Here is a 144,179-nt window from a genome sequence, read left to right on the forward strand (position 1 = left end):
TTATATGTTGAAATTCGAACCCCTTATTAAAAAAAAAAAAAAAAAAAATACATCTTTTATATGTTAAAAATGTATTTTTATCTTTTCGATTATTTGTCTCCTTTATCTTATTTATGTATACATTTTGGTTGGTTTATACCTATTTTTTCTTCATCTGTACTTGTCTTTATGACTCAATGATTGTATTCATACATTGTTTGATCTTATTGAACATTTATATAGAAAAAAATCCACAGTTTTAGCACCATTTGTGGACTTTTCGGACGGTCCTTTATCCACCATAGGCACATTTTCCAATTTATATCAAAGTTAAATTAGCAATCTGGAACGATTTCACCGTGATGCCATCTGACCAGCTTAAATGTGGGACAAATCACATCCCGTATTGATTCGATACGGGATGCATGATTTTATCTTTAAATACAGGACGATCCCTTATTTTACAGGACGGGTGGCAACCCTATTCAGGCTGCTCATTTTTCAGATTGGCTCTTTTACGAGGCGGGACTTCCTTTCTACATCCACTGACCATTGAGCGCTAGAGCTTCTTGACTGAGCGTTCCAATTCCTCCCATTCATTTAAATAGAAGTGGCCCTTCTCTGCTAAATAGTCTCTGGGGGCCATTCAGACCGAACTGGTTCTATGACACAGCGCGACGTTATGAACATAACGCAGGAGTCTCGAGACGCACTTTTAACAGTTAAAGCATTATTGAATGTTGTGCAAAAAATATGTTCATTCTCCCTGAAAGATCACTTAAAAAGTGTCCTGAGATATGTCTCTTTTTGCAAACAAAAATTAGACCGTGGGCTGCGGATCTGAATTTGTTACTTAAAAAAAGCATCTTTCAATCTCAAAAGTACTTGCATAAGTTAAAAAATTATACCCTAAAACTATTGCCCTTATATATAAACTATATCACTATTACACCCCAGGGGACTTTTACACCAATGCTGAGTCCAAATATACATACTTCCCTACTGTATAGTATACCAAAAATAGTATGCCAATAGTGTAGTATGTCAGAATCCTCAGAATTCATAAAAACAGTACACGGGCAATACCCAGATGATTGACTTGACATTTTACTATCCCATAATCCAGCAGGACTGAGAAGCCATCATGTTCAAAATCCTGGATTTAAAAGAACGGCAGAAATACCGCAAGTCGGGCAAGTTGTTCCTTGTGCTTAAATCAAAGTTTTTCTAGCAAGTCAGTCCACTGTCGGCCATCTTTGGAATGCTCTTGGCAGGCTATTTCCAGTCATGCCAGTGCACCTCCCATCTACTTGAATGGAGAAAGACCAAAATCTCAAAAATGGTTGGTCAACATTACGTTCAAAGATCGTATTTCAAATCAGCAATAAAATCTGACAATACTGGTATCATAAATTCTTTACCTCATATTCCGCTAAAACACGCAATTTTCCTGACTTGTATAGCTAATGTGCATGCGCGTTCTAGGACTGATTGACAGGCGATGTGTATCTAAAAGGTGATTGGCTCTTTTACCTGTACTTTCCTACATCTGTTGAACGTTGGGTGCTAGACCTTCTTGGCTGAGCATTCCAATTTCTCCCATTCATTTTAATAGAAGTGGCCTGTCTCTGCTAAATAATCTCTGGCTTAAATGGTGCTTGTTTAACAAAACCAGAGCAGACTGTTTTCACGGTTGTTGTTATGTCATATATTTAAGTCACGGATCAATAACCACTTCCCCGGATAAAGTATGTCAGGAATCTATTCATACTACTCGCATGCATACCCAAACAACGTACTGTTTCACCAGCCAAGAAGTGCATCCTTCATGAAATACCTTACATACTCAGACAAGACGTGATTTTGGATGCAGGGCAAGTGTGGGGTAAAAGGCCCCCCTTGACACTTGTTTTTAATGAATTTTAATCAAAATGACTTTGTGTTAGTATTTATTTTCAAACAAATTGTTACTTCATCAATATTGAATAAAAATAAAAAATACTTTTTTTTTTATTCTTGATACACATTGTGACCCAAAAAAAGCCCATTTTCCTTATGGGTGGCTTTAGCACCATTATACCCTATGTCACTGCTAAAAAAAACTCCATTCTGAACCATACTCTTGAGCTCTATACCTGTGCTTACAAGACAGCAAAAGTAGACCAATTACTATTCTCAGCATGCAGATATGACAATGGCGTCATAAAAAAAAGTTTATAATAAAACAAAAAATATTTAGAAAACAAAGTTTGAATGGAATATATACTGTAGGTCCATTAGTCAATATGGGCCACGCCTAAAGTGTAATTGGCTTGTATCAGGAAAATTTGAGGCAATTTGATGACTCAAAATTCTATGAATGATTTTTAGCAAAGAACGTCTTAGGAGATAATAGCAAGGCGGGGTGGGCCGAGCGGTGACTGTGCGGAGCGAGGCCGGGTTGGACACCTGCAGCGGATTATCTCGCACAGCTGTGGCTGATTACAGTGTAAACGGGCGAGAGATAAAGCCGTGGTGAGAGCTGCAGTCAGGGAGAGACACAACAAAGCTGTGTATGTGTTGTGAATCTGAAAAGCAAATAGAGTTTGTGTAGTGTTGAGCTGAAAAGCCAATAGAATTTATGTGTAGTGTTGAGCTGAAAAGCCAACGGAGTTTATGTGTAGTGAAGCTGAAAAGCAAAGAGAGTTTATGTGTATTGTTGAGCTGAAAATCCAACTGAGATTATGTGTAGCGAAACTGAAAAGCAAACCTTTTGTGTACTGCTGAAATGTGGCCTTATTCTGTGCGACTGAAAAGTGCAACAATAAATGTCTATGTGTTTTGTCAAGCCGGCCCCAGCATTCTCCTTTTCCAAGAACTGCCTTACACTGGTGTCAACACCCAGGAAAATTGGAGGAATATCACAGTGTCCTGGAGTCCTCACTGCTGGCTCAAGAACATGGTGCCAAGGACACACGATATGATGAGATGCAACGGGTTCATCAGCAGGCTACCGAAAGGGACGGCTGAGCGAGACCAGTGCCATCGACTGGCATCGCAGACGAAGATGGACCAGCTGGCTGAGGACCGAGTGGGCAGTGTTTCCAGGAGCCGACAAGTTTTTTTTCCCTCTCTCTCTCTCCTCCCTCCCCCTCTCCTTTCCCTAGAGCTGTTCTGGATCCATGGAGGTGGGGAAAACCATCCGGCGCTGGGTCAACCAAAAGGCCAGCGGCTCCTCTCCAGAAATGGGGGTGGGGGGGGGGGGGGAGCAAGGCTCAGGCCAGAGAGGTCCCCGGCCTGAGTTGGGCAATGGGGGTATGTGGAAAGCGGGGCGGGCCGAGCGGCGACTTTGCGGAACGAGGCCGGGTTGGACACCTGCAGTGGATTATCTCGCCCAGCTGTGGCTGATTACAGTGTTAACGGGCGAGAGATAAAGCCACGGCGAGAGCTGCAGTCGGGGAGAGACACAAGGAGAGAGAGAGACTCAACGAAGCTGTTTACGTGTAGTGAAGCTGAAAATCAAATAGTTTGTGTAGTGTTGAGCTAAAAAGCCAACAGAGTTTGTGTTGAGCTGAAAAGCCAACAGAGTTTATGTGTAGTAAAGCTGAAAAGCAAATAGATTTTATGTGTAGTGAAGCTGAAAAGCGGCCTTATTGTGTGCGACTGAAAAGTGCAACAATAAATGTTTACATGTTTGTCAAGCTGGCCACAGCATCCTCCTTTTCCAAGAATCCTTACACTCGCCTTGCAAGTTGCATGTAAAACTTAAATCATCCAAATGTCAAATCATAGACTGCAATAATTTTGTTTCAGGTTCACCAAGAAATACAAGTATAACATGCTCTCCAAAATTAAAAGTTTCCACCATTGTGATACATATACCCAACAGTAAAATTATTAAATTCAGCCACTGTGCATGTTTGCGTCAGGCATTTGTCTAACCTGTACAGATGCTCTGTCATCAATAGGGAGTGATTGAGAGTAAGAGAGGAAATGAGTATGTTGCGTATGTGAGTAAAGTGGTAGGGGGAAAACTGCATGGATAGCAAAACATCAAGATAAATAGTAAGATGAGAATTTATTTTTAATGGAGTTTATTACCAATACATCTTGTTGAACAAATGGAATATATGAAGTGCATAAGAGGGAACAGCAGTGAGAGATGGAAATACAGTATGACAGCAAATTGCCAAGAGAAAGAGGGTGTGCAGAGTGTCAGAAACAGCATAGGCTGATCCTGCATAAATCATCTACAGAAATGCTGCTGTATTGCCCATAAAATGCATTACTCTGTGGTGTGAGCAAGTAGAGTCAACACATCTGACTCAAAAACTGATGCTACGCAGCTTCTTCTAACACATTACAGAACAGATGTTAGTAAAAATGCTGGACAATTGTGTGTAGTTAATACATTACAAGCTCCACTGAAAGGGATCAATTTCTTTATCTTCTATTGTTTTTTAAATGTAAATATGCTTCCCTGGGGGTAGAACAGGAATAGAATGTGTCAGTATCGACCTAAGAACTCGAGGAATGAAACTGTACAAAATCTTATTTTAGCAATAGTTTTTGTTTAAATCAAACATAACATTGTCTTAAAAAAAATGTAATCATAATTAATTAATAATTTTATTTATTTATCACACATTATACATTTGCACATATACAGTGAAATTCTTTTTTTTCACATATCCCAGCTAAGCTGGGGTCAGAGTGCAGGGTCAGCCATGATACAGCGCCCCTGGAGCAGATAGGGTCAAGGGCCTTGCTCAAGGGCCCAACAATGGCATCTTGGCAGTGCTGGGGCTTGAACCCCTGACCTTCTGATCAGAAACCCAGAGCCTTAACCACCTCCCCGAAGTAGGTTAGATGTCCATTTTGCTTGCAAATAAAATAAATGACTTATATATTTATAACTTGGTACATTATGAAAATAATATATAAATAAATAATTTTACACTTAGTATATTGTTAGTTTTTCATCATTTTGGTCACATTTTATGTTTTTTAAAAATGTACAATTTCCATGTATTCCATCGATAAATATGTCTTGAAATTGCATACATTATATATATAGTTTCATGTTTATCGTTTACATGCATAATGTGTAGTAATTACTAGGGATGTGCGGAACGACTAATTTCACTGACATTTAAACTAAAATTTTGAAGTCGACTAGTCTAAAAAGAAACCAACCTTCATAAAACAGTAAAAAAAAAAAAACATTTGTTTATGCGACCCATTTAAAATACTTAATCTATTCCAAATCGATGCTAAATTCCACTGAAAAGGGGCATTTATTTGCGACATGCTCGCATTGCATTATGACCATTGTACATTAAATATAGAACAGTGGAAAAATAGCATACAAGTACGCACAGATTTAAAGACTCAAATGTGAAAACATCCATCGGGACTTTTAAACGTTAGGAAATCTGCTTCCCGCACCACCACCGAAGTGATTTCATAACTACTTTGCTGAGGTTGCTTGTCGAGCGAGAGGACATTTTCCTGCGTGCCACAAGAGAGGGAAGAAGATCGTGCAGCCTGAGGTGAAATGAAACTTGGTATCTGCTCCAGATATCCTCTTTTTAAAATAATTTATATTATTAATTCTATTTAAAATATGCAACCTTAATATGACAGTAATTTAAGCGCAGCCTCTGTAAAAATATAAAGCCAAACGTAAATGTGTAAAAATTTTGATCATTTTAATGGGGGGAAATATTAACCAACTAATAATTCCAGTGTCGACTAGCAGCATCAGATCCATTTAGTCAACTAATCTCGCACATCCCTACTATTCACAAGTATTTACAATGATTTGTAGAACAAGAGATAAAACAGAACTGTCTCTTTAAGAATAGAGAGCAGAAGAGCTTGGTTGAGTGCATATTAACGAGAGTGGAGTCAAGTGGCTTCTTTCTCGCATCCGTTTCTATTTTTGTTGTTTTGATCAACAATAGACTGTAAAGAACAAAAAGGGTATTAAAAGAGACATTATTCAATGACAAATGGATTGCGTGGAGCTCATCTTTGGACACACATTACATGGAACGAGTCAAACAAACTTTTTACAGTCTGTGAAAGGATCTGGGTGCTAAACTTCTTCACCAAAATACTACTCGATCATGGCAAGTAAAATCTGAAAATTAACCAGCCAGTGGCTAATCATACAATACATACAATTTTAGTCACATAGCACAAAATATGGTTGCATATGTGAGTGATTAGCTAGCATCGTAAAGGGTTGAGTAAAAGATCGATCTTGTGATTTAACACTGTATGATAGATTCCTAGATCTCTCGTTGAAAGAGGAAGTGGGAGCCGGAAAATCAATTTAATGTGTCTTTATTTCACACAATTTTCAGTGTAACACGCACTACTGGCTTTTCAGCTCCAGTGAAAACACACACACAATCCACTTTGTGTGTGTCTCTCTCTCTCCCCTCCGGTGGTCTGGACTCCCTTTTAATCCCTCTCCGGCTCTCACTGTAACACAGAACAGCTGTTAGAGATAATTTCCCACAGGTGTCAATCCTTACCATTCTTCCTCTCCCGGCCTCGCTCTCCACAGATGTCGCTCGGCCACGCCTACATCACCACATACCCCCATTGCCCAACCCCCCCACCCCACCCCACCCCATTTCGAACTTAAAGGCTGGAGAGCTAGATACAAATGGGTGATCAACGCACTGGCATCTTTATGTGATTGAGCCACTGGAGTGGGGTGTGGTCCGAACAGAGGCTGAAAGCATGCCACAACAGATATTACCGGAGGGTGAGGACCGCCCACTTGATGGCCAAACACTACTCTATCATGCTGTACTTGGTCTCCCTCAGTGGGCGCTCCTCCACCATCTGGGACAGTACCGCTCCCAACCCCCTGTCCGATGCATCAATCTGCAAGATAAAAGGGAGAGAGAAGTCAGGAGAGTGCAACAATGGCACACCACAAAGTGAAGCTTTCACCCGCGTGAAAGCCTGCTAACACGGCTCCGTCCACTGGACCAGATCTGGTGCCCCCTTTTTAGTCAGATCAGTCAGCGGGCTGGTGACGGTCGAATAATTAGGCACAAACCTGCAATAATAGCCAGCCAGCCCCAGGAACTATCTCACCTCCATTTTGGTCTTAGGTCTCGGGCAGGCTGCAATCGCTGCGATTGTATCAATTTGGGGCCTGCCCATGACCCAAGTGGAAGCCCAGATACCGTACTTCTACCTGTCCAACTGCGCACTTCTTTGGTTTTGCTGTGAGTCACGCCCATCTCAATAACCTTAGGACAGCCCTTAGATGCTGCAGGTGTCGCTGCCAAACATTATTGTAAATAATTATGTCATCCAGATAGGCAGCGGCATAAGCAGCGTGCAGTGTAAGGATTCGGTCCATGAGCCGCTGAAACATAGCTGGGGCCCCGAACAAACCAAACGGAAGCAGCATGAATTGGTGTAATCCGAAAGGTGTGGAAAATGCCATCTTTTCACAGGACATGGGAGTTAAGGGGATCTGCCAATATCCCTTTGTTAAGTCCAGTGTCGAATAAAAGCGAGCCATGCCTAACCGATCGAGCAGCTCATCAATCCAAGGCATTGAGTACACATCAAATTTAGACACCACATTGAATTTTCTATAATCCACACAGAAACAGACCGTGCCATCGCTCTTAGGAACCAAAACCACCAGGCTGGCCTAGTCACTGTGGGATTATTCTATTACCCCCATATCGAGCATGGCCTTTAATTCTTCCCGAAACACTTTTTTTTTGTGCTCAGGTAATCGGTAGGGACGACTATGCAACACCACCCCTGGTGTCATTTCGATATGGTGCTCTATGAGATTTGTATGATTGGGAAGACGCGATAACACAACGGAAAATTCTTCTTGCAACCTGGAAACCTCAGTGACTTGGGAAGGTGAGAGGTGGTCTCCACAAGTGACCAGGGTGACTCGATCGGTGGCTTTTAAGTTCTCTTTCGGTCCGAGCTCCTCCCTCTCTGGAACCACTGTCACCAAGTCACGGGGACCATCTCTCACCACAGTTTTAGGAGGTTGAGGTGGTAAATCTCACATGCTTCGCCTCTATCTGTTAGTTTCACCTCATAATCGATTTCCCCAACTCGCCGTGTGACCTCCTTGCCAATTGGTGAGTAATTTAGCATGGTGGACGCCCGTACAATAATTCGAATGGGGAGAACCCCGTGGAGGCTTGCGGGACCTCTCGTACTGCAAATAATAGGGGCTCGAGCCACTTGCCCTAATTTTGAGCGTCTTCATGCACGAACTTATGAATCATATTCTTTAGGGTCTGATTAAATCGTTTGACCAAGCAGTCCATTTGGGGATGGTAACCGCTAGTCCGAATCGATTTAATCACCAATAATTTATACAGTTCACATAATGTACGTGACATAAACGTAGTGCCCTGATAAGTGAGGATTTCTTTCAGAATCCCTACTCGGGAGATGATTCTGAAGAGTGCCTCCGCAACACTGAAATGTTGTGATGAGGCACTGTTTCCGAATATCACATTGCATAGTCCACCAGAACCAACACAAAGCAATGCCCGCGTGCCATCCTTTCTAATGGCCTGACGAGGTCTATACCTATTCTTTCGAAGAGGACCTAGATCAATGGAAGGGGGCACAATGGTGCTCTTGGGTGGCCGGCGGATTCACCAGCTGACATTCATGTCATGCCGCACACCACCTGCGAACATCCCCGTGAATGCCAGGCCAATAGAAACGGGCAATTAGACGCTTCAGTGTCTTTTCCTGCACTAAGTGAACCGCCTTCGGATTATAATGAGCCGTCTGGAATAACATTTCCCAACAGCTCTGCGGTATTAACAATTGGGTTGTATCCTCCTTTGTCTGAGCGTCCTGCATCACTCGATACAACCGATCCTTGATAATTGAAAAATATGGATATGCGTGTAGGAGGCGTTGACCATGAATCACTTTCACTTGATCAAAGGCATTCCGAAGATGAGACTTGCCCCTCCCTTACATCCTCCTGATGTGGATATATATACTTAAAGGCTGGAGAGCTAGATACAAACGGGTGATCAACGCATTGGCATCTTTATGTGATTGAGCCACTGGAGTGGGGTGTGGTCCGAACAGAGGCTGAAAGCATGCCCCAACAGATATTACCGGAGGGTGAGGACCGCCCACTTGATGGCCAAACACTACTCTTATCATGCTGTACTTAAGTCTCCCTCAGTGGGCGCTCCTCCACCATCTGGGACAGTACCGCTCCCAACCCCCTGTCCGATGCATCCATCTGCAAGATAAAAGGGAGAGAGAAGTCAGGAGAGTGCAACAATGGCACACCACAAAGTGAAGCTTTCACCCGCGTACATAGCAGACGTAGATGGCCCTGGCACCGCCTCCCCAGCCAGCGAATCACACGCTACACACCGATACGTTTTGTTGCAGGACCCATCCACTCATATCCCCCTCAATAAAGTTGTAAATTCCGGCCAATTCGTACCTAAAATTAGTGGATGGGAGAGGCGGGGACTAACCGCAGCCTCGACACTATGCTTTTGTCCCTGAAATTGAATGATGGCCATCACTACAGGGTAATTTTCAATATCCCTGTGCAAACCTTACCTTCACCCGCCGGCTCATATCCAAAGACTCGGACTGAACCAAGCTTTGGTGAATGGAGGTTTGATTACAACCTGAATCCACCAAGGCTTGGTATGTCCCCCCTTAATACTCACAGGTTTACGGTGCACTCAGGAGTGGCCTGTGTTGTGTCGGGGATCCGGAACAATGTCTCCACATCCATTGCGGGGCATCTCTCCTGGAAATGCCCAGGTTCCCTGCAGCAGCAGCAGACCGGCCCAGACTTCACGCCCACATCCGCGGCAGTGGATTCACCAGCCTGTTGAGGAGAGGGTTAGGGGAAACCAGTGGGTTGAATGGCCCACTGGACCGGGGAACCAGTTTTGGGGTCGGAATTCCCCATTTCCTGGGAATAGGAACAGGAGGAGGGGAAGGAGAGGGAGAGGGAGGGGAGAGAGAGAGAGAGACGAGGGCTTGCTGGCCCCTGAATATGCCGACATATGGTCCTCAGCCAGCTGGACCGCCTTGTGCAGCGACGCCGGGTGATGGCACTGGACCCATTCCACCGTCCCTTTTGGTAGTCAGTTGATCAACTGCTCCAGTACCACCAGGTCAACTACTGCCACGGCGTCGCATTCTGTTGCCAGCAGCCACCGCAGTCAGGAGTCACAGAGCTGTTGGGCAAAGGCAAATGGGCGGCCGAGCTCGCCAAGCGTCAGCGAGCGGAAGCGCAGGCGGTGCTGCTTTGCGCTTCTCCCGACCGCCCACTGGGACTCTGGCCATCCCGCTGCTTCCGCCACATGCTCAAACAGCTCCAAGAACGCCTCCGGGTCATCCTCTGGTCCCAACTTGGCGAGTGTGAAGTGGATCATGGCGGGGGCGGCGGCCGAGTTCGTGCCGGTGGAATCCCCCTGGGATATCAAGCTCCGTAACACCTGCCGGTCCTCTGCTTGAGCTTGAAGGATGACCCAGAATCACTGCTCCTGTTCCTGGCGCAGCTCAAGCAGAACCTGATGTTGCATTTGGTGGATGCTGGCGAGGGTCTTGACCAAATCGGTGTAGGACGAGGACTCCATGACTGCGTATCTTCCTCCAAAGTCCCAGGTTTCGGCACCACTGTGATAGATTCCTAGTTCTCTCGTTGAATGATGAAGTGGGAGCCGGATAAACAATTTAAGTCTTTATTTCATATACTTTTCAATGTAACAAACACTACTGGCTTTTCAGCTCCAATGAAAACACACACAGTCCGCTTCATGTGTCGCTCTCTCTCTCTCCCCTCTGGCGGTCTGGACTCCCTTTTTATCCCTCTCCAGCTCTCACTGTAACACAGAACAGCTGTTAGAGATATTTTCCCACAGATATCAATCATTTCCATTCTTCCTCTCCCGGCCTCGCTCTCCACAGATGTCGCTCAGCCACGCCCACATCATGTTTTTAGTACAATTAGACAAACTATAAAAAGAATTCGTGAAAATAAAATGCACATTTTTATGTATCACATTTGATAAATTAGGTTTAAAGGTCATTATCCTCCTGAGGCCCAGCAATTAAATTTTGTGTAGGACATTTGTTATTTAAGTTTATTTTAGCCCATACATGCTACAGTGGTATATCTTGGGGTATTATCAGAGGACTCCCTGGGCTTTTCAGAGATACCATATGTTTGAGAGTTTGGCCATGATAACTTCCTCTCCTTGGTCTATAAATATGGATTAAAATGCATCACAGTTCAATTCAGCACATCAAATACAATATGAATAAAATACTATACACTATATTGACATTTAAAAAAAGGGAAATTGTAAAACTTTTTTCGCTGTGTCTCAGGAACTTATGGTAAGATGACATCATAATAACTTGTAATGTAAAATAATGAGATCTTTATAATGACAGAGCAGGCTGCATATATGAAAATACACAGAAATAATAGTTCACACTTTAAATATATCTTTAAAAAATTTATATATCAGAATTTTCATATCTGCAATTTTCATTTCACATTTTTTTCTTTTTTTTTCTGTGGTGGGCATGAATGGAATGGAATGGATTGAGAGATATGCCTCAAAAGCCTGATGTATCATGTTTGATACATGGATTTCAAAGGGGGGTTTTCAACAAAATAATTTTCAAAATTTAAACCAAGCACAAGTTGGTTATATTCAGCAAATACTCATTTTAAAATATCAGTAACAATATAATCATTACTGTCACTTTTTTCCCCTTTTTCTCCCAATTTGGAATGCCCAATTTCCAATGTGCTTTTAAGTCCTTGAGGTCATGTAGTGATTCGCCTCAGTCCGGGTGGCGGAGGACGAATCCCAGTTGCCTCCGCCTCTGAGACCGTCAACCCACGCATCTTATCAAGTGGCTCGTTGAGCGCATTGCCACGGAGACATAGTGCGTGTGGAGACTTCTCGGCATCCACTGCGGCAACCACGCTCAACTCACCACGTGCCCCACCGAGAACGAACCACATTATAGTGACCACAAAGATGTTACCCCATGTGACTCTAACCTCCCTAGCAACCGGGCCAATTTGGTTGCTTGCGAGACCTGGCTGGAGTCACTCAGCACACCCTGGGACTCAAACTAGCAAACTCCAGGGGTGATAGCCATTGTCTTTACCACTGAGCTACCCAGGCCCCTACTTACTTTATTAATATAAGCTGTCATTTAACCCAACATAAGAGTCACTTTTTGTGCAAGTCTGCCACCATTTTAAATAGATCGATATAAACACTGAAACCACTTTTTCACAAATAACCTCTAGATGGTGCCATAAACATGTGAAATTTACATACCATAGGTTGTTTGGCTCATCAGCTTGAACAGAGAGTAAAACAGGAGCCGTCAAACATTGTGGATAATATTTGATACACACAGCTTTATAGGATTAAGAATCAATTTTGAGATTGTTCAAATGAAGACTGTGATGAAACGAAAAATCTATATTTTTACCTAGTCCTATTCAGAGTTACAGTGCTGAAAATGTAGATTAATAATGTAAAACTGATTTAACATTTTTTATTTACTGGTATTAAAAATTATTCCAGAAATGTTAAATTTTGTAGTGCGTTTCAAAATGTCTTGAACAGAAAATTCCATCTGCATTTATATATTTATCCATAAGAACATTGTAAAAAGCAACAAGGACAGATGATTTAAAATTGAAATTGTGTATTTATTGTCAGTCAGATTAAACAGCTTTAAAACACAGGTTTCCTGGTTTTTTATGGAGAAACTCAATAGATACATTTGTTCAGATCAAACATAAGGTATATGTCACAATATCAAGTTCATATATCATATAGCCCTGAAAAACCTGTATTCTCAGGGCACCGTTTGTTCTTCCAAACTTTCCACTGGAGATGCTGACTCATTATTTTCTGAAGAAACTTCTTTCCTAAGACTTTTGAGGCATTTATCAAGTCTCTTCATGCACAACGATATGTCTTCTTTAGTTATTCCTATAGCAGAGGCTGCGTTTAGGTATGGGCATGGGTAGGCATCTGAATGTGACATGAAGCCACGGAATGTGTGTCCACTCACAGTCTGTTCCACACCCAGTGGGACCACCCTGCAACAATGAATTAGGCAAATGAGCAAGCCATGAGAAATGTCACTTTTGTGAATTGTGAATTTTCACGGGTATTGGTATCGACTACTGAAATGTTGGTATCGTGACAACCCTAGTATGTATAATACATTATTTCTGCTTGAACGTTTATTTTTTGCAGTGCTAATAAAAGGTAGCTCACATATATCAGGGACTGCAGTACTGTTATTAGTGCAGCCCACTTGGTTCTCATTTAAATAACACCAATAGCCTCTTCAAGGCCTCATTAACTCCAAGAAAACCTGTAAACAAAGACCATAATGGTCCTGTAACTGAGCTTTTATGAGGTTATGCATTAGCATTCATAATGCTCAGTCTCTTGTGGAAACTTCAGCATTAATTCCAAGTTAATTCAAAAAGGAAACATGCATATTAATGATGCAGATGTATTATTTGCAAAGACAATATGAAATCAATTACTGAAAACAACCCATTAGCATCTTATAAATAAAATGCAAAGCTGTGAAACAAACCCTTGTAAAGAAATTGCGAGGTCACTGCACTAAGACCAAATAAAAAAACCACAACAAAAATTAATGTTTTAAAATGTATAGAGAGGACACTATTAAAATTAAACTTGATAAAAACTTCACATTGAAATCCAAATTGATGCATACAAAACCATTGAAAATAGAGACATTTCATAACTTCTTTGGAGTAAATTGTTTCCTGCTCCTTAATATTGAGTGCACACCTAGCACATTAATATAGCAATATAAAAGCTCATCTAAGAACACAGTTAATTAGTGCATAATTCCAAAAGGAATTGTGAAAAATAACGATTGATTTCAAACAGATTTCCTTAACACTTCCCCATCACCATTGGTTGATAAACAGGTAGTCCTCTCCCAAACTCAGGTCATTGGCTGTCTGGCTGAGAGTGGTCTCTAATGTTGTCTTTATGTGGTATCAGAATTATCCAACTTCCCACTTTGTCTGTCATAATAACAAGTGGGTACGTTGAAGTGCTTTGTTGATGGAAACATGGACGAAGGCAGGTTCATTCTTGCAGATTTCTCAGGGAACTATAATTTTGACACCATAATACATGTTATTTAGCTTTCTCACGACAATGGAATTTCGGTCAAAAACATGTTATTTTCTCTGTGTAAAAAATGTGCAATATGCATCAAATGGTTACTGATATACATAAACGTATATGACCAGAACGGCAAGCGCTAACAAGGTAGCTGCATTTAGAAAAATTCGTAAAAACAATCAATCTCTAAAGAAACCGTATTCTCCACAATCATGTTGAACGTTTATGGCTCCTACAAACTGGGAAACTCAGATATAACATTTCCAAGTTGTAATTGCTAAAAAAAAAAAAAAAAGAGTATACCTTGAATGCACTGTAAGTTGCTTTGGATAAAAGCGTCTGCAAAATGCATAAATGTAAATGTAATTAAACTTCAGGGGGCGTTCATGTGCAACCTCCAAGTAGGAAACTTGTTTTACAAAAATTCAAAAAGCACGTGAAGGCAATATAACAAACAGAGCAATGTTTTGAAAGCACCACAGAGTCACTCAGGATTCCCACTCTTTTCAAGGCACAATTTTCCAGGATATTTAAAGGACATTTGTGTGTGACCAACAAGTGTATTATTTAAGCAAAATACATGAGTCCGTTTAAAACAAGCTTTTATTTAGCTGTTTCTGTGTGTTTTGGACGGTAGTTTCTCACCTCCAGATGAGCAGATCGCTAAATGGCCCAGTGTGATTATTATACTCCATAAAGCTGTGATTTAATAAATAAATACATAGTCTGTATGTGCTGCCCACTGCAGAGAGCTCTGCTCTCTGTCATCTCACACACACAAGAGAGTGAGTGATGATCATGATGAGGTGTTTTCAGAGTATGAGCAGCTGGCTTCACACATTAATTTTGAAGCATGCATCACTTCCAGATTATATATTTATTCAGACTTTGGCAGTTTAATTATCACATTAGGACATCACAATTTTAATTTGATTGTGCATTCAACCATTAATTTTCATCCAAATATGTCATATTCCCTGACATTCTGCGTTTTATAGCTAATACAATTTTTATGACTAGATTCCGTGATTCCGTCTGTGTTGTCTGCATGCTACATGTGGTAAACGCGGTATAAGCAGACTCCGATTGTTGAATTATTGAAAATGAATTCACATCCTGAGGTGTGAAGGCCAAATCACCACGCTACCAACACAGGGTGTGAATTCGTTTTCAAAAAAATAAGTGGTCCGACCGTCATCGTTGTCTAAAGTTTATAACTCAAATGTTTTTGTGGTTAACACAACAGCAATGTTGGAAACTTATTTTGTACTATGTCAATACTTAAACTATTACGTTGGAGAAAAGTAGAGATGACAGCAGATGAGCAGAGAAAGTATGTGAGGAATTCATTTTTTGACAGTTAACCGTTGACGTTGTTTCAAAATGCGCAGCAGCCGACAGTGACAAAACAATACAAATGTGTGTATCTGACTCCTATTCCGAGTCCTGGTCATTACCATGTTCTTGTGCATGTAACAAAAACCTTGTTAGCAACACAGTCAAACAGTTCTATTATACAAAAATATTTTCCAGGACATTTAGGTTTTTCTCATTTTCCACGACTTTTCAATGACTGGAAAACTGCATTGCAAAATTCCAGGTTTTCCAGGATGCGTGGGAACCCTGTCACTATAAAGTGTCTAAACCTTTTGGTGAAATTAACTTATGAATGGCTTATCTGTCTCTGCATATTAAGCTGGGATAGAAGTATTGTAAAGTCGAAAACATTACACACTTCACCTTTAAGTCAAGTTAAACACATAATTTTGAAAAAGACTATGCTTACAGATCAAACAACTAAATTTCAAAAAAGAAAAGATAAAAGTAATTTATTCCAAAACAGACCTACACCTCATTAAGGTATCATATCTAATGGTATGACATTCTCCAAGGAAAACAAATCTTCAGACTTGCTACAATCAGTTGTGCCATCCTACCATTTCCAGTGAATTATTAATTTCTGACCAACAATGATGAATCAAACCAGTCTTCCAAAAGACTAATGAGGACAATTAGAGTCTCTCTATCATTTTCTAATACAAAAACAGGCCAGCATCGATTATCCTACACTCCAATATCACTGCAGAAATTTAGTTATATTTATAACCAAGTCTTAAATACTCGTGTCATATTTATTTATTGTACATTTATAACGACAGTTAAAGTACATAGTCCATGACAGACTAAATAGGATAATGCTGCAAGGTAAACCCGGCATGAGAATAAGAAAGACCCCTATTTGAATAAAGTGGACAGCAGAATGACAGTTTCACACCAATATTACAGCTGATCATTCATGCACTGTAAGCAGTGGCACCAAAAAAGTATTAGTAAACTTAACCCACTGAATGTATGAATGTCATTGCATTTAACTAAATATCAAACCAAGTAGCATTTTCGTAATGAAAGATAGCACAAGCACACTTTAAGAAAACACTTAATAAAAATCCTTAATATTTTAGTATTTGAACACTTTCTGGTTGTCAGACATCAGTGGAATATGCCCATAGTTAATGTGGTGAACTTGACCTGCTAAGGCACCTGTGAGAACTATGGAAATAACTTCCTACATTCACAAAACAAGCAAAGGGAGCAGTTGGTTTAAAAGTAATTGCAAAACTGCTAAGCACTGAAAATGAGCCAGTATACAGGACAGTATTTGGTAAAAAGTAGAAATATAGAAACAAACAAACAGCTATCTAAAGTGGAATTAATCATTTTTGCTTTAGTCAAAGTAAAATTAGAGGTCAACAAATAGAGATATTAAAACAGGCATTAGTGCAGACAGAAGCTCACCTGGCCCCAGATACCTGTCTGGTGAAGAGCATGGAGCCCAACTGGGTGACTGCTTGATCACTGCGAGTCTGGAGACAGTTCAGTGACATGGCTGTGGTGCACACAAAAAACAACCAAAAAAACAATTCCGTTTAATGAGAGAGACACCTTTAAAAAGCCTTTGCTTTTAATGGTAATATAGTCTATTCAATATCCAAGTGCCTTTACCAAGAACATACCGTTGGGCTTGAGAGTCCACTTGTGAAAATGCATCTGTTTTGCATTTTTCTAACTTAAGATTAGTTCACCCAACAAGGCAGCATAAAGGTAATATACACCGATCAGCCACAACATTAAAACCACCTGCCTAATATTGTGTAGGTCACCTATCTATTCTTGCTATTCTTCTCACCACAATTGTACAGAGCGGTTATCTGATTTACCGTAGACTTTGTCAGTTCGAACCAGTCTGGCCATTCTCTGTTGACCTCTCTCATCAACAAGGCATTCTGCCATCCGCAGAACTGCCGCTCACTGATGTTTTTTGTTTTTGGCACCATTCGGAGTAAACTCTAGAGACTGTTGTGCATGAAAATCCCAGGAGATCAGCAGTTACAGAAATACACAAACCAGCCCATCTGGCACAAACAATCATGCCACGGTCCAAATCACTGAGATCACATTTTTTTCCCCATTCTTATGGTTGATGTGAACATTAACTGAAGCTCCTGACCCGTATCTGCATGAGTTTTATGCGGCAGCTTGCACTGCACTGCTGGATGATTGTTGGTACCAGTGGTTTCAGTATTTCCCCCTTTTACTTTAATGACAGAATGCACATGAGCTGGCATGGACTCCACATATTTCTGCAAAACCTGATGATCCATGTTGTCCAGCAAGATTTGAGAAGTTTCAAAGAGTATCTTGTGCGCTTCAATGGAAGCAAGGAAATCTGACCTTTTGCATTAACATTGTCAATGTCACATAATTGCCATTTTTGATTAGTGACCTAGAAATTCTGCAGAATCTTAAATATGTCTAAATTGTTTTTTTACTTTTGGGCCCCACTGACCACAATATAAGACATTAGATATTTTTATAATTTCTCACCTAGTGATATTGGATTGTGTGGAGTGTGTAGCAGTCTCTCTCCATGCCTCTCAGCTAGAGCTTTCACCTCCTGTGCCAGGTGGCTGTACAGCTCCTGCAGGCCATACAAATTGCAAGTTAAAAATAGCTCTCAACACAGCTTTTTCTGTCGCACATTCTGTTTTCTGCTAATTTTCAATTTTGTCTGCTCGCCTACACTCACCACCTGCAACCATTCTCCAGCCCCTGTCTCTGTTTCATCCCTAGCTTTCTGTTCTCCAGACGCAAATACATTATGCAGACTGCATTCCTTACTGAAACTTTAATGTAATTACGTCAACAGAATCAGCTTTGCTGGCGTTGCTGTGTTCTACCACTGGGATCATTATTACAAATGAACTATAGGAGGCCTTCAGGTTATGGCTAAAAATGAAGTTCCCTACTATAGCATTGTTAAAGGGAAAGTTCACCCATTCTGTGATCATTTATTCACCCTGATATTGTTCCAAATCCGTATGACTTTTTTAAATTTAAATTAGATGTTAAGGCCTTTTCACATCGAGTCTTAATTGTCAGTGTGAATATTCATTGCGATTTAGATACTGAATAGGAATAGATTTTTATAGAGGAATTCACACAGGATCTGAAAATGATCTATTGACAACCCAAACGTTTTTTTTTACGGAGAGCAGTCCCATTTTTTTTTTTCAGACTGCATAAAAAAACTGACTGAACAATGAGATAACTGCTTCTAATCACGTGTCCTGAGCCGCTGCAGATACAAAATCAAGCGTGCTGGTGGTGTTAACGTACAAAACGTTACTTAGCAAACCAACATTAAACACCTAATGATGAGCAACAAGGAACCGCCATTGAAAACGGATGTTGAGTTGCTCCTGTTTTTGCTATCTGATCACAAGGAATTATTTGATAAATGGCACAGCAGCTACAAAGTACATCCCGTTTATTCTCGGATTTGTTGTAAATAGGCCTTTAAGCAAAATGTTGGCCTCAGTCACCAATCATTTTCACATCTTTATTCCACATAATGAAAGGGAATGGTGACTGAGGCTGTTATTCTGCCTGATCTACTCTGGTGTTCCACAGAAGAAAGGTCATACAGGTTTAGAACAGCATGAGGAGTAAATAATAACAACTTTTTCATTTATGGGTAAACCATCCCTTTAATAAAACGTTTAAGATCTATGAAAATGAGACAAAAAGCCATTACATTATACACTTGGACAAGTAATATTTGTCCTTGCCAATTCATAATATACAGCCACCCATATTTTATGAATGCAATTCAAACCATTTCCCGATTTGCAGGGGACCTATTTATGAAAGATACTTATGAAAGAAAGCAACTTACATAATGCATTTGTTTATGGTGGAGACCTAAAAGACCGCTGAAGAAACCAGTAGACAACCATAAAAGATAAAGGCATGTCACTTTGTCATTATTTATTTTGGTGAAAACAAAGTCCCAGGATTTTTAAAAAGTATGGTACGCCACTGAATCGGACCACAAATAGCACATTATCTAGTCAACAAAGGCAACTCTGTTCAATTTGAAGATAAATTATGAATAATCTGGATGCATTAGTGTTAAATCAATATGCTCTATGGACTCCATAACACATGATGGCTAATGGTGTCTTCTACCATGAATTGGAGTTTCATCTAAGTAGCATGCCCACGTGTCTTTATGCTCGATCATGAAAACATAATTTTAGGCTTAGACCAAGAGCAAAAAGACTCAAGTCAACATGAAACAAAATTTAAAATAGGATAGTCAACGAGAAAACATGTAGGGTGGGACATTATTTTATCCATTGGGAAATTATTTGATCTTAAGAGTTTGCAGTCAATTGTGGAGGATTACTCCGCTGAAACACCTCTGGGACCCGTTGGATGACATCGGGTGAAAAGTAGTCATTTCAGAAGTGGAGCAAGTATTACATTTTGATGAAAGATTGAAAAGACACACAGCAATGTGAATTGAAGTAAACAGGTAAATGGGTAAAGTCTGATTTCATGTGTACTTGAATTACTCTTTCAATATTAAATAGAAGTAGGAATATTAAAACATGAAAGGTGGAGATTTGAATAAGCATATCTCAGCTCAGTAGGTCCGTACAATGCAAGTGAATGGTGTTCAGAACTTTGAAGGTCCAAAAAGCATATTAAGGCAGCATAAAAGTAATCCATATGACTCTAGTGGTTAAATATATGTCTTCAGAAGCGATATAATAGGTGTGGGTGAGAAACAGATCGATATTTAAAGTCCTTTGTTTGACTACAAATCTTTCTGAACAAATATTGATCTGTTTCTCACCCAAAGTGATTGCATTGCTTCAGAAGTTAGATATTAAACCACTGGAGTCATATGGATTACTTTTATGCTGCCTTAATATGCTTTTTGGACCTTCAAAGTTCTGATCACCATTCACTTGCATTGTATGGACCTACAGAGCAGAAATATTCTACTAAAAATCTTTGTGTTCAGCAGAAAAAAGAAAGTCAAACACATCTGGGATAGCATGAGAGTAAATGATGATGGAATTAAAATTTTTGGGTGAACTATCCCTTTAAAAGAAGCTGCACTCTAATCCAGAATACATTTGTTTGACAATAAATTAAGAAATCATTCTGAACACACAGTAATTTGTTCCTCCCGAAAGTAAACATCTGGCTGATTTGTCCGCACCATAGAAAACAGCTTGCCAAAAGCTTTGTGCAGGACTGAATCGAAAGCACAGCTCTTAACACGTCATGGTGCACTCAATTTCTCCCTCATTTTAAAAATGTTTTCCCCCTACAGAAATAAAGAGGGGGATTAAAATCATGTAAACTCACTGCTAATAGCGCATCTCTACAATAGCACCAGTAACCAAAAACGATTGCTTTTGCATGGTGCTGCATCCACAAGTGCACTTTTAATTACTTTGGTTAGAAAGTGGCTGCTAAGAACATCGATGTGAACATACATTTCAGTGTACCAAATCAATTGCGATGCTACTACGATCAAGCCACTTTCTGAAAGAAATCTCACTGCACATGAGGATAAATTTAGCATGGGAGCTTTGTGGTGTCTCACCTTTCTCTCAGACAAGAGTTTCTTGTATCCGCTGGCCCCAAGAGAGAGCAACGTGATGAGCACGTCTAGAGATGGGGAGGCAGAAGCTCGACCTGGAGCAGAGCAGATCTGACGTCAGGGGTGATCTCAATGCCATTAAATCAACAGCTTGCAAGAACACCAGCCTTATGTAAGTGAACTGTAATGCGTATAGGCAAATGCTTGTCTTCATTACACTTTATTGCTGTTGATGGCAGGGAAAAGTACATACATAATAGGGATAGTGAAGCTTCTTTATATTTGATATCCTCTGCTGTAAAGCAAAAGATCTTATAAGCACTTTCCGTTTAAAAGCAAAAGAACCAGGTTTATCGAATTTAAAATGATCAGAGTGTGGTAGTGGTGTCATCTTGGAAAAATGCAGTACACTAAAGCAATGGACAAAAGTATGCCCTGACTAACTCACTCAAGCACACTCAGAGAATCAATAGCTGAGTGTTTGGGATTTCCTCTGCACTGCTGAAAAAAAGGTTGGTGGGATATGCTGGCACCAGCAGAGAGCAATTTTGTAGTGGTACATTAAAGGGTTAGTTCACCCCAAAATGAATATTCTCTTATTTACTCACCCTCATGCCTTCCCAGATTTTTAGAAAAATATATCAGCTCTGGCCAGAACTTTGAAGGTCCAAAAAGCATATAAAGACAGCATAAAAGTAATCCATAACACAGTGGTTTAATCCATGTAATCAGAAGTGGGTGTGGGTGAGAAACAGATAAATATTTAAGTCTTTTCTCAGTATAAATCTTCACTTTCACATTCTTCTTTTGTTTTTGGTGACTCCCATTCTTTATGCATACCGCCACCTACTGGGCAGGGAGGAGAATTTATAGAAAAAAGGACTAAAATATTTATCTGTTTATTACCGACATCTATAATATCACTAATGAAGATATGGATTTAATCACTGGAGTCTTATGAAATACTTTTATGTTGCCTTTATGTGCTTTTTGGACCTTCAAAGTTCTGGCCACCATTCACTTGCATTGTATGGACCTACAGAGCTGAGATATTCTTCAAAAAATCTTCGTTTGTGTTCTGCAGAAGAAAGTCAAACACATCTGGGATGGCATGAGGGCGAGTAAATGATGAGAGAATTTTCCTTTTTGGGTGAACTATCCCTTTATACATACAAAACAGAAAAAAGAAGTCTAAAAAAACTTAAAGGCAGCAACAAGATGTAATAACAGTGTTATGAACTACAGAATATTCAGGGAAAGAGTTTTTACAGAATATATATTGCAGGTTTAATGAGTTAGCAGTTGCACTTGTAATACTGCATCTAAATAAATAGAAAAAGATTAGACAAATAAATGTAGTTACAACTAACAGCATACGGATTGTATAAATCAGGTTCATAATACATTGCTCATTTATGACATATTTTCTGTTTAAAGATCATATACATACCAGGGTACATTTTACTGATCTCTTTAATGAAATCCTCATCAAATCCAGCGATGATGGCCCCACCAACTGGAACCATGAAGTTCTTATCAAGACTTTGGACAAAGGCATCAATTCTCCCTACACGGACCCCCTATAAAGATACTTCATAAGCCAAATTGGTTTCACATATATAAACTAAGAAATTAAATGTATAGTAAAAGCATCTCTGCTCAAAAATGAAGATCAGTGTGGGTTGATATGAAAAGGAGATACAGTACCTGCTGAATAAGGTGCATACATTTAGATGACTGCACTCCATAGGCATTGTTGACAATGTGGGGGATATCATGCTTGGCACACAAAACAGCAAGTTCCTCTAGTCTGTAAAAAAATACAATGGACTTTCAATGGATTATAGCTACTTACAATGTAATATTATCCAGGATTAATAAGAAAATCCCTGAAACTTTATAACTACATGCTCGAAGAACCTATGTAAGACTAGAATGTATGTAGAGAAAATGCTTTCGCTTTCAGTGGTTATGACTTGCCTGTCAGGGACACGTGGTGCAAAGCAAGATGTTGTAGAATGGACACACAGGATGTTTTTGGCACCCAACTCCTCAATCTTCCTCTCTACTTCTTCCAGGTTTGTTCTCAGCTCATCTCCTTCCAGAACATTCTCAATCACCACAGGTTCAAAACCTTTTAAAATACACAGTACATCTGATATTGTTAATGTGTAATTTGCGAGATTCATTACTAATATGTCGGTCAACCGTGACCTATTCTTGTTTTGACAGATTAGAGAAGGGAAGACTGTCTCTTTTGTCCAACTTTCCTTATTAAAACTTCCTTTCTAATAATATCTTATTATTTAATGTCTTTTAATATCTTTCTAATTCTTTTAACATTTTGCCTTCTATTATTTTCCTTAATTTATGCAGATTGTTTTGCACTCCTTTTTCTTGTCAGCAGCTAAACTGCAAATGTTTTGGCCACACAAATGTATATAATTATCTGTCATGGCAATAAAGCATGTAAAAATGTAAACTAGAAAACTAAATCATTATTGGTTATTATGATTAGGGATGCACTGATATGAACATTTTTGGCCGACAGCGATTTTAACAAAAAACCTATAGGCCGATAACCATACCGCTATATTGCCACTTACCTTATTTTGTCATCAGATCACTGTATTACTAAGGAATGCTTAAAAACTTTACAAAGATGTAAAAAAAAAAAAAAAGCTTTTTCACTGTTCTGACAATAAATAATTTCCACTGAACATTGGATCTGTTGAACATCAATGATGCAGCATTAATGGATATCATACCAGTGTCTCAGAAGTCAAAGTCTGCTGGTTTCAAAGCGAGACAGAATAAAAATTAAATATTACATGCAGGAGTGCCAACCCTTCTTCATATTGTGGCTATTATTAATTCTGGATTGTGAATTTGAATTCACAGAGTGTTACTGAGGATGTGATGTTATCCGTTCAGTCGGATCCGACTCTCGGCGATTCTATGGGCCGTCTCTCACCATGCTTTCTGGTCTTGGAAAGTGTGTTACTAATTAATTATAAATCATCTGTTTTTCATATCGGTGTTTTCATGTGTATAACCGATATGCCGATGGTTTTAATTTGGTCAATATTTGGCCGATAAATATTGGCAGCCGATACAATGGTGCATCCCTAGTTATGACATCTAAGTAGTGACTCATAAATAATTATCTGTATTATTTGGGCACACTAGCTTGGTTTCCATCCACGTATGTTTATGTGCATTTTGGGATGCGAAAAAAATCTCCAAAATGCACACAGAAAACGTCACTTGAGGTGGATATATTTTTTATTAGAAAAGAAGAAATGCGCATACACTACGATGGAAACACATTTACCGAACAAACTCCTGTTTGATTTATTAGGAATACAAGATGTGCATCAAAAAAAGTCATGTGACTGAATTCATTCATAACTGGACTAAACAGTGGACCAATAATCACATCTGAAATGCTGTTTTGGTCATCCTGATATATTGCTGTCTAGAAAATCCAAAGCCTGCATTGAGTTTGCAGAGCAAATAAGACCAATACAAACTTAAACTGTGCTGAAGGGCAGGTTTAATGATACTTTTGAAAAATATATTATAGATCCGCACAGCAAAGACATAAGGAAGGGGGAATGCACACACATAGTGCTCCCAGAACTGTGACACGTGCTGTCGCTCCCAAACATAAACCAAGTATTTTATTAATTAATAAAAGACTCCCAGTGGCTACAATTTCTCCAAAAGTGATGATTTTGTTCTTTTGAACACATGGGATGGAAACGCGACTTTTTCCTACATTGTTTTTGCAATATTATGGTTTCTCTCATAAATTAATTTAGCAACTTGGATGGAAACGTAGCTACTTTAAGGTGAATGTGATTTAAAATCATCTCAAAATGAAAACTAGCATAATAATTGTTTCTCAAAGAATCTTACCAGCAGTCACCATAGATTTGAAACAGGACTTCTGGTCAATACGAGGCCAGAGGATGTAGCGCGCCCCTGGCCTCCTGTGTCTTAGTGTGAGGAAGCACAACGTAAGACTCATTCCTGTCGCCATGGGGACCACAAAACACGAAGACACACTTCTTACACCTGTGAAAATAGTTAAAGGTGTGCAAATACTATATGCTGCATTATTAAGAGTTTGCTGCAATGATCTTCTCAATGATCCAAGTCCCATTGCCACATACAAGTGTGTAGACATGAAATTAAAAATGTAATTATTAATCATTTAATTAACAATGTAGTTAACAGAGTTAAAGTGAGGTTTGCTCACCTGTTAATTTTAGAACATCTAGCACTACTGAATTGGTGATTTTATTCAGGAGACTGGAACCGGCTGCCTTAGGCTGGACAGCAGCAATGTCCCCCGATCGACCGATTCCATGGATCAGTCTGAAGGAAAAACACGGCATAAAGTCTCAAACTAAAAGTCCATATTTTTATGTGGCTATCTATATACCATATGGGCTATTCTATTACACTTTCTCTGTAACCACACCTCATTTTAAAAGAACAGGTGGCTTGTCACAGTGATTTAAGTGGCACAAAACATAACAGTGAGTGTGGCCAACCTGTAATGTCTTCTGGCCACCAGACTGGAGGCAACTCTGCCCTCTCTCTCTCCGACACCACAGTTCCCTAAAAAGTTGTTGCTGTCCATGACTGCCAGCTCGTTTAGAAAGAGCTCTATGGTGCTTTCGCTCCATCTTTCCTCTGGACATTTGCCCTGCAAGAACAGAGAAGTCTGACAATCAAAAAAGACTAAATAACCATTTATTTAAAAAACACAGTTTTAAAATCCCCTGATAATTCCAGGTTGTCAATATAAAAATATTTTAGAGCAGAGCATAACTAGAAAAAATTAAATTCACTGTAGAAATTCCCATGGCATTCAAATATTTTATTAACTTTTGTTTACTTTTCCAGACCTGGAAATCACAATTTTAAAATTCTCCAATATTCTCAAGTTTTCCATGACAGTGGGAACCCTATTAATACAGATCTGGAGTCAACTAATATATATATATATATATATATATATATATATAGACCGCTATATCGGTCTTACAGATTAATCTGTGCTTATAGTTGCATTTTTGGAACTATCTTTTCGGCAAAAATCTATGCCGATAGTTGCCAATAGTTTTTTTTTTTTTATCCCTAAGAGTTACTCTGATAATTACGTTTTTTTAATATGAAGAGAGGGCAAGCAAAGACAAATGCGACTATATGGAAATGTCCCTCATCAGCACTTGCATTGTGTCTCCAACTTCATATAAACTCAGCAAAAAAAGAAACGTCCCTTTTTCAGGACACTGTATTTTAAAGATAATTTTGTAAAAATCCAAATAACTTTGCAGATCTTTATTGTTAAGAGTTTAAACAATGTTTTCCATGCTTGATCAATGAACCATAAACAATTAATGAACATGCACCTGTGGAACGGTCGTTAAGACACTAACAGCTTACAGACGGTAGGCAATTAAGGTCACAGTTATAAAAACTTAGGCCACTAAAGAGACCTTTCTACTGACTCTGTAAAACACCAAAAGAATGATGCCCAGGGTCTCTGCTCATCTGCTCTTCACTGACGAGTCGCGGTTTTGTCTCACCAGGGGTGATGGTCGGACTTGCGTTTATCGTCAAAGTAATGAGCGTTACACTGAGGCCTGTACTCTGGAGCGGGATCGATTTGGTGGTGGAGTGTCCGTCATGGTCTGGGGCGTTATCAGACTGAGCTTGTTGTCATTGCAGGCAATCTCAACACTGTGCGTTACAGGGAAGACATCCTCCTCCCTCATGTGGTACCCTTCCTGCAGACTCATCCTGACATGACCCTCCAGAATGACAATGCCACCAGCCATACTGCTCATTCTGTGCGTGATTTCCTGCAAGACAGGAATGTCAGTGTTCTGCCATGGCCAGCAATGAGCCCGGATCTCAATCCCATTGAGCACGTCTGGGACCTGTTGGATCGGAGGGTGAGGGCTAGGGCCATTCCCCCCAGTAATGTCCGTGAACTTGCAAGTGCCTTGGTGGAAGACTGGGGTAACATCTCACAGCAAGAACGGGCAAATCTGGTGCAGTCCATGAGGAGATGCACTGCAGTACTTAATGAAGCTGGTGGCCACACCAGATACTGACTGTTACTTTTGATTTTGCAGTTCCGAACAACATAGCAGTCAAAGCAGTTGAAAGTGAGAGGACGTTTCTTTTTTTGCTGAGTTTATAATGTGAATAATAATATATAGGCTATAAAAAAAGCTTAATTTGTCTACTAGGATTTGCAATTTAGAAACGCAAAGCATGTTGAGTATAGTTGCTCTCTACACCATTAAAAATGATTTCAGTTTATTTAAACTTTTTTTTTTTTTTTTTTTTTTTTTTTACATTTCCATGGCTTTCTAAGATTTTCTTAATTTTTTTAAAAATTATTATTATATAAATTCTGTGACAGTATTCTGTGTATTCTTTCAGTGTTTCCATGAACCAAAATAAAACAATAATATATGATTTGCAATACTAGGTTAAACTAACTACCGTGGTCTTCTGTATTTTTCAATACATTTAAAAATATCTCGTATTATGGTTTTATTCGACCATTACTAAAATATTTCCAGTTTATTTTATTTTTATTATTATTATTTCCATTTCCATGGCTTTCAAATATTTTATTAGCCTAATTTCCATGACTCTGAGACCTGGAAAACACTTTTATTATTTTATTCCATGATCTATTCATGACCGGGGAACTCCACAGTCTTGTATCAATAAACTGAGCACATAATTACACAATCATTACCTGCTCTAAGAGGACTCTGATCAGTTGCTCATGACTGCGACGAGCTTGCAGACCTTGCCGCACATACGAAGACGAGACGATTTTTTCGCTCAGGTTGAAGTTTTCGTTGTTCATGTTCTTCAAGTCTCGCGAACTCGCTGCAAGTGTATTTGCTTTGAGAGTGAATTGCACTTGCACGTGTTTAATGAACTATCGATGCGACCTAATGCTCTTTGACACTGATACATCTGAGTATAACTGAAAACGATTACTTCAGTAATGTGCTTGCGTAACTGTGGCGTACAGGAGGTTAAACATTTTCTAATTTCTCTGTGTCAGCATGGGTTTCAAATCAGTCAGCTTCTCGGCTGACTGTTTCCTTCCGGGTAGAAACTCCTCCCCTTAATGGTCGTGTCCAGTTGAGCTTACCAAATGGCATTTTTGCGCCCTTGAAGAGCACTACGAGAAGGGGACGTCACTCGAAGAGTCGTTCCATACTAAAGTAAGAAATTTTACTTTTTCACAAAGTGTCCTTATACAAGACTTTAAGTGAAGGGTACATTCAAGCTGTAATGCCATGCTCTTTAGAGAGCCCACATCAAGAACTTTGTCCTATGTAGTGAGTAGGGCATAGGGACGATCACCTTCGATTGCAGTTCGACAATTTCGTAATTCCCCATCCCCCCCCCCCCCCCCCCGTATTCTGGCAGGTCCCGCCTCCTGCGTTCGGATTGGCTACTAAGAGCTACTGACAAGCTGTCTGCGATTGGGCAGTTCAAAAGTCGTTCATTTTTTTCCCCCAGAACGCGGAAGTGTTCCACGATTCGACTGTTTTCAGTTTCCGGTCTCCAGTGTTTTCAATCGGGGGGGGGGAGTTGAGAACTTTACTGAATCCTGACCCATGACTTAAAAAAAAAAAAAAGACAATTTATATGTTAAAAATATATTTAGTTTAATTTTTTCGATTATTTCTCTTCTTTATCTTATTTATGTATACATTTTGGATGGTTTATACATATTTTTTTAAAATAATTTTTATTTATTTTATAATTTTTTTTTTCCCTTCACCTGTACTTATTGAACATTTATATAGAAAAAACGCCACAGTTTTACCACCATTTGTGGACTTTTCAGACAGTCCCTTACCACACCATCCACAGCACGTTTTAGCACAATGTGTGGACTACCCACCATAGGCAAATTTTCCAACTTATATCAATGTTAAATTGGCAATCTGGAACGATTTCACCGTGACGCCATCTGACCAGCTTAAATACGGGACAAATTATCTTTAAATACGGGACGATCCCGTATTTTACGGGACGGGTGGCAACCCTATGTGTAGATGACATTAAGCAATGGTCCGAGGTTAGTTAAGTTGGTATAATTAATTATTCTGAGTTGTTATGACAACCAACAGTGGCACAACTTGAGCATTAAATTAATTTTTACACCAAGTAACACTTAAATGGTTGTTGTTCTCCTCTGGATCGCTAATTTTGGCTGTTTTTACTCACCGTCTCGAGAACAGAAATACAAAACAGGCAATTAGAATCATCATGGCACTGCCCAGTGGTTGCTCAAGAAAACTGTGGACAGCCTTAGCAACCATATTAAACAGAGGGACATCATATCATATCCACAATATTCTCAGCGAGTCCACTGTATTTCGCAAGGTGGGCGGAATTTCCGGTTGGCTAGCGGACGTGCGTTTTGTGTGTAGCCGGTCACTGCTTGCTTGCGTGTCATGCGGTTAGATTCTTGAAAGATGTCTTTAAAATATCCTGGACAGTGTGTGCAGTTCATGTTTATCCTAATAATCAAGCGAAACTAAAGTTTTATCTAAAACAGCAATGTTATGTTCAGAAACCACTCGCAAAGCACAGCGCTCCAGTCCCAGATGCTGCTTCTTCCATCCGCTGCCTACAGAAGGACTGACTTACAAACAACTGTTTGAAAAAGCTTGGAATAATTTGTTTGTGTGCTCTTTTAAACAGCAGGAATTACTTATATTATCCACCTTTATGGTCTGGCTACGATAGACGTCAAGAAACGAAGCGCAATGAATTACATATAAACGATAGCATTATTGTGCTAACAGGTGCGTGAACATTTGATGAAAGTTCATTAGAAATTTTGAGAGTTTGTTCATTTCTATTCAGCGTTGGCCTTTGTGAATGCGTCACATGTTTTGAATGACATTATTACTGAGTATAGAAAGGAACGGTGTTTTTCCTGAACTGTCTGTGAGTAGTGACCATGTATTCAACTGTTTTCATGCTGTGATGCTGAATGGATAAATTCTACAACTGAAGGCCATAATAATTAGATGAGACATGTACAGTACTGAGATGTTTTATCACATTTGAAATTAATTGTATTGTAATTTTCCTCTTTCCTGCATTTTTCCTGCCTGCAATTCACTTTCTTTTGAGTGTCTTTGCAGTGTAGGGCTTTACTGGTTGTTTAGATCAGTGTTACTATCAGAAATAATTAATAATTATTTCTGTAGTTATTAATCAATATTTAAATTAATTAATTGTATCTAACTCATTAAAACCTCATATGGGACTCCAGTAAATGTAGTGTGCTACGTTTAGGAGCAAGTTTGGTTATTAGCAATAATTAATAATTATCAAAGATAATTATTAATTATTAAAATAATTAGAACATTGATGAGAATCAATGTTAGCTTTTTTAAATCCTTTAAATCAACAATTATCAAAGATAATCGTTAATTGTTAACATCGATGAAAAATGTATTAAAATTAACACTAGCTTGTTGATCATTCAAATTCAATCAAAGATAATTATCAATTATCAAAAATCAATAGAATATTAATAAGGATTAACATTGACGGGGCACCACCCTGGAATCAGGGACTAATAACCGAATATTAAAACAGTCTCAATATTAGATTGTTTTCTTAGGAAAATCGACATCCGAAGAATATCGATTTTTGGGAAAAAAACAATGAATGAAGGTTTGAATCCGAGCACTGACATCCCGTCAGCACGACACAGGCGTATGCAAAACAAACCAAAACACTTCTCTTTGAAATATAAACAAAAGTTTATTTATGCAGTAATATCAATTCATAATTAATACAATGCAGTCAAGAAATTTCCGACTTACAACTACAAACTAAACAGTGATATGATTAGATATGGAAATAAAAATAATTCTATAACACATAAGGTGTGTGTGTGACAGTGTGTGTGTGTGTGTGTCAGTGTGGTTAGTGAGAGAGAGAGAGAGAGAGAGAGAGAGAGAGAGAGAGAGAGAGAGAGATAGAGATGATTCAGTTTACAATGCCCGAAAGCTGATTTCGCGATAGCTGGAGATAAAGCAGCCGTGTTCATCACTCAGAGACGCGGTTTTACGAGTGGGGCTTGTAAAAGTCCCTTGTTATTTGACTCTTTAATGGATGAACTTAGTTGCTGTCTCACCCGCGTTGGCGAAAATGCACAACAGTCCAATTTGGTTGGACCACAATACAGCAAAACAAATTTGTGATAATTAATACCCTGAGTATTAATAATGAGCGGACATGGCGGTCCGTAAACTGTACAAGCAAAAACCTTGAAACACAAGAATAACACACTATAATATTCTATCTCTGCCCAGACGTAAACCTCTTACTTGAATCGCACGAGGACACAGGTAGAATGTGTTTTCCTCCGTCCTTTAACTCTGACCCGGTTCCTTGAGGCTCGGGTGATGACGGGGCCGTTTCCTCACGCTGTCGGCAGGCGGTACGGCTGTTGATTCTCGGCAGGCTGGCGGAGAACTCAGAAATGTCGACTTGATTGAAGATGGAAGAGAAATCTTTAATCTCTTCACTTCTGTAGGCCAACGGATGAAGATGCGAATTGCTCGGCGGTCTCCTTCGGATCCGTTAGAGTGTTCAGTTGAACACAGAGTAATCTCAACTCGTCCAGCGAGATGGAGATCGTATGGCTACAGTTTCAAGTCGGACATTACTTCCTTAAGCCACGAGGTTGCACCGGAGAGCAGCAAAAAGCTACGTCCGTATTCGGTGAACAAAGTCGCTGGAAGCCACTTTGGAAGCATTTCAGAATTATTTGAAGTCCTGATGATGTCATGTTTGAGGGACGTTCTGTTGTGTGCCTCATCCAATAGGAGTTGAGAGCTCGATCCTTTAGAGGGCAAGGCTTCATGGATCTGTAGTCTGTTTTGGACTCCCTTTGTTTGATTTTGGCGCGATTTTTATCAGTAAGATTTACGACTTAGAAGGTGGGGGCTTAAGTTATGTTTTTACGACTGTGTTAGGCCTGCCTTTGTCTTCTATCTGAATACATGAGGCCCAACAGCAGAATGTGCTTGTCTTCCCTTAAGGGGAAAAGGTGATTTGGGAAACAGTGTGGACATTAATTTAGCATCAATTAAATGTATATTTGCTAGTGCTTTTAATAATGCATACTGTTTTATAGTTGCATGTAGTTATTTTTGTACGTTACAGTTTATTGTGTGGCTGCTAATACATCGTTATTTCCTATACAAGAACAATAAATTCAATTTATCAACAGAATCAGTTGTTCAGGCAACACTAAAACATTTCATGTAGGTTATAGCATTTATATATGGATATTATGTACAGTTGTGCTCAAAAGTTTGCATACCCTGGCAGAAATTTTGGCATTTATTTTGAAAATATGACTGATCATGCAAAAAAAACGAAAACTGTCTTTTATTTAAGGATAGTGATCATATGAAGCCATTTATTATCACATAGTTGTTTGGCTCCTTTTTAAATCATAATGATAACAGAAATCACCCAAATGGCCCTGATCAAACGTTTCAAGGAGCACAATACGACGATACTTGAACAAAAATGAGCTGCACGGTCGAGTTGCTAGAAAGAAGCCAATGCCACAAAAAAGCCTGTTTACAATATGCCCGACAACACCTTGACACGCCTCACAGCTTCTGGCACACTGTAATTTGGAGTGACAAGACCAAAATAGAGCTTTATGCTCACAACCATAAGTGCTATGTTTGGAGAGGGGTCAACAAGTATTGTGCTCCTTGAAACAACCACACCATCTTTTTCCAGAGCAGCCTGTATTTCTCCTGAGGTCACCTGTGGGTTTTTCTTTGTATCCCAAACAATTCTTCTGGCAGTTGTGGCTGAAATCTTTCTTGGTCTGCCTGACCTTGGCTTGGTATCAAGAGATCCCCAAATTTTTCACTTCTTAATAAGTGATTGAACAGTACTGACTGGCATTTTCAAGGCTTTGGATATCTTTTTATATCCTTTTCCATCTTTATAAAGTTCCATTATCTTGTTACGCAGGTCTTTTGACAGTTCTTGTCAACTCAGTATCTAGCCTGCTCAGTGCATCCACGTGAGAGCTAACAAACTCATTGACTATTTATACACAGGCACTAATTGCAATTTAATAAGCCACAGGTGTGGGAAATTAACCTTTAATTGCCATTTAAACCTGTGTGTGTCACCTTGTGTGTCTGTAACAAGGCCAAACATTCAAGGGTATGTAAACTTTTGATCAGGGCCATTTGGATGATTTCTGTTATCATTATGATTTAAAAAGGAGCCAAACAACTATGTGATAATAAATGGCTTCATATGATCACTATCCTTATATAAAAGACAGATTTTTTGCATGATCAGTCATATTTTCAAAATCAATGCCAAAATTTCACAATTTCTGCCAGGGTATGCAAACATTTGAGCACAACTGTATTTAAACTAATAATTAAATATAAATTAATAAATTATAAATTATAAATTATAAAGCTAGTTTGATCTTACTACACATTCATCTCCCACAAAATAATTGTATTTTATCCAAAAAGCAGCAGGATGACAGTATCATAGCCTGAGTCCTGTATTACACGAGCATCCTGCTGTCTGGACCTCCCCTGAATCTGCAGTAAGTACATAATCTCGGTACAACAAACTCTTCAGGTTCTGAAGGTTCTAGACTCAATATTTGCTTTAAAATAAACATAATTATCTACAGTTCTCAAAACATGTCCAACTTTACATCTGTGAAGGCGCTAATAGGCTACATAGCTTTTCAGGTTAGTCTGCTCAGGTTCTTCCATTGATGGATTAAAAACTCAACAAAATAACTAAAATGCTTCTATTTGTGATATTTGGCCATCATCCCGAAACCCAAAATCATTAACAGATAGGTGAGGAAGACCAATATCGTCTCGCTATAATTCTGCGATCACTTGTTCTCAAGTTTCCATCATTTTTAACGCTGCATTAGTACATAACATAACGACTGTTTACGCTTTACCAGAAGTTCTGCCCACATCGCCTGCAAAGTTCATGGGACTCAGGAATATTGTGGATAAGTTGCAGAAAAACAAACAGCCACTAAGTTCGAAGTTCAGTGCGAATTTTAAATGGTTAACATTAGACAAGACAAAACTATCACATGCATTTAAATAAGTTGTTTACTGCTTTGTCGATTAATATTATAAGGGAGGTGATGTAACATCACAGCTTCCAGTGTATGAATGGGTATTTTTACTCCTTTTTTTTTTTTTTTTTGTCCTATACAACTGATAGACCAATTTACTATACAGTATATTCCATACAGCTAAATATACGATATGTAACACGATTTGTCACTTCTTTTATTTAACTTCGTATCATTAATTAATTCTGCAGTTAGTTTTTAATAATTTAGAATGTTTAACTATAGATAGATGTTTAAGCTTAAATTATCAAGATGTGTGTTTGTGTATCAAACTTAATATCAAGACATTAAAAGTCATGTAAATTACATGTATATCTAAAAGAATGTTATTTCAAATTAACAGTTAGAACATAGTTTACCCAAAAATGAAAACTCTCATAATTTACTCACTCTCATGCCATGCCAGATGTCTATGACTTCTGCAGCACACAAATGAAGATTTTTTAGAAGAATATTTCAGCTCTGTAGGTCCATACAATGCAAGTGAATGGTGACTAATTCCTCCCCTATGGAAATGAACAACTGTTTAATTGAACTTTTACAAATACTTTTTTTTTTTTTTGCATATAAATGGGGGATTCTGTAACTATATGCACTTGACCAGGTTTTTTTTTTTTTCAGTATAAAAATAAACATTTTCATATGGTTTTCTTTCTATCTAAAACTGAATTTCTTCACATTCCAGCTCTATGCAATAATGTATTTATTTTCCACAGCATTCTCAGAAAAGTCTGAAATAGTTAATTACAAAAAAGTACATATGCTCTCATGGGAAGTGGTGGTTGTTAAAAGTATGACTGGGTGGTCTATTGGTAACATATTCCCCTCTTGTATAAGAGGCCCTGGGTGCTAATCTGCTGGAAAGCAACTTTATATTTTAATAAACAAAAATTACATCCGCAACTCAGGCGACACATTTGTTTGCATTTTTCTTTGCAATTCGACTGGAAAGGAGCACGAGCTGTGGAACACAAACAAAATCTCCAAAAGATTTGTTTGACATTTTCCAGTTCTAAAAGAGAAACTTATTTAAACGGCAGCTAGTTTTTTTTTGTTTGTTTTTTTTTTTTCAACACAAACACTTTTTAGTTCACAAATTATTATTAATGTCAATTAATTAAGTCATAATAATGGAATCTAAGATTTAAAGTAATATGTGCCTTAACATGAACTTCTGTCAAAATATTACTGTATCCTTGAAACATGGGATGCTATATGAAAAAGTAGACAACAGGATTTCTTAATTATAATATAATAATAATAATAGGGCAGAGGCTATTTGCACTAAATGTAAATAGATACATCTTTGCATTTAGTGCAAATAAGCATCACTGCAGTGTGTTTATTTATAGTCCAACAGACACTCTACACCAACCTCTAAACCTAATCCTAACCTTCTCTTACAAAAATTAATCATGGTTTTAATACAGTTACCACAGTATCACCATGGTGTTTTACCATATTACTATAGTAACACCATGGATAATTCCATTAAAACTATGGCTTCTGCCAAAAAACATGGTTACTACAATATTACTTTAGTAAAACCATGGTTAATTTTACCCGTTCTCTAGAGAAACCTTTCTCTACACACTCCGACCTTCATCGTGACCAAATTACTGCGAGGAAACCAACCTTTACATTCATTTTATTTATTATTATAAGTAGTATAAAAAATTGGAGACAGGAAACAGGATGCGGAAAACTGGGTCAAAATGTGGATTAGAACCCAGGTCATCCACATGGAAAAAGTACATCCATACCGTCTTACGTGACGAGAGAGGGATCCCTTCCAAAGTCTCTCTAGCAAGTCAGTTCACTGTCCGCCATCTTTGGAATGCTCCCGGGAGGATATTTCCAGTCATGACAGTGCAGCTTCTATTTACTTGAATGGGGGAACACTGAAATCTAAAAAATTGTTTGCCATGCTTACGTTTAAATGACATATTTCAAATCAGCAGTGAAATCAAACAACACTGGCATCATAAATTGGGCTTCCTTACCTCATATTACCCACATATGGCATGAGGGTGAGTAATTGAGAGAATGTTATTTTTGGTTGAGCTATTGCTTTAATTTTGGATACCAAAACACAGAGCAGGAAAATATCATTTAGGAACAAAGTATTTTTTAAAATTTTTTATTACACAAGAACTAAAAGTTATTTGATAGTGTATTATAAAATAAGTTGCCATCAAATATCACTTTCTACAACAGAAGTTAAGATTAATTATGCTGCAAATATAAAAAAACAAAACAAATAAACATGTATTAGAAGTTTTCCAATGAACATTTATTTGAATAAAGTCAGATTTTCACAACATTGAAAATATGCCTGTAGGCCTAACGTTATTAAAATAGAGGTTAATCTACTGAAACACAATAGTGTGGCATTCTGCGTTTGAAAAATTATGAAAAGCTGTAAAAGTTTTTATTAACTTTAGGATATTACAGAACATGTGGTTAAAGTTTACAAAACCAGCAATGAATTTCTGTTTCGCTCCACAGAATGGGGAAAACTGGTCTGATTTTAACTGACAGGACTGCGTTATTTGTTTATGAATAATGTCATAATGGCTCTGTTATTTTGGTTGCGTCAAAGAAAGTGGTATTCTAAATATTACTAATTTAATTAAAGATTCAGGATTACTTACAGAGATGCACATTCATATCGCAGAGACTGAAGCCCTTAATCAGAGATGAAAGGATTCATTCTACAATAATGATTTTTTTTCTCTTACACACTATAAGTATTCAACAATATCTTCAAGTCTTAATATACTCTGAAACTCATAAGAACTCACGCAAAAGCAGTTACATTTTCCTTAACTGTTATTACCACTATGTGCAGTTTAGTAAAGTACAGTTTGCACAGTACAGAAAAGAGTATGCATTTGACACCTGATTTTGAGCACCTTTTAGTTATTACATTTACTCAGGATCAGCAAGATCAACTTTGGATGGATTTTGTTTTCCTTCATGAGAATAAGCACTTTGCACAGGAATGCCTTACATATTTCATGATGAATAAAAACAGACAACAAAGTGTGAACATACAAGTAATTAAACTGGAATGGTAAGTACAGAGACTTTCTTCTGGTGGTTATGTACACAACACAAAATATAGGCACTTCCAAATGTATAGTACATATCCTGCAGCTTATTAAAGAGTAAAGTCCATATTATTAAAATAATCTAATGGACTGTTTGCTTTAAACTATGGAATGGGTAACACATGGTCTTTCATTATTTTATTTATTTTTTCCTCCCCAATTTGGTATGCCCAGTTCCCAATGCGCTCTAAGTCCTCATGGTGGCATAGTGACTTGCCTCAATCTGGGTGGCGGAGGACTAATTTCAGTTGCTGCGCATCTTATCATGTGGCTTGCTGAGCACGTTACCGTGGAGAATAGCGTGGGCCTCCACACGTGCTACGTCTCCATGGTAACACGCTCAACAAGCCATGTGATAAGATGCACGCATCCACGCACAACTCACCATGCGCCCCACCAAGAGTGAGAAGCACACATTATAGCGACCATGAGGAGGTTACCCCCTGTGAATCTACAATCTAGCAACTGGGCCAATTTGGTTGCTTAGGAGACCTGGCTTGTGTCACTCAGCACGCCCTGGATTCGAACTCGTGACTCCAGGGGTGGTAGTCGGTGTCAATACTCGCTGAGCTACCCAGGCCCCTATTGTCTTTCATTATGTAATTTATCAGTAATGGATAGCCATTACTTGACTCTTCATAATGAAATAATAATAATAATAATAATAACAACAACAATAATCTATACATCTTAAAAGTAAAAAAAATAAATTCAGATTCAAAAATTCTATACTTTTTTATAATCACAGGGCATACTTTGCACAATTTTATCTGTAAAGAACTTGTCCAAGTTCAGTGTCATTACAGTAATTAATAAAATTATTGTTCATTTATAAATTGGATTGGAAAACATTATAAATGGATACTGACAAACAAAGAGTAAAGCAAAAATGGGACTGCGGTTTGGCAGTGCTGGGCAAGGGTTAGAATGGAGAAGGTTAAACTTGTTGACATTTAATGCTTTCAAACTTCCCATTCAATCCCATTGAACCTACACCAAACCAATACAGCCATTTGATGCATAACACCAAAATAAAAACAGAATTTGATATAGATGAAATCCCAGATGTTGAAAATTTTGCATTAAATATGCTGAATAAATGAGTATGCATGACATGTTAATGTTGACTTTAAATCCTACATTTATCAGCAAACATTATACTAAAATCCAAAAAGTTAAGATGTTTTTGTTTTGTTTTTTTAAAACAGACAGGACAAAAAAAAAAAAAAAAAAAAAAAAAAAAAAAAAACATGCAGATGGTGCATATGTGTGTTTAGTTCGAGAACTTCGTGGAGAAAGCATTAAATTAATTTCGATTTTCAGACATTTTGCGAATCATGTAGTTGAGGATGCCACCATGATGGAAGTAAGTGAGCTCCACATCCGTGTCGAACCTCATTTTAGCTTGAAATGCTTTACCAGTGTCCAGCTGCAGAGATGAATGACAGTACATCATATTTAATCACATGGAACAGATAAAATCACATAGAGATACAACATTTAAGGCACCTTTTGAAAAGCAATCATATTGCAAGTTTTTATCTCCCACAAAATCTATCCTCCCTCTTAGCGACTATAATATTTAAATATATAGATTAATTTTGAATTTCCTCAGAAATCTAGTGAGTTAGTATTCTTTTCACAAAAATGAATGTATCTTCAGAATACAGAGTCAAGCAATACCTTGATGTCCACGGTCATTCTGGGTGTGAGCTGTGGGGGGATGACCACAGTGTATCGCTCGCGGCCAGTGAGCCCGAGGCTTTCAGCTGTTTCACCAGGAAGGTACTCTAGAGGGATGATACCCATGCCCACCAGATTACTGCGGTGAATTCGCTCATAACCCTCTGCGAGCACAGCTTTAATGCCCTGAGGGAGAAATGGAATAACAGAACCACTGAGAATGAAGCACACTAGCCTTTTTTAATACATCCTGAGAGAAAGATTGACATTCATGTAGAAAACAACATATTGGCTGAGATATCTCGCATACAGACATAATTGAAAAATCTCATTGAAACTGCACAAAGATGTTCTGTAAATCTGTAAATTATGATGGAAGTGCACAACACACCCAAATTAGCAAAGCAAATAAAAGCTGAAAACACAACGAAAAAGCCACAGCACAACGGAAATAAGTCTCAATGCAACAAAATTAAGCCACAACACAGCAAAAATCAACAGAAAATAAATATTTTTTAAGCAATTTATTTTTAGTCGTGTGGCAGTCTGACTTAATGCATGAGAGATCATGAGGCTGCTTGGAAGATGCAGAGAGCAACTCGTCCCACTGCAAGTCACTACAAGAGTTCCCCAGTCAAACCGCCACAAGAGAGCGCTGACCTGGGAACCGAGCAATTCACCTGAGCATTTCAGCACCTGTGTGGGTGCTACAGCCTCCATACAGCCCATTTTTGCAGTAGCAGGACAGCTTATAAGAGCTGCCGGTAAGCAAGAATAGCTGCATGTACTGTGACGTCATTTTCGCAGCATTGCCCGGTACAGATTCAAGCAAATGTTGAAGTTATGTGCATGGAGTTCTGGTAGAAACCCAACCAGGTATTGGCCAGAGCACTTACAGGAATATTCCGGGTTCAATACAAGTTAAGCTGAATCGACAGCATTTGTGGCATAATATTGATTACCATAAAAAAATAATTTTGACTTGTCCCTCAGTTTCTTTAAAAAACAAAAAAAACTGGGTTATAGTGGAGGCACTTACAATGGAAGTGAATGGGGCCAATCTGTAAATGTTAAAATACTCACAGTTTCAGAAGTATAGCCACAAGACATAAATAATATGCATGTTAACATGATTTTAGTGTGATAAAATCGCTTACTAACCTTTTCTGTGTAAAGTTATGGCCAATTTTACAACTTTGTTGCCATGACAATGCAATGTCAATAAACCCTAAAACGACTGTAGAAATGACGTTTTAAACAACTTTACAACTCAAATAATACATGAGTTTTAACAGAAGAATTAATGCTTTTATAAAATTATAAACTTCAGATTTCTGCCTTTAAACCATCCAAAAATTGGCCACCTTCAGTTCCACTGTAAGTGCCCAACTGTAACTTAGATGAGTTGAAATTATTTTTTTCGATTGAGCTTAACTTGTATTGAACCCGGAAAATGTATTTCACGACAATACAGCTAAAGTCAGTTTACATACACTTTGGTTGAAGCCATTAAAATTCATAACAATTCCAGTGGGTCAGAAGTTTACATACACCAAGTTAACTGTGCCTTTAACCAGCTTGGAAAATTCCAGAAAATGATGTCAAGCCTTTAGACAATTAGCCAATTAGCTTCTGATAGGCTAATTGGAGTCAATTGGAGGTGTACCTGTGGATGTATTTTAAGGCCTACCTTCAAACTCAGTGCCTCTTTGCTTGACATCATGGGAAAATCAAAAGAAACCAGCCAAGACCTCAGAAAAAAAAAAAAAAAAAAAAGAAAAAAAAAAGTGGACCTCCACAAGTCTGGTTCATCTTTGGGAGCAATTTCCAAATGCCTGAAGGTACCACGTTCATCTGTACAAACAATAGTACACAAGTATAAACACTATGGGACCACGCAGCCATCATACCACTCAGTAAGGAGATGCATTCTGTCTCCTAGAGATGAATGTAGTTTGGCGCAAAAAACGCAAATCAATCCCAGAACAAAAGCAAAGGGCCTTGTAAAGATGCTGGAGGAAACAGGTAGACAAGTATCTATATCCACAGTAAAACTAGTCCTATATCGACATAACCTGAAAGGCTACTCAGCAAGTAAGAAGCCACTGCTCCAAAACCACCATAAAAAAGCCAGACTACAGTTTGCAAGTGAACATGGGGACAAAGATCTTAGTTTTTGGAGAAATGTCCTCCAGTTTGATGAAACAAAAATTTAACTGTTTGGCGATAATGACCATCATTATGTTTGGAAGAAAAATGGTGAGGCTTGCAAGCCGAAGAACACAATCCCAACCGTGAAGCATGGGGGTGGCAGCATCATGTTGTGGGAGTGCTTTGCTGCAGGAGGGACTGATGCACTTCACAAAATAGATGGCATCATGAGAAAGGAAAATTATGAGGATATATTGATGCAACATCTCAAGACATCAGCCAGGAAGTTAAAGCTCGGTCGCAAATGGGTCTTCCAAATGGACAATGACTCCAAGCATACCTCCAAAGTTGTGGCTAAATGGCTTAAGGAAAGAAAAGCCAAGATATTGGAGTGGCCATCACAAAACCCCGACCTCAATCCGATATAAATTTTGTGGGCAGAACTGAAAAGGCGTGTGCGCGCAAGGAGGCTTACAAACCTGACTCAGTTCTGTCTGGAGGAATGGGCTAAAATTCCAGCAATTTATTTTGAGAAGCTTGTGGAAGGCTACCCAAAATGTTTGACCCAAGTTAAACAGTTTAAAGGCAATGCTACCAAATACTAACACAGTGTATGTAAACTTCTGACCCACTGGGAATGTGATGAAAGAAATAAAAGCTGAAAAAAAATAATTCTCTCTTTTTTTTTTTTTTTTGTGGATCTTATTGATTTTGTCGTGTTCATTTCATGTTGTGGCTTATTGCAGTTGTGTTTTCAGCTTTTATTTGCTTTGCTAATTTGGATGTGTTGTGTACCCCTCTGCCACCATAGTAAATTTCTTTAAGATTTTTTTTTTCTCCCCTACAAATAGTATTCAGGCAGATATTGCTTGTTCTGTCCAATAATGTGTCCTAAATGTGCATTCTTCTACATGAGAAAGTAAATTATTCATTTCAAATGTCTAAATGTATCAGCAGTGTAATGTATGACTTTGTTCAAACCAAGAATACTGCCCATGAATTATTAAAAAAGAAAATTATGAAAATTATTAATTATTACTGAATGTCCTAATTAAGTGTCTGACGTGGTCTTCTGCTGTTGTAGCCCATCAACCTTAAGGTTCGACGTGTTGTGCATTCTGAGATGCTATTCTGCTCACTACAATTCTGATGGCTGATGTGAACATTAACTGAAGCTCCTGAGTCTGCATGATTTTATGCATTGCACTTCTGCCAGACTATTGGCTGATTAGATAATCACATGAATAAGTAGGTGTACAAGTGTTCCTAATAAAGTGCTCAGTGAGTGTAGATGTTGATGTAAAGGTCTCACCAGCAGAAAGGGTCCTTTGGCAGCCCAATCCCTGGAGCTGCCTGATCCATACTCTTTACCAGCCAGAACCAAGAGAGGTAGACCAGCCTGCTGATATTTTTCTGCTGCATCATACACATCCATCTGTTTGTTTATAAAGAAACAGAGGCAAACAATAAAACTCATAATACAATAGTATAAGTAAAATCACCGCTGTGACAAAGTATACTTTGGAAAGGCTACAAATTTCAATCTAATTTAATATTAATAATATAATGGTATCAAAAGTAAGACAACATTCTTCAAAGTTCCTCATCAATTATGTGACTCTTTATATGTATCTAAATTGAGAACTTTGTTTTTAAAGATCAAAGTCTCATACCGTCTCCCCTGTAGGAAGGTAAATTGTGGAGGGTGCCTGCTTGTTTAGAAACTTGTTAAAGAGGCGGATGTTGGCAAATGTGCCTCGAGCCATGACTGCGTCGTTGCCTCGACGAGAACCATACGAGTTAAACTCTCTCGGAGATAGTCTAGGAATAAAAAACATTTGTAAAAGAATATAAAATATTCTTGCCAAAAAAATTAAATGAATACCTCATACTGTAGACACCATTAAAAACTAGAATGTGCTTTGATACTTAAGGGAGCATGCGAGTGTCAATGTCTTACCCACGGCCAGTTAAGTAACGAGCAGCAGAGCTGTTACGTGCAATGTTTCCAGCAGGTGATATGTGGTCTGTGGTCACAGAATCTCCCAAATTGAGCAGTACATATGCATCTGATATGGACTTTGGTGGCAGGAGCTCCCGGGTCTAGAAGTTTATAAGCAGCAAAGCAACTGATATATACGTTCTAGCACGCACGCACGCACACACACTGCATTCAGAAAGTATTCAGACCCCTTCATTTTTTTTCACATTTTGTTATGTTGCAGCTCAGTTGTTAGTTGAAGCACCTTTGGCAGCAATAACAGTCTCAAGTCTTTTTGGTATGATGTGACAAGCTTTGCACATCAGGATTTGGGGATTTTCTGCCATTCTTCCCTGCAGATCCTCTCAAGCTCTCTCAGATTAGATGGGGACCATCTTTGGACAGCCGGTCTATTCAGAGATGTTCGATTGGGTTCAAGTCCGGAATCTGGCTGGGCCAATCAAGGACATTCACGGAGTTATCCATAAGCCACTTTTGTGTTGTTTTGTCGGTGTGATTAGGGTCATTGTCCTGTTGGAAGGTGAACCTTCAGCCCAGTGTGAGGTCCTGAGCACTCTGGACCAGGTTTTCATTCAAGATATCACTGTATTTTGCTGTGTTCAGCTTTCTTTCAACCCTGAGCAGTCCCCCAGTCCCTGCCACTGAAAAACACCCCCACAGCATGATGCTACCACCAACATGCTTCACCGTTGGGATGGTATTGTGCAGGTGATGAGCGGTGCTTGGTTTCCTCCAGACATTGTAACACTGACTAAATAAATCCTTACACAAGGTCACAAATAAATGAGGGGAATTCTCCAAGCCAAGATTTAACATTGTGTATTTACAAGAATGAACAGGGTGAACAATAAAGCATTTAGACAAACAAACATCAATCACTTAAAAAAGCTTTGCAGTCAGACATGTTCAACCACAAAAGTCAATATCTGGTCTCTCTCTTAGACCATGCAGTTTCAGAGTCCTTTCTAAATCAACAGGTATGAATTAATGGTAATCTAGCAGCAGTTAATCTCTCACCAGACCATAGTTTTATGAACATGAAGAGCTGGGTAATGAAGCGGTGGGAAAATCCAGTTTAAAATTCAGGTAAGAAGGTTCAGTCCGTAGGTACAGTAATCCAGAATGGGAAACAGGAGATTCAGACAGGTGAGTTTATGTCCAATATCCAAAGTATAATCCAACTGAGACATTAAGATGCCTTCAGCATCAGACAAGAACCCTCTGAACACAGATCCAAGCAAGCAAGCAAGCAAACAAACAAACAAACAAACAGACAGACAGACAGACAGACAGACAGACAGACAGACAGACAGACAGACAGACAGACAGACAGACAGACCAACAATGCATTATGTAGTGGAAGCAAACACTGATACAAAGTAACAATTGACCCAACACAGAGTTGTTTACAATGAGAAAAACAACTTATATTGAGCTGTAGAATAATGATGTTCCTCAAAATAGGGTTAAAGCAGAAAAGCCACATGTAAGCAAGCATTCATAGCTAGTGATAACACACTCTCCACACTGGACTTACTCTCTGCCTTATGAAGCAAACTCCTTAAGGTTATACTGAGGGGAAAAAAAAAAAAAAATCCCTAGCGCCCCCTAAAGGTCGGGAAGACGACAACAACTCAAAGGAAATAAATGTAATGGTTCAATGGGACTGTTACAACATGACACTTGGAATTGAGGCCATACAGTTCAATCTTTGTTTCATCAGACCAGAGAATTTTGTTTCTCACAGTCTGAGAGTCCTTTAGGTGCTTTTTTTGTGTGTCTTGCACTGAGAAGAGGCTTCTGTCTGGCCACTGTTCCATAAAGCCCAGATGCGTGGAATGCAGTGATGGTTGTCTTTCTGGAAGTTTCTCCCATCTCCACACATGATCTCTGGAGCTCAACCAGAGTGACCATCAGGTTCTTGGTCACCTCTCTTACAAAGGCCCTTCTCCCATGATTGCTCAGTTTGGCCAGGCGGCCAGCTCTAGGAAGAGTCCTGGTTGTTCCAAACGTCTTCCATTTAAGAATTCTGGAGGCCACTCTGCTCTTGGGAACCTTCAATGCAGCCGACATTTTTTGTAGCCTTCCTCAGATCTGTGTCTTGACACAATCCTGTCTCTGAGCTCTGCAGGTAGTTCCTTCGACCTCATGGCATGGTTTTTGCTCTGATATGCATTTTCAGCTGTGAGACCTTATATAGACAGGTTGTGCCTTTGCAAACCATGTCCAATTAATTGAATTTGCCACAGGTGGACACCAAACAAAGTGTAGAAACATCTCAAAGATGATCCAGAGAAATGGGATGCACCTGAGCTAAATTTCAAGTGTCATGGCAAAAGGTCTGAATACTTATGTCAATGTGATATTTCAGTTTTTTCTTTTTAATACATTTGCAAAGTTATCAAAAATCTGTTATTTGCTTTGTCATTATGGGGTATGGAGTGTAGACTGATGTGAAAAAAAAAAAAAAAACATTTTAGCATAAGGCTGCAACACAATATGTGAAAAAAATGAAGGGGTCTGAATATTTTCTGAATGCACTAATATACATATAAGTTATGAAAAAAAGAGAAAGTGTACAATACCAGTCCATCAAAAAAAGGTGGGGACTTTATGTAGGTAGATTTGGGATCCCAGGTATACAGCTTGTCAGAGGGGGCTTTCAGGGAGTTCCAGCGTTCATTTACTTTCTAAATATATATTAAAGGATTATTATTATTATTAATAATAAAAACACAAGAAAATATACGAGTTCATACTGAGAATTGAACAGGGTTATTTAAATGATTTAAATGAGTGACTGCAAAAAAGAAAAAAAAGAGGTTATTAAAAGGGATAGTTCACCCAAAAATGAAAATTCTCACATGATTTACTCACCCCCATGCCATCCCAGATGTATATATATTTCTTCTGCTGAACACAAATTAAGATTTTCAGAAGAATATTTCGGCTCTGTATATTCATTCAATGCAAGTGAATTGTGGCCGGAATTTGAAGGTCCAAAAAGCATATAAAAGGCGTTTTGGACCTTCAAAGTTCTGGCCACCATTCACTTGCATTGTATGGATCTAAAGAGTTGAGATATTCTTCTAAAAATCTCTGTTTGTGTTCAGGAGAAGAAATAAAGTCATACACATCTGGGATGGAAAGAGGGTGAGTAAATTAGATCATTTTCCTTTTTGGGTGAACTATCCCTTTAAAAATAAATAGCAAATGGTTACAGCACCTAACATATACTTTCATATATATTTTAACCATAAAACAAAAAAGCCCATGTCCATATTATTTGTTAACAACATATATTAATGTCATTTTTGGGACTGATTTTGTTAAGAAGGGGCAATAATAACAGAGGAGTTTATTAGTCAAGGGTACCTCCACTTTCTCATAGACCTCCTTAAACATGGAAGGAATAACAAATTGTCTCTCCACTGCTTGGATTTCCTCTCGTGTGGGCCATATGTCCCTCAGAAAAATCTTCTTTCCCTCCGAGTTCACCGCTAGACCAAGAAATAACCACAAACAGTTACCAAATCATCATCTTAAGGAAGAACCAAACAACCAGACACCACATGAGTCACTGATCTTCCGACACACTGCTCCTGGCTGTCAACTTAATGTGTATTACCCAGAGAAAATGTAAAAAGAATCTGAATAAACACCTGGTATATATCACTTACATAAGGGCTCCTTTTCTAAGTCTATTCTCACTGTGCCTGCAATGGCATAGGCAATGACCAGTGGAGGAGAAGCCAAATAATTGGCCCGTGTGTTGGGATGAACACGACCCTCAAAATTTCGGTTTCCAGACAGGACACCAGCAGCTACCAAATCACCCTGAGAGAAGAAAATTGTTAACATTCCAAAAATTGTATTAATATGAAAGAATTAATCCAAAAACTTTGTAAAATCAAAAGTGAGAATGTGTATACCTGAGTGATTGCCTCTACAACCTGCTCTGGAAGGGGTCCACTGTTTCCAATGCAGGTCATACAGCCATAACCAACAACCTCAAAACTAAAGACAATAAAAATATAACTGATACATTAATAGGGTCACGAACAATCACTTACATAGCCTGTATTGCCTCTGTAGCTTCTCTGTATCATATTAAAGGGATAGTTTACCCAAAATGATAATTCTCTAATCATTTACTCACCCTTATGTTGTCTCAAACTCATATGACTTTCTTCATGAAACAATGAAGAATTTTGAATGACATATTATGTGTTATTGTGCATACAATGCATGTTAATGGGGTTCCAAAATTTTAAGCTTCAAGCTCCAAAAAGGACATAAGGGCAGCATAAAGGTAATCAATACAACTCAGGTAGTTTATTCCATGTTTTCTGAAGTCATATGATTGGTTTTGGGTGTGAAACAGTTTAAAAGCATCAGGAAGGGAGGGTGAACGAGCATCTCTCAAGGAGACAGATGTCAAGATTTATAGTGAAAAAGGAGTTACATACTGGTCTGTTCTCACCCAAAACCAATCAGATCGCTTCAGAAGACATGGACTGAACCACTGGAATCTTATGGATTACCTTTATGTCCTTTTTGGAGCTTAAAAGTTTGAACCCCATTGACTTGCATTGTATTGACAATAACGTAAATATCCTTCAAAAAATTACTTTTGTTCATTTGTGTCCCGCAGAAGAAAGTCATATGAGTTTGAGATGGCATAAGGGTGAGTAAATGATGAAAGAATTATTCTTTTAATGTAAAACACTGTTGACATTTTTAGATTTGGGACAAAATTTCATCAAATGGCAATCACCACTGTCTTACCCTAATTGTGTGAGGAAGTCCATTACTCCACTCTCTTTAAGGTAGTAGGTGACCACTCCACTACCTGGAGACAGACTGGTCTTTATATACGGCTTGACACTGAGACCACACTCAACAGCCTTCTTGGCCAAGAGACCTGAGATGAATATGATGAAGAGTTGTATTACAATAACAAAAAAATATTCAACAATAAAATGACAAATTATTTTTGAGCTTGGTAATACATATATTGGACCTCTAAGCTCAGAAATGATCAAAATCTCTCCATGAAAGGGATAGTTCACCCATAAATAAAATGATGTCATCCTCTACACATGCTCATGTTGCTTGAAGCCTATATCATTTTCACTGAATGATAACTTACATTTTGGTCTGTTCCTCACACAAATCTATCACATGAACTATTGTTCAGACAAAGCTATTGGGATATACTGTAGCGTTCCATAGACAAAAAAATATGATGTTTGGGTGAGAATATGACATCAGAAATTTCATTTTAAGCCACTAGTGCAAGAAAGTTGGCATCTCTATATGGGTAGACACATACCTGCTCCCAGCATGACCGAGGGGTTACTGGTGTTGGTACAGCTCGTAATAGCTGCAATGACCACAGATCCGTGGGAGAGTGAATACTCAGCCCCGTTATACTGGAATGGTACACTAGCATTGTGACGATCAGGTGCCAGCTGAAATCCTTTAAACCCTTGCTGTTGACAAAAGTTAAAAATGGCTGAACTACTCACAACAATGAACAACTTAGAAAAACCTTAACATTGTGTTAAAAAAAAACAAAAGTAGGAAAAAGAATAGAGTATTATCTCTAAGTCTAGGACATTTCTAGGATCAAAGGAAAAATGTTTTCTCAGGTGTTACTGTGACATGTACCTTGGCTCCTAAACAGCTTTCAAAGTCCTGCTTCATGTCTGATATAGCCACTTTGTCGTGTGGCCGCTTGGGACCACTGCAGCAGGGGACGACCGCACTGAGGTCCAACTCAACAACCTGCAGAAACAGCAGGAGCAGGAGCGGGTTAGTAGACCGTTACATTTTCTGAAGATTCGCCAGCGAAAAAAATTCCCGGCACTATGCTGAGATGTTCTGGGTGGTTGTCAGGATATTGCTAGGTGCCTTGACAGGGCATTGTGGGTGGTTGCCAGGTTAATAGAGAATGTGTATTTTTAGACACATTTAACAGATATTAATTCTGCATTCAGAGGTGCAGACAGCTGTAACCAGAGGAAATCGGTCTGTACAATGACAGCATATTCAATGTATGTTGAGTACCTGAGTGAAGTGTGGATCTTGATCTGTGTTGCTGTAGTCTCTGAACATGCCCACTGCTTTCAGATATTGAGCTATGTAACTCAGCTTCTCTGAATCCCTCCCTTAAAAAAAAAAAAACGTAGATGTAAACCATTGGCAAGCACACAGCAAGGAAAAACAGTAGCTTCAACAATTCCACTTTCTCCATTTCAGAGCAGAACTGAGGTGAACACCATCACAGGCTTTATAAATTGATCTGTGGTCAGGGTTAACCTACCGGTCTGCTCCAAATACTGCACACTGATGTGGTCTACAGGGAAGAAGGCAGCAGTGGCTCCATACTCGGGGCACATGTTGGCGATGGTGGCACGGTCAGCAATGGACAGCTGGGCAACACCAGGGCCGAAAAACTCCACAAACTTCCCAACCACACCGACTTGCCGCAAATGCTGGTTTTTATATTAAAAAGATCAATTCATCGATAAATTCACATTGATCACAATTACAGACATGACATGAATTCCATACCTTGGTAACAGTAAGGACTATGTCAGTGGAGGTGATGTATTTGGTGGGTGTCCCCTGTAGTTTGTAACCAATGACCTCTGGCAGCACCATGCTGATTGGTTGACCCAACATGACTGCCTCTGCCTCAATACCTCCCACACCTGCTCAAAGATATCTAGGGTTAAAACTAGGGTTGCACCAACAAACATTTTTGGCCGATACGATACAGATTTTAGCAAAGAAATTATAGGCTGATACCGATAAAGATTCCGGTATTTTGCCACTTACCTAATTTTGTCATCAGATCACTGTTTTACTTAGGAATTATGCTTTAAAAATATACAAAGTACAAAAACCTTTTTACAGTTGGAACAATACATAATTTCAATTGAACATGGATTGGACCTGTTGAACACAGGCCAAAATTTTAAAGAGAGCCACAATAAAAGATAAATAGAAGATAGAAGTAAAAAAAAAAAACACAAAAATAACTAAATAAGATAACATGATGATTGAAATGAAATTTTTTTTTTGTACTTCTGCTGACTGAAGCGCTGAATGCACACTATGTTTTAAAACACAGCCTTTTACGGTTTAGTAACTAAGAAAGGCCATTTTGCGATTTCAGTCTCAAGTCAATCAATCATGCAGCACTATGGATATCATACCGATGTCTCAGAAGTCAAAGTCTGCTGGTTTAAAATAATTTTAGTTGGTTCTCTCATCATGTAGCTATAGGTATGTGTATCCCTCATCATATCCCTATAGGTATGTGCCGCTTTCACAACTGTCATGTCCATTTATGGCGGTTTTTCCGCAATAACGTGAGAACAAGAAAGAATAAAAATTAAATATTACATGTTCTTAGGAGTGCCAACCCTTCTACATTATTTTGGCTATTATTATTTCTGTATTGTGCATTTGAATTCAAATGGTATTACAAATTTTATAAATAAAACATTAATTTTTTCATATAAGCATTTTCATGTTAAAAAAACAATATACAATATAACAATATATAGTTTTAATCTGGTCAATAAATATCTGCCGCCAATACATCGGTTAATCCCGAGTTAAAACATGTTAAATTGACAAGACCCTGATAAATGTAGACTGCTATTAGAAACATACTGTATACTTGTAAATTAATTGTCAATTGAGAACTCAATAATAGTGATAGACCGATATATCGGCCAGGCCGATTAATCGGTGATTTTGTGATCATCTGTATTGGTCAATAACTGGGTTCACTTGGCTGATTAACAGAAGTGCTAACCTTCCCTTGTGTCAATTCCAAAATCTACAAATAGATTTGTCAATGGATAGTCAACACTTTCTGTTTTAAAGGTTTTTCCTTTTCAAGTTTATGCAAATTATAGTAAATATTGCATAAGTGTTTGTTTCTAAATTTTGTGTACATTTGATTTGCTTTAGTTAAATTGTATTACGTTTATCGCACTATATCTCCAGACATCGGTATCGGAATTTGCCATTGAAAAACCCATATGGGTCAACCACTATGAAATTGTGCTTTCTTCCCTTACAAAAATGAACTGCAGTTATATTGCAGTCTGATTGCAGTATTAATGCAATCTATGTAGTAAAAAGTGCAGTTTTGACAAACTGTACTACACGTACAATGTCTTTTAACTGCAGTACTGATATAGTAAATTACAGTACAATTGCAAGTCAGTGTAGTACCACTACAGTTCAGTGAAGTATACCTGCATTCTACACTGGTATAACTGCAGTACATTGCAAAATGGAAATGCAAAATGATAGCAGTTCAGTGTAGTAAAATTTCAAATCAATGCAATAGAGCTGTAGTTTGTGTAGTTCACCGGCAGTTCAGTGCAGTTAAACAGCTGCACTGCAGTATAAATTAAGTTTTCACATTGAACAAAACTGCAGTTCTAAAGTGTCTAAACTAGAGCTGTCGAAATTAACGCATGCGATTAATTTACAATGCTTGACACATTATTTTTTTAACGTGATTAACGTAATTACCAATTTGACATTAGATTCTGGCATTCTATTCAGCTCTGTGTGAGATCTAAACTCTATTTAAACATATACCACATACAGTAAAGAAAATGTGGAAAATATCAGGGAAAGTTAGGTTAGCACAACCTCTTTTTTTTTCTATTTTTCTGCTACGTAAGGGCTCTCACTCAGTGTGGTGGAGCGGGAACGTAATCATTAATGTTAATTTCTAATATTTCTACATATGCACAATACTATAAATCCTGACAAGACGTACACTACCGGTCAAAAGTTTTGAAACACTTGACTGAAATGATTCCCATGATCTTAAAAATCTTTTGATCCGAAGGCGTATGCTTAAATGTTTGAAATTAGTTTTGTAGACAAAAATATAATTGTGTCACCATATAAATGTATTTCATTATAATACTAACATTTTATAAAAAAAAAAAAAAAAAAAGTTTTTGAAATTGATGACTTTGACCAAATAATAAAGAAAAGCAGCCAATAAGTGCCCACATAAATGGGAACTCCTTCAATACTGTTTAAAAAGCATCCCAGGGTGATACCTCAAGAAGTTGGTTGAGAAAATGTCAAGAGTACATTTCTGAAAATTCTAGGCAAAAGGTGACTACTTTGAAGATGCTAAAATATAACACAGTTTTGATTTATTTTGGATTTTGTTTAGTCACAACATAATTCCCATAGTTCCATTTATGTTATTCCATAGTTTTGATGGCTGTACTATTATTCTAAAATGTGAAAAAAACAAAAAAAACAAAAAAAAAAACATATATATATAATAATAATAATAATAATAATAATATATATATATATATATATATATATATATATATATATATATATATATATATATATATATATAAAATAAAGAATGAGTGTTTCAAAACTTTTGACCGGTAGTGTGTATGTGTAGGTCGGTCGGTCGGTAGATAGATAGATTTCAGCATTTTGAAAATCTGTGATTAACTATTACAAAATCATGCGATTAAATATTTTAAACAACATTCCCAATGATGGGTGTTCTATACATGACACTACTGCATCTTAGAAGTAATGTACTGTACTGTGTACTGCATGTACTGTATCATGTTCATGACACTTGCTCTGATAATTTGTGAAAATGGATGCCTTTAACCTTTTCATGTTTATCTTTTTCTAATTTGTTTCATGTTTATTTTATACTTTTATATTTGCTAGTGAATGTTTAATTTGAAATATTGCATTGTTGATGCTCGTGTCTTAATGGCCAGGCACATCTTTAAAAGCTTTTAAACCTTTTTAAACATTTGAATGTCAATAAATTGCTGATTGCTAATAACCCACATTGTGTTTGCGGTCATTGGTCAAGTTTTGAAGAATTTAGGGAAGTACAGCAAATGTATTAAGTGTAGGAGTACAGATCTAGAGAACAACAGTAGAACTGCAGTATAAGTGTGGTAATTTGGACACAGTATTCCTGCAGTTTTCAGTACTGCAATACAATTGGGGTAATATGGACACAGTATTCCTGCAGTTTTCAGTACTGCAGTACAAGTGTGGTAATTTGGACACAGTATTCCTGCAGTTTTCAGAACTGCAATATAATTGGGAAAATATGGACACAGTATTCCTGCAGTTTTCAGTACTGCAGTACAAGTGTGGTAATTTGGACACAGTATTCCTGAAATGTTCAGTACTGCATTACAAGTGTGGTAATTTGGACACAGTATTCCTGCAATTTTCAGTACTGCAATACAAGTGTGGTAATTTGGACACAGTATTCCTGCAATTTTCAGTAATGCAATACAAGTGTGGTAATTTGGATGCAGTACTCCTGCAGTTTTCAGTATTGCAGTAAAAGTGTGGTAATTTGGACAAAGTATTTCTGCAATTTCCAGTACTGTAGTAAAGGTGTGGTAATTTGCCACACTTGTACTGTAGTTATTTTTTGTAAGGGTTAAACCACTAGCCCAAACACTGTATGTTTTTCTATTTTTTTTTTTCACAACAGCTAAATGTAAAGAAACCTTAGGTGATTCTTGATTAGTTTCACTCACCCCAGCCCAGCACTCCCAACCCATCAATCATGGTTGTGTGGGAGTCAGTGCCCACCAGACTGTCTGGGTAGTAGTAACCATCCTGATCAAACACAACCCTGGCCAGGTACTCTAGATTGACCTGATGTACTATTCCTGAACCTGGGGGAATGATCCTCATGTTCCGGAACGCTTTAGAACCCCACTGTGGACCGATAACATTAGTTAATACATGCAATCATCATCATCCACAAGGACTAAAAGATGCAACTCAATGTCAATACATTCATCAACATACATGGAAAAAAGTTACCTTTAAAAACTCAAATCGTTCTCTGTTCCTTTCAAATTCAAGTTCTTGATTTTTATGAAGGCTGTCAGACCTTAAAATAAGAAAAAGTTTTTTTATTTTCAACAATATATTTTGTAAGAATTCTCAATGTTTTGCCTGCTGAACAATCATTCTGTTGATAGGTAAACAGAAGAAACACTGAAATAGCTGATGTTATGATAAACATTTTGACCAATGATATCATTTATGCAGTGTTTCAAGTGGTATTTAAGACACAATTTAGTTAATTAATGATGTAGGGGTGTGCAGCGGAACCTTTATCTGTATTTGTATCTGTATCTGTTCATATGACAAAATTATCTGTCTCTGTATTTGGATAGAACTGAGTGTGGGTGGGGCTTAAACTGGAAGGGCATCAAAACTAAATGAAATGGCCATTTTTAAGTATCACTCTTACATTTATAGTTTCTACTAATAAAACATGCCTTGCATATACCTTTTCATAATAGCCTAATAATAATAATAATTTTATACAAATATTATTTAAAAAAATATTATTTTATTCTTTTTTTTTTTCTTACCAGATGAAGCTGAATTTGTAGGCTACATTAACTGTGGAATATGTTGTGGTTTCTCCTGGTATTTCAGATATTAATATCTGCATGAAACAGAATTTTCGTTTGTCTGTGCATGTATAACAACATTATTCTGGAGGCAAGATGTGTCAAGCAAAATATGAAATGTCAAATACACATTTTTGCCTGGAATAATAAATACAAATTCTAATATAATTTAAATATATTAAAATAAAATCAATATAGCCTACAAACAGGTGAAAGTCCCATAAGTCTCAGGAATTTTTATGATAGGACACCATTATTTAGTTAAATAATAATGTTACATTTATATAGCACCTTACCAGAGTTCAAGAACACTTAACATTTTCAAATTTAGCACAGTTTAAAGAAGAAGAAAAGTATGCCATCATTTTTATATCACCAGAACTTGAATTTGAAAAAGCCTCTAAATTTATGATCTTTAAAAATGACAGTGTAATTTGATGTTATCGAAACATTTTACTGTTCATTTTAAATATTTGAAAATATTTTGTGTGAATTCACCTAAAAAAATTCAGGTTGTGAAATTCAAATTTTTATTATTCAAGAGGTGGATTTCAAGTCGTGAAATTCGGGTCTCAATTTCAGGTTGTTGAATACGGGTTGAGAAGGTGGCAAAATTCGAGGCTGACATCCAGGAATTCAAGGAAGAGCAAACGAGTGTTGATGTAATCCATCTCTCTCGGACAATCGCAAAGCGATGGAACGGCTCAAAAGTAATTTTAAATGTATATATCTGCGCTGTCTGATGACAAACACGTATCTCCAAAAAACAAATTTTTCAAGAGCATGGAAAAACTAATTTTCTCATAAACAATCTTACAAGATACTTGTTAAACAGACAGCCTGATTAAACATCTTTTCATTGGTCATTTCGATGCACAATTTAAACAGTAGGAAGCATTCCATCTATGGTAAAGTCAAAATTTCCAAAAGTGGAGATTTGTGTTTTTCATCAGACAGTGATGATATACATATATAGTAGTGTGTGTGTGTGTGTGTGTGTGTGTGTGTGTGTGTGTGTGTGTGTATACACTACCGGTCAAAAGTTTTGAAACACTTACTCATTCTTTATTATAATTTGTTTTGTTTTTTCACATTTTAGAATAATAGTAAAGTCATCAAAACTATGGAATAACATAAATGGAACTATGGGAATTATGTTGTGACTAAACAAAATCCAAAATAAATCAAAACTGTGTTATATTTTATCATCTTCAAAGTAGTCACCCTTTGCCTAGAATTTGCAGACATGTACTCTTGACATTTTCTCAACCAACTTCTTGAGGTATCACCCTGGGATGCTTTTTAAACAGTATTGAAGGAGTTCCCATCTATGTTGGGCACTTATTGGCTGCTTTTCTTTATTATTTGATCCAAGTCATCAATTTCAAAAAACTTTTTTTTTTTTTAATTTTTGTTTTTTATTACATTTTAGAATTATATAAATTACATATTAATTACAAATTTATATAAAAATAAATTAATATGGTGGCACAATTATATTTTTCTCTACAAAACTAATTTCAAACATTTAAGCATACGCCTTCAGATCAAAAGATTTTAAGATCATGAGAAACATTTCAGTCATGTGTTTCAAAACTTTTGACCGGTAGTGCGCACACACCACACACACACACACACACACACACACACACACACACACACAGCTGAAGTCATAAGTTTACATACACTTAGGTTGAAGTCATTAAAACTCATTTTTTAACCACTCCACAGATTTCATACTAGCAAACTTTAGTTTTGGCAAGTCGTTTAGGACATCTACTTTGTGCATGACACGAGTAATTTTTCCAATAATTGTTTGCAGACAGATTGTTTCACTTTTAATTGACTATATTACAATTCCAGTGTGTCAGAAGTTTACATACACTAAGTTAACTGTGGTTAACTTTAAGCAGCTTGGAAAATTCCAGAAAATTATGTCAAGCCTTTAGGTAGTTAGCCAATTAGCTTCTGATAGGCTAATTGGAGTCAACTGTAGGTGTACCTGTGGATGTATTTTAAGGCATACCTTCAAACTCAGTGCCTCTTTGCTTGACATCATGGGAAAATCAAAAGAAATCAGCCAAGATCTCAAAAAAATAAAAAATAAAAAAAATAATGTAGACCTCCACAAGTCTGGTTCATCCTTGGCAGCAATTTTCAAAACACCTGAAGGTACCACGTTCATCTATACAAACAATAGTACGCAAGTATAAACACCATGGGACCACACAGCCATCATACCACTCAGGAAGGAGACGCATTCTGTCTCCTAGAGATGAATGTAGTTTGGGGCAAAAAGTGCAAATCAATCCCAGAACAACAAAGGTCCTTGTTAAGATGCTGGAGGAAACAGGTAGACAAATCTATATCCAGAGTAAAACGAGTCCTATATCGACACAACCTGAAAGGCTGCTCAGCAAGTAAGAAGCCACTGCTCCAAAACCGCCATAAAAAATCCAGACTATAGTTTGCAAGTGCACATGGGGACAAAGATCTGACTTTGAGAAATGTCCTCTGGTCTGATATAACAAAAATTGAACTGTTTGGCCATTATGACCAACGTTATGTGTAGAGGAAAAATGGTGAGGCTTGCAAGCCGAAGAACACCATCCCAACCGTGAAGCAGGGGGGTGGCAGCATCATGTTGTGATGGTGCTTTGATGCAGGAGGGACTGGTGCACTTCACAAAATAGATGGCATCATGAGGAAGGAAAATGATGTGAATATATTGAAGCAACATCTCAAGACATCAGCCAGGAAGTTAAAGCTCGGTTGCAAATGGGTCTTCCAAATGGACAATGACCCCAAGCATACCTCCAAAGTTGTGGCAAAATGGCTTAAGGACAACAAAGTCAAGGTACTGGAGTGGCCATCACAAAGCCCTGACCTCAATACGATAGAAAATTTTTGGGCAGAACTGAAAAAGCTTGTGCGAGCAAGGAGGCCTGCAAACCTGACTCAGTTACACCAGTTCTGTCCGGAGGAATGGGCCAAAATTCCAGCAAATTATTGAGAGAAGCTTGTGGAAGGCTACCCAAAACATTTGACCCAAGTTAAACAATTTAAAGGCAATGCTACCAAATACAACACAGTGTATGTAAACTTCTGACCCACTGGGAATGTGATGAAAGAAATAAAAGTTGAAATAAATAATTATCTTCTATTATTCTGACATTTCACATTCTTAAAGTAGTGATCCTAACTGACCACAGACAGGGAATGTTTTCTAAGATTAAATGTCAGGAATTATAAAAAAAATGTATAAAGTTTAAATGTATTTGGCTAAGGTATATGTAAACTTTTGACTTCAACTGTGTGTGTGTGTGTGTGTGTGTGTGTGTGTGTGTGTGTGTGTGTGTATATATATATATATATATATATATATATATATATATATATATATATATACATACATATATTTACACACACACACACATATACAGTATCTCACAGAAGTGGGTACACCCCTCACATTTTAGTAAATATTTTATTATATCTTTTCATGTGACAACACTGAAGAAATAACACTTTGCTACAATGTAAAGTAGTGAGTGTACAGCTTGTACAACAGTGTAAATTTGCTGTCCCCTCAAAATAACTCAACACACAGCCATTAATGTCTAAACTGCTGACAACAAAATTGAGTACACCCCTAAGTGAAAATGTCCAAATTGGGCACAATTAGCCATTTTCCCTCCCCGGTGTCATGTGATTCGTTAATGTTACAAGGTCTCAGGTGTGAATGGGGAGCAGGTGTGTTAAATTTGGTGTTATCGCTCTCACTCTCTCATACTGGTCACTGGAAATTCAACATGGCACCTCATGGCAAAGAACTCTCTGAGGATCTGAATAAAATAATTGTTGCTCTACATAAAGATGGCCTAGGCTATAAGAAGATTGCCAAGACCCTGAAACTGAGCTGCAGCACGGTGGCCAAGACCATACAGCGGTTTAACAGGACAGGTTCCACTCAGAACAGGCCTCGCCATGGTCGACCAAAGAAGTTGTGTGCACGTGCTCAGCATCATATCCAGAGGTTGTCTTTGGGAAATAGATGTATGAGTGCTGCCAGCATTGCTGCAGAGGTTGAAGGGGAGTGGGGGTCAGCCTGTCAGTGCTCAGACCATACGCCGCACACTGCATCAAATTGGTCTGCATGGCTGTCGTCCCAGAAGGAAGCCTCTTCTAAAGATGATGCACAAGAAAGCCCGCAAACAGTTTGCTGAAGACAAGCAGACTAAGGACATGGATTACTGGAACCATGTCCTATGGTCTGATGAGACCAAGATAAACTTATTTGGTTCAGATGGTGTCAAGCGTGTGTGGCGGCAAACAGGTGAGGACCACAAAGACAAGTGTGTCTTGCCTACAGTCAAGCATGGTGGTGGGAGTGTCATGGTCTGGGGCTGCATGAGTGCTGCCGGCACTGGCGAGCTACAGTTCATTAAGGGAACCATGAATGCCAACATGTACTGTGACATACTGAAGCAGAGCATGATCCCCTCCCTTCGGAGACTGGGCCGCAGGTCGGTATTCCAACATGATAACGACCCCAAACACACATCCAAGACGACAACTGCCTTGCTAAAGAAGCTGAGGGTAAAGGTGATGGACTGGCCAAGCATGTATCCAGACCTATACCCTATTGAGCATCTGTGGGGCATCCTCAAACGGAAGGTGGAGGAGCACAAGGTGTCTAACAACCACCAGCTTCGTGATGTCGTCATGGAGGAGTGGAAGAGGACTCCAGTGGCAACCTGTGAAGCTCTGGTGAACTCCATGCCCAAGAGGGTTAAGGCAGTGCTGGAAAATAATGGTGGCCACACAAAATATTGACACTTTGGGCCCAATTTGGACATTTTCACTTAGGGGTGTACTCACTTTTGTTGCCAGCAGTTTAGACATTAATGGCTGTGTGTTGAGTTATTTTGAGGGGACAGCAAATTTACACTGTTATACAAGCTGTACACTCACTACTTTACATTGTAGCAAAGTGTCATTTCTTCAGTGTTGTCACATGAAAAGATATAATAAAATATTTACTAAAATGTGAGGGGTGTACTCACTTCTGTGAGACACTGTATATACACACACTGTTATATAAATGTTCAACTATTTTTGATCTCACAACCATTTAACAGATGTATAGAAATATATATTTTATTTTTTTATTTATTTAATACTTATTGACTACTACATTTTTTTATTTATTTGTTTGTTTTTTTGCAGACTTGCAGTTAAAAAGAGGTAGTTTGATTATTCGTTTCCACTAGTAAATGTCCTTTGCCCATATCATTATGAAATAAGATTCTTCATGAAACTTGCTGTAAGGTGAAGGATCCAATTTACTGATTTAGTTGATCTTTTCTTCAAAACACATTAATGAAACATTTTAATAAGTATCCCTAAAGTATACCTTTTTGTGTTGTCACAGTTGTTTAAAATGACTTGAGCTGTTTCCATCACTTTGCGATTGTCCAAGAGAGAGTTGGATTACATCAACACTCGTTTGCTCTTCCTTGCATTCCCGCATATAATCTTCAAATTTTGCCACCTGAATTTCTAAACCCGTATTCAACAATCTTAATATTGAGACCTGAAATCCACCACTTGAATAATTAAAACCTGAATTTCTTTTAAGTGAATTCACACAAAATGTTTTCAAATATTTCAAATTAACAGCAAATTTTTTTGATAAATTACACAGTCTTTTTTCAAGATCATGAATTCAGAGGCTTTTTCAAATTCAAGTTCTAGTGATATAAAAATGACGCCATAGAAAAGCATGTTTCAGTTTCTTCGTTTATGTTTATATTCCGAATAGATGAATTCCTATGGAGCACTTAAACCTTTAAGGAGCACTTTAACTTTTTTTTGCAAAGATTTCAAACAAACTTCTTTCACATTGTCATTATGGGGTATTGTTTGTAGAATTTTGAGGAAAATAATTAATTTAATCCATTTTGGAATAAGGCTGTAACATAACAAAATGTGGAAAAAGTGAAGCGTTGTGAATACTTTCCGGATGCACTGTACAATCTGAAATCACAACGTGCACATTCTCATTCATAAGGTTTACACTTTAGAAATATTGGCTGCACAGATTCATAAATTCGTTGTCATTTTGAATATGTTTTTTTTTAAATGTCGCTTTATCCTTGTGCTTTTTGGATAATCAGTCAAATTAATATTTTTCATATTATTCGGATTCATCCGTTATTCGTTTTGAAGTCATTTTCTGTGCCTTTCTGAATAAGGTATTCGGCTTCGGGCACATCCCTATAATGATGTGTCCACCGTAGAAAAGAACAACTGGATTTTCTCACTCTGTTTAGGCACAACTGTAGGATTTGCAGTAGCATTTTCCTTTGCCTCACTATCTGTGCTTCCCGTGACTTGGTTAGCACTCTTAACCCGTAAACACAAAGCACCCACACCCTGCACATTTTATTTTGAATGAAATACTCTGCAGGTGTAGATAAATACTCCAAGAACACCCTTTCAGGCAACCTGAATCTCCTCAAGAAATTATCAAGAGAACTCAGTATATAACAAAACAAAAAAAAAAGAGGCTGTTTTGATGTGACAAAGAAATTAGAGTTTGAAAAATATGTTGTACAGACTTGGACCTAAAATATATATATATATATATATATATATATATATATATATATATATATATATATATATATATATATATATATATATCTTACATTTCTGGTGAAAGGCAGAGACTTACTTTCTGTTGAAGTCCACTTGAATGGAATGGTCTATGACAAGATCCACAGGACAGACAGGATTAATCTTCTCAGGGTCACCCTGTAATTTCTTTACTGCATCACGCATGGCTGCAAAGTCAACCACTGCAGGAACCCCCCTATCCAGAATACAACACAGAGTTAATCAGATACAATAGATGCTCAGTCCATTTAAATGCATCCAGCCAAGAAACTTTACACAAATCAACAATCACAGCTTAATATATTCAATACAATAACCAACATGAAAGCCTTATTCACAAGCACTAAAAAAGCTGCAAGTTGTTAGGTTTTAGTTCAAACCAGGGTTGGAAATGAAAAGGGGCTCGGGGCAGAAATGCCTCAGAAATTGACAAAAATGCCCCCGAAATTCAAAATATGGGGGCAAAAAATGCCCCCACAATGAGCTCCTGTTTTTTAATTAATGACATCTGATATAATATATACAAAGTAATCTTCATTTGAATGATTCAATATGGATTCCTAAAATCCCAAGATCTTTCTTTTAATCTATGCCTGCTTTCAGTGGAAAAGTAAAATTTTTCACGGAACATTATTTGTAGCAAGCCACTCGTATTGCACATGTTGCCGAGACAGTGGCAGATTGGCGGATCTTCGCACCATCGACCCTCCCAGATAAGCACTCCACATCCATCTCTCCGCATCAGTTCGCTGCTAAATTGTAACCATTTCCCTTCTTACTGAAAATAAACTGTCCTTGCGAGTAACTATTTTTCACCCCTGTACAACTTCCCTACTCATTGGCCCATCTCACTTTTGTTGCCATCTGCCTCCTCTTCTACTAGAGACCAAATGTGAAGGAAAGATGGATGTTATATTTAGTAAGTTCATCAGGTCTGAGAAGATCACAAAATAGAAATGTTAAATATAATTTTAATATAAAAAGATGTCTGCAGGCCACGGTCAGATCGTTTGTTGTTTAGCCAATCAAAAGATTTCTGCCTGTCAATCACTGTGCACAGGGCAACCCGCCCCATATACACCGCCTGGCCAAAAAAAAAGTTGCCGTTTGGATTTGAATAAGCAGATACTTAAGAGCCTATGATTGGATGATTATTGCAGTGATTAATATGTTTCAGCTGGCAACAATTCTTTTAACCCTAAATGATGCAGTGTGTAGATTCTCATTTCTTAAACAACTATGTCGGAAGACGTATCCTGTGGTCGTGGAAAAGATGTTACTGTGTTTCAGAAGGGACAAAATATTGACCTGCATCAAGCGAAGAAAACAACTAAGGATATTGCTCAAATCACTGGAATTGGGTTAAGAACTGTCCAATACATTATTAAAACCTAGAAGGATAGTTTTGAACCGTCAGTTTCGCGGAAGATATGTGATCATAGATCACTAAAACTGGTGTGGTGGTGGCGTAGTGGGCTAAAACACATAAAAGGTTGCTGGTTTGATCCCCACAGCCACCACCATTGTGTCCTTGAGCAAGGCACTTAACTCTAGGTTGCTCCGGGGGGATTGTCCCTGTGATAAGTGCACTGTAAGTCGCTTTGGATAAAAGCGTCTGCCAAATGCATAAATGTAAATGTAAAACATTTGAAGTCACATCGTAAAAAAATTTACAGTAGAACTCACGGCTATGTTTAAAAGTGAACATATGAGTATTTCCGCACGCACAATGTGACAAGAACTTACAGGACTGGGACTAAACAGCTGTGTGGCCACAAGAAAGCCACTTGTTAGTGACGCTAATCAGAAAAAATCGTCTTCAGTTTGCTAGGGAGCATAAAAATTGGACTGTGGAGCAATGGAAAAAGGTCATGTGGTCTGAGGAGTCCAGATTTACCCCATTCCAAAATGATGGGTGCATCAGGGTAAGAAGGGAAGCACATGAAGCGATGCACCCGTCATGCATAGTGCCCCCTGTACAAGCCTCTGGAGGCAGTGTTATGATCTGGGGTTGCTTCAATTGATCAGTTCTAGGCTCAGCAACGTTATGCGGCAATACGATGAAGTCAGCATACAATGCACCTTTAATATTAATAATAATAATAATATTTTGATGTGTTAAATAACCCTAATGTTAAATATTACTTATATTATTAATGCCATATCCTCAATTTGTTTCAGTCACAATGTACGCTGTGCAGTAGAGATCAGGCAATTATGTAATATTAAAACATGCCTATTGACATAGTAACAGAAATATTCACAAATAAATCAATTTTGAATCAAAATTGCAATCTAACTGAATTGAATTAAATTGGGAAATCAGTGCCAATACCTAGCCCGACAAATATTAGTTGATGGTGATTTAATTATATAGGTAACAACAGCCTACAGTATCTGATAATTAAAGGGACAGTTCACACAAAAAATGAAAATTGTCTCATCATTTACTCACCCTCATGCCATCCCAGATGTGTATGACTTTCTTCTGCAGAACAAAAATGAAGATTTTTAGAAGAATATCTCAGCTCTGTAGGACCATACAATGCAAGTGAATGGTGACCAGACCTTTCAAGCTCCAGAAATCACATAAAGGCAGCATAAAAGTAATCCATATGACCCCAGTGGTTAAATCCATGCCTATAGAAGTGATTATAAGTGTGGGTGAGAAACAGATCAATATTTAGGTCCTTTTTTTTTACTATAAATCTCCAATTTCACTGTCACATTCTGAAAGTGAAAGTGGAGATTTATAGTAAAAAAGGATTGAAATATTGATCTGTTTTTCACCCAAAGTGATTGCATCACTTTAGAAGACATATATTAAACCACTGGAGTCTTATGGATTTCTTTCATGTACCTTTACGTAATTTTTGGAGCTTGAAAGGTCTGGTCACCATTCACTTGCAGTGTATGGACCTACAGAGCGGAAATGTTCTTCTAAAAATATTTGTTTTTGTTCTGCAGAAGAAATAAATTCATATACATCTGGGATGGCATGAAAGTGAGTAAATGATGAGAGAATTGAAATTTTTGGGTTAACTACACCTTTAAGATTTAATTTATTCATTAAATTAAAGTAATTGAAATAAAACGGTGAAGTAATTTTTTATTATAAAGGTTAGAAAAAAATTGCCCTTTCAAAAAGCAAAAAAAAAAAAAAAAATGCCCTTGGAAATCAATTCCAGGGGGCAAATAATGCACCTTGATGGAAAAGTACATTTCTGACACTGGTTCAAACTTACGTGAAGTCTTGCAAGATGACACGTGCTGGTCTGAAAGGCACCTCCACGGTCAGACTCTGTGTCACCTTCCAGTTGAGGATGTTCTCCACATCATCCTTTTTCACCAGGAATCCATCACAGTTCCTCACTGCAGACTCCAGCAGCACACGGATGGAGAATGGAAGGTGATCTTTAAAGAAAGGGGCAAGCGGTTATAAAAAAAGCAGCTGATGCAAGATAAGTATTCCAAAGTACGGAGACCAACTCAAGAGAGGAACACAGTCATGTCTACATTCACTGGGAAAGTGATTTTGCATGCAATAACCCTGCAGGACAACAATACTTTAACATACATTGTTTTTAAAGTTTAAATAATTCAAAAAGGCAAAAATAAAAATGGGGTATTTTCCTACCATATCTGGGGTCACCAAGCTTCCTTAAGCTGAAGAATTTATGGTCAGGCTTCTGGGGGTCCAGAGGCTCAACAATGTGTGCATAAGGGTTTGTCATTATTCAGATATGCTTCCTTACCACACACTCTTGACCCTGAAATTGAGGGGTTAGAAAAGTTGGGGTAAAACCTTTTAAGTATTAAGCGGTAGAGCTTACTGGATTGTCATCCAGTTAAGTCACTTTTACAACTAAAACCTTGATACAAAAACTTAGCTATGCACGTAGTTTAAATATTTAAAGGAATAGCTTTCACACACTTTGCAGTGCATCATTATTTAGAGAAACAGACTAGACACCTGTACTGAATGGTGACATAACTGCCCAAAATCCCAAAATTAAAAAGCATTTTAAATAGGACATTTAGCTTTTTTTCCCATCTCTTTTGAACAGCAAAGGCTTGAGCACTTCCCAGAATTAAGAGGTTGGTACGTGACAGTCAGGGCAACACCATCTGAACCACACAACACCACACAGCAGGAAAGATTAAGAAGATAAACTTTATCACCATCTCCACACAGACTAGTTCATACAGAAGCTGCACGTTGACAAATCTACAGTTTACATCACATACTTTATATCTGGTTGATCTTAAAGAATTAAACAATATCAGTTTTATGCAATGAGATTAAACATGCCCCTCTCCTAAACATGGACAAAGAACTGTGTGGTATTTGTATTGGATTCCATACAACAGACATGCAATTACAAGAAAACCTCATTCAAATAGGTTCCAGAGCTTGGAAGACTTCCAGAACTGTAAATCCTGGACACAGTTGGGGAAAGATGGTGGAGTGATGCATCAGGTGAGTGGTCAGGCCATGATGCTATTATTTAGAGAGCTATTTCTGTTTGTAGGTCATAATAATTATACTAATACATTTGGTACACACTGCCACCATTGACAAAGGTTTTAAGAAGTGTTACATAATGGCTTAGAAAAATGAATATACATTGTAATGCAAAAAAGTGGTTGACAAATATATGTTTTTGATGCTGATATTTAGATCACATGATGATATATATTGGTGTTTTTTCAACTTCTGGCAATTTCATATCCCAGGGGTTGATTTTATTAAAACTAACAGATTTTAGACAGACTTTTCATGTGACATTATACGTCACATTAAAACTGACTTAAACATTTTTTATTTTTTATTTTTTTACCATGCATTCATCACTTATTTTATTGTTTAACCTTGTCCCAGACCCAGACTTTCAATATTAAACTATAAAAATCCATAATAAACATTTATAGTAAAACAATTATTACATGTTTAAAACTAGTATCAGAAAAGAGCATGCTTAAAATTTAATTTGAGACAAGTAATGTTTGAAGAAAACAAAGAAAAATTCTAGTTTAATAATCACTTGTGAGCAGAATCATTTGTTTGGGTGTCATTTCCAACAAAGCTTTAATTTTGCAAAGCAGGCACAGTAATTGTCTGATCCCAAAAGTCTCACAATGGCCAAATATTGATTGATTAATCAACCTGGACAATATATATCGGTGTATTGCTACTATAAAAAAAACTGTACATTGATAATACTTCATTCAGAATGTTTTACATGAAGTAATATTATTCAGATACAAATGCACAAAAAACATCAACATAACCATAGCAAAAATGTAACCGAAATTAGCAATTCCTTTTTTCTTTTTTTATTTAGTTTTTATCCCCTTTCCTCCCAATTTGGAATGCCCAATTCCCACTACTTAGTAGGTCCTCGCAGTGGCGCAGTTACTCACCTCAACCCGGGTGGCGGAGGACAAGTCTCAGTTGCCTCCACTTCTGAGAGAGTCAATCCACGCATCTTATCACGTGGCTCGTCGTGCATGACACCGCGGAGACACCGCATGTGGAGGCTCATGCTACTCTCCGCAATCCACGCACAACGCGCCCCACTGAGAGCGAGAACCCCTAATCGCGACCACGAGGAGGTTACCCCATGTGACTCTACCCTCCCTAGCAACCGGGCCAATTTGGTTGCTTAGGAGACCTGGCTGGAGTCACTCAGCGCACCCTGGATTCCAACTTGCGACTCCAGGGGTGGTAGTCAGTGTCTAGAAAGTAGCAATTCTTAATCCAAGGACTAAAAAGACATGTTAAAACCATGAAGGCCAAAAAGGCATCTAGGGGCCCAATGAGCTTCATCCCAGCAGACTATAATTATGTTATCATGTTACCAAGTTCAAGTCAATCCTTCCGGGATATGGGCAAGCAATGTGGCCAAGCTGTGCAACAAGCAAAGCGAGTAATTGTGCAATAAAGCAAATGGAAGGCAAGAGGAGACAACCAACCAAGCAGGGTGAGCCAGCACAACCTGAGGGGAAAGCTGCATATTATTCAGGAAATGATAGAAACCATTCCCATAGTTCACATAATAGGCACATCAATTATTCTAAAGCACTTGCTGAAATAGCAAGACACTTTTTGAATATGAAGTCACAGTTTCTTAGTTACTTAAGTGAAATGCCACCTAATATACTGTATCTCCAATAGTAATACAAAGTTCCAAAATTAATCTGAGGCAAAGACAAGGCAATCCCAGTGTAACAAAACATGTGCATCATCTTGTGACTCAAATGGCATGCAATGATTTTCTGCAGGCAGTGTCAGGAAAGCATTATCAATTAGACTATGGACTATGACATGAGCATGTGTGTTTTCCTGTGCTCCATGAAAAGGGGCAACCTCCATCAACTTCATGCTTGCAGAATGATTTACCCTGTATTTGAATTACACAACACTCTATGCAGAGCTAAAGAAAAGCAGATAATCTTAAGAGTGCATTTGCCTTAATTAATATTAATTCATAAATATTACACTGTCAATGGCAAGATAGCAGGTTAGCTATCATTGGCTCAACCAAATAAGTGTTAAAACTGCATAAATGTTCACTTTATCTTGGTCCAGCATGCATATATTTGATCTGTCAGTAAGTGTACACAACTGAAGAACTTGAATTGCATCCTTTTAACATGCAATACTAGGCACTAACACCGCTTTGTTATGACAACAGCATCTACAGCTACACATTCAAAGCACTAATAAAAGACATACATTTACATATGCAAACGAGTTGTAGACATTTCATGCCGTTATGTTCATGAAGCACGACGTATTAGTAAATCAGCATGTTGAAACAACCTTACCTCGAAATATTAGAGTACATTTAAAGTCACTAGATGCTCGTCCTCTTTAACTAGCGTTGATGCCTTTTTAACGTAATTACTCTAAATGAGTAGCATCCACAAAAATACAGGAACTTACTCTATAAACTATAAACTTGCTCTGTAAACCATATTTACACCTCACACTCGAATGATAAAATATAGCAGGTACAATATTTTACAATTAGTCTGATAAGGCGTTCAACGAAGTTTTATATTAATACTATGGATATTACGGTAATGATTCAGCTCTTCTGCGCCTGTTTCTTTGCTCGGTTATAAATGTGTGGTAAAGGTCAAAGTTAGTTTAGTGCTCATGTATGGAACACCACAGAACACATGTTTAACATCTACTTACATAATTCAGCCAGATATGTATGGGTGATGAGCATGAATCAGTTACAAAATTATAATTTTAGGTCTTGTAGCTATGATCAAATTACAAAATTGTAAATAAACTGGGGAGGGCAAAGTAATATAAATGAAAAAACATGCTGAGCATGAAAATGATGTACATGATGACTGCAACATGACTAAATTTATTTTACTTTCAATCTATAGTATATGCATTGTATACTTCTAGTAGTATGTTCTATGTATTATTAAATATGTCCCTTAATTATATTTAAAAAATGTGAGGTGTATCTTTTTGACCTACTATTAACATTATTTATAATATAATTCAAATACTTTATGAATTGATATATAAAAATCTTGTACTGCTATCACCTTGTGTAAACATTTCCAGACTATAGCAGCTGAAAATATTCCCCCCCAACCTTTCAACTCATATAATTTCTTCCAAACAAAATAGGACAGTAAAAAGTTGTCAAACAGATCATTTAATATTTATTTGTTGTGGTTTCAAATCAAAGTTTAAATGAAAACATGTCCTGTTTCATAAGTAATTAATTTCTGTCAACAGTCTTTGGGGCTAATGAATTCTGTAAAGAGTGCTTGGGTTGTTCTGGGATTTTAAATGTCTTACATGCACAACAAAATAAAAAAATAAAAAAATAAAAATGCTGCTTTGCTGCCTCTTCAATTTACTTAAAGGTACACTTAGTAATTTTTTCCTAATTAAAAAAGTGTAACGCCCTAAAAAAAAAAGTGTAACGCCTATATGTAGGATATCATGAGCGCTCACATTAAAATGAAGACTCCAGTCATATCAGTAACCTTATAAAAGCTGTTTTATTCTACATGGAGAGGGTCCGCACATGGGGGCTGCCATGTTAGAATCACATGACCAGCTGAATACTACTTGCTTAATCTCAGTAACCGTCCTGTTATTTGACACTTTCATTCATTGATTAAAGTAATCATGGCTGACTGTGAATACTACATTCTACAATGGCATCTGACATGGAAAACTATTCATTTTAAATGATGCTGCATCCAAGCCGCTAGGTGTCATTGTAAGTCCAAGATGACACAAAGACAAAAGTTACTGAGTGCACCTTTAATTAAACTGAACTAAAACTAAAGCAAACAATTCTAGAAAATGTTGTCACAACTTGATTTCATTGTGTTCTATCCATTTCAAATTGTAAAATGGAAGTTTACTTAATCCAGTTGGGACATGAATACTTTTTGTGGAATTAATTTTGCACTGATGAAACTGGGCAGAGGATTTCCATTTACCATCATGCTTTGCATGGGACTCGATAGGGAGAGTAAATGTAAAAAATAAGAATTATTTGATGTTTTTTGTACAATATGAATATAAAGAGCGATACTCATTAGTGTTTTGTTATGTTTAGATTTAGAAGAATTTCTGTTATATTGGAGAGATGAGCTTGAGCTAACAATGAGGACAGGTAAATGTCACACAAGAAAGTGATTGCTTCATTGAGCAATTGCTGTGCTAACCATAGCATAGTTGCTAAACTACTCTCTGACGAGTTCCCAAACAACAAGTATTTTGCTTGCTAACATTCACTTTCACTAGTTAGTAGTACACAAATAAATAAAAGTGATTTATTTGAGTTAAATTGATGCATCTCATTTTTTTGGTTTTACCCAATTCAACTAGGTAATTCTACACTAAGTGTTTGTGTTGAGATTACATTGTAATTTTAAAGTTAAGAAAACTCATTTAAAAGGCATGGAACCACTGTCCATGATTGAATCAAGTTCAGCCAAAAAGCTATTTTTTGAGTGCAGCCTGGGGGAAGCTTATGATATGATTAACAGTTTGCTGTTAGCGACGAAGCTCCTTCCTCCTCTTGCTGCCTTCTCTGATTCTCTGCATCCTGTAAGTCTTCCTGGCCAGCTCTCGCTCTTTTTTCTGCACCTCTGTGTCATCAAGCACCTCCAGACTAGGTATCTGACTGATCACGTACTGCCTGTGACAGAATTATACACATTGTTACATGTTATATTTTCAAATGATATATTTAAAATATGCACACTTTTTTAAAGTACTGCAGTATTATAGTAGTAAAGCACTGTTATTTTAAAGTTGTTAACACACTGGCTAATAACTTCTACAAATACAGTAATACAGTGCAGCTTGCTGAAGATTCTGTACTGCAATCAACTTTAGCAAAACATGGCCACAAGGTGGTAGTATGTACTGTGCCATCTAATCTCTAAGCTTGTCAGTGTAATAACATGAATGTATGGCTTACTCTAGAAACAGACCAAAAGTAGGCTAAACGTACTACCATATTTAACAAACTTCTCCCTCGCACACTGCTTACCTGTAGTCAATATACTGGGTAAGACTGCCTCCATTAAAGTAACTGGGAGCTGCTTCATTGTCCATCATACTAAGAATTCTACAATTAAACCAAACAAGTAAATGTTAGTCAACATCTTCTGACTAATGTGTGCATTCTCCATGAATGGATGTTCTTGGATAAAAGCAGAGGTGCAAAAACTATATATGAAATGTATGCAATGCACTGTTGAACAACGTTTAAGATGGCCATGGGCGCCAACGTTGATATTGCATACATCCCCAGAAATGGGTAGCTGCACCCCTGGGTAAAAGGAATTCATGGATGGATTTCCACACAAAAAAGCTGATGAACTTACTTGATATTTGGGAATTTGCAGCAGATCTCCTCCACAATGATGGGCAGGTTGCTGATTTTGTTTTTGTTGATCCACAAGGTGGTTAGGCTGGGCATGTAGGGGAATTTCACATGTGCATTGTAGTTGTTGCAGTCCAGGATGAGTGTGCTGAGCTTGTCCAGGCCCCCCAAAAGAGCTGGGTTCCGTTAGCAGTTTGGTTAAGGGCAAACACTTGGGACACGAAAAGCCAAAGGAGTTTTTTGTTGTCTTAGACTACATCCTTACAAGTATAATTATTATTTTATTGTGCACTCTTCTTGTGCAAGCTGGGCATTTTATAAGGGAGTAGAATATCCATTCAATCCAATCTATAAACCTGTCTCAAAAAATCTTGTTAACGCAAAGCACAGGGTATCTTTGTGAATTGAAAGAAATTGGTGGTGTTGCATTTAGTTTCACTATTGCCGCAACAATATTTAAACTTTTTATTTGCATATCTAATCTTATTTTTTGGCTGTGTTCATAGAGTGTGGTCAATTTTATCATTTAAACCTGGAAATAAACCAAAAGTTTTAGAATTGTGAAAGATTTAAAACAAAGAAAAGTTATTGTGAACTTAAGGGGAATTATTTAAAGGGATAATTCACACAAAAATGAAAATTCTTTCATCATTAACTCACCCTCATGCCATTCAGATGTATATGACTTTATTTCTTCTGCTGAACACAAATTAATATTTTTAGAAGAATATTTCATCTCTGTAGGTCCATACAGTGCAAGTGAATGGTGGCCAGAAATTTGTAGCTCCAAAAATCACATAAATACAGCACAAAAGTAATCCATATGACTCCAGTGGTAAAATCCATATCTTCGGAAACTATATGATAGGTGTGGGGAAAAACAGATCAAAATTTAAGTCCTTTTTTACTATAAATTATCTTTCCTGCCCAGTAGGTAACAATATGCATAAAGAAAGTGAATCACCAAAACAAACGAATGTGAAAGTGAAAGTGGAGATTTATATTCAAAAAGCACTTAAATATTGATCCTTTTCTAACCCACCTATATCACTTCTGAAGATATGGATTTAACAGCTGGAGTCTTATTGATTACTTTTATGTTGCCTTTATGTGCTTTTTGGACCTTCAAAGTTCTGACCACCATTCACCTGCATTGTATGGACCTACAGAGCTGAGATATGTTTCTAAAAATCTTCATCTGTGTTCAGCAGAAGAAAGTAAGTCATACACATCTGGGATGGCATGAGGGTGAGTAAATGATGAGGGAATTTTCATTTTTGGGTGAACTATCCCTTTAAGGTTCTGCATTATTTCTAGGTCACTTAATCATTAGTTAGCAAATTTGTGACGTGTTAACTTCTTTGTGCAAATGGTCAAATTTGCTTTGCCTCTATCTCTATTGCACAAAATGATTCTATTGGCTGAAAGAATTCGACAAATAGTATAGGTCCTCTTTTTGGACAACCACAATATGGTCATGCTACTCCAAACATGACCAAGACATTATCCAAAACATTTGATCCCAAAAGGATACTCATCCAGTAAATTGTAGCTGAGGTCCAGAACTTCTAGAGTATCTTGTTGCTGAAGGATAGTGTCATAGGGAATCTCCAAGAGGCCCTGGTAGGCAAAAGAGAGTCTCTGGAGCCCCAACACCACATCAGGACCCCCAGTGGATGGAGGCCCAGTCTCCATGACACTGCTCTCACACTCCGCAATATGGTCAGCACCCCGCCACCATGGCATCAGGACACATAATGGTCTGATCAATCTACTAACATAATGTAAAAATAAATAAATAAATAAATACTTTTTGTCAAAGTAAATCAAAGATTGAGATGTTTTTTTTTTTTGATAGTTTTTTCATTAAATGGTCAATATGGCACATCACAAGCAAACGGTGTATTTTTGGAATAACTAGGTCTTTCTTTATTTTAGATAAATGGAATCCTGAGCTTTAGGACATTCATAAAAAGTCAGAAATTATTAAATCACATTTCTTGACTAAACAGAGTGTACATGTTGCATCAAGTATTTCAGTGTTATGATTCAAAAATATTTGAAAACATTTTCCAATTGCAAGGATTACCTCCATCTACATATTTCAAAAACATCTGTCAAGCCACTGGTAAACACTGTTCTAATGAATATGTGCACAAACAAACTGAGTTCTGCTTTTACATTGACTGTCTAAGCAATCAAAACAGGGTGAGATTCAGTATGGGTAAAGGGTATGAAATTAAATTTAATGTTCTAACAAAGAACTAATCCACAGATTAAAGGTCAGTTTCAAATATAAAACTAGCTAATATTCATAAAATCCTAATTAGATGCTTAGAATTATAGCAAGCTATATAGCAAGCTTGTCCTACTTTGCGTGACAGCCAAAGCATCTCATTAACATCAAGGTTATTGAACAATATTAAGGCTTTAATATGAAGTTGCGCTTTTAAAATCTAGAACACCCTTTAATATGTAGTCTTCAAAGGGGTTTGTCATATCAGAATTTTACAAACACACAGAAGCCAAATTCCTTTGTTATGAAAATGTATCCAAATTAATCAAGAATCCTAGACCACAAAGACTTTCAGTGCATATGAAACCTGCGGTAGATACTTCAGAACTATTGAAATTAAGCAAATAGTCTTAATATATTTACAGAATTTTAAGCTAAAACTCAGCAGTAGTGGCTCCATTTGGAAGTCCTAAATTTCAGAATATTTAATCTTAGTACTCACCAGGGTTAGCAAGCTCTCCATAGGGTTTCTTAGGAGGTTTCTGAGTGTGAGTGAGTGAGTGAGTGTGTGAGTGTGAGTGTGTGTGTGTGTGTGTGTGTGTGTGTGTGTGTGTGTGTGTGTGTGTGTGTGTGTGTGTGTGCATATATGGGACCATTCTGCACAAATAAAATACCTTCTTTCATGGCTGGAAATGAGATCACAAGATGGGATAATCACATTGGCCATTAACCCTTTCCTTATCTCGGGGTTTGCATGCATGTCAGAAGCAGTCTAAAATAGGTCAACAGCTTTTATAAATCAGCTTTATGGTACTGAAAAGTGGGAACATTTTAACTCTCAACTGACACATATATTTTTCCTTTTTTCTTTAACTGATATTTGCATATGAAATCGTCATATTTTACTGCCTGGAAGTTCATTCTTGAACAGTGTATTATCTTGAAAGGCTACTCTATTAAACCTTAATAACATCCGGAAATCACCCGAGCCTCTAACATACATAACTGTTAGTTACAGGTGTTTACTCTGTAAACACAGTGAACCTCAAACAAAACAAGACACTATTTTCATATTATAATTTCATGTTATAATCTTGCCAGTTTTAAATAAATACATTTAAAGTTTAAGTTGCAGTGAAAAAAAATTAAAACCTCATTACCTATTTAATTTCCACAAAGTGTCTGCAAATTAAAATTAAAAATAAAATAATTAAATTGTAACTGTCACCGTGAATCATCCCTTTAAAATTAAAATCTAAAATGCAATTGATGATTTGACATTCCATTGTTACTGTAATCTTGAGCCAAGACTGCTAATATTAAATTGAAAAAGGCAAATGTTGAAAATAAATTGTAAATTCATTTTATCTAAAACATTTTTTTTTTTATGTTAACGCAATAACAGTGACAGAATTCATGCTAATCCGGTGGCATTAATACATTAACATAATGTGAAATGCAGAAGACATGCTATTGAAATTCAACAACTAAGAAAGAACTTGCAAAGCCATCTCAAATCCGAAGAGTATGCAGTAGCCTATTACTGCCCTCAAGAGGAATATTTTGTGGTTGTTTTTGCTGCTATTGAAATTCAAAAATATTAATACATTTATTTAAAATACATACAGTATTCCATCCCAAATCCAGAGGGTGTTTTGTTACTAGCTCCTAGCAGAACATTTTTGCAGTTTTTACTCTTTGAGAAAATGGAGGAGACATGTTGTTGAAATTCTACAACTGAGAAAAAGCTTGCAAAGCCTTAGATCCCAAAATCCAAAGGTGTGCAGTGTTACTACTCTCAGAGGTAATGCAGAAGAAATGAATTTTTTAACAGTTTTTGAATTTGAGAAGCAAGTAAAGCTATACTTTGTTTCCAAAAGACATGGCACACCTCCTTTTCACAGATCTTAAGTGCAGGTTGAGTAGCAGGAGGGGGGAGGAGGGGGGTTGCAGGAGGTGTTGGTGTTTGTGTGAAGTGAAGGTCAGAGTGGGTGTGGGGTGTGAGATTGGGCCTTTCAAATCTGCAGTAGAAAACATTCAGGTAGTCGGCCAGTTGTTGGTCCACCACAAGGTTGGGGGTAGGAGTCCTGTAATTTGTGAGTTGTTTCATGCCACTCCACACTGATGCGGGGTCGTTAGCTGAAAACTTGTTTTTCAGCTTCTCAGAGGATCTTCTTTTAGCCACTCCAGGTTGGTGGCTGCAGCCTCAAAAACACTCCAATCAGTGCAATCAAAGCAGGCTTGTAGTTCCAGCTCTGCTTCATTGGTCCATCTCTTTACAGTCCTTACTACAGGCTTAGCAGATTTTAGTTTCTGTCTGTAGGTTGGAAGAAGATTAACCAGACAGTGATCAGAGAGTCCCAAAGCTGCTCTAGGGACAGAGCGATATGCATCCTTTATTGTTGTGTAGCAATGATCCAATGTATTTCTGTCTCTGGTTGGGCATGTAATGTGCTGTTGTATTTGGGCAGTTCACGTGTGAGATTTGCTTTGTTAAAATCCCCAAGAATAATAATAACTGAGTCCGGGTATTGTTGTTCCGTGTCCGTGATTTGATCAGCCAGCTGTTGCAGCGCTGCACTCACGCATGTGTTTGGCGCAATATACACACTCACCAGAATAAACGAAGAAAACTCCCGTGGCAAGTAGAACGGCTTACAGTTAATAAAGAGCGCTTCCAAATTAGGACAGCACATCTTCTTTAAAGCTTCAGGCCCAGATGGCGTTTCACCCGCGTGTCTTGGATCCTGTGCTAACCAGCTGGCCCCCATCTTCACACAGATCTTCAACAGATCACTGAAGCAGTGTGAAGTCCCATGCTGCTTCAAATGCTCAAATCATCATTCCTGTCCCAAAGAAACCAAAAATCACAGGACTCAATGACTACAGACCAGTTGCCCTGACGTCTGTGGTCATGAAATCATTTGAGAGACTGGTGTTGGCCCACCTGAAGGACATCACTGGACCCTTTCTATATCCCCATTCAATTTGCTTATCGAGCAAACAGGTCTGTTGAGGATGCAGTCAACATGGGATTGCATCATATCCTGCAACATCTGGACAGACCAGGGACATATGCAAGGATCCTTTTTGTGGACTTCAGTTCGGCTTTCAACACCATCATCCCAGCTATACTCCAGACTAAACTACACCAGCTCTCTGTTCCCACGTCTATCTGTCAGTGGATTAGCAGCTTTCTGACGGACAGGCAGCAGCTTGTGAGACAGGGGAAATTCACTTACAGCACCTGTACAATCAGCACTGGTGCCCCCAGGGATGTGTGCTCTCCCCACTACTCTTCTCCCTCTACAGCAATGACTGCATCACCGAGGACCAATCTGTCAAGCTCCTGAAGTTTGCAGACGACACCACCGTCATCGGCCTCATCCGAGATGACGATGAGTCTGCATACAGAAGGGAGGTTAAACAGCTGGCTGTCTGGTGCAGTCAAAACAACCTGGAGCTGAACACGCTCAAAACGGTGGAGATGTTTGTGGACTTTAGGAGGTACACCCCAACACTGTCTCACCTCACCATTCTAAAAAGCACTGTGGCAGCAGTGGAGTCATTCAGGTTCCTGGGCACTACCATCTCACAGGACCTGAAGTGGGAGACCCACATTGACTCCATTGTGAAAAAGGCCCAGCAGAGGTTGTACTTCCTTCACCAGTTGAGGAAGTTCAACCTGCCACAGGTGCTGCTGATCCAGTTCGACTCAGCAGTCATTGAGTCTGTCCTCTGCACTTCAATAACTGTCTGGTTTGGTTCAACTATGAAATCGGATATCAGACGACTACAAAGGACAGTTCGGACTGCTGAGAGGATTATTGGTTGCCCCCTGCCCTCCCTTCAAGAACTATACACTTCCAGAGTGAGGAAAACTGGCCCATTGAGCAATAATTATGTGCAATTCACAGTCTAGTCTTTTTATATTTATCCAACACATCAAACTTCTTCTGCCTTTACATTCCCTTGCACTGTATATAACAGATTTGTATTTAGTTTTGCACTACGTTTGTGTATGTGTGAATATATGTATGCTTGTGTCTATGTGTGTATATGTGTATATATGTGTATGTGTGTGTGTGTGTGTGTGTGTGTGTGTGTGTGTGTGTATATATATATATATATATATATATATATATATATATATATATATATATATATACTGTCTTATTGTGTATTCTAAATATCCTTAATTTTCTATTCAGTTTTTATTTATTTATTTTTCTTCAATTTTTAATTCTTTTTTATTATTGTCTATGTCTTGTTGCTGTTTTGTATTGTTGTGCTCTGGAAGCTCCTGTCACCAAGACAAATTCCTTGTATGTGTAAGCATACATGGCAATAAAGCTGATTCTGATTCTGATATTGTGTTCTGTCCCAGATCACAATTAGAGTGATCCCAAGTTCTATAGGGGGCAGTGTATCACACTGGCTTATACTTTGTCCATATAAAGTGAATTGTTAGAAGAAAAGCCTAATGTTTAACCCACATGTCTGGACAAAATGGGAAGGCATAAAAAAGGACAAAAATCCAAAAACAAAGATCTTTGGAAAGAAGCTGGTGGGAGGGATGCTGTTATAAATGCATCCATTTCACATGGTATAGGTGAAGAAAAAGAAGCATGGTCAAACCTTCCACTGAATGTTTTTAAAAGTAACAACAAGAAACAAAAAGAAATGGCTTAAGGTGATACTGGCGAACAACAGTGCAGAGGTTCTTCTTAAAAGGTAAGAGAGCAGATCAAAAAGTAATTTTATTATTTATGGTCCACTGTTTTATTTTTATTGTTGGCCATTAATCATGAGTAAATGATGTGTATTACCTAATTGCATAATAAATTCAATTATTTGGTGTCACAGTCTTTTACTGCACTTGAACAATATGTTCTGCAGATGTACACCTTACCCAGCCAGAATTGCCTTTTTACCACTGTGGTTGTTGCTTTAATCCAGTAAGTGGCACTATAACCATAGAATTGTAGGGGTGTATACTGGTATAGAGCTCCACCCTATCAATTATTGCAGCTTGAATTAAATAACAAAGTAACAAATATACTATGATATACTATGGCAATGCTAAATTAATGACCTATAACTTTAATGCAACCTTTAATTTGTTCATTTCCAAATTAAAATGTTACTTTTCTAACCTACTTCAAAGTAATTTGCTTAGAAGTCACACGTGACTTGTGTGTACCGCTTCATCACAGCATTCTGGTTGTCTACCTTCTGTATAATGCATCTACAGTACTATTAGATTCACATATGTCAGTTTGAAACCTTAATATTGATATAATTTTTCTGCTATAACAGAAAATAATAAAAATAATTACATTTTAGAAAGCAAAGATGGACAAGATGTCCATGACCTGGCAGAGAGAAGAGCAGAAACAATGAAAAACGGCAGAAATCAGAGGGCACACATTAACAGATAAAAAGGATGACAATAGTTATAGATGACAGAAGGAGTGAAAGTGATGAAGATGACTCCAGAAATAATTCAAATGTTCTGTATTCGAATAAGTGCCATGCAGAAATCAAGGAGGAAGGTTTGATTTCAGTGTGCATACATCATCACAAAGAACGTACTGTATGATTAATTTCCCAGAGTAAATGCAGAAAGAGAAGATGACACTGATCAGAAAGGTATAAGAGCAAACAGATTAGAGGACAAAAGTTGAACATTGAAAGTGAAAATTACTGGAGGGAGACAACACCTTGTGCAACGAATTTCATGATATCAGTTAAGATTGAGAGTTGGGAAAGAAGGACTGATGTGTGTAAATTCCTTAAATATATATACTGTATATAAACATGCATACCAGAACCGTCAGGCACAGGAACAGTTTTTCCCTCAGGCTATCCATCTCATGAACAGTTAAAACTGCCCCATTGAGCAATAATTATGTCCAATTCACAGTCTAGTCTTTTTATATTTATCCAACACATACAACCTCTTCTGCCATTACATTCCCTTGCACTGTATATAACAGATTTGTATTTAGATTTGCACTATGTATGTGTATGTGTGTGTCTCTGTGTGTGTATATATATATATATATATATATATATATATATATATATATATATATATATATTGTCTTATTGTGTATTCTATATATACTTTATTTCTATTCATATATATATATACATATATATATATATATATATATATATATATATATATCGTCTTATTGTGTATTCTATATATACTTTATTTCTATTCATATATATATATACATATATATATATATATATATATATATATATATATATATATATATATATATATTATTTATTCAATTTTTTATTTTATTTTTATTATTATCTATGTCTTGTTGCTGCTTTGTATTGTTGTGCACTGGAAGCTCCTGTCACCAAGACAAATGCCTTGTATGTGTAAGGTATACACATATATGTACAGTATATATATATATATATATATATATATATATATATATATATATATATATATATATATATATATACACATACACACACACACACACACACACACACACACACACCAATCAGCCACAACATTAAAACCACCTGCCTAATATTGTGTAGGTCCCCCTCACGCCGCCAAAACAGCGCCAACCCGCATCTCAGAATAGCATTATGAGATGATATTCTTCTCACCACAATTGTACAGAGCGGTTATCTGAGTTACCGTAGACTTTGTCAGTTCAAACCAGTCTGGCCGTTCTCTGTTGACCTCTTTCATCAACAAGACATTTCCATTCGCAGAACTGCCACTCACTGGATGTTTTTTGTTTTTGGCACCATTCGGAGTAAATTCTAGAGACTGTTGTGCTTGAAAATCCCAGGAGATCAGCAGTTACAGAAATACTCAAACCAGCCCATCTGGCACCAACAATCATCCATGCTATTATCTAATCAGCCAATCATCTGGCAGCATTGCAGTGCATAAAATCATGTTGATATGGGTCAGGAGCTTCGGTTAATGTTCACATCAACCATCAGAATGGGGAAAAAATGTGATCTCAGTGATTTTGACTGTGGCATGTTTGTTCGTGCCAGATGGGCTGGTTTGAGTATTTCTATAACTGCTGATCTTATAGGAATTTCACACACAACAGTCTCTAGAATTTACTCAGAATGGTGCAAAAAACAAAAAACATCCAGTGAGAGGCAGTTCAGTGGATGGAAATGCCTTGTTGATGAGAGAGGTCAACAGAGAATGGCCAGACTGGTTCGAGCTGACAAAGTATACGTTAACTCAGATAACCACTATGTACAATTGTGGTGAGAAGTATAGCATCTCATAATGCTATTCTGAGATGCAGGTTGGCGCTGTTTTGGCGGCATGAGGGAGACCTACACATTATTAGGCAGGTGTTTTTAATGTTGTGGCTGATCGGTGTACACACACACACACACACACACACACACACTTCGACGATAAACACGAGTCCAACCATCACCCCTGGTGTGACAAAACCACGACTCATCAGTGAAGAGCACTTTTTGCCAGTCCTGTCTGGTCCAGCAAAGGTGGGTTTGTGCCCATAGTTGACGTTGTTGCTGATAATATCTAGGAAGGACCTGCCTTACAACAGGCCTTCAAGCCCTCAGTCCAGCCTCTCTCAGCCTATTGCGGACAGTCTGAGCACTGATGGAGGGATTGTGCATTCCTGGTGTAACTCGGGCAGTTGTTGTTGCCATCCTGTACCTGTCCCGCAGGTGTGATATTCGGATGTACCAATCCTGTGCAGGTGTTTTTACACGTAGTCTGCCACTGCGAGGATGATCAGCTGTCTTTCCTGTCTCCCTGTAGCACTGTCTTAGGTGTCTCACAGTACGGACATTGCAATTTATTGCCCTGGCCACATCTGCAGTCCTCATGCCTCCATGCAGCATGCTTAAGGCACGTTCATGCAGATGAGGAGGGACCTTGGGTATTTCTTTTGGTGTTTTTCAGAGTCAGTAGAAAGGTCTCTTTAGTGTCCTAAGTTTTTATAACTGTGACCTTAATTGTAAGCTGTTAGTGTCTTAACGACCGTTCCACAGGTGCATGTTCATTAATTGTTTATGGTTCATTGAACAAGCATGGAAAACATTGTTTAAACCCTTTACAATAAAGATCTGTAAAGTTATTTGGATTTTTACAAAATTATCTTTAAAATACAATGTCCTGAAAACATTTCTTTTTTTTGCTGAGTATATATATATATATATATATATACACACATACATACACATATATATTAGTATACATATACAAATGTTTCATTACAATACATTACACAATGCATAATAACAGTTCAAATTAATGCACAGATAAAACAAAATTCCATATACACTGGCAGCCAAAAGTTTGGAATAATGTACAAATTTTGCTCTTATGGAAATAAATTGGTACTTTTATTCACCAAAGTGGCATTCAACTAATCACAATGTATAGTAACATTAATACATTAATAACGTGAAAAATTACTATTACAATTTGAAAAAAAATTTCAGAACTTCTTAAACTACTTCAAAGAGTTCTCATCCAAAAATCCTCCACGTGCAGCATTGACAGCTTTGCAGATGCTTGGCATTCCAGCTGTCAGTTTGTCCAGATACTCAGGTGACATTTCACCCCACACTTCCTGTAGCACTTGCCATAGATGTGGCTGTCTTGTTGGGCACTTCTCATGCACCTTACAGTCTAGCTGATCCCACAAAAGCTCAATGGGGTTAAGATCCATAACACTCTTTTCCAATTATCTGTTGTCCAATGTCTGTTTCTTTGCCCACTCTAACCTTTTCAAAAGTGGCTTTTTCTTTGCAATTCTTCCCATAAGGCCTGCACCCCTGAGTCTTCTCTTTACTGTTGCACATGAAACTGGTGTTGAGCGGATAGAATTCAATGAAGCTGTCAGCTGAGGACATGTGAGGCATCTATTTCTCAAACTAGAGTCTCTGATGTACTAATTCTCTTGTTTAGTTGTACATCTGGCCTTCCACATCTATTTCTGTCCTTGTTAGAGCCAGTTGTCCTTTGTCTTTAAAGACTGTAGTGTACACCTTTGTATGAAATCTTCAGTTTTTTGCAATTTCAAGCATTGTATATCCTTCATTCCTCAAAACAATGATTGACTGACTTTTTTTTGCCATTTTTGACCTAATATTGACCTTAAGACATGCGAGTCTATTGCATACTGTGGCAACTCAAAAACAAACACAAAGACAATGTTAAGCTTAATTTAACGAACCAAATAGCTTTCAACTGTGTTTGATATAATGGCAAGTGATTTTCTAGTACCAAATTAGCACGAGTACTCGTGATAAGGTGTTGGAGTGATGGCTGATGGAAATGGGGCCTGTCTAGATTTGATAAAAAATGACTTTTTTCAAATAGTGATTGTGCTGTTTTCTACATCAGTAAAGTCCTGACTATACTTTGTGATCAGTTGAATGCCTCTTTGGTGAATTAAAGTACCAATTTCCTTCCATAACAGCAAAATCAGTACATTATTACAAACTTTTGGCCACCAGTGTATATATACATATATATAAGGAATTTACACACATCAGTCCTTGATGTCTTGCCCTTCAAATATGAACACATCAAAGCTAAACATAGCTGAAAATGAGTTCTGCCTTACTTTGGAGTGCACTTTAAAGGTTGTGCAGCAATGTATGTATTCACAATTCAGAAAAACAAAAACAAACAACAACAAAATTACGAAAGAAAGTTGCATTCTTTGTTGTCTGATTTGGCGAGTGTAAAAGATGAAGTGAGAAGCAGTTTTTCCTTCTTAAGGTGAGGCTTTATTTTCCCCTCTTCGCGACACCACTTTACAGTTTACCTTTACGCACTAAACTAAACACTAACACACACTGCTTTCACAAATAAACTTTCACTACTAGAAAATCCTTGCTCTGGCTCGGCTCTGTCGTATCCAGTCTCTCTCTCGACTAAGTGCTGTGTCGCTCTATTTATGCCGCTCTCCCCGTGCTCACTGAAATTAGAGACAGGTGTTAGACATAATTTAGCTCAGGTGTAAGCGCCCTTACTGCTTTCTCTCTCACCGGAGAGATGCTTGACCACAGCGAGGTATCCCACAAAATATACAACAAAAATTCAGACAAGCCAAATTCTCACAAAGGCAATTGCAAAGGCAATAACAAAGGGTGTGAGCATCTATTACCAAGACACCTTAAGAAAATCACTCTCTGAAGAGATTCTGGCTGGTCACATCCATCTCTAGATGCTTGATCAAAGATCTGCTGAGGGTGATTTAGAATAAAGTAAGAGTAAGCACCAGGCTACATGAAGACATCATTATACAGTAGATCTGATGTTTAGATGAATAATACAGATAACGAAAGATTGCACGGTTTCTGCTTCTTCTGAAACTGCAGGCTACCTGCGACACCTACAGGTGTAGGTGTACACCATTTTCTTTTCACTTGTATAAACAATGCAGTTAACATATTTTGGCCTAGCATCTAAAAACAAACCCAACAGTAACTCTATACCTGGATGCCACTTGTAGGATAATTTCACACATTCCCAGCCAGCCCAAGAGAGTGCTATTATGCTCTTATACTGCTGGGAATGGGGGGAAAAATCAAGCCACCACTTCCTGAATGTGCTAATCACAAATAAGCTCTCTGAGCCAACTCTGACATTTTGGCTAATGAAAACACTCAGGACATTTCAAATCACATCATGCCTGATACACCATGTGGAGACTGACTATAGCTGGGCACTAAATTGAAGTGTGCTTCTTGCTTTCAACAAAGAGGACATTTCATTATATCTTGAAAGATGAGTGGTACCAAATCTTCTCTTCACCTGAAAATCATGCAGACCAAAACAAATATAACGGAGGATGAAATAATGTCAAAGGAAATTGAAAAAATATTGTAGCAGATCCCCGTCTCTACTCCGAGGGTAAGATAGGAAAAACAACAACAACAACTAAAATTCTCTCCAATACCTATTGATGTCATTATGGACACATACATAATCATAAATTCTTCCCCTCTTGAGTGGAGTACTTCTTGGGGATCTGAGCAGCTTTTCCGAAAACAGCACAGCCAAAAGACAGGTTCCAACAGTCCAAAACCTGTCAAACCATCTGTCACGTAAAACAGTGGTTTTGGATTGTAAAACAGAGCATCCTTAAAAAAAAACAAAAAAAAAACTTCCTGCTTCCTGCTGACTTCATTCAAAAAATGTTCGGCTCTCTTCAAAGATGATTCATAGTCTGTCACTCTCTTATTGTGATCCATGCTCCAAGAAAAATTTCTTGGATCAGGAAGATGGGCCAAAAAACAACATGACATACTGGACATGACTGATATTGAACCAGATATTCTGACCCATTAATGAGCCCTGAGATTGAAAAGGAGTGCAATGCCACCCAAAAGGATAGCAGAGAAATTATTGCAGACACCGCAGTGGACCAATCAACAAGGTCAAAACTTAAAAACACAGGGATAACACTCAAAGAGAAAATCAGGAAGTGAAAGCAGAACACCAAACATCTACAATTTAGCAATTCAGGACACAGCAGCTCAGGTATTACCTAATACATAATCCTGTAATATAAACTACTTTCTCAACCTTTCTTTTTCTCAACAAATGAAAATATTAATTGCAGATCCAAAGCCTTTGGTTCAAAAAGGCATGTGAGGTGCAGTTGCTGTTGTGCAGTCAAAAATCAAAAATACCTTCTTCATCCTCCACCACTCAGAGTTCAAAATTCTGAAACCTCAGGCTTGTGCGAGAGGCAAGAAAAATCATTAGCATTTAAGAAGGGTCACAATTCCCAGGGGCCTGGGTAGCTTAGCGAGTATTGACGCTGACTACCACCCCTGGAGTCACGGGTTAGAATCCAGGGCGTGCTGAGTGACTCCAGCCAGGTCTCCTAAGCAACCAAATTGGCCTAGTTGCTAGGGAGGGTGGAGTCACATGGGGTAACCTCCTCGCGATTAGGGGTTCTCACTCTCAATGGGGCGCGTGGTAAGTTGTGCATGGATCGCGGAGAGTAGCATGAGCCTCCACATGCTGTGAGTCTCTGTGGTGTCATGCACAGCGAGCCACGTGATAAGATGCGCGGATTGACTGTCTCAGAAGCAGAGGCAATTGAGACTTGTCCTCCGCCACCTGGATTGAGGTGAGTAACCATGCCACCACGAGGACCTACTAAGTAGTGGGAATTGGGTATTCCAAATTGGGAGAAAAAGGGGATAAAAAAAGAAGGGACTCAATTCCCAATGTGCACCATTAAAATTGTACACATCTGAAAAGTAGTCACCTATCTGTAACCTCTACCATGCATATAACAAGTAATGTACCATTTGCTCTTTTACTCAGACAACTGAATGCTATTTCCAAGCATTATTGAACAGAACGGAACATGGAAGCTATATTTATCGGTTAAACCACTACTCAACTGATGTGATTGTCTACATACTGCATCTCTGTCTCCATTGACTGAGTCTGCAGAAGGTATCAATTTACTGTTATACTCTGAAGACCAATGGAATAAAGCAGAAGTTTTACAAGCTTTACTAAAGTGACAATATCAAACATTTATTTCAGGTGGACTTATTTCATAAGGCCATTATAAGTTGAATGTGAATGGAAACCACTGGAAGGTTTTGGTAAAAGCTTTTAAAATACCAATCAGGTATGACCCATCAGAACTCCACATTGATTTCAGTGTATTTTTAAACCAGTATCTGCATGTGTCCTCTGGTGAAGTGTTTGATTGACCCTGCAGGAAATAATGAGGAGGAAGACTATCCATGCTGCGACCAGATTCATGTAGAAGTACACTACTTGTGCATTAAGTAAGCAATAAAGCCAACACAAATGAATAACAATAACTAAAAGTGTATTACCAATAACTGTGTCATATATTTGTCATAAAGACAGTATTTTAAGATTAGACTAGTGTGTCATGCCAGAAATGACTGGGTGGATGTGAAGTGGAAAGGAGGGATGATAAACCACATGACCCAGCAGGATTCTTAAAGCTGTGGAGTATTTGTCATGGCAGGTATTTTGTTTTCATATTGTAAGCAAAATGTAATATAGTTAACTGAACATCCACTCTTCCGTTATGCACATGGAGCAACTCCAAAAAGAGATGGCAGAGGAAATTCTGACTGCTTCAGGTGGTTGAAATAAATGAAAAAAGAAACCTAGCATATTTTCCTTTGTTACCCTGTGTTACTATTTTGGAATCCTTTTTTTTTTTTTTTTTCTTTTCAGAAAGGGTCAATGCTGTGCTCTTGTGTGCTTCCACAAAACCCCCTGGAGGTGGTCCGACAACTGATATATACTATATATACAATTGATGACTTGGATCAAATAATAAAGAAAAGCAGCCAATAAGTGCCCAACATAGTTGGGAACTCCTTCAATACTGTTTAAAAATCATCCCAGGATGATACCTCAAGAAGTTGGTTGAGAAAATGTCAAGAGTACATGTCTGCAAATTCTAGGCAAAGGGTGACTACTTTGAAGATGCTAAAATATAACACAGTTTTGATTTATTTTGGATTTTGTTTAATCACAACATAATTCCCATAGTTCCATTTATGTTATTCCATAGTTTTGATGACTTTACTATTATTCTAAAATGTGAAAAAAAAAAAACAATTAAAAAAAATTATAATAAAGAATGAGTAAGTGTTTCAAAACTTTTGACTGGTAGTGTATGTATATGTGTGTGTATATATATATATATATATATATATATATATATATATATATATATATATATAGCTTAGATTGAATGTCATTCATGTCTGGTTACTTGTGCTGTGCCTGAACATGACTGCTGATCAGTTTTAGAGGGCAAAACAAGCTCAGTGGCGGTGTTATCTTTGCCATTAAAGACAATATTATTCATTAAAAGACTATTTGCAATAGGTGTAAATAGCACCTGCCACACAGCACCGCTATTTGCACTCCAGTAGTCTGGTGGAAACAGAGAAATTATACACAAGCGACCCCCAAGTATTGCTGCAGTGACGTGGGTTGTAAAGACGATGTGAATGTGCTTTTTTTTGTGCGGAAGACCCGGGTTTGATTCCGCTTTTTGTCCCACATTTTCTCATCCCATTTCCTGTCTCCACTTAAATATTACTTTAATAATATATGAAAATGAATATAAAGGTTGATTTCCTTGCAGTGATTTGGTAACGGTGATGGTTGGGGAATTGAGAGAAAGGTTTGATCAGGGTAAAATTTACCATGGATTTACTATAATAATATTTAAGTTACCATGTTTTTTTGGCAGAAGCCATAGTTTTAATGCAATTAGCCTTGGTATTACTACAGTAACATGGTGTTAATATAGTAACCATGTTTAATTTTGTGGTTACTATGATTTTACTACAAAGTCACCATGGTAATACTATGGTTACTGTAGTTTCTGTAAGAGAAGGCTAGGGTTAGATTTAAGGGTAGGGGTTGGTGTAGGGTATCTGTGGGAATAAACAGAATAAACATGCTGTAGTGAGGCCCCTATACTGTATGTTAGTATTTAATTAGGGGTGCAAATAGTCTCTGCTACTATTTGCACTGCAAAGATGATGCTTTTTTCTTGCTATTTACACTTAAAGTAGCACCTATTGCTTTTTGCGCTTAGTGTAGCCTCTTACAAGTCTGATGAGAAAAAACTCTACTTGGGTAGTTTCAAACGCATAATTGCTGAAAAGATCCAAAGTGTTCCCTGTGTTTGAATCTCTTATCTGTAGTTATGCAATCCTGATGCAAGAGGCACTCAACTGCATGATGCACTGTGATATTGTGTGGATCTGAAGGCTAGCTGTTCAATTATCCATAGTCATCATCTGTCCAATGGAAGACGCAGACCTGGTTCCAGATTAAAAATGCTGAAAGTGCTTCTGAAAATAGTGGGGGTGCTCTGTATAAAGTGGAGATGTGATGTTTTTTATTTATTTTTTTTTATTTTTATGAAATCATGTTAATGCACCACAGGTGCATATCCATGCAGAAAAATCATAATACACAGAGTATGTCATTTTTATAATTTGTGTGTGTGTGTGTGTGTGTGTGTGTGTGTGTGTGTGTGCTTTTTTTTTTTTTCAGTTGGCTGAGAATCCTCATTTATATGATACCCTGTAACCTGTGGGTTTAGTGATCATTCTTGAATTCTTTACGGTGTGGACAATTTTTGAATATTTATCGTCTTTTAATTCCATTCAAATCTACGACCATTGTTCTTTTTTTAATTTTCAATAAATATTTTTTTCATGCAGAACTGTATCCTCAGTGTGTTATTGGTGGCCTCAGCAAGTTCCCCAAAGTCTCTGCATTTAAATAGGTTGTTTTTGGCATATCCACCTCTCTCAGGGTGATGATATAGCTTCATCTTTAGAGGAGTTTTCATGAAGATGTTGATGAAATGGGTCAAGCCTAACCAAATCAGAGCTTGAGCTAGCAATTTTAGCTGTCTCCACCTTAATACAGAGATGTTGCCAAGATGAATTGCATCTCCAAATTACTCTTGACTCACATTTGCACATCTCTCTCCTCTCCTTTTGTTGGTTGAAAATGCTGCATTTCATTTCATAACATAGCAACACTGTTCTCCATGCATGGTTACCAGATCATTAATGATTAAGTGATTAAGAGGTCATATTATGAACTTGAGACATTAAAGTAACAATCTATAAATCTTTTAAATAGTTGAGCAGAGAAAAGGGGTTAAAAAAGTATATTTGGCCACCCGAAGGTAACTGGAGTAAAACTGCTTTTGGAAAAACTCATCTAACAGAGTGGAAAGGAATAAATACATAAAGGCAGATGGCAAATCATTTTGCTGTTACATTGGTTAGGCTACATATGATGCTTATTATACACAGACATATTTATTAAATGATGTAAACCATGTATGCACTTTGTGTGTGTGTGTGTGTGTGTGTGTGTGTGTGTGTGTGTGTGTATATATATATATATATATATATATATATATATATATATATATATATATATATATATATATATATATATATATATATATATACATATACATATATATATATATATATATATATATATATATATATATATATATATACACACACACACACACACACACACACACCCTACCGTTCAAAAGTTTAGGATCACTTTTTTTTTTTTTTTTTTTACATTTTAGAATAACAGTAATATCATCACAACTATGGAATAATAGAAATGGAAATATGGGAATTATGTTGTGACTAAAAAAATCCAAAATAAATCAAAACCATGTTATATTTTAGCATCTTCAATGTGGCCACACTTTGCCTAGACTTTGCCTTTGCCTGCAAAGTGTCAGCTCTGTAGCACTATCAAAGTAATGCTTTGTTTGTTTAACTCAGCAACATTGCCTCAACCGTTGGTGCAAGTTTGTGATGGGACTGTTTGTCCAAACCGGAGTGGAGACAGGATAGGGGGAGTGTTTGGGAAACCTGCTTAAAAAACAATATTTTTGTAGTTACGTTGATGGTGCAAAAATGAACACTTCAGGTTTAAGGAGGTTTAGATCTATAATTGCTCTCTTAAAAAATCACATTCATTTATTTTTATTTTTGTATGACAATACAGAGTCTAGCTTTAACTGAAATAAAGGCACTAAGGCATAAGGTTAACACTGATACACTGTTTGGTGCAAGAAAATGCACCAATTTGAAACCCCCAAAATTGCAAAACAGCATTAATTATTTATAATTGAACTATTTGCATTTGCAAGCAGTACATAAAGATCCCTAATTAAATACTTTAGCAGTCAGGTTAACTGAACTGTTGTGTAGACAACAGTATGTGAATAAGTAACAAAATATTTCCATTTTCCAGTTAATGAAATTGAGGAAATTATAAATCTTCAGATATGCCAGATGATTTTTTTTTTTTTTTTTTTACATTTATAAATGTTATAAACTGCAGGCCTATTCATACACATTCAGTATGAAGTGCAAATTAGTCCCATTTTGCTGTTCTGAGAATGTAAGCGGCTGGGAGACAGACATGAAAGGGTTGTCATATGAAAGGAAAGCAGAAGTGAACTTCCTGTGAACTTCTCATTTTGTGTGCACTGGAGTTAACTGAGAGATCATTTGTTGATTCAAGTCCACAACCATTGCTGCAGCAAAGACACGTTTTATTTAACACATTGCTTAAAGGAATAGTTCACCCAAAAATGAAAATTCTTGTATCATTTACCCACCCTCATGCCATCCCAGATGTCCTGACGTTGCACCGACAGTAAACAGATGTCCCATTCCATTTTGCGCTGCATGCGCTGGCGCTACTACTGCTAACAACACAAATAAATGGTTTAGAAAGTTTGTATCGATGAGCCCGGTGTAGACAGCATCAAGCCAATGCGTTGCGTCACATCAGTGGACGTGCCCGGTGTAAACAGTGTGTCCTCACAAAAGACTATCAAACAGTCATGACATTTGAAATATTCATGCATGGAACTGATTACTGAACTGTGTTTTTAACTTCCCCATCCTTCAATAACAGTTCCTTTGCAAAGTTTGAATCGTTTTATGACTGGTTCACAAGCAATCCACGCTGATAGCTGAAAAAACCTGCAATCCATGCTGAAATACACAGTAGACACATCCACATCCAGTTTTCAGTATCATCCTGCACTGAAATGCACATTGCCAGAAAAGCACCTAATCGGTCAAAAGACATTCATCTAGCGCATGTTTTCATACACCAATTAAAAATAGCGCAGATGGGCGAAAGAACACATCCATGATGCGTCTGTGCTCAAAACAGCAAGAGGCAGAGCAGCTGAATGACAGAGAATGGCTTCTTCTCTTCAAAAGTTGTAACTTGACCAGTGGCGATTTCTCAGGGTCAGCAAAGCCTTCTCTGCTCGCGTAACATGCCTAATAAATAAATATTTTTCATCCTTTCATTCTCATTGACATTTTTGATGTATTTTCAATCGCTTTCCACTCCTAATTAATCTAAAAATTAATAGCAAAAAAACAAAAAAAATTTCTTGATGCTTTTAAGCCAAGTGTGACAACTGTTTCACAAATCGCATGCCCGAAGCCATGCTCCTTAGCCGAAGCATCGCGTGAGTCTGAGCTCCACCACGTCAGGCCTTCAGAATTTCCACAGAATCCCTCAACAGTATAAGTGAATAGGCATCTGAAGTCAGATTGTCAGATTCATCAGCCAATCAGTTTGATTTATTTGTTCTTGGTGGGTGTGGTCTTTAGGATATGTCCCAGTTCTAAGCCTTCTAGCTGGCCTTGAGTGACGGAATCATGCTTTAAGTGATGTACGTAATTTGAAAGCGATGAGTGCGAGATCTTGCTGACGAGTCGGCTGTCATCACTGCTGCTATTGCCGTTGAGAAAGAAATCCTTATGGATTTAAAAACCTAAGATGTTCTGCATAATCGCGATTAATTAAACAGGAAAGGAGGACTGATTTTCACTTCAAGCAAATTGGTAAGTGCTTTTTGCATTGTTATAGCAACATCAGGAGTTTTCTAAGTGTAAATTAGGCTGCCTGAGCATTCAGTGTTAGATCAAATTTTGGAAAGTAACAGTGTACCCTGATGAAACAAAATGTATTGCAAGCAAAATTTAAATTGCAAAGAGCTTTTTCTTGGTATTAGACCTCTTTGGTTCTGGCTTTCGTGCATGGACGTGTTTTTAAAATGTAAATTAGCATTATTCGTTGACTGCCACGTAATGTATGATGGGCATACGGCGTCTTATTCGTTGTGAAACTGTGTTTTCTTAATGGCATGAATCGCACTGAATGCCTAGGCTTAAAATGCACGGGCTGTGGCTGAACTTAACACAGCGTCTTTTAAAAGCGGCCCGATTTATGTCTCAAGCTGTCAAAGCTGTCTGTCTGTACAAAAATTATTTAAAATAGTCCAGATGGGTCCCCTTTAGTGTTTAGGGATATTTAGGTCACAGTAGGCCTGGTTTGTCCTTCTCTCTCAGTTTACGAACTGAAGTACCAGTGGGCAGGGCCAGGGGTGCGTTGATGTAAAAATAGGTGTCGATGTTTTTTAGCTGTAGAGGCGGCCATGAATTCATGTACCCCTGTGCTGTAGGGTAGTTGCGGAAGCAGAGAACGAGGGACTTTGCAGCTTGGTTTGTAATAAATGCTTTTATTGTATTGGGGATTAAGTTTTGAATTCTGAAATTTACAGTATGTTTTAATAGTAGAAAGACCTCTTATGTGTCAAAATATCAAGGAAAATTTGATTCCTCATGACATGACCCTTTAAGAATTTGAAAGTAAAAGTGAAGATTTATAGTAAAAAAGGACTTAAATGTTGATCTGTTTCTCACCCACACCTATCATATAGTTTCTAAAGACATACCACTGGAGTCATATGGATTACTTTTATGCCACCTTTACATGATTTTTGGAGCTTGAAAGGTCTGGCCACAATTCACTTGCATTGCACGGCCCTACTGAGCTGAAATATTCTTCTAAAAATCTTCATTTGTGTTCTGCAGAAGAAAGAAATCCATGTACATCTGGGATGGCATGAGGTTGAGCAAATGATGAGTGAATTTTCATTTTTGGGTGAACTACCCCTTTAATATTCTTGTGCGCAGTCAGGAAAAATCTTTGCCTTGCACAATCTATACAAGTTGGAATTTTTAAACCTCGGAATTTGCAGAGGACCAAACTTGTGTTTAGCCAATTGTCTTTGAATTGGACGTTTTTGAATATTTGTTAACACATCCCTTTGAGCTGTGATGGTATAATCAAAGAATAAAATAGGGCCCTTTGTCTGCTTCGTACTGATAACACAGATTTGTATCAAATATTTTATTTAGATTTTTCCCCAAATATTTGCAGTGCTCTTGACATGCTAATCCTCTTGACTTGCAAAATCAAAAGGTACAAGCATCTGTACACAAATGTAATGTTTTCCAGGAAGTGCAAGCAGACATATGCACATTAAGCTTGACGAGCATGTGTGTATGAGTAACCTAAACCCTCTTCCTTATCATAACAAGCCTGGAGTCAATTTTGTATCACCTCCTGCAGGATCTTCATCCTTTTGAAGGGACATTATAAAAAATTGGGTTTTATAAAATGGCAACAAATAGTTGGTTTGTTAATCACATTGGTCACCTAACCAGCAAAATGAATTTTATCAATCTCTTACAGATATTCACATAGAATGTGACTCTTGATTTTGCTAAGGGAACTGATTGTGCCTTGAGCACATTTAATGATTGAAATAGGAGCTCATTTTCCTAACTGGCAAGGCTCTTTTGCATGCTTTAAAAATCTGTGTATTTAGCACTAATCTGGAATTACATACTGAACCCAATATAAACTGTGATGACCCAGCCTAAAACAGTAGAAGCTCTACAGAAAATGAAAGGCCCATTTAAGATGATTTCAACAAAGCAATGCTTTTGAACATACTCTATAGACTGTCTTTGAGTCATTGATGTAAATATTCAAGTCATACTTTATTAAAGGGATAGTTCACCCAAAAATGAAAATTCTCTCATCATTTACTCATACTCATGCCATCTCAGATGTGCATGACTGACTTTCTACTGCAGAACACAAATGACGATTTTTAGAAGAATATTTCAGCTCTGTTGGTCCTTACAATGCAAGTGAATGGTGACCAGACCTTTGAAGCTCCAAAAATCACATAAAGACCACATAAAAGTAATCCATATAACTCCAGTGGTTAAAGCCATATCTTAAGAAGCAATATGATATGTTAGGGTGAGAAACAGATCAGTATTTAAGTCCTTTTTTTTTTTACTATAAATCTCCCACTTTCACATTCTTTCACATTCATTTTATTTCAAGTTACAGAGCTCAAAAGGTATTCATAACTGGACCCAAAATGCAAAATAAGGAAAGCATGTTTTGTATGGGGATTTTAGTCTTTATTTTTGTATATACACTACCGGTCAAAAGTTTTGAAACACGACTGAAATGTTTCTCATGATCTTAAAAATCTTTCGATCCGAAGGCGTATGCTTAAATGTTTGAAATTCGTTTTGTAGCCAAAAATATAATTGTGCCACCATATTAATTTATTTAATTATAAATCTTCAAAAATTATCAAAGTTTTTGAAATTGATGGCTTGGACCAAATAATAAAGAAAAGCAGCCAATAAGTGCCCAGCATATAGATGGGAACTCCTTCAATACTGTTTAAAAAGCATCCCAGGGTGATACCTCAAGAAGTTGGTTGAGAAAATGTCAAGAGTACATGTCTGCAAATTCTAGGCAAAGGGTGACTACTTTGAAGATGCTAAAATATAACACAGTTTTGATTTATTTTGGATTTTGTTTACATTCTTTTAAGTCCTCGTGGTCGCGTAGTGATTCGCCTCAGTCCGGGTGGTGGAGGATGAATCCCATTTGCCGCCGTGTCTGAGATCATCAACCCGTGCATCTTATTACATGGCTCGGCAACCGCGGCAACCATGCTCAACTCACCATGCGCCCCACCGAGAACGAACCACATTATAGCGATCACGAGGAGGTTACCCCATGTGACTCTACCCTCCCTAGCAACCGGGCCAATTTGGTTGCTTAGGAGACCTGGCTGGAGTCACTCAGCACACCCTGGGATTTGAACTAGTGAACTCCACGGGTGGTAGCCTGCGTCTTTACCACTGAGCTACCCAGGCCCGAAATTGGTATTTTTATTCACCAAAGTGGCATTCAACTGATCACAATGTATAGTCAGGACATTAATAATGTGAAAAATTACTATTACAATTTGAATTTTTTTTTCAGAACTTCTTAAACTACTTCAAGGAGTTCTCATCCAAAAATCCTCCATGTGCAGCATTGACAGCTTTGCAGATCCTTGGCATTCTAGCTGTCAGTTTGTCCAGATACTCAGGTGACATTTCACCCCACGCTTCCTGTAGCACTTGCCATAGATGTGGCTGTCTTGTTGGGCACTTCTCATGCCCCTTACAGTCTAGCTGATTAAACAAATGCTCAATGAGGTTAAGGTCCAAACACTCTTTTCCTATTATCTGTTGTCCAATGTCTGTGTTTCTTTGCCCACTCTAACCATTTCCTTTTTGTTTTTCTGTTTCAAAAGTGGCTTTTTCTTTGCAATTCTTCCCATAAGGCCTGCACCCCTGAGTCTTCTCTTTACTGTTGTACATGAAACTGGTGTTGAGCAGGTAGAATTCAATGAAGCTGTCAGCTGAGGACATGTGAGGCATCTATTTCTCAAACTAGAGACTCTGATGTACTTATCCTCTTGTTTAGTTGTACATCTGGCCTTCCACATCTCTTTCTGGCCTTGTTAGAGCCAGTTGTCCTTTGTCTTTGAAGACTGTAGTATACACCTTTGTACGAAATCTTCAGTTTTTTGGCAATTTCAAGCATCGTATAGCCTTCATTCATCAAAACAATGATTGACTGACGAGTTTCTAGAGAAAGCTGTTTCTTTTTTGCCATTTTTGACCTAATATTGACCTTAAGACATGCAAGTCTATTGCATACTGTGGCATCTCAAAAACAAACACAAAGACAATGTTAAGCTACATTTAATTAACCAAATAGCTTTCAACTGTGTTTGATATAATGGCAAGTGATTTTCTAGTACCAAATTAGCAATTTAGCATGATTACTCAAGGATAGGGTGTTGGAGTGATAGCTGCTGGAAATGGGGCCTGTCTAGATTTGACCAAAAATGACTTTTTTTCAAATAGTGATGGTGCTGTTTTTTACATCAGTAATGTCCTGACTATACTTTGTGATCAGTTGAATGCCACTTTGGTGAATTAAAGTACCAATTTCCTTCTGAAACAGCAAAATCTGTACATTATTCCAAACTTTTGGCCGCAAGTGTACATCTCCACTCATAACTACACACTGACGTCAAATATAATCTATATGGACAAAATGGATGATTTGTTATATTTGCAGTAAGAACAATAATAATAATAATAATAATAATAATAATAATAATAATAATAATAATAATAAATGCAACAAAATAGGACAAAGATCTTTACAATCTGTTATTTGCGTTCTTGAATGAATGTGTTGATCCAGCCAAAACAAGGCTTTCCCAGCCTCCCTTACCTCATCTCCCATGATACAAAATAACAGCTTCATTGCTAGTTTGCAGCAGCCTCTGGATTGTGTCTCCATGATTTACAAGCCTCTGGGGACTTGAACCATAGACTTCCTTTTAAACCCCCTTCTATGTCCCTCCAAAACTACCTCACCCATCCCCAGCTACTTTAGCCACGAGCCTGGGACTGTCAGACCTTAAGACCCCCTGAAACAAGAGGCCTCTGTTTCAGAGTGCCAGGTTTTCAAACACCAGCCTTTTCCATAAAAGGCATTAACTTCCCCTAAGTCTAACCTCCTTACTCAATTTTAACACTGGGGAAGTATTGTTTTAGCCTCTAACTTTGGGGCATTTACTATTTTGTAGTATCACTTCACTATGGTTTTTGTTGTCTTAGGTATGCTTGGGAAACTAAACGCAGCTGTCTAATCCATGAGTGACACAAAGAATCTTTGTGAACTAGAAGTATGTAGACTTCAGTAGAATGTGCGATTGCTGTTTTAACCAAACAGACAATGAAATAACAAAGACTCTTTTGAGGATTGAGTTTAGTGCCATCAATGGAATTTATTTTAAAAGAATAACTTTGTACTACATTTTGAAAGGTAGCAAAGTAAACAACAGTATATTTTCATCATCTTTTATCCTCCATATGCTTTTAAAGGAGCAAGCAACAATTTGGCTTGTATTCTTAGCAAACCTGTTGCCTTTTTTCATTCTCTGATCTAGGCAATGTTTTCTAAAGAAGTTGTCTTCAACACTGTGTTTAATATAAAGAAGTTTTGTCATTTAAAGGGATAGTTCACCCAAAAATGAAAATTCTCTCATACTTTACTCACCCTAATGCCATCTCAGATGTGTAAATATTTCTTTCTTGTGCAGAACACACATTGTTTTTTTGTTTTTTAACTCTGTAGGTCCATACAATGCAAGTAAATAATGATCAGACCTTTCAAGCTCCAAAAATCACATACATGCAGCATATAAGTTATCCATATGACTCCAGTGGTTAAATCCATGTATTAAGAAGTGAAATGATAGGTGTGGGTGAGAAACAGATCAATATTTAAGTCCTTTTTTAAATATAAATCTCCACTTTCACATTCTTTCACATTCTGAAAGTGAAAGTGGATATTTATTTAATATTGATATCGATCACTTCTTCTGAAGTGATTGTATCGCTTCAGAAGGCATAAACAACTGGAGTCGTATGGATTACTTTTGCACTGCCTTTGTGATTTTTGGAGCTTGAAACGTCTGGTCAGCATTCACTTGCATTGTATGGACCTACAGAGCTGATATATTCTTCTAAAAATCTTAGTTTGTGTTTTGCAGAAGAAAGAAAGCCATACATATCTGGGATGGCATGAGGGTGAGTAAATGAGAGAATTTTGCATTTTTGGGTGAACTGTCCCTTTTATGCACTATTCTGCCACTAGGGTGCAGTGTAAAAGTACTTAAAGGGACTCTTGCCTAATTCTTTGATGGGTTGCTAGTCCCTACTACATTTCCTCTTGTCTTCTCCACCTTTCCAACAGCAACCACTTACAAATCCATTCAGAGAGACATTTAAATGAAGTGAGAGCTGAACGGTAGTTGCAAAGCAACATTTTGCGAGAATTCAGGGAAAAAAAAAAGCAAATAATGTTATTGCTGAACTGGCACATATCACTTTTATTTATTATTCTACACAACCTAAATAATTAGCTACATATTTCACATTTGTGTGTGTGCCCACACATAATTTTAGGTGTTTGTCACAAAGCTCAGCCTACATGGTTCAGGTCTGATACACGAAAAAGGTTGCATAACCATGTTATGAATGATTGGTGTTCATTATGCTGTAGGGAAACAAACCAAAAAACAAAAAAATAGCAAGCTCTTCTGTAATTCCGAATAACTGCAGGCTCTCAATCTCTTGTCAATATACAGAGCAATTCCTTTTCACTTATTTTCATATTTAGAAAACAGACTTTGCTACCTGATGCTGACTGAAATACTGGAGAACAAGACTAACACATTGTTATAATGGCACATTAGCTGGGTTTGAACTTTAAGACATATTTTCTGGCCCACTAAAAATTGGTGATTGAGTTCTGCAGGCCTACTCGAGTAAGTCTAGCTGTCCGTGAGGGAGCGGTATGGCCGGTGCGCCTTGCTAGAGATCAAATAGCATTATTAATGATGGCTCCTCTCACCTCGCCAATGCTATAATTAGGCTGTCTGCAGACTCATAAAGATCCTGTAGGATGGGTTGTATTGAGGAGCATGCAGTATGGCAAATTAAAGAGAGCTGAAAATTCTTCAAAGATAAATTTATTTAGGATATCAATGTAATTGTAGACAATTTGGATTATTTATATAATAATCAGTGAAAATCCTAACAAAGGAGCGGTCTCAATACAACTTCTACAATTGCTTATTCCACAAGTCCAATTCAGTTAGACTATAACCATTAGGCCATGGCTGCAATTAGACTATAAATTCAGAATTTAAAAAATTTCACAATCATCCTTCCATGCCTTTACATGAAAAGATTCTTTTCATACTAGAGACAACTTTCATGTGTATCTTTTTCGTGTCTTTTATTTTGAAATTCTAGTTCCTGTATCATGTCATGTGGTTCCCTTGTCATGTGATTTCATGTTTCCCTCCATGTTCATGTGTCTTGTTTTCATTGGTTTATTGTCTTGTTTTCTTGTTTAGAGTTCTTAGTGTTTATTGGTTATCTTTGTCATGTGTTCTCCCATTTCATGTATTTAACCCTTCTGTTTTCCATGGTCCATTGTCAGGTATTGTTTGTTGAATGTAACATTGGTTGTGAGTTTCAAGTCTATGTCAAGCCAAGTCTATGTCAAGCCAAGTTCATGTTTTTGTTTGCTTCATATTTGTAGTTAGGGTTTTTGGATACACGTTGGAATAAATTTGCACTTGGGTTCTTTACACCATCGTCATCGTCTTTGTCATTGCCAGTGCCATCATTACAGAATACCTGACCGATCAAAATGAACCCAGCAATCCAACTCCTATCCCTACGTCAGGGGAATCGTCCCCTGAAGGATTATGTGGAGGATTTTTGCGCTCTGGCATGCTAGGCGGACTTTAATGAGGTTGCCCTCAAAGACATTTTTTGTTTTGGACTGATTGAGTCTCTCTTTGCTGATGCCAGGCGGTCAGAGTACCAACAGCCTGGCTCAATATATCAACCTCGCCCTGCAGATTATTGGTTCCACGTTCACGTTGATGGAGGCAGATGCCGAGTCAGAGTTCCACGTCATGGTCACTGAGCAAGCGCCATCTATTGCCCTGGATCCTCAGCCTGCTCCATGCCACGTCACAGCCACGCCTGAGCCTGCTCCATGCCACGTCACAGCCACGCCTGAGCCTGCTCCATGCCACATCACAGCCATGCCTGAGTCTTTTCCACGCCAAGTCATAGCCACATCTGAGCTATTGGACCTGGAGATGGTTCCTGCCCTTGTACCCACCCTATGGATGTTTCCTCAGGATCAGACAAGGGGAACTTCTGACCCTCCGAATTCGCCTAGACCCTCCGGGCCCTGGACTCCGCCTTGGTTCTCTGAGCCCTCAGTTTCACCTTGGCTCTATGTCCCTTCGGCTCCACTGTGGTCCTTCGGCCAATCGGCTTCTCCGGGGTCCCTCGTCCCTACAGCAAAGCCTTGGTCAGTCGGTCACCTGGCTCCGCCTGAGCTCTCCAATCCCACAGCTACGCTTCGTCAATCCGAGCCTAGGGCTCCACCGGGGACCTACGGCTCCACCTTGGTCCTCAGTCCCACCGGCTCCGCCTCTGTCCTCCAACTCCCTGGCTCCGCCTCTGTCCTTTGATTCCCCCAGTTCCATCTCGGTCCTCTGAGCCTTGGGCGCTACCTCGGTTCTCAGAACCTCTGGCTTCACCATGGTCCTTCGAGCCATCGGCTTGCCCTTCAAGTCTCTCACGGCCCCGCCTTCCACAGCTCTGCCCCTCGAGCCTCTCAGGGCTCCAATTTCCATTGACTCTGTCAGGCCATGCCCCATGTCTTGCCTAGCCATGCTTCAAGACCATCCCCCCCAGCTCCCTACTTTGGGTTTATGCCATCTTTAGTGTGTTTTGTTCATATGTTGGGGCATCAGGAGCCGCCCCTTAGTGGGGGGATATGTCATGTGTATTTTGTTGGTTCATGTTTTTCATGCCTCTTATTTTGAAATTCTAGTTCCTGTTTCATGTCATGTGGTTCCCTTGTCATGTGATTTCATGTTTCCCTCCATGTTCATGTGTCTTGTTTTCATTGGTTTATTTTCTTGTTATCTTGTTTAGAGTTCTTAATGTTTATTGGTTATCTTTGTCATGTGTTCTCCCATGTCATGTATTTAACCCTCATGTTTTCCATGGTCCATTGTCAGGAATTGTTTGTTGAATGTAACTTTAGTTGTGAGTTTTTGTCAAGTTTATGTCAAGCCAAGTTCATGTTTATGTTTGCTTCATGTTTGTAGTTAGGTTTTTTGGATACACGTTGGAATAAATTTGCACTTGGCTTCTTTACACTATCGTCATCGTCTTTGTCATTGCCAGTGCCAACAGCATACTTTACAACAACATTAAAGCTTCCGAAACAACTAACATTGTGTACACCTTAATGAGCTATGCCGGCAAAACTATGTTTCAACCACAGCAATTAATTTCTTCCAGTATTAGTAAAACCATTGTTTGTACATTTGATTAGGCTAAAATCAGAATTAATTCAGTTAATTAAACACAAGCTGAAGCTTGTGTAAGACAATTTACTCCTACATAATCCTTTTTCGTCCCCTCTGGGAGTTCAAACAATGTGTAGCAATATAAATCCCTTACAGGAATAGTTAACCCAAACATTAACTCACTCTTATGCTGTCTCAAACTGTATGACTTTCTTCTGCGGAACACAAATTAAGATATTTTGGTGGAGATATGTTGTGTTTATAACAATACAATTCAAGTCAATGGGGTCCAAGCTTTCAAGCTCCAAAAAGAACATAAAAGGCAGCATAAAGATGTGAGTAACTTGCGTGGTTTAATCCATGTCTCCTGAAGCAATGCGATCGGTTTGGGATGAGAAACAGACCAAAATGTAACTCCTTTTTCACTAGAAATCTTGACATCTGCAGTTTCCTTGGCACGACTGTAATTTGAAACTCAAACACTTCTTTGCGCTTGATGCATGTATAGAGATCTGCGCCTGCTCAAGTGCAAAGAGGTGTAATCGATCTTCAAATCATGATTGCAAATATTTAAGGGAATACATGAGGTAAGAAACTGTTTCCAATTGACAGACACTGGTCTGTCTGAGCTATATGTTCGGTGTCCATTTATTGGCCTAGAACATTTTAGATGGATTTAAAAGGGTGCACAAAAGCAGGGAGCAGAACGACAGTCATGTTAGTCTGAAAAATGAAGCATTCAGTATTTGTTAGAGTATATATACTGTAACTCCTGTTATATACATGTTATATAAAAACATTTTGTAGATAGTTTTTTTAGTGCTAGACAGCAATACCTACAGCAATCAGAGATGTGATTTTTCTGTATTAATCCGGAATTACGTGTTTTTCCGACCTCGGGGGTTAAAATCTTAAAGAGAATGCCCTTTCCTGTGCATTCTCGATAATCTCTTTTCACCCAAGCCAGCATCATTCAACATTCCCTTGGATGGTGCCACTGCTGCCTCTGCTTTATGCACGTTAGAGTTAAGAATGCTTAAGACAGAGGCTAATGATTTTTGCCATCAGGAATTGTTCAGTACATTCAACTGCTTTTACGTCTTTTGCTAGTCCGCCCTGAGTAATACCTGTATTCGTGCACTTTACAGCTGTTTTGCACTGAATCTTCCTTTGGGTCTCTTTTTAAGCTACATCTGTTTATCACTGTTCCAGTAAAGCATGCACCTGTGCAAGAATCTAAATGTACTACATACCATTTCACATGTAGGTTATGAGTCAAAAGGTGATACAGAAGAATGACTGAACAAATAGTAAAAAATCTGATTTACTTGGAATAGACAGAGATGGGGTAAAACTGTCCAGATAATCATCCTTAAAGGGATAGTTCAGCCAAAAATGAAAATTTACTCATCATTTAATCACCCTCATGCCATCCCAGATGAGATTGACTTCTGCTTTCTTCTTTTTAGAATAATACCTCAGCTCTATCGGTCCATACAATGCAAGTGAATGGTGGCCAGAACTTTGAAGGAAGCATAAAAGTAATCCTTATGACTCCAGTGGTTAAATCCATGTCTTCAGAAGTGATATGATAGGTGTGGGTGAGAAACAGATAAATATTTAAGTCTTTTTTTTTCTATAAATCTCAGCTTTTACGTTCTTCTTTTGTTTTTGGCGATTCACATTCTTTGTGCATATCTCCACCTACTGGGCAGGTAGGAAAATCTATAATAGAAAAGGACTTCAATATTGATCTGATTTCTGTTTCCAAATCAGAGCCTATGCGGCTGTCACATGTCAAATGAACAAAAGACTCATACCTGAAGACCCAGTCGGGAGGTGAACTAAACCTTTCTGTAAGGGGGTTCGGTGGAAAGGAGGAGGCGAGAACCGGCTTGACAACTTAAATAATAATTTAATAAACAACTTAAACAAAACACACAGTACAGCTGTCTGTAATTCTCTCTCTCGAGAACTGTCATCCCCGGCCGCCTTTATCCCTCGCGCGCCCCATCAGGCTGATTGGGGACCGGGTGTGTCTCATTCCAGCCCGGCCCCGCCCTCCTCGGCTCTACACTTTCTGTTTCCTGTACAGAGCTTATGTGGCTCTCATATGTCAAATGAATGAAACACAAACTATAAATTTTGCTTATGCGCAGCAATGACAAAATTAACAAATCACTCTCTAAGACTACTCGTTCTTCCTGAGTCATATAAAAGATTTGTTCAAAATTAACGAATTGTTCATGAACGACCCATCACTAACAGATTCTGTAAATCAGCTTAATCAGAGTACCCAGGGTGGGATAGGGCAATGGAGCAAGTTTGCTTGCTTTATTTTTTACTTGTTGGTCTATGAATATGTACGGTAGATTATCTTTTGCTGTTTCATCAGATCTCGCGTTTTTCAATTTAAGAGTAGTTCAAGTTTTTAAAAAAGTGTCTCCAGACCTCTGCATTCTATTCTCCATTACATTCCATCAATTAGGTTCAACCAAGCTGTTTTCGAACGCAAGAATGGATCCTATGTGTACACCCCCTAATTCTGTCTATAGTTTTAAGCACTGTTGATAAACTGGACTGAAAGTCACTGCTCAAACCAGTTAGACTGCAAGGTACCACCCAAAATATTTGAATGCACTCATCATCATATGTTTATAATTCTGCACAGCTAGACTGCATGATGGGTGTCTGGCAGCATCTATTCCCGTCAGCCAACAATTCCCTGCAGTGTCGTATTCTCTCTCTCTCTCTCTCTCTCTCTCTCTCTCTCTCTACACACACACACACACACACACACACACACACACACACACAAAAGATAAGCAGAAACAAAGAGAGGGGTGGAAGAGAGCTGTGGAAGATCAGCAAGGATGTTGCATTTAACCCCTCCACCCTCTCACAGTCAGGAATATGACTATACGTATATACCCAAACCAGTCTAGATGACAAACACCTCAGCACAGCAACATCACACAAAAGGGGTCGCGTTTCAATGAACCGCAGTGAAAAACAGTATAATTCACCACACAGACTCCGTAATGCAGTCCAGACACTGCTCAATACTAGCCTGAGGATAAATCTGAATTCTTAACACAGGTTTGGCTTATAGTTACTAGATATTTTTATCAAGCAATAACAAATTAAAAGTGCACAATGCAAGTGCTGCTGAATTGAGGTTAATTTGGTTGTTTTTTGATTAGACAGTCATGAATTGGACAGTCATAGATCTGTGCAGTAAAAACATACTTTGAATCAGCTCAGACTCAAAGACACCTGTAGGGAACTGATTCATTGACAAGATCATACATTGATTTTCTTTAAATTGATTAAGGCAGAACCATTCAATTACCTCTACAATTAGTCATTGCTGTCTCTGCCTCAATTCCATTGGGCCTTTCACCTGTGTGGGCATCTGTCTGAATAACGTATAAGCTGTTTCTATTTATAGAACAGATACTCTAATCTGATTGAAAAAAAAAAAAGGGCCGTTCCAAGAGTGTGTTCCAAAAGTGGCATTCCAAGAGTGACAATTAGTTATTTTTTAAAGAAAATCACGATGTCCATTGCTCATTTATCATCGCTATGAGAGAAGTTCATTCACTCATGTTCACGCAAGAACGTGCATTGTTTTTAGTGCAAAACAAAGCAAGTTCTTGTATGAAACCACACATGAATGCACAACAGACAAGATTTATGCTGAAAAATGACTTAAATTTCGGATTTGTTTGCCTTAAGAAGACAGAGTATGATGCACAAGCCACATAGACTACTTTAATGATGCTTTTGGGTCCTTTTTAAGCTTTAAAGTGAGTCTCTATCAACTGCCATTGTATTGAAATTACATATCCACTAAAAATGATCTTTTGTTACAATACTATGTTCCAAATAAGAAAGTCAAATGGGTATGCAACTAGATGAAGATGAGTAAATGAAAGAATTTTCACTTTTGAGGGAACTATTCCTTTATTTATATACATGTATTGATATACACATGATATATAGCCTCAAAGACCGCAGTCCTCATTTTTATTGTAATTCTTTAGTAATTATAGTAATTATTTTATACATTATATTTAGCCTATAAATTAGGGGTGTAATTAAAAAAAAAAGCCACTTTCTACCACATTCATTGCAAAATAGTAAATGGACATGATCAGTTCTGTTGTCACTGTCAAAGACAAACACACACACACACACACACACACACACACAAAACCCTCCAAAACAGCTCTAGTGAGAAGTCATAAAGATTTGTTCACCCTCTTTCAGGTTTTGCGGTGCAGATCACTAATAAGGATTTTCATGAAGGCATTATTGCAGGATAAACTATTATTTTTTCCTATTATGACCGTTATCATGATGAGCCTATATCTCCATTAAGCTATTCAAAGGGGTTTGACACAGATTCGCGCTGATAAGTGACTCAAGTGAGACTGAGGTTGTTCGTTTGATTGACAGACCATGCCTGTGCGCACATACTGTTTCAATGAACGTAACATTATGTAACATCAGCTATACTCAGATATTTTTGTTGTTTATTTCATCGTTACATCCTTTTGCAGTTTATTTTCCTCTCCAACTGTTCTGTGATTCAGCAATACAGAGCACTACCGAAAATACTCTTGAAAATGGACAAAGGCTGCAAAAGATTGGGCCGAGTGTTGAGTAGCGCTGATATAGCAGATTACTTGGGGATAGAGGATGTTTCATACTAGATGGGTGAAACATTGTGTGATGTCTGATTAGTGTATACTGAATGTCAGGTCTAAAATCAAAGTGTCTGTGTGCTCTGCAATAACAGTTTTGACAGCATTTCAATAGTGGACCATACTGACAAGAGCTGAATCAGACTTAGAGAGTGGGAAATTATGGGGGAGGCGGCAAGTATCTGGCGCCCCACTGTCTCCCGTTTTCTCCCTGGAAATAAATTTGCATTTCCTGTGCTTTAAAATTCCACTCTGATGAATTCCTCTACATACCTTATCTGGGCTCATCAAGCAAAGACTATTTTTTAGGCACCCATACTGCTATAATCTAACACCTGTTACCATCAACATCACTATTCAGACAGCCCAGATTGTTACTGTCAGGCTCTTGACGATGCAAATTCATCTTATCAAACAAGCTTTCCAAAACCATTTAGCTACGTTTGAGTACATGAACCAGAGCATGAGAAATGTTTCATGGTCAATGTTTGGTTCAGGTTAAATCAGCTCGACTCAGAAGGACCATAAAATACTCAAATGTTTTTTTTGTTTTTTTTTACAAATATGGCAGGATAATGGACAATAGCCATACTGCTTGTTAAAGTTCAGATAGACTATTTCCTTCAACTGTGCAGGCAAGGAAAATGTTGTGGAGATTAATTTAAGTGCATGACAGACAGTGGCATAAAGAGGATAAAGAGAACTGCAAGTAATCAGTCTGTTCAAGTTGAATCTATCATGCAACTTCGACAAACATTTTGACAAAACTTCTGAAGAGCTTTTAATAACATTTCTCTTAACATAATAATAATAATAATAATAATAATAATGGGCTGGAAAACAGACGGTGGTTTTTAAGGTGTAGTGTGATCTGCACTAACCTCTAATTTTTGAGTGGAGAAGCTGGGTTGTTACATTATAAGCCTGACAGTGTTTCTGATGTGTTATCTGTTTATTTGTTCTAATATGATGGCATAAAGCAATCCTTAATATTTATGCATTAAGTAATAAGCCATGTGAGGCAATGTGCTGCAGTGATTCAAGAATGTTAAATAAATAATAATAGAAAAATAAATATACATATAAAATACATATTGGCAGGAATAAAAAGGTTAAATTAAGAATCACCATTGAAATTTTTTTTTCTTCTATTCTGAATATTGAGGGGGACACAGGTAAGAGATTTTGTTGGGTACAGCACTAAGTGGCCAAATAATGTTTTTCAATAATCACAATAACCAAGCTCTGTAGGTCCATATATTGCAAGTGAATGGTGGCCAGAACTTTGAAGGTCCAAAAAGCATATGAAAGGCAGCTTAAATGTTATCTATATGACTCCAGTGGTTAAATCCATATCTTCAAAAGCGATATGATAATTGTGGGTGAGAAACAGATCAATATCTAAGCCCTTTTCTACTATAAATTCTCCTCCCTGCCCAGTAGGTGGCGATATGCATGAAGAATGTGAATCGCCAAAAACAAAAGAATGTGAAAGTGGAGATTTTTATAAAAACCATAAAAGGCATTTAAGTGTGTGTTATATTGAGAATATAATCATGACTGATGGGATAACTGCTGTGTGTCATGCCAAAAATCTGTCATGCCTTTAGCTGTGACTGTATTCGCAATATAGCATAGCCCCTTGTAACATTGTACTATCATCGAGCTATCATGTGACTACAAAAGATTTTAGAAGAATTTTATTGCATGAGTCCACACTACTTTTCTGATGCTTTTATGTTCTTTTTGGAGCTTGAGAGCCCTTGGTCATCATCCACTTTCATTCTATGGAAAATACCAGCTCAGACATTCTGCTGAATATTGTTGGTGTTTCACAGAAGAAAGACAATCATACTAGTCTGGAATCCTTTTTAACCTTTCCTATCCCTCACATATCTTATTTTCAAGACTCATTTGGAGAGGTCTCTCAGTGGAGGTGTTTCAATCTTCCGACCTTCACCACCTTCTGCTCCTCAAATGGCTGTGTTTAATGAACACAGTTATGAGTGGCTGCTCCTCTAGCAATTTACTGTTGAAAGAAGAAACATTCTTTCAAACATCACTAGCATGGACGTTGCTTGCTAAATGTTCAGAGTGTTCCACCTTTGCTTTTTAATAATAAGTGTAGATTATTAGAGAATTGGTGGCACATGACTTTCGGAATTAGGCTGTCAGTTTTTATTATAGGTGAATGATTGACAAAAGGAGAAAAGTGGAGAAGAAAGCCTTTGGGAAAGTGTAAAATGTTGCTTATACATTACAAAGTCAAATAATAATACTAAGTTGTACTGTAGATAAGACAATTGCCACAGCATCTAATCTATTATGTATAGCTGAATGGTTTAACAAGTTGAAAGACAACATTAAATCATTTAGTCTACTTTCTTAATAAATGTCCCTGGTTTACTGTACAATGTGCAAAATGTAATAATCCAATACAATTATATTATTAACCAATAAACTGTCAAGTATTTCCTGTTTTTGTCTAGACTTATGTTGAAATTCTTGTTTAGTTCCCCATTCCTGATTCCTGTGTTGGTTTTGTAGTCCTTTGTAGTTTTATTTCATGATTGGTTCACCCTGATTGTTTCCCCAGGTGTTCCTCGTTCCCTGATTGTGTCCCCAGGTGTTCCTTGTTTTCCCTTGTGTATTTAAGCCCTGGTTTCCCTTGGTCAGTTTGTCAGTCTTTCCATGTATTGGTTGATGCTATGTGCTTGGTTCCCTGTGTTTTGTTTTATATTCCGAGTTTCATTGTTTATCTTTGAGTTATTAAAGCTGCGTTTAGATCCTCATTCCTTGCCTTCCTCAGTCACAGAAAGACTGACCAAAAATGGATCTAGTGGCTGTCAGAATTCTTCTCCTTAATCCAGTTGAGGATCATGTCTGTGATGTTTTTAGAGCTAGTGAATTTAGTGCACTATCCAGACCGCTCTCTGGTGGTTTTCTTCTGGACCGGTCTGAATAGCGCACTGAAGGAACTAATGCCTCTAGCTGATCCTCACTGGACACTCTACGAATATGTGGCGAAGGCTCGGGAACTTTGCAGTTCCCTTTACACAGTGGATTATGGCCAGAACCCCGGGCCAAAACCTGCATCTTTGGCTCCCTTGTCCAAGCCTGCCACGGCCAATGAGCCAGCACCCATGCCTGAGTCTGCTCCACGCCATGTCACCGCCAAGCCTTCCGCGAGTCCTTGCTCCAAGCCTCCTGTGGCCCCTGTCTCCAAGATGAGTGATCTGCCACTGATGTTGGTGCATAGGGCCATGAAGACCCTACCTCACACATGGCCATCGAGCCCACGCCTGCCACGGCCAACGAGCCGGAAGCCTAGTCTGTCCCAGAGGTAGTGTTGCCAACTTCGGCCATCCAGAAGAGGAGAAAGGCTTCTATTCCCGAGTCTCTGCCCGTGTTCGCAACCATGGAGGTCATTTCCCAGTCATCCGGGACTCTTTGTCTTGAGTCTTCCAAGGCTCCGCCCGCTCCCCCAGAGACTATTCCTCCAGCGGCTCTGCCATCTGACCCAGTCCCTGTCCTGTGGCCGCCTACCAGGACTCCTGACCCATTCCCCACCTTGAGGTCCTCTCCTGGTCTGCTCTGGTCTCCTTGGTCCTCACTCCCACCGGCTCTGCCTCGGTCTTCTGAGCCCCCAGCTCCACCTCAGCCCTCTTAACCTCTGGCTCCAGCTTGGTCCGAGCCTGCAGTGTTGCCCTGGCTCTACATCACTCCGGCTCTGCCTTGGTCTCAAGCCTCCCTGACTTTGCCTTGTTCCTCTGCTCCCTTGTGCCCCCTTGAACTGCCTGTTTTCCCCCTTTCCCACCACACCCCATGGACTTATTTTGTGTAGCATCTGGAATCTGCACCATTTAAAGGGGGGGCTCTGTCATGTATTCCCTGTTTTTTTTCTGGACTTAATTCTTTAGTTCCCCGTTCCTGTTTCCTGGGTTAGTTTTGTAGTTTTATTTCATGATTGGTTTACCCTGATTGATTCCCCAAGTGTTCCTTGTTTTCCCTTGTGTATTTTTAAGCCCTTGGTTGGTTTGTCAGTCTTTGCATGTATTGTTTGATGCTCTGTGTTTGTTTCCCTGTGTTTTGTTTCCTTATTCTGAGTTTCTTTGTTATTAAAGCTGCGTTTAGATCCTCATTCCTCGCCTGCATCATCAAACATATCAATTAGCGACTGGTTTAAAAAAGAAAAAAGTCCCACCCAATAATATGAAAAATTAGTTGTGAATTCAGCTTCATGGTGTCTTTAAATCAATTGTCAACCAAAAAATCAGCATTTTAAGACTATAAAGACAAACATTTCCTTGGAATGCCATGCACTGATGAATCATGCACTTATTACAAATAAAATGCTTTTGGTTGATATTTACACTTCCCTAGCATCTATCATTAGCCAGTGGTGTTTTCTCCAAGTGTATGAGTCATATTTCCAAAGTAACTTTGTGTAACAGCTACACCAGCAGGTGAAATTTCAGAGGGAGGCAGCATCTCTCAAGCCTGCCTTGGGCACATTGCGATTTTCATTGAGCTCTGCCGAGTACAGGCGAAAAGTCATGTCCAAATTTAAACTGAACTTGAAATGACTTAAAACAATGGCGTGTCAGTGAGCAGTTTTTTTTTTTCTGAGCACTCGCTTTTAAAGATACAGCTCCATGCCATTATAAAGGAGTAGATGACGCCAATATTTAAATGGCTTTCTAAATAATGCCACATACTTGCTTTTGGTAATTATAAACTTTATTTTAAAATCAAACAACCTTTATAAAGTTACATTAAGACATTAGTTTAATATTTTTATTTAAAATAAATGGCCACTTTCCCAGAATACACTAGCAGGAAACATCCATATTCATGGCAGCAACCTGGTTTTGATTTAAGCTCATCTGTAAAAATGTCTGGGTTAAAGTCTGCTTTTTGCCAAGAAATACTTTTTTCATTTGTTTTACTTCCATGAGTAAATATGAGTAACTTTAAAGAGGAAAAAAGAGGAGAACTTGAAGGGTAGGAGGAGGCAGCCAGAGATGAGGGCAACTGAGAGTGCCACTTTTGTAAACACCCTTTGTTGCCCTGCTCCAGACTGAAGAGGTGATGTTAAAGACGGAGATGTGGGCACCTGGTTTTGATTAGGCCTGATGAGCCCAGCAGAGCTCCACCAGTATTAGATTTCTCGGAAACAAATTAAAGACACTAACTCACTTTTTTTTTCCATCTCTCCTTTTTCTATCACTTATTTATCTATAGTCCTCTCTCCTTTTCTCCTATAGAGTATTGTGCTTTACTCTGACTGAGAGACATTACAGGAGTAAAGGCTGCCAGGAAAAATAAAGGAGCAGACTGGATTTGGAATGTTGGAAAATGAGTCGCTGCCAGCGAACAAAGAGTTGTAGTCAGGCTGTTTGCATGGAGTGCTGTGATGGTAGGATGACCTTAATGTAACACAGCACCTAAACAGCCTCAGACCCCAGTAGGGCCTTGCATGTTTCAAATGTGCGTGCCATGTATTGAAACCAATAGTACTTTATTGCCGTGGTTAACATGACTTCATGTGAATGTCAAGGGCAGAAGCTCTTTGGAAGATTTGAAGCCTTAATCAGAGTAGATGGTATACCTAATTTGTCACAAACAAAAAGTAATGCAAAGAAAAACACTTACAATTGCGTCCTAAGACTCCTGTGTTCTGTCCTGTTCATAAAGGCCTTTAATCGTCTTTAGAGTGTTGAACGCTGTTGATCAACTGAAAGTCACCATGTAAAATGTTGACAGAAATTGCTGTCTGATGAATAGGACCTCAAGGTACCACTGAAAATCTCATAACCAATCACAAATAAAAAATGAGGCCCATTTTGACACGCTTGTGAATAACTGTTATGGAATTTCGATCAGTGTAAAATAAGTTCACCCAACAATGACAATCCTGTCTTAATTTAAACACCCTCATGTCATTCCAAACCCTTATGACTTTTTCTTTTGTGGAACACAAAAGTATATATTTTAAAGAGTGTCGCAATTGCTGATTTCCATACAGTAGCAACTGATGTAAAGCATAACCTGTAAGCTCTGCTGCATATTGTTACTGCCATTTACCATTTTTCACAACCAAATTTAAAATCTCACCTTACATACTGTACATACAGTGGGCTAACTGGTCTAATTTTACAGAACCCTAATTTTGGTGTGTTTGGAGACTAAATCTGTCGAAAGATTTCAGTTTGAATCACTGTAACACCACTGCTCACAAAGTATACACCAGAGAGATACACCAGGGGTGTATTCCAGAAAGCAGGGTTAATTTACCATCACATATACCCTGAACTCTCGGTCGATTAACCCATTCCTTGCTTACTTACTCTGGGTATGTCGGTTCCAAAACACCTGTGAAGGGTTAGTTCAGTCAACCTCCTACTGGTAACCCAGAGTTAACGTGCGCGCGCGGTGAGTACTTAAAGACATTTTCAATGGATCGCCCATTTCAGGAGTCACCATGGAAACCCAAGGAGAAAATAAACGAGCTGCATACTTCAGCAAAGTGAAGTTGGAGGTTTCAATGCATGCTTATGAAGAATATAAGCCAATTATAAAAAATAAAAAAAAGTAATACTGCTGCATCGGCGAAGGACAGAGAGTAGGCTTGGCAAAAAAAAACAGTAAAGTGAGTTTATAAAATTATAAAATACCATTTTCTCTTTCATTATGATGCAAAATTGAACACTGATCCTACTGGGCATGTTGTAAAAACCAACATATAATAGATAAGCATTTACTTTTTGCCTTCAATCAATTTCTTAACATTGTACATACTTTAGTAATGTACACTGGCTAGTAATATATTGCCTTATTTTATCAGATGTAATCTTTCTGGAGGCTAAAGGACTCTGAGCCAAGTCAAAATGAAACAAAAACATCTCCAAAAAGGTAATATTTCCTAAGCTTCTTAAACTAATGTAACCTAAGTACTAATTGGCCAACTTTTTATTGTAAGTTTTCTTTCTGTTCTATGCAGCCAATAGGAAGAAGGCTGAGGCCCATAAAATGGGTGGCGGACCACCACCACCTTCACTCACTCTGGCGGAGGAGCTGGCACTGTCCCTTAATCAAGGGCGACCTGTGGTCGATGGGATTCCAGGGGGCAGTTCATCAGAGTCAGCTACCTCCCATGATACAAGTGGCGTAGTAAAATGTAGGTGTAGCATATGAATTCTTACAATCTAAGTATTCAGTATTTTTTTTTTTTTTTTTTTTTTTTTTATTCTTAAACCATCAACACTGTCACTATTTAAAAAAAAAAAAAGCATTCTGAATGCATTTACTGTCACTGTTTCACTTGTGCATTATGCATAGTTTATTTTACTGCATATGGTGTATACTGTAATATTCCTAATTGTTTATTAGTTGTATTTGTTTGAGAATATACATTAAGTATCTTACTGGTTTAATTTTCTTGCAGTTGTTGATGGACACATTGTATTAATGGACCCTCCTGCAACAGCACAGCTTGCCACAGTTATAAGTGATTATTGTCTTTAGGTATTGTTTCTGTTTGCTAGACTAAACATCCTTAGTAATCTGCACTGTAGGATGAAGATGAAGAGACCACTTCTGCTGTGACAGAATTAGAAAATGAAAATGCTGGGAGGCCAATAGAGGTATAATGCATATAATGCATTCCCTTTTTTTAACAAAAGAGATTAAAACTTTGTCAGTGTCCTGTTACAGAATATGGCTGGGGATTCCTAAACAGAGGAGGGTCCATCTACCTCTACACAGAATCTTAGCAGTGTGAGAAATTTTCTGCAGTTGTCCTTATTAAAATAATTGGTCTGTATATGTATTACAGACTTTAGCAATCATATTGAATTATCATTTGGTGTTCCTAGCTGCCTGCAAAGGAGCTGTATAAGGTCCATCTTCAAAGGCAAATAAGAAAAAGTGACATGGAGATGGACCTTATACAGCTTCTAATGGAGGAGAAAAGGCCGAACATAAAAAAGGCCAGACTGAAATTGAATTGCTGGAGCATCGGCTTAAGATGGGAACTGTATTTGCCTAATGATGATTAATCTGTAATTTGTTGTTGAATGGTAAAGCAATAAATACAAATGTATTTTTATTACAGGAAATAAAGAAACAATAAAATCACTTGACTGCTCACTTTGTGTATTATTCATTTAATTTAAAAGTGATTTTGGCAGATCACATCCCGTACCACCCTTCCATCTCTTTGGTCCACTGGGTTCACTGGGGGTATATATGTGGCAATGTTGTGGCAATGTTGTGAAGAACCACATATGCCACTGTGATCCTTTCTGGACTGACCCTGAGCCCACGCAGGCACTGAAACCTGGCCTTCAGGAGTCCGATGTTCATCTCCATCTTGGCCCGTGTTCTGCTGTGGGCCAGGTTAAATCCTGTCTGTGGTCCAGGCTCAGGTTCAGGGTAGGGGGTCATCATATAGGGCAGACAGGGGTACCCTCTGTCCCCCAGAAAGTAACCAATGAAGTTTCCTATAATAGTGGTTAGTTAATAACAAATTAAATATAAAAAATAAAAAACATACAGTATTGTGTAAGGCAAAACATACCTTGTTCAAATTTGTGGCACAACGATGACTCCCGGAAAATTCTGGCATCGTGTACAGACCCTGGCCATTTGGCTTCAACATTTGTGATGAGGTGGGATGCATCACATATTACCTAGTTAGTGGGGACCAGTAATGAGTGGCATTTAATGGTTTAAATATTGATTTAGCACCCAATATTCTATTGTTACCTGCACACTGATGCTATGGAATGACTTTCTATTAACATAGACTCCTTCAATGACTGAAGGAACTTTAATAGGAATGTGGGTTCCATCAATGCATCCAATGACATTTGGGAACCCTGAAATTGAAAGTTAGATGATTAGATAAATTTTAAAATGATTGTGGATGTGTACATATATACAGTATGGATGGATAGATGAAGTAGTGCTATATGTAACTAAAAAGGTCTCTCATAGAATATCATAGAAAGGATGAACCTGCCACTCTGTGGAATTCCTCTTTAATGACTTTCAAAGGTTTGAGGCCAGGGAACTGCACAAAAGTATGTAGGAACCATTTGAGTGCAAGTCATACTGTACGAATGGCCCTATACACAGTTGCCTTTCCCACGTGCTATGCATCACCCACATTATACAAAAAACTCCACTGGATCTTCTTCAAAAGGGCATGCCATGCTCCGTCAGCTCTCTGAAACAAACTAACCCTAGAACATAACCTGCTCCGGAGCTATGTTCAGAGAGTAAGTTGCTATGGCTACTTACCCTGAAAGTTACCTCCGTTTTTGGAACCAAAAGCTGAGGTTATCCGTTAACTTATCCATAAACTTACCCAGGTATGTCACATAACCTTCTTTCTGGAATACACCCCAGAGCTGCTCTCATCACAGATTGAAAAAGGTAAAATACACTGGCAGCAAAACTTTTTATCAAATCCGTGACACTGCGAGAATCACTAAAGGCATCTTACGCTGTCTCGCTCATGCTTACGAAAAACTAAAACATTGTTTTTCAGTAGACGGTCTGTCAGACTGTTGAAAAGTCTTGTGATCACTGAACATGAGATGTGTTGTGCATTGGAACCGATCAGTCTGTGGATGTGTGTAGTGGGGGTGGTGTGGTGTGGAAATGGTTTGTTTATGCACTGAAAAGTTATTCTTATATTCAATATTGTTCTTGATGATAATATTTCAATTTCTGGGATAATTTTTTTATTTTAACTTTGAATGTAAATACAAATGAAAACCTTTCTGAGGTGGGGTTGAAAATAGGATCCTTGTTGGAAATGTACAGACAATACAAATGAGACATTTAATTTTCTTGATGATATGTATTATTGTGAACAATGTGAGAGTGCGGATTTGTAATTCGGCCCTTTGGGAGAATGGAGAAAAAATGTTGGCCCTCATTACCAAAGTTGCCCATCCCTGATGTGTAACATTTCATTATCAATAGATGAGAACATATTTTGCAGATGATTTGTTTATCATGCTTTTTTCTGCTGGACTGCAGATTTTGTTCTGGACATCTGAGATACAGTATAACATGACATTATTTACCCAAGCAAGCTCACTGACAAGTAAAAATTGTTTATTTTAAAGCAAACAGCCTAAGATAAGAGCGGAGTTTGAGGCTGCTTGTCTCCAAATCCCAAAACGCTCAGGGGGCCCCCGGTCGTGTGGTTGTCTAAGGCCCTGGAAATCATAGCACTGGCCTTCAGCGAGTCTTTTAACATCACGAACAAAGCTACATTCAGCTTAACAAAGAACTTTTCAACTTTTCCTCATAAATGCACAGACCAAGACATGAAGCCAATTTAAATATCTTTAATTACTACCTGTGTTGAAAGAGAGAGGGGAAAAATAGATACTCTGTTACAAGATAAGTACAAGATACTTGAAAAAATTGATAACTAAAGCTGGTCCCTCTGTCAGAGATCACTGTTTCCTAAAGACAGCTATAGGATGATATTTTATTTTTTTATTATAATGAAGCTTTATTAAAATTAATGAAGAAAATGTTCTCATCACTGTTAGTTAGGTGCTGCCTCTTCCAACACGGTCTACAAGGAAAAATGAGAGGAAGATCTTGGTCTCATTTCAGTGCATTCATAGTATCCCATTACTCTTACATGAAGAAAAAAAAAGATTACTTTGTGGGTTGCTAATCTTTTGTTGTGCAAGCAAGACATTGATCCCCTATTTATAAGGCTTTCTCACTGTTAAATTGTGTTTCCGTTTAGCCTCAGTATTATATCATACATATTTTACACCTATGCTGAATTTGTTTTATGATTAAGAGCACCCTTGAGAAAGAGACAAGACCTCACTGGCTTTCGAAATGGTGTGTATTTTAACATGTATTGCCTTGCGGACTTTCATTGTAATTGCCTTATGGTAACTGTGATTTTTACTTAAACAAACAAACAAACAAACAAAACAAACATACAAGAGAAGTCAAAAGTATTTTCTGCGGTATTTGACATGCTGTTGATAGTCGCTTGTATATAACCTGGAACATTCCTTCAAATGTGATGTAATTTTTTCCACTTTAACATCCTCAGACCAACTAATCTCCTTTGTGCATTTTCCATTTTGCTTTTTGATTTTTAACTAGTAGCACTTAATAAACAAGCAAAAAATAAAATAAATAAATAAATAAATAATAATAATAATAAATAATAATTATTTCATTATTATTATTATTATCATTATTATTATTATTATTATTATTATTATTATTATATAATAATAATAATAATAATAAAAAGTATTATTATTAAATATATGCACTGATCAGCCACAACATTAAAACCACCTGACTAATATTGTGTAGGTCCCCCTCGTGCCGCCAAAACGGCACCAACCCGCATTTCAGAATAGCATTCTGAGATGATATTCTTCTCACCAAAATTCTACAGAGCGGTTATCAGAGTTACCATAGACCTTGTCAGTTCGAACCAGTCTGGCCATTCTCCGTCGACCTCTCTCATCAACAAGGCATTTCTGTCCACAGAACTGCCGCTCACTGGATGTTTTTTGTTTTTGGCACCATTTGGAGTAAATTCTAGAGACTGTTGTCTGTGAAAATCTCAGGAGATCAGCAGTTACTGAAATACTCAAACCAGCCCATCTGGCACCAACAATCATGCCACGGTCCAAATCACTGAAATCAAATTTTTTCCCCATTCTGATGGTTGATGTGAACATTAACTGAAGCTCCTGAACCGTATCTGAATGATTTTATGCACTGCTGCCACACGATTGGCTGATTAGATAATTGCATGGATGATTGTTGATGCCAGACCGGTGGTTTGAGTATTGAGGCTGGTTTGAACTGACAAAGTCTACGATAACTCAGATAATCGCTCTGTACAATTGTGGTGAGGAGAATATCATCTCAGAATGCTATTCTCAGATGTGGGTTGGCGCTGTTTTGGCAGCATGAGGGGGACCTACACAATATTAGGCAGGTGGTTTTAATGTTGTGGCTGATATATATATATATATATATATATATATATATATATATATATATATATATATATATATATATATGGGAATTAGTTCAAACTGCAGTCCCACAATAAAAATTAAGATTTCATATTAGATACTTCATAAGAATATGTTATCTACTTAAACCCAAAGCATTAATTCAGATAATAAGCTAAATATATACAAAATCATAATTTATAGAGTAGTTTCTATTAGGAAGTGGCTGTTCCAAACCCTAACCCCTAATTATCAACTTATGAAAATAATAGGTAGTAATTTTTTGTCATTTTTTTCAGTGTTGTTTTTTTAAAGATCTTTTTTATTTCTGTGAAAGGAAAGGATTCTATGGAATGTTTAATTTTTAAACAAATTAAAAATGCTGTCCCACATTTTCATGTCACTGCCGAAACACAAAATGTTTTAGTCCATTGGCTGAGCCTGCTTTTAGCCACACCCTTGCACTTTTTACCAGAAAGTGAGATAGCATTCCTGTCTATCATGGCCGCATGGTGAGTAGTTAGATCTCATCATTTGAGTAAATGTGCTTCAAAGTCTACAAAAAAATCAGTGTGTAACTTTAAGAATTGTCACTACGAAACACATATCCTCTGCAATTATATAAACAGTTTGGGGTTTTAATCTAAAATATTATGTTTTTATGCCTGTACATTTGTTCAAAGCTTCATTTGCCAGCCATGTGCTTGCTAGCATTTGAGTTATGCTAACAATTAGCTAAAATTGTCACTACCGGAACATATGATAAAGTTTTGGTAGTGACTAACTGTTGTTCAACAATTCATTTTAAGGAAATAAACATAATTAAGGGATATGGCCACCGAAAATGTTTTTTTATTTTAGTGTTTAGGAAGTCAGTATGACAGTCTGAAATGTGTTTCCATGTTCTCTGAACACTAACCTAAAGACACCTGTCATTCTTGAGCTCAAACAGTAGAGCATCGTGCTAGCTAGTTTGATTCTGAGGGAATGCATGAACTGATGAAATGTATACTTTGAATGCAGTGTATGTCACTTTGGATAAAAGCATCTGCCAAATTCATAAAAACATTAAAAAGAAGAAAAAACACAAGACAGTCTGCAATTTGAATATAATTGTATACATTTGTATTCAGACTTTTGACTAGTAATGTTTATTCCACTGTTTTTATAATTACGGTTATTTATTTCCATGTACCTGTAGAGTTATGCAATGAGAAACACACATAAAACCACCATGCCAAAACAAAAAACAACAAAAAAAGTGGAGCAGAGAGGCTGAGAGAATACAGACAAAGATTGAGAAATTACCCAGTGAAATATCAAGAACATTGATAGAAAGAAATAAGAAATGTAGGGAATGAGGAAAGTAACAGCGAACTACCTGACAGGGAGCAAAGGAAGGTCGGAAAAGCATGGTGGAAAAGACAGCAAAAACATGGAGTTAGTGAAAAAACAGAAAGTGATGGAGACATTTTGCAAGAATGCCACACCAACTAGCAGTTCTAGTGAGGTTGAACAGACACCAGAGCATAGGGCTTCAGGACAAAAGGATGAAAAGTGCACAAATGCGCAACTACAGAGGCTTGAGCAAAAGATTACCAAAATGAAGAGGGAAACAAATTATAGGAAAAAACATCAGAGGTTAAAGATGAAGTTGTCAGACCTATCAAAAGGTTCCCCAAAAACAAAGACTCGGATGGAAGTATAGAAGCACAGAGTTCCTGCTCATATCAAAAAGACCCTTCTTTCACAACACAATTATTCATCATTTGCAGGACAAGTACAAGTCTGCCAGCTAAAAAGAGAAACATGTATTCAGAAGAGTTATCTCAAACAGGTTGTTGAGAAAATACAAACTTGTTTCTACAGTCAGGAAAGCAGTTGGTATAACCCACAAAGTGTTCAACAAGACTGCAGACAACTCATATCCTGGGTTCATCTATCGGAGAACTGGTTATCAAAAGACCATGGACATAGGCGAAGTCTTCTTAAGTCAAAATGACAATAGTCATGCATCAGCAGGGAAGAATGAAACAATTACAAGATGCAAAAAGAAACAAAACGAGGTTCCTCTTTGACACGATGCTGAATTTGCATAAAAAAATGTATGCTGGAGATGCCTCATCTGAAGTTGTCCTATTCACTTTTCTGCAGGACAAAACCTTTTTGGATTGTTTCCCCAAATATCAGAAATAGGGAGACATGTGTCTGCAAAGTCCATGACAATGCCCAAATGAAAGCAGGCAGACTCAAGCAGCTTGGCATTATTAACACACAGAGCTTAAGCAAAAGTGGCAGAGGAACTGTGCTGTGACACAAAGGTAAAGCTTGCATGTAGAGGGAATGTCTCATGTAAGAACAAATCACTCTTATACACCAGAAGTACATCAGGAACAGGAGTCACATGGTGGTACCAGTGGCTTATGAAAAAAAGAAGGGTATGACAAAGAAAAGGATGGAGAAAGAGAGAAGATCACTGTGACAAAAACTGTTAAACTGAGATTTGAGGGCAGCCCAGAGCACTTTTTGGAAGATTTTGAAAAAGAAATAAAAACCAAAGTGTGCAAGCACCTCTTCAACAATCAATGTCGCTGAAAAAAAAAAAAAAAAATTATCAAGATTTTTTTTTAAAAGACAAAGTAATCTAAGAGACATGTTAGCCAGAACAGACCTACCACCCCAGAAAATCATCCTAGTACAGGTAGAAAAATTAACATCATGGGTGTGATTAGTTCTAATACGAATAATGTCATTTATTTTTTTAAATATCCGTGCGGTTTGGGATATGTAGGTAAAACTAGGAGATCTTAGAAGATTAGAATAGGAGAACATCATAGTAATATACGCACTGGTAATGTAAACAGCCCTGTGGCGATGCACTTTCAGAGATTGAAACACCCAGTTTCTAGTCTTAGATACTGGGGTATAGAGAGAGAGTCAGTATCCCACAGAGAGGAGGTGACATAGAAAACCTACTTCTCCATAGGGAAAATTTTTGGATATATTTTTTCACGGACACCATCTCCAAATGGTCTAAATGAGGATTTTAACAGTTTTTTGTGCAAGTTTTTGTTTTTGATAGTATCGTTTTTGTTGACTCGGCAACTTATTTTTTCTGGACGTTTTAAATAAAGGTAAATAACACTAATCTTTACTGGCGCTGGAACCACACTGATCTTACAGTGAATTCGGAAACAGTAGGTTGACTATTTAGGTAAAATCGTTCTGTTCTTATCAAAATGCAAAACACTGCCCCATGTGGCTAAAGTGGTAAGTGTTGTTGGACGTATGGGCACGTGTGACTGCCATTTTCCAGGTTTAACATCCAAAGGCCGCCAAAAGAGAGTTGTGAAGCGAAGCGTTTTCAGCTGTACAGGCTGTAATACAATGAAGAGAAATGAATATTTAATTATCTGTACACCCCAACCCCAACCTAATCCCAACCATCAGGAGTACAATTGTAATAGGAAATGGGAAAAATGCAACCTCCTATTCGCACTCACTGATTGTGCGAACGTGATTAGTTCCTGGTTTCAACATGGGATCCAAACCTGGGTCTCGTATGCTGCTGACGCAACATGCATCCGGTCACAGTGGAGGGTGTAAACATGCTGGAGCGAATGCAAAAATGTCCTGTTGGGTGGGAATAACTGTAGCAGACGAGGGAGTGTAAAGGAAACTTGTTTGAAAACAGTAATTACTTTTTCGACTCTGTTAGGTACAAAAATCACACACTTCACCTTTAAGGCAAAAATTTAATACTTCGATTGAATCCAAAACCTTTGCATAGGTTGGGAACATCAAACCAACAGATCTGAATTATTCCTAACTCTGCTTGTTGAATGAGTTATTAGGTAACCTTAAAACATCATCTTTTTATATAGCCCATAAAGCTATGTCTCGCAGAGGAAATTACCCACATGCGATTCAGGACAATTTGTGCCATTTCTTGCATGCACTATAGTCCCATGTAATATACTATCACAACATGTTACTACTGAAATTCTGTTTATTTTCGGAAAGAGGAAGTGGGAGGTGTCATTTGTCAGAACTAGGTAATGATGAGTGATTTGCAAATGTACTATAAACAAGTTTTTGCAAAAGAATTCAACCACTGGATAATGGTGAATTTCACATCTTGTAAAGGTTGGTGAGATCTTGTTTTAAATGCAGATGGTCCAAACACTGAAACGGTAGATTATCTTTCAAACCTCATGTGCATGAAAGGGAAATCCTGCAAATTTGTAAGCATTACACTGGAATTAAAGGAAGAAAAATATTTTTTCTTTTGCAATCAATGTTAGCCTCCTGTAGAGTTCTGTGGCTTTGTCTGAAAGCTGAAAATTGCTTTAGTTTTAGAGTAGTGGACATGATGTTATGGTGCATTGGAATGCTGTCTGAAACCAGCGTCCTTACGAGGTGCCTTCATATGCAAATTGCTGTCTGTGAAGTCATTGAGTAACTGGACATGGAGGCATCAAGGCAGCTGCTGTGGCTTTCAGACACAGCCTGATGCCAGAAATCTATGGTCATAGTCTTGCAGTGTGACAGTTCCTGTGATGGCCATCTTATGAAGAACTAATAGGAGCACAGCAATGGATGACATAGGTGTGTGTGTGTGAGAGGGAGAGAGATAAGATTTGTACAGCTTGTCTATATGATATGCAACATAAATATCTCATTATTCAGCATTCCTTTGTGTTATAATCGTGCGTAGTTCATGACATGTTCTGCCTGCAATTGTCTCCAAACACACTGATTTTGTTTTCTCTTTTCTTTTTTCCAGACAAAACATTGGCAACACTTGCTCATAGTGAGTAAGCATTAAAACTTCATGTGTAAATAAGTTTGTCAGAATGGAAGTGGATGCTAAATTTAAACACCAGTCAATGATGTCCTCCTTGTCCTAAGTATTAGCTAACATGTACCGTATATATCAAATAGTCTGACATAAGTGACAGTTGATGTCGCACAGTTTGCTTTGGCTTTTACCCAAGATCTCACTGAGATCTTATCGTACAAACAAAACAATCTTGTGGATTGGAAGGGGAAATTAAGACTGAAATCTCACATTAGTCATTAGTTAAATATGTTTTTTCTTAATGAGAAATATAAAATGTGTAAAATCTAAAAATATATGCATGTGGACAAATGAACCAAGGGTGATGTGGCATTCATTGCTTGGGCTGCTGAAGTCTCTCCATTTTCAGGCCCAATAGGAGAGAGAGGCAGTTAATGAAGGAGGATCCTAATTACAGCAGCGCCGATGAGCCAGGAGGAGAATTCTCCAACCTAATCAGCTTGAACCTGCCAGCCACAGCAGACCCTTCCCCAATTAGAAAGCACAATTTAGGTAGGAGCAGGTGTCTGGAAAGAAGCCCCAAAAGAAGAGGAGTTTTTGTTGCACTTCTAGCAAACTTGAAGAACAACATCTGGACCAAAAAAAAAAAGTGTTTAGAGTTTGTTTCGGTGGTTTGAAACAGCTCGAACTCTCAAGAAAACTTTGCTAAACTCTCACTGTCTCACTGCCATCAGAGGGTGTGACCGGGCCTACTTTGAGGCATGTAGTCATTCATAACACATTTTAATCGCACATTAACATAAATGTTTTACATGTAGTCTTGTGTCCTCATTTAAATTCTCCTCTAAACGTCTCCCCTATTGGCTTGGCCGGTGTCTGAATGTTTGTAAACAGTATACTGTTGCTCGACTGTTTCAAACTTTCTAGTTCTGAGCAAAGAAAAAAGAACCGTGCTGTGAGTGCCTAAAAAAGGCAAAATGTTGTAACTACACCAACACTTTACATTTTGAGAAAAATGGCTTCAAAGTGTTTTGGTTTTAGAGTGGATTTTTAATTTGCTGCAGGTTTACCTCTGTTTTTTTCCAAATCTGAGCATAATTGAGCCAAACATGCCCATCACAGAACAGGCCAAGACACAGGTCAGATCAAGAGACTCAATTTTAGTCATAACTACATGTGTCAAAATTGAGTTTTTGCATTTTTCCTTTAGCATGACAATACACACCCTAACACACACACACACACACACACACACACACACACAAACACACACTCTAATACTCCAGATTTGATATTTAGCCTCTGTTTTAAAATAGAATTGTTAAAAAAAAAAAAAAAACACTCTACACTGTTGGCGTAGTTACACTGTAAAGATTATACTTATTTAGACTACTGATTCAGCTTCTAAACAGCTATCTTTCAGAGTATGTTGATAACATCTGTAACTGCCTGGTACAGCAGCTGTAACACTGTAGTTAAAAAGAAACTGGAACAGACTGTAAGCCAATAAGGTCATCGAATGCAGACTCTCATCACAACAATCCCTTTACTAAAAAGGACAATTTTCCTCAGGGCAGCCAAAATCAACTCACCCAGGGTCCATTCTTCCAACCTCTTCCAACTGCTGGAAAATGCTACGGGTCATCTTCATAGAACTCCTGCTTAATAAACTGCTTCTCAGTCACTGTATTTAGAGCCCGTAACTGTATTTCAGTCATGAAAACTCTTAGAATTATTTAGCATGTTAGTGTGGGTATGACATATTGATAGGATTTGGTCTTGGCAGACTAGACCTGCTACGCCGCTGCTGCTGCACAAGTAAGAAGACTTGCTACTGCTAGAACATACACACATACTGTGTTAAGCATGTGGGCCTGCTTGTTTTTAGACAAAATCAAGACATGCTGCATTAAGCATGTAGGACAAGGTGCTGCTGCACAATTAGGCAGTTAGCAGATCTATAAATGTGGTGCTGGAGAGGAGGAGGGTTTCAGATAAAAACTAGACAAACAATTAGACATACACACAATCCCCCAATAAAGCAGGTAAGCTGCACAAACACATTACACAAACCCCCAACAATGCAGATATACCACCAAGATGTATATTGCTGTGGCCTGTTGCACAAAGCCAGTTTCAGTGGCTAACCAGGTAAGATTGTGTTTGGTTTGAGGAAACTCGGTTTTTACCAGCGCTCATTGCCTTAGCAGCTTAGGTTACATGGCTAACCTGCTCCGTAGCAGGTTTTATTCTCAGAATCAGAATCAGCTTTATTGCCAAGTACGTATGCTTACACATACAAGGAATTTGTCTTGGTGACAGGAGCTATACAAAAACAATATAAAAACAGCAGCAAGACATAGATAATAATAAAAAATAAATAAAAATAGTTATACACATACACACACACATACAGTACATAGTGCAATTTAACACAAATCTGTTTTGTTATGTACAGTGCAAATTCAAATCTGTTATGTACAGTGCAAATGTTTGTTTTCTTTTTTTTTTTTTTCAGAGGAATGAAATGGCAACCAAAAAAGAGGTTGGACGTGTTGGATAAATATAAAAAAGACTAAACTGTGTATTGCACATAGTTATTGCTCAATGGGGCAATTTAACTGTTCATGAGATGGATAGCCTGAGGGAAAAAACTGTTCCTGTGCCTGACGGTTCTGGTGCTCAGAGCTCTGTAGTGCCAGCCAGAAGACAACAGTTCAAAAAGGTAGTGGGCAGGGTGAGTGGGGTCCAGAGGGGGGGGGGGGGTCAGAGGGCAACCAATAATCCTCTCAGCAGTCCTTTGTAGTCTTCTGATGTCTGATTTCGTAGCTGAACCAAACCAGACAGTTATTGAAGTGCAGAGGACAGACTCAATGACTGCTGAGTAGAACTGTATCAGCAGCGCCTGTGGCAGGTTGAACTTCCTCAGCTGGTGAAGGAAGTACAACCTCTGCTGGGCCTTTTTGCACAATGGAGTCAATGTGTGTCTCCCACTTCAGGTCCTGTGAGATGGTAGTGCCCAGGAACCTGAATGACTCCATTGCTGCCACAGTGCTGTTTAGAATGGTGTTGGGGAGTCAGTGTTGGGATGTTCCTCCTAAAGTCCACAATCATCTCCACCATTTTGAGTGTGTTCAGCTCAAGGCTGTTTTGACTGCACCAGACAGCCAGCTGTTCAACCTCCCTTCTGTATGCAGACTCATCGTCATCTCGGATGAGGCCGATGACAGTGGTGTCGTCTGCAAACATCAGGAGCTTGACAGAGGGGTCCTTGGTGATGCAGTCATTGGTGTAGAGCGAGAAGAGTAGTGGGGAGAGCACACATCCCTGGGGGGCACCAGTGCTGATTGTACAGTGCTGGAAGTGAATTTTCCCTGTCTCACAAGCTGCTGCCTATCCATCAGAAAGCTGGTAATCCTCTGAGAGATAGACATGGGAACAGAGAGTTGGTGAAATTTATTCTGGAGTATAGCTGGGATGATGGTGTTGAAAGCCGAACTGAAGTCCACAAAAAGGATCCTTGCATATGTCCCTGGTTTGTCCAGATGTTGCAGGATATGAAGCAATCCATGTTGACTGCATCATCCACAGACCTGTTTGCTCAATAAGCAAATTGAAGGGGATCTAGAAAGGGTCCAGTGATGTTCTTCAGGTGGGCCAACACCAGTCTCTCAAATGATTTCATGACCACAGACGTCAGGGCAACAGGTCTGTAGTCATTAAGTCCTGTGATTTTTGGTTTCTTTGGGAAAGGAATAATGATTGAGCATTTGAAGCAGCATGGGACTTCACACTGCTCCAATGATCTATTGAAGATCTGTGTGAAGATGGGGCCCAGCTGGTTAGCACAGGATCGAAGACACGCTGGTGAGACGCCAGCTGGTGAGACGCCATCTTTGCCTGAAGCTTTCAATGTCTTTGTTTCCGAAAGACGCGGCTCACATCATCTTCACAGATCTTAAGTGCAGGTTGAGTAGCGGGGGGTTGCAGGAGGTGTTTGTGTGAAGTGAAGGTCAGAGTGGGTGTGGGGTGTGATATTGGGCCTTTCAAATCTGCAGTAGAACACATTCAGGTCGTCAGCCAATTGTTGGTCCACCACAGCGTTGGGGGTAGGAGTCCTGTAATTTGTGAGTTGTTTCATGCCACTCCACACTGATGCAGGGTCGTTAACTGAAAACTTGTTTTTCAGCTTCTCAGAAGTTCTGGGTTACAGACTGTAAACTGATGCTGAACAAATCAGCTTCAAGTAAAGTGACATCTCTGACGCAATAAAGTCACTCCCCCTGAATCTCTCGCACCAAATTAAAGCACAATTCACTGGGAATTTATATATTTAAAAGATTTACATGTATATATTATTAATTTATAAACTTAGACCTATATATTAAGATAAAATATAAAATTGTTTGAGATATCGGGGTAACCTTGTATTTTCTGAGCAACACATTAAAAATGTATTATTGGGTTTCTTTGCATTTCTTTACATACTGTACCTGTATGCCGTGCGTAATGCCGAAAACCTCGTAAGGCTATTCTCACACTTTAAAGATGCATTTATTGTGTGATGAGTCTTTACACCTTAACATATATAGGCCTACTGGTAAAAATATTTAATTAAATATATATTATGCTTTTAATTTAAATATAAAATCTTTTACATTTTAGATAAATATATAGATGCTTTTAAAAACAAAAAGCCTGTATGTTCTTATGGTGAACCTATTTAAATTCAATTACACATTTTATTCAGTTATGTTTTCCAGCAGTCACCTTAAACTTCCATGGCAGCAGCTGTGTTTCTTCTTGCTGGGTAAAAATGTTAATTCTTTATATTTTCATAATTTTCTCTTGATCTTCAGTGGAGACGTAAATCACACTGAATTTCTCATGAGAAGTAAATCGCACCAACTATCTCTGAGAGCGTTGCATTGACGTTTGACACGAACAGCCACTCATTCATGTGCATGTGCTTCAGGGCTAATCATGAACTCAGGATCAAACTCTGAGTTTATAGAGAACATTTGTAGCAAGCATCTTGAGATTGCTGAACCCGATCTAAACTGGTTTAGCTCTATCTGGTTTTATCAACCTGAAACAGGCCTCTACTACTCAAGAGCCATGTAAACCGAGTGTATACTAAACTCAGCAAAAAAAGAAACGTCCCTTTTTCAGGACACTGTATTTTAAAGATCATTTGTAAAAATCCAGAAACTTTACAGATCTTTATTGTAAAAGGGTTTAAACAATGTTTTCCATGCTTGATCAATGAACCATAAACAATTAATGAACATGCACCTGTGGAACGGTCGTTAAGACACTAACAGCTTACAGATGGTAGGCAATTAAGGTCACAGTTATAAAAACTTAGGACACTAAAGAGACCTTTCTACTGACTCTGAAAAACACCAAAAGAAAGATGCCCAGGGTCTCTGCTCATCTGTGTGAACATGCCTTAGGCATGCTGCATGGAAGCATGAGGACTGCAGATGTGGCCAGGTCAATAAATTGCAAAATCTGCACTGTGAGATGCCTAAGACAGCGCTACAGGGAGACAGGAAGGACAGCAGATTGTCCTCGCAGTGGCAGACCACGTGTAACACCTGCACAGGATCGGTACATCCGAATATCACACCTGCGGGACAGGTACAGGATGGCAACAACAGCTGCCCGAGTTACACCAGGTGCCCTCCATCATTGCTCAGAATGTCCGCAATAGGCTGAGAGAGGCTGGACTGAGGGCTTGTAGGCCTGTTGTAAGACAGGTCCTTACTAGACATCACCAGCAACACCGTCTCCTATGGGCACAAACCCACCTTCGCTGGACCAGACAGGACTGGCAAAAAGTGCTCTTCACTGACGAGTCGTGGTTTTGTCTCACCAGGGGTGATGTTTTGGTGTTTATCATTGAAGGAATGAACGTAACACTGAGGCCTGTACTCTGGAGTGGGATCGATTTGGAGGTGGCGGGTCCGTCATGGTCTGGGGCGGTGTGTCACAGCATCATCGGACTGAGCTTGTTGTCATTGCAGGCAATCTCAACGCTGTGAGTTACAGGGAAGACGACATCCTCCCTCATGTGGTACCCTTCCGGCAGGCTCATCCTGACATGACTCTCCAGCATGACAATGCCACCAGCCATACTGCTCATTCTGTGCATGATTTCCTGCAAGACAGGAATGTTAGTGTTCTGCCATGGCCAGCGAAGGGCCCGGATCTCAATCCCAATGAGCACGTCTGGGACCTGTTGGATCGGAGGGTGAGGGCTAGGTCCATTCCCCCCAGAAATGTCTGGGAACTTACAAGTGCCTTGGTGGAAGAGTGGGGTAACATCTCACAGCAAGAACTGGCAAATCTGGTGCAGTCCATGAGGAAGAGATGCACTGCAGTACTTCATGCAGCTGGTGGCCACACCAGATACTGACTGTTACTTTTCATTTTGACCCCCCCCCACCACCACCCCTTTGTTCAGGGACACATTATTCCATTTCTGTTAGTCACATGTCTGTGAAACTTGTTCAGTATGTCTTAGTTGTTGAATCCTTTTATGTTCATACAAATATTTACACGTTAAATTTGCTGAAAATAAAAGCAGTTGAAAGTGAGAGGATCTTTTTTTCGTTTAATTAAGTGTGGCTGGGCCAGCTTGGCTGAATGGTATAACACTATGAATTAAATCTAACTAATGACTTAGCCAAGCTATGTGTGAATTTAAAGTATTGACCTAAGATAGCCATGTGTGCCAGTCTTGGCTAAGGCTTATGCGCTTCTATGCGTCATAGCCGAATGCTGACCTTACCACGCAAGCTGATGGAAGAAACCCCAAACACCTGAGCAAATAGCATTTTCAGTGTGTTACATCCACATTATTTTTTATATGTATTTAATTGGAAAGGCTCTGTTAGTGGAAGATGAGCAATAATATTTAGCCGGTTGGGTTTGTGTTAACTTGTGTAGAGGGTGAAAAGTAGGGTATATAAATGCTAAGAGTTCAGGAGGTTTACCCAAAGGTAATACTCTTCAAGACAGGGCCAAAGAACAGTCAGAAGAACAATCACTGGTCTCAACAAATTCACTATTAGAGGAACAATTCTGCTTTATGACACAGCCCACATAATTCTTAAGTGAGAACAAAAACTCAAAGAATAAACTAAACTAGAAAAGAAAGATGTCTTTCCTTCTGCTTCTTTTCTGCCCCCCATTTAACTAAATATAATTCTAACAACACCCACAAGAATGACACTGGTGACTTGTTCATTCTGATTTAAAGAAAAAAAGACTCAAACAGATCACAGCAACATTTTTCATACACTCCCCTTCTTTCTCCCACACTGGAAAAGCCACAGCTGAGGGTTTGTAACCTGTAACACCTGGGATCATTAATTAGGCCAACCCACACCATTCAAGTCAGTGTCAAATAATTACCAGAAGGGGGCAAAGGAGGGAGAGAAATGTTCCAAAACCAAAACATACCTGTCAACCTGGCAGGGATGTACTGTTACCCAGAGCAACCTGCTTATCTGCAAATCAGAGCAATAGACAATGAGAAAGAATATGCAAGATGATTGGCTAACAGATGTCAAAAGACGTATCAGCTCACACCATGTAAGCCAACTGGCTTACAACATCACATGTCAAAGAAGGTATTAGCTTAGCCATGGAATGAGCAAGCTGATTGGTTATCAGATAACAAGTTCAAGGAACTTAGCAGCTTGCACGATGTAGTTTCATGACTGAACTTCAAGTCATTAATCACTTATATCTTAAGAGCTTTAGTGCTGATGCCAACCATTTGCTTATGAATGCTGCCTTACATGTAATTTACAGTAGTAAAAACATAATCAGAATGCCGTGGACAGTGTGAGACAAAAATTTTAAATGACAAAAATCAAGATTAGAAGATCTTGTGTAAATTCATATTATCTTGGATGTATTAACTACGTACAAAGTCATTGGCCCTGGAAACGTATAGCTTGATTCTGACATTTATCACATTCTGACATTCTAGACAATATATATTTTCTCACAAGTTTGACAGAAATGTTAGTATACAGTTTTAAAGGATTTCATGGTAAACACATAAGATAGTCACACATCAATGCACAAACTATACCAAAAGCTATTGTGGATTAAAGGCTTAAAATCAGCAAAATACACACTAGCAAAAGAATTACGAACACTTAAAATTTTTTTCTGTGCTCTGTGAATGAAGAAATTGTTTAGATATGAGCTATGAAACTTTTATATCAGTCCAAGGGTCATTCACACAAGAAATACATCCATATGGTTATACAGTTAGATGTATGGCCTGCTGTCTTAGAAGATAGAGTGGAAGAAATAAAGGAGTGTTGGGTTCGAGTCCACCTTAGTTGAGTCCAAGTCAAGTCCAAGTCTTTAAACAATCAAGTCCGAGTCCCAAAGGGATCGAGTCGGTCTCAAGACCGAGTCCATAACAGGCCAAGTCCGAGTTGAGTCAGAGTCCGAAATGAATCTGTTCATGAATCTGAATTAAAATTGTAACTGTAAACTCAACATCAATATTTTAAGCTTATTTTAAACTTCACAACTTAATAAATAAATAGTTTGTCAATATAAATTTAACAAAAACACCTTTTATGATTAGTATCCTGCTGAACAGACTTCAAAGTGGTTTGAAAAATGAACGCATATGCTTTAGGTGACAAAACTGTCCTTCAACACAATTCTTATTGCGTTCTGTTGACATTTCAATTATTTGTTGCTTTTTCCCCTCCACTCAAACACAGACTAAAGAAAGTGAAAGCTGCGTTAGTCATTACAACCAGAGGTTATTATTTCAAATTTTATTTCTACCTCATTTTCAATTTGATTTATTAAAAATTATCCCTATCTAAAGAAATAATAGTCTATAATGAGATTTCTTTCTGAATCTTTTTCCTCTATCTGACGACTGATTTAGGAAAATACATACTGTACAAATGAGTCAACACAGTAGTAATTAGCACTTACTGGGAAGTTACGTCTCATGATTTTACTCCAAATGCTACATTTGAAAACACTGGAAAAGCCCACTGATAATACTAGGGCCATGTCGTCACGGACATCATTTTGTAGTTAATTTGCGGCAAACCGCACAATGCAGGGTAGTTCTGTGTGCTGCTCATGTACCTAAATCCCTCATGTGTCCATGTGCGTCTCACTGCAGCTGCAGCAGAAGATAAAAAAAATAAAATAATAATAATTGATATTTGCTTGAGGGGCAGCGCGTTGGTCTGCAATCAGTCTGAAATCTTTAAATACCAACCAAATAAAATTTCATTGAGCTCTTCTGTAACCACAAAAACATGGAGAATAATAATTTTGAGTCATACATTTAACAGAAGTTTCCTTCAAAAGTGTCAGATATAGAGATATAGGCAAAAAAAAAAAAAAAAAAAAAAAGATGTGCATAAGTTTCCCAGTGGTTTACAATAAAAATAAAATAAAATAAAAATGTAAAATAAAAACGTCATAACCAACTAAATTAATCTTGTAACATGAAGTTTAGCTTCATACACAATCTCTGTCATCGAATAATACTTTTATTTTATAGTCTATAATTAAATTATAAACAAAACATTTCACTGCTCAAAATACCCTAATATTTTATTGTGCATGGTTAAATGTTGTGAATGGTGGACAAATGCTGTAAAAGAATGTATTTTAAGCAGCTCGTCAATGCTTTGAAAATAGTCAATCAATAATAAATAGGTGCTGTTTATCTGTTTAGAGTTGCTGTCTGCTTTAGCAATAACGCTTTTTCCCCTGACTATTTAAAAAGTTACATAATTAATTTATCAAGCTATTATGGACCAGTTCAAGCTGACAACACTGCGTAGACCACAAGAGACTACAGACGCCTACATGTGAAGATAAGCCTACAAGACTTAATATCCAATATTAATACTATTTTTATGTATTTTTATTTCGATATGCTGTTTTTAGTAAACTGTGAGAAACATGATGTGGGTAACTTGACTCAATGAAGCTCTTGATTTTAAGTTTTTAACCATGATGAAACTGCGATGCGAGCACTGTCTTGGCTGCACAAATGACACATGCAATTTTACTAGTTGTCAGGTCCCGTGTCATGTGAAACTGCCTTGTTTAGTTTGTATTACATTGGATACATACCCGTATTTATGTTTTCACTGTGCCAACCAGCTCGGTAGTCGATGTTATACAGTAGTCACTGAAGTAACATTCAAGCATATTGGTTGACTGATGAGTGTGCCTATGCATGGCGTACAGGTGCATCTCAATAAATTAGAATGTCGTGGAAAAGTTCATTTATTTCAGTAATTCAACTCAAATTGTGAAACTCGTGTATTAAATAAATTCAGTGCACATAGACTGAAGTAGTTTAAGTCTTTGGTTCTTTTAATTGTGATGATTTTGGCTCACATTTAACAAAAACCCACCAATTCACTATCTCAAATAATTAGAATATGGTGACATGCCAATCAGCTAATCAACTCAAAACACCTGCAAAGGTTTCCTGAGCTTTCAAAATGGTCTCTCAGTTTGGTTCACTAGGCTACACAATCATGGGGAAGACTGCTGATCTGACAGATGTCCAGAAGACAATCATTGACACCCTTCACAAGGAGGGTAAGCCACAAACATTCATTGCCAAAGAAGCTGGCTGTTCACAGAGTGCTGTATCCAAGCATGTTAACAGAAAGTTGAGTGGAAGGAAAAAATGTGGAAGAAAAAGATGCACAACCAACCGAGAGAACCGCAGCCTTATGAGGATTGTCAAGCAAAATCGAGAATTTGGGTGAACTTCACAAGGTATGGACTGAGGCTGGGGTCAAGGCATTAAGAGCCACCACACACAGACGTGTCAAGGAATTTGACTACAGTTGTTGTATTCCTCTTGTTAAGCCACTCCTGAACCACAGACAACGTCAGAGGTGTCTTACCTGGGCTAAGGAGAGGAAGAACTGGACTGTTGCCCAGTGGTCCAAAGTCCTCTTTTCAGATGAGAGCAAGTTTTGTATTTCATTTGGAAACCAAGGTCCTAGAGTCTGGAGGAAGGGTGGAGAAGCTCATAGCCCAAGTTGCTTGAAGTCCAGTGTTAAGTTTCCACAGTCTGTGATGATTTGGGGTGCAATGTCATCTGCTGGTGTTGGTCCATTGTGTTTTTTGAAAACCAAAGTCACTGCACCCGTTTACCAAGAAATTTTGGAGCACTTCATGCTTCCTTCTACTGACCAGCTTTTTAAAGATGCTGATTTCATTTTCCAGCAGGATTTGGCACCTGCCCACACTGCTAAAAGCACCAAAAGTTGGTTAAATGACCATGGTGTTGGTGTGCTTGACTGGCCAGCAAACTCACCAGACCTGAACTCCATAGAGAATCTATGGGGTATTGTCAAGAGGAAAATGAGAAACAAGAGACCAAAAAATGCAGATGAGCTGAAGGCCACTGTCAAAGAAACCTGGGCTTCCATACCACCTCAGCAGTGCCACAAACTGATTACCTCCATGCCACACCGAATTGAGGCAGTAATTAAAGCAAAAAGAGCCCCTACCAAGTATTGAGTACATATACAGTAAATGAACATACTTTCCAGAAGGCCAACAATTCACTAAAAATGTTTTTTATTGGTCTTATGATGTATTCTAATTTTTTGATATAGTAAATTGATGGGTTTTTGTTAAATGTGAGCCAAAATCATCACAATTAAAATAACCAAAGACTTAAACTACTTCAGTCTGTGTGCATTGAATTTATTTAATACACAAGTTTCACAATTTGAGTTGAATTACTGAAATAAATGAACTTTTCCACGACATTCTAATTTATTGAGATGCACCTGTATGTGTGTGTGTGTGTGTGTGTTTGCTTAAACACAATGAAACAACTCTGGCTATGTCTACAACTTCAGGGGCTAATACAGCAGCATGCAGACAGAGATGTGTTCATACATTTTTTTTTTTTTCATTGCATCACAAATGTCATGGACTCGGCTGGACTCTGAAAAAAATCCAGAGTCCCAAAGGCTTGAGTCCGAGTCAAGTCAGAGTAAAAAAAAAGTCCATTAAAATTGACCAAAACTCCAAACTCGAGTACCCCAACTCTAAAATAAAGACAGCACCATAGTAAACTGGATTTGAATAAAATGTGATAGAAATAATAAAAAAGTGGAGAGAACGAAGACATGTGAGAATGAATATGTGCTTTTTTGGTTCCTGTAGCTGATGTAAAAGTGTTATGGTCTTCATCTCTATTTTCCAGTACTCTGCCCCTGAGGGCTTTGGCTTTACTTCTAACAAGACCGGCACCAATCACATTTCTGTTGTGCATCTTATATTGACATGTGTTATGTCACCAGATGCATGCTAAGGATACTTTGTGCCTATAATCTTCATCTCAAGAACAGACTGAAAAGAGCAGAGAGAGCAGAAAACAGTCATCTTTTAGAAGCTACTCCTTTGACTATGACTTTGATTTAAAAATAAATAATCTCGATCCCCCTTGGACGGCTTTTAAAGGAATAGTTCACCCAAAAATATTGTCATCATTTACTCACCCCCATGTTATTCCACCCCTATATTATTTTCTATCTTGCATGAAACACAAAAGGAGACTCTAGGCAGAATGTCCAAGCTTCTGTTTTCCATACAAGGAAAGTGGATGGTGATTTATACTGCCATGCTAAAAAAAAGAGAAACACCATTAAAATATCATTTTAGTGTAGTCTATGTGACTCATGCCAAGCATGTGATCAGTAATGATACATTTTCTCCTTCTTGAGACAATTAAGCTCTTAGAATGCATTAAATGGGACATATAATGGAAAAAGGACTTTTGGTAACACTTTACAATAAAGTTCCATTTGTTAATGTTAGTTAATGCATTAGGTATCATGAACTAACAATGAAAAATATAACTCACTTACTGTACTATTGTAGTGAGCAGAATAGCATCTCAGAATGCACAACATGTTGAACCTTGATGCGGATGGGCTACAACAGCAGACAATATTGGGCACTTTATTAGGACCATAGTGTTCCTAGTAAATTGCTAAGTGTGTTTATATTACAGTACAATTTATTGGTTGTATATTAATTGATAAGGTTCTTCTTTTACATTATGCACTGATCATTTTAAAATGACCAGATATCAGCCGATTAATTAGCCTTGTCCAATACAGTTGTCAATAGTCTCAACCATCTATATCAGAACATTTTAACAAAGGTCATTTCCATACAGAAATCTTAAACGTAGAGTAGTAAGAAAGAAAGATCAGTCAGAAAGACCATGAAAAATAGTCATGCAAAACTTTATAAAAATTATTAGTAGAGTTAAGAGGGGGAAAAAAAAGTGTGGTACAAGACCCCCTTATTTACTCAAATATATATGTTATATGCAGGCAGATTATTGTTTAGGTGTAATGTCTAGCTTGTGACTGTGATTCGTGTTTTACTTTTGTCTGTCCTTTCTTGGTTCTCTTTGGGTTTTCTGCTTGTGATTGCTTCGCATGCAGAAGCAGTGAGTGTGAAGGCCTTTCTCCTTTTCTGTCATCTTCCCATTTGCACAGTGATCATCTGGGCGTGTTTTCTCTGTGCAGAGGAAGGCATGAAATGCCAAAACACATCCACTCTATTTGGAATTAGCATTATAAGCAGTGGTGGAAAAAGTACTGATTTTTTTACTTAAGTAAAAGTACTGCTACTGAAGAAATAATTCACTTGAGTACAAGTAGAGTACAAGTAGTCGCCGAAAAACTACTCAAGTAATTACGTTACAAGATACTTTATGAAAATTTTATATATATATATATATATATATATATATATATATATATATATATATATATATATATATATATATATATTAGTATATATGCTTCCATTTTTAGAACACAAAGACATTTTTGTTCTTGAAAGAAACTTATGCTTCTTTTCACCAAGGATGTATTAAATTGATCAGAAATACTGTCAAAATCATTAATTGACAATATTATTACAGTTTGAAATAATTGTTTTAAGTGATATTTATTCAATTTTTTCTTTACCCGTGATGGCAGACATATACTGTGTCACCTATTCCTTACAAAATCATTCTAAAGTGCTAATTTGGTACTCTGATTATAAGACTGCCTTTGTGTGAAAAGTTTGCATAAACATTCATTGCTTATAAATTATTTAGTTGGCACAACACAAAAACAAAGGGTAAAAAAATGCTACTGATGCAGATGCATGATAAGAAGTGCATAAATAATATTTTGGGTTTTGAGGTTTATTTTACATTGATATTGATATGAATATACACTGGGCCCCAAAAATGTAAGTTTAAAAATTTAGAAATGTCATTAAAACATCATATGTGGCATATGTAAAAAAAAAAAATATTCTTCTCAAAACTAACTTAACTTTTCTTTTATCTAACTGTCAGCTTTATTTTATTGCATTTTGTTTTTCAAGTCTTTGACAAACTGGCTAGTGCAAGTATGCATACTTTCTGTATGAGAAAACTATGTGCGGTCTAAAATCATGAGAAAAGCAGCAAACGTATTTTCTTCACTTCTTACCGAATTACATAGTTATTTCACTTTATGTGTAGTTAAAGTGAAATGTTATTACAGCTGGATGTTTCACTGGTGCAATTACCTTTAAGTGGTTGACCCAGGGCACAGCATCCACAAGTCCCACCCCAGCACTGGTTTGCATTTATAACTTTGACAAAACATCTAGGATTAAACAATGCTTTTTACAGCTTTGTTAATGTTGCTTTGTGCGAGGTTAGTGAACTCATGGTACTTTGGTTAAATACACATAACTGAACTTGTTGTATATTTAATATTTTATACATTTTGTGAACTATTAGATTCACAGAGGTATTTTGAACATCATGATTTTCAGATTTGTGTGCCATTCAGATTTGAATGAGAATACCTCTGAACCGTTAAAGGGATAGTTCACGCAAACATGAAAATTCACGAATTTACTCACCCTCATGCCATCTCAGACATGTATGACTTACTTCTGCTGAACACAAACAAAGTTTAGAAGAATATTTCAGCTCTGTAGGTCCTCACAATGCAAGTGAATGGTGGCCAGAAATTTGAAGGTCCAAAGAGCACATAAAGGCAATAATCCATACGACTAAAGTGGTTAACTCCATATCTTCAGAAGCGATATGATAGGTTTGAAGCAGATCAATATTTAATACATAATATTTACTATAAATGATCTTCCCTGCCCATTAGGTGGTGATATGCACAAAGAATGTGAACTGCCAAAAACAAAAGAAGAAGAATGTGAAAATGAAAGTGGAGATTTACAGTAAAAAATTACTTAAATATTAATCTGTTTCTCACCCACACCTATCATATTGCCTTTAAAGGCATGGATTTAACCACTGGAGTCACATGGAATACTTTTATGCTGATTCTATGTGCTTTTTGGCCTTCAAATTTCTGGCCACCATTCACTTGCATTGTATGGACCTACAGAGCTGACATATTTTTCTAAAAACCTTAATTTTTGTTCAGTAGAAGAAAGTAAGTCATTCACAACTGGGATGGCGTGAGGATGAGTAAATGATGAGATAATTTTTATTTTTGGGTGAACTATTCCTTTAAATAGGCAGGGACAAAAAATACTTAAGAAAACAAAAATTAATTTGTTGCTCATTTCCAACACATTAGGACTCAAATAATGAAAAAATTTACAGTTTGAATTTACCAGGTTACATTGTCCATTTAGAGTAGAGTTCATATTTGCCTTCACTTCTTACAAGATTTTAACCTTTTAAACCAAGATAAAAAAACATTTTTAAAACATTAGTTTTTTTCAGAACATTTTATAACACAAACAAGTACCATTGTATTACATGTTATTACCGTGTTTTTTGGACATGGTAGGCTTACAAAAGTTTTTTTTTTCCTTTTTCTTTGTGGACATGGCACCATGATAATGCCCTTTTTTGGACATAGCAATACCATGTGTTTTGGATCTGTATAATGGTAGTACCATGGTATTCTTTGAAGTAATACTGAAGAAATACTGTACCATGATAAATGAAGATGGTGCTATTCAGAACCGCAGTATATTTCACAGTACTATGTTACTACCATCTGATACAATCACTATACCACTCTGTGAATACAGCTTGAGCCGACCACTAAAGTACAGAGCTGACTATAGAGTCCTGGGCCCTCTCAGTGAATACAGCACAAGCTGATCGCATGTCCCAGTCATTAAACACCATGAGCGAAGCACCTAGGCCCTTTAATGCATATAGGATATCTTGGCCAGAAAACTAGTGGGTAAGGGGGACGCCTCCAAAGACGTGTGCCCTGGGGTCTTGTGGGACCATAATTTAATCCTGATACCAGTTGCTTAAAACTTCAAATTTGAGGGAAGTGTTAAATTGTACTGATTTTATGTAAAACAAAAAATATATATATTTTTTTTTTACCTTTTGGGTGTATCCCCTGGGATACAGTTTACAAAATGTCTTACATAAATCTTTAAACAGAATACTCATGAAGTTATCTGTTCTTACCCACTTTTTGTTGTTGTGTTGGACTACTAAAAGGTCCATGTTGTGTGACTGTGTTGAATTTCTTAAAATAAACCTGCAATTCAACATCGTGTGGGCCACGGGCAATTCTTAAATAATAAATTTTGCTCAAACCTGATTTCCTATGTCTTTAAAATGCACAATGCTACCTGAAATTCTTTCAGTTACATCACATTTGAAAGAACTGGTGATTCACAGAGGAATTTTGAACATTATGTTAATTTTAACATAAAATTGCACTCCCCCCGTTCAGTCACCAATTTCACTAGAAAAATTAAAACAAGATAATAAAAGCTAGCTGGTTCTGAAGCTGACAAAAGACACTATATACAGTATCACAGGAATTAGGATTTGAGCAATCGTATTACTGTCAAATGTCACAAATCTTACTGACAAATTGAGATAGATGGTAAATTTCAGGAATTTCTCTGCATCGATCAACAGATCAGATCACAGATCAGCATTCCTCTCCTGTTCTGGCAAAAGTTCAGGGTTTTGTAAGAAGTAATTTATTGGCCAATCCAGAACATAACCTGTGTACTTACACTATCATTCAAAAGTTTAGGGTCACTTACTCATTCTTTATTTTTTATTTTTCTCCATATTTTAGAATAATAGTAAAGTCATCACAACTATGGAATAACATAAATGGAACTATGGGAATTATGTTGTGACTAAAAAAATCCAAAATAAATCAAAGCTATGTTATATTTTAGCATCTTCAAAGTGGCCACACTTAGCTGAGATTTTGAAGAAATGTACTCTTGGCATTTTCTCAACCAGCTTCTTGAGGTATCACCCTGGGATGCTTTTTAAACAGTATTGAAGGAGTTCCCAACTATATGCTGGGCACTTGGTGGCTGCTTTTCTTAATTATTTGGTCCAAATCAAAAACTTTTCTTTTTTTTTTTTAATAACATTTTAGTTTTGTACTTAAATATATTAATATGGTGGCACAATTATATTTTTGTCTACAAAACTAATTTCAAACATTTAAGCATACGCCTTCAGATCAAAAGGTTTTTAAGATCATGAGAAACTTTTCAGGCAAGTGACCCCAAACTTTTGAATGGTAGTGTATTTTGGGAAAAAGGCTAAGGAATTCTGTGGAATGGATTTAAACATGGTAACATGCACACTGTATGTTAATGCAGCTGAGAGTACTACACTCTTACTCTTTATTTGATTTGATGTTGCAAATTCACTTCCAGCAAGATTCCAGTGCCTTCTCCTCGTGGTCAGCATTTTTAACAGCTTTATCATTTTTAACTTTTATACTGGTTTGCTGACCTAATTCCGAGTCAGACAGGAAAGGAGTGGGGGAAAGGGACGTTTATAGAAAGAGCAGAGAAGCACAGAGTTGGAAACGTTCTAAAAGTGGTCTCTTGGGCCTTTCATAATGTTTATTTGGGATGTTGGACATGTTTTGCCATGCTAGAACCCCATCAGGAAATAAGCCAGACATGTCAGAGTTATTTCCAAGCAGTCTGGCAAGTGCAAGCCGATATCTTTAGCGTTCCTTTTTTTTTTGGTTTTTTGGCAGTTGAGCTGCAGCCTTATCTAAAGGAAAGTTTAATACCTGGTTAATGGGCTGTCTAGCCACCGAGTGATCTTGTCACAGTTCCAGATGATAGTAAATTTACATTACATTTACATTTTGTTATTTAGCAGACACCTTTATCCAAAGCAACTTATAAATGAGAACATAACATGCAATTTGTCTTACAAAAGTCAACAATATCTGCAGTTTCACACTGCCAAGTTTCAAGAGAAGTAGTATAGAAGCTAGCGCAGAAGAAAGAGATAGAGATTTATAATTAAATAGTAAGTGTTAATAGTTGTACACTCAAAAAATAAAAACATTCAATGAACTTAATAAAATTAAGGAACACTTTTCCATGCATTTAAATTACAAATTCATCAAAAACTAATTTATTTTGAATAAATTTGATTGTGAGAAACTTACATTAATTTAGTCACATAACTTAGATATACATTTGTCAAAGTAATAATTTTAATTATGTTTAGGCGACTTAATTGATCCCACTTGTTATTTTTTTGTATTTTTTTTTTTTTTTGTCAAACATTTGTTGTAAGTGTAAGGAGCTGTGAGCTTGTTGTCTTAGCAATAGAGAGCAACATCTTGCCAATGAGTTTAAATTCCAGCCATGCAGGGTCCTTAACATCCAACACACAAACCACAATGACTCAACAATCATATTTTTTTGGAAACAGAGGTTCTCACATGAAACAAAACCCAAAGGGACAACAAACACAACACCACCAGTGTAAATACTGCAACAAAAAGCAAATATTAAGACATTAATTCACAGATTTTACTCATACAGTGTTGCATGCTGGGAAACTTGACATTACATTTACGGGTCCTATTTTAAGAGCACTAGCGTTAAGGGTAGCGCAATGTTTTAAGTCATAAGCGCAAAGTCAGTGGGCATGGCCATGGAGTTTTGGTATTTACATGCAAGCATATGCTAAGTCTAGGCGCAAGTGGGTTTGGTGAAATCGCCCATGCAATGCGCAAATGGGATGGGTCAAGTGTAATTTAATTCTAAGGTTCTTCACATTATTCCAGCATCTGCATCCTATTATATAGTCCATTCCCTGTCAAGCACCAGCAATATAAACAAAGACAGCACATTCATAAGAAGTTGGTAGTGTAAATTGTCTGTATGCAATGAATTAGAAGAATTGAAAATTACATTCTTTTGTGCATTAACTGCATCCTTGTTAAATGTCAGGCATATTTCTATGACAGTGACATGCTCCTATTATACGCATGGAAAATGTGATTCTCATCAGAATTTGTATGTACGCTTCGTTAAATTAAAGAGAATGTAAGTTTCATTCATTTTCATCTACTGACACACAAATCATGGTTAGTATTAACAGTGATTGTATCGGAACGCACTTCACATCTACCGGTCGATTTTGATTTTGAAAAATTAAATACATTTATTGAAACATGAAAAAATTAAACATATAAAAATATTTCTAAATTCAAATTACACTTCAAACGAAACGAAAATATTATAAAAATAAAGAAGTGGTCCAAAAAATCATACCAAATCCAAACATTTTACTCTCTCCAACTTCCTCCACCAGCACCTTTTACAGTGACTTAAAATCCCTCAATGAAAACAGATGGAAAAATACTAGTAGGCTACAAATTAAATCATAAATACAACTGTAAATATACAATAATAATAATCATATAAACATAACAGTAATAATCACTGAAACAATAAACCATGACCTCTAGAAAGTTTAACACAAATCGCATCATTTTTTGGTTTAACAAATGGCTTCAACTGCGATTGAAGGGACATTATTAGATGTTCTGTACTCTCAGAATTTGGACATGAACTTTATTACCAGCTGCTGGTGGAATCTCCAAACTGCAAATGCAGGAACTGAATGCGGACTTTGCGCTGAGTTAAGAGGTGGTATTGAAATGTCTTAGCGCAATTACCTATTTCTTAGGAAAAAAGTACATTTTATTACTTCATTAACATACAATACACTTCAATTTGTTGCTGCAATAGTGTAGTGTGTAAAAAGAAAGTGGATGTGCTTTATTTCATGCGGATGACCCAGATTCTAATCCGCCTTTTGTCCCACTTTTCCCCATCCTGTTTCCTGTCTACACTCTTAATATTTTAATTAAGATAAGTAGTTTTACTACTTATAATAATAAATAACAATTAATATAAAGATTCATTTCCTCGCAGTGATTTGCTCACGGTGAGGTTCGGGGAGTTGAGAGAAAGGCTTTATCCGGGTAAAATTAACCATGGTTTTACTATAGTTATATTGTAGTAACCATGTTTTTTTTGTGGAAGCCATAGTTTTAATTTAATTTACTGTGGTATTGCTACAGTAATATGGTATTAATATAGTAACCATGTTTAATTTTGTGGTTACGATGAGTTTACCACAAAATGCCATGGTGATTCTATGGTTACTGCAGTAATTAAGGGTGTAAATAGTAGCCTATCTGCTACTATTTGTACCAGGGTGCAAATAGCATCTAACACTATTTGCACTTAGTGCAAAGAAGATGCTTTTGGTTGCTATTTACACTTAGTGCAAATAGCCTCTGCCTATTTAAGTACACAGTCTTGAACCTTTGTCTTTTTTTTCCGATTTCCATATACCTTTTTTTATTTTTATTTTTTTTATTTTTTATTTTATTTTTTTTACTTCAAATCAAAGTTTAAAATGTTGTAATGTGATTCTTCTTGCAGCAGGTAGGTTCGTTCAAGGCTTAGACCTGCTCACAGTAGCTGGTAGGCTCCAGCACCACCCCGTGACTCTACAGTATAAGCGTATATAAAAGATGGATGTTACCAAATGAAGCACATTTTTATTTGTAATTTTTTTTTCAGTGTATGACTAATTAAAGAAAACCTTCCAAATTAAAACTCAAACAAAATCTCACACTGACATATGCTTGTTACAGTTTTAATGTGGTTGAGGCATTCTTTATAATGTGTCATAAAACCACAGGTGTGATTTTTTTTCCACCCTCAAATATATTGTGCTAAGTAGGAAAACCTTTAGACAGGCCATGTGGTTTCATTCTTGCAATCTTGATGTAAAAAAAAAAAAAAAAAAAAAAAAAGATACATAAATAAA

The 144,179-nt window shown here is 37.8% G+C and overlaps 3 protein-coding genes across 5 annotated transcripts; all 3 read right to left on the reverse strand.

Annotated features, from left to right (window-relative positions):
• Positions 1-12,684: 12,684 nt before the first annotated feature.
• LOC127450929 (O-phosphoseryl-tRNA(Sec) selenium transferase) lies at positions 12,685-28,310 on the reverse strand. Of its 2 annotated transcripts, XM_051715425.1 has the most exons (11): positions 27,944-28,310; positions 25,713-25,867; positions 25,415-25,533; positions 25,072-25,230; positions 23,131-23,284; positions 22,858-22,960; positions 22,601-22,730; positions 21,154-21,245; positions 18,075-18,168; positions 16,986-17,076; positions 12,686-13,111 (listed from the first exon to the last, which is right to left on the reverse strand). In XM_051715425.1, exons 1-11 carry the CDS (start codon positions 28,055-28,057, stop codon positions 12,865-12,867), a joined length of 1,458 nt encoding a protein of 485 aa, XP_051571385.1. In that variant the 5' UTR covers positions 28,058-28,310; the 3' UTR covers positions 12,686-12,864. The 2 variants fall into 2 exon arrangements, with proteins under 2 accessions (XP_051571396.1, XP_051571385.1); XM_051715436.1 differs by lacking the exon at positions 25,072-25,230 and having other exon boundaries at positions 12,685-13,111.
• Positions 28,311-36,673: 8,363 nt separating this feature from the next.
• On the reverse strand, positions 36,674-68,425 carry LOC127450821 (cytoplasmic aconitate hydratase). Of its 2 annotated transcripts, none has more exons than XM_051715210.1 (21): positions 68,359-68,425; positions 65,165-65,297; positions 64,773-64,941; positions 61,586-61,723; positions 54,245-54,314; positions 53,953-54,136; positions 49,931-50,070; positions 49,680-49,851; positions 49,424-49,524; positions 49,025-49,141; positions 48,687-48,846; positions 48,140-48,275; positions 47,284-47,368; positions 47,032-47,188; positions 46,727-46,851; positions 45,937-46,041; positions 43,310-43,452; positions 43,023-43,170; positions 42,662-42,784; positions 39,199-39,384; positions 36,674-38,944 (listed from the first exon to the last, which is right to left on the reverse strand). In XM_051715210.1, exons 2-21 carry the CDS (start codon positions 65,259-65,261, stop codon positions 38,822-38,824), a joined length of 2,679 nt encoding a protein of 892 aa, XP_051571170.1. In that variant the 5' UTR covers positions 65,262-65,297; positions 68,359-68,425; the 3' UTR covers positions 36,674-38,821. The 2 variants fall into 2 exon arrangements, with proteins under 2 accessions (XP_051571170.1, XP_051571178.1); XM_051715218.1 differs by lacking the exon at positions 68,359-68,425 and adding an exon at positions 66,952-68,341.
• A 783-nt stretch (positions 68,426-69,208) lies between these two features.
• Positions 69,209-74,288, reverse strand: LOC127451246 (uncharacterized). The gene is made up of 5 exons (XM_051715782.1): positions 74,156-74,288; positions 72,952-73,191; positions 71,419-71,601; positions 71,082-71,159; positions 69,209-70,724 (listed from the first exon to the last, which is right to left on the reverse strand). The coding sequence occupies exons 2-5, from the start codon at positions 73,161-73,163 to the stop codon at positions 70,580-70,582; spliced, it is 618 nt and encodes a 205-aa protein (XP_051571742.1). The 5' UTR covers positions 73,164-73,191; positions 74,156-74,288; the 3' UTR covers positions 69,209-70,579.
• Between the last annotated feature and the right edge of the window lie 69,891 nt (positions 74,289-144,179).

Source organism: Myxocyprinus asiaticus, chromosome 2, assembly GCF_019703515.2.
Source record: "Myxocyprinus asiaticus isolate MX2 ecotype Aquarium Trade chromosome 2, UBuf_Myxa_2, whole genome shotgun sequence".
Taxonomy (NCBI): domain Eukaryota; kingdom Metazoa; phylum Chordata; class Actinopteri; order Cypriniformes; family Catostomidae; genus Myxocyprinus; species Myxocyprinus asiaticus.

Bases quoted from the DNA above. Each gene is read 5' to 3' on its own strand.
- LOC127450929 (XM_051715425.1), bottom strand. From the start codon at position 28,057: ATGAACAACGAAAACTTCAACCTGAGCGAAAAAATCGTCTCGTCTTCG. The intron at 21,246-22,600 runs GTATGTATATGA...GCTCTGCTCCAG, and splicing joins GATCAGTAAAATGTACCCTG to GTCGAGCTTCTGCCTCCCCA. The intron at 13,112-16,985 runs GTGAGCTTCTGT...TCATTGTTGCAG, and splicing joins AGACAGGTATCTGGGGCCAG to GGTGGTCCCACTGGGTGTGG.
- LOC127451246 (XM_051715782.1), bottom strand. From the start codon at position 73,163: ATGCCATGGTGGCGGGGTGCTGACCATATTGCGGAGTGTGAGAGCAGT. The intron at 71,602-72,951 runs GTATCCTTTTGG...AAACTGCTAACG, and splicing joins AGCTACAATTTACTGGATGA to GAACCCAGCTCTTTTGGGGG. The intron at 70,725-71,081 runs GTAAGCAGTGTG...ATTCTGTCACAG, and splicing joins ACCCAGTATATTGACTACAG to GCAGTACGTGATCAGTCAGA.
- LOC127450821 (XM_051715210.1), bottom strand. From the start codon at position 65,261: ATGACAAACCCTTATGCACACATTGTTGAGCCTCTGGACCCCCAGAAG. The intron at 47,189-47,283 runs GTATACACATTC...TTCTTCTCTCAG, and splicing joins TTGTAGAGGCAATCACTCAG to GGTGATTTGGTAGCTGCTGG. The intron at 42,785-43,022 runs GTATGAGACTTT...ATAAACAAACAG, and splicing joins ACCTTCCTACAGGGGAGACG to ATGGATGTGTATGATGCAGC.